This window comes from Myxine glutinosa, chromosome 6, assembly GCF_964187855.1.
Source record: "Myxine glutinosa chromosome 6, kmMyxGlut1.1, whole genome shotgun sequence".
NCBI lineage: Eukaryota > Metazoa > Chordata > Myxini > Myxiniformes > Myxinidae > Myxine > Myxine glutinosa.
The window spans coordinates 144151452-144295630 of NC_136266.1; the positions used below are offsets into that span (position 1 = coordinate 144151452).

Here is a 144179-nt window from a genome sequence, read left to right on the forward strand (position 1 = left end):
AGTCTTTTGGGTTGTCTGGGACCTTTGTGTTTTTGGGGTCTTTGGAGGTATTTTAGGGTCTTTAGGGTCCTCTGGGTCATTTGAGTCTTTAAGGTTATTTTGGGTCTTTGGGTCGCTATATCAAATGGTTATAAAACATGTGCTGAAGTTTCAATTTCCTCCATTGAACGGTTTTCGACGTATTTTCTTAACAAAATGCAAGACAGGTACAGTAAGTATGTACTGTACATACACATATGCACGGGCGATTGCTTAACCCCGCTTTTCACTTCACGCACGTGGAGGGGGGTGGGGGGGAGGGGATGAGGGGGGGTAATTAAAACATTATCGTATCCGGATCTTCACCAAAATCGAATTGATTCATTCTTGTTGCACACCCAACCTGACCACCAAGTTCCGTCCGTATCCGTCCATAACTTTTTGAGTTATCGTGCTATATATCGATTTTGGCACTGTCTCTCAATGGTGAAGAATCACTTAAATAATTCTGGTATCCAGGTCTTCACCAAAATATAATCATTTCGTCCTCGTCACATTCCCAACCTTTCCACAAAAATCCGTCCACATCTTTTTGAAATATCGTGTTCACAAACAAACGGACAGGGGTGAAAAGGAAAACATAACCTCTGCCCACCCTCGGTGGCGTAGCTAATAAGAGTATAATTCCATGTGGTGCTGCTGCCAATATTTTGTGTGAACAGAGGTTTAGATTAAGAAATCGTGAATATAATTTTTTTTTTAAAATACAACATCGAGGCTCGTGTAAGAGCTAACATCAATCACAAAAAAAAAAATGGACGCACAAAACATACAATAAAGGGAGCGGGAGACAAGATAGGGAGAGAGAGGGAAGCACACAAGTACAACATCAGAAAACAGGGACAACGGGAGATCTGTGGGAGGGAGGGGGCTTGGGGGGAGGAGGCATGGGAAGGGGCGGGGGGGGGGGGGGTTGGGACAGGTATAAAACACATGGACACTGCTAGAACTCCCAGGAAAGAATGTGTGCATATATCGGTCTGCATAATCACTCAGCCATATTAATGTCAGTGCTCGCTGAAGATCTCAATGTATTGTCTGCACGAGCACACATTTGGGTTGGTCAGTCCCGTGTTCAAATGTAGCAAGTGCTCAAATTAATGAATTGAGGTGGTTAGCTTTACCTCCATTCCATGTATGGAGTGCTGGGATTTAAGTGGTATATTGTACACCGCTCCTTTCCTATGCCATCTCCAGGCATTACAAAACGTCATTGCCGGGCACCGAAGGGGGCTCGGCAGTGACGCACGCCGAAAGGGAGTACTCGGTTTTCACTCTGATTGTTTTCTTTCTTTCTTTCTTGTTTGTTTGTTTGTTTTCTTGGTTGTTTGTTTGTTTTCTTGGTTGTTTGTCCGGGCGATATCTCAGCCATCCTTTGAGCTAGGAAGCTGAAATTTCGGCACAATAGTGAGCAAGTCCTTTGTCAAAAACGCTATGTTTTGTTTTTTTGATTAATCAATTAATTGAGGAGTTATTTAATTATTAGCGATTAATTACGTACTTATTTAATTAATTAAATTTCCTTTCTCTTCTGACCATTAACTCAGGCACCTTTTGAGTTAGGAAGCTGATATTTGGACATGCCAATGACCAGGTGATTTGGCTGCAAAGGCTATTTTTGATTTATTAATTAATTAAATAATCGATTAATTATTTGATTATTCGATTAATGACTAAAAAAATTTTTTTTTCAGTTACAGATTCTGATGAAATGGTGGTGATTTATGTGTTCTATGACCGAATTGATTAAGAATTTAATTTTTTAATGATTATTATTTATTTATTTTCATTATTAATCATTTATTTATTTTCTTTCTCATTTGGCCAATATCTCAGGCACCTTTTGAGTGAGGAAGCTAATATTTGGACATGACAGTGACCTAGTGATGTGGCTATCAAGGATATTTTTGATTTATTAATTAATCATTTCATCGATTAATTTATTTATTGATTAATCAATTAATTATTTAATTTTTTATTAATGACTTATTTCATACAAATTTTAAAAGATACATCTTCAGATGAAGCACTAGTGGTTTAGTTATGCTATTAGCCAATATTGATTAAGAAAATATTTTGTGATAATCTTTCATTGATTTTAATTATACAATTAATCAATCAATTATTGTACACCTCTCCCTCCCAATGCAGCCTCTATGAGCTGCACTGCGGTATTGCCGGACGCCGAAAGCGCCCCGGCAATGCCGCGCTGGAGGATATTTAATTATTTGGCATGGGGCGGTGTACTTTGAATGTATCTGTACTTGTTCTGCTTCTTTTTATGCAGAACAAGGCTACAGGGTAGCATCATTTGCTGTGATCGTGGCTGTGCCACTGATGCAGTGTCCCCTGTAGGTTAAAGATGGAGTTAGTGCATTCTGTATGTTATGGCAGGAATTTGTAATTTGTTCAGGGTATCGGCGATAGCTCGGATCTGGATCAGAGAATTTTTTAAAAATGATTCACCATTGGGTGATCGGGCTAAAACCAATATGCAGTAATGTATAGCAAGGTATCTCAAAAAGTTATGGACGGAAAACCGATATATCAAAAAGTTATGGACGATTTGGACGAAAGTTGGTGGACAGGATTTGATTTGTGAGAAGGACGAATCTATTCGATTTTGGTGAATATACAGATCCGGATACGAGATTTTTTGTTTAATTTACAAAGTGATTCTTCACCATCGAGTGATTGGGCTGAAAACTATATAAAAAACCACCTTTAGAGGCCATTTTTCCCCGCAAAGCGGGGGTTGGCCTTTTTCGGGAACCATGGTTGTTGTTGTTTTTTGGTCCCCTTTTTGAAGCAATGTTTCACGGCCGGATGCCCTTCCTGACGCCAACCCTTTTTGCCGCCTTTAACGACAAACAGGCTGAAACTGAAACAGCTGAAAACTATATATAGCATGATATTTCAAAAAGTTGTGGACAGATTATGACAAAACTTGGTGGATTAATTGGTTTGGCGACAAGAACAAGCCGATTTGATTTTGGTTCATGTCAAATCCAGATCTGGCCTATCAGTGGGATACAAAATGTAAACTGTTCACCTGGTGGAGGTACATGCGCTCTATCTCGTGCTGTTCTAGTTTAGTACATGGATTTGTCATTGAGCTCTGTGTGTGTATATGTGTCTGCATATAATTGACTGCTTTAGGTTAGGGAAGTTGGTTGTCAGGTGTGTTTGTCAGGTTGTCAGGTTAGGTCAGTTGGTTGTTGGGAAGAGGAAATGCGGCTAAGGGCGATGTCAACAACAATGAGCATCAGGTGTGTTTTAGTTGCCCCAATGAAGTTTAATTGAGCCACACAGAACAGAGATCCGAGTTATGGAGATCAAAGTTACTTTGTCTTTTTATTCCTCACTTAATTTCTTTGAAAATGGTCTCTTTGTGCTGCCAGATGCCATAAGCTCTCAATGTGCTTCTTGTTTCCCCCTTGCCTTGTGTGCCTTTTTGAGGCTATTTTTAGTTTGTTCATAAGGAAGAGGAAAGGGTTCAACATTTTTCGACACTTTTGCCTACGTTATAAATATATCGCACCTCGCTGGTTTAGAGCATTTAATGCCGAAAGTAATGATATAACTGTAGATTAGTTTACCCGAGCAGTGCAGTCATATGTTTGTTGATGTATTCATTACATGTTGTACACCGCACCTTTCTGATGCCATCTCCAGGCATTGCAAAACGTCATTGCCGGGCACCGGAGGGGGCTCGGCAGTGACGCACGCTGAAAGGGAGTACTCAGTTTTCACTCTGGTTGTTTTCTTGCTTTCTTGTTTTCTTGTTGGACTCCGCACCTTTCCTATGCCATCTCCAGGCATTGCAAATCGTCATTGCTGGGCACCGAAGGGGGCTCGGCAGTGACGCACGCTGAAAGGGAGTACTCAGTTTTCACTCTGGTTGTTTGTTTGTTGAACACCGCTCCTTTCCTATGCCATCTCCAGGCACTGCAAAACGTCATTTCCGGGGACCGAAGGGGGCTCGGCAGTGACGCATGCTGAAAGGGAGTACTCAGTTTTCACTCTGGTTGTTTGTTTGTTTGTTTTCTTGGTTGTTTTCTTGTTTGTTTGTTTGTTTGTCCGGGCGATATCTCAGCCATCCTTTGAGATAGGAAGCTGAAATTTCGGCACAATAGTGAGCAAGTCCTTTGTCAAAAACATTATTTTTTGTTTTTTGATTAATCAATTAATTGAGGAGTTATTTAATTATTAGCGATTACTTAAGTACTTATTTAATTAATCAAATTTCCTTTCTCTTCTGACCATTAACTCAGGCACCTTTTGAGTTAGGAAGCTGATATTTGGACATGCCAATGACCAGGTGATTTGGCTGCAAAGGCTATTTTTGATTTATTAATTAATCAATTAATCGATTAATTATTTAATTATTCGATTAATGACAATTTTTTTTTTTTTTTTACGTTACAGATTCTGATGAAATGGTGGTGGTTTATGTGTTCTCTGACCGAATTGATTAATAATTTAATTTTTTTATGATTATTATTTATTTATTTTCATTATTAATCATTTATTTATTTTCTTTCTCATTTGGCCAATATCTCAGGCACCTTTTGAGCTCAGAAGCTAATATTTGGACATGAGTGACCAAGTGATGTGGCTATCAAGGATATTTTTGATTTATTGATTAATCAATTAATCGATTAATTATTTAATTATTCGATTAATTACTTTAAAAAAAAAAATTCATTTTTCAGATTCTGATGAAATGGTGGTGGTTTATGTGTTCTGTGACCGAATTGATTAATAATTTAATTTTTAATGATTATTATTTATTTATTTTCATTATTAATCATTCATTTATTTTCTTTCTCATTTGGCCAATATCTCAGGCATCTTTTGAGCTGGGAAGTTAATATTTTGACATGACAGTGACCAAGTGATGTGGCTATCAAGGATATTTTTGATTTATTGATTAATCATTTAATCGATTTATTATTTATTGATTAATATATTAATTATTTACTTTTTTATTAATGACTTATTTAATTACATTTCTAAAAGATAGGTCTTCGTATGAAGCACGAATGGTTTAGTTATGCTATTAGCCAATTGATTAAGAAAATATTTTGTGATAATCTTTTATTGATTTTAATTATACAATGAATTGATCAATTAGCGTACACCTCTCCCTCCCAATGCAGCCTCTATGAGCTACACTGCGGTATTGCCGGGCGCCGGAGGCGCCCCGGCAATGCCGCGCTGTAGGATATTTAATTATTTGGCAAGGGGGCGGTGTACTTTGAATGTATCTGTACTTGTTTGTTTTCTTGCTTGTTTGTTTGTTTGTTTGTCCGGGCAATATCTCAGCCATCCTTTGAGCTAGGAAGCTGAAATTTCGGCACAATAGTGAGCAAGTCCTTTGTCAAAAACAGTATTTTTTGTTTTTTGAATAATCAATTAATTGAGGAGTTATTTAATTATTAGCGATTCATTAAGTACTTATTTAATTAATGAAATTTCCTTTCTCTTCTGACCATTAACTCAGGCACCTTTTGAGTTAGGAAGCTGATATTTGGACATGCCAATGACCAGGTGATTTGGCTGCAAAGGCTATTTTTGATTTATTAATTAATCAATTAATCGATTAATTATTTAATTATTCGATTAATGGCAATTTTTTTTTTTTTTAAGTTAGATTCTGATGAAATGGTGGTGATTAATTAATGAGGTGTGTTCTATGACCGAATTGATATGAATACATATCAATATGTGTGTGTGAATATGAGAACACAATATGAATGTGTTCTATGACCGAATTGATTAATAATTTAATTTTTTAATGATTGGTATTTATTTATTTTCATTATCAATCATTTATTTATTTTTTCTCATTTGGCCAATATCTCAGGCACCTTTTGAGCTGGGAAGCTAATATTTGGACATGACAGTGACCAAGTGATGTGGCTATCAAGGATATTTTTGATTTATTGATTAATCATTTAATCGATTAATTATTTAATTATTTGATGAATGACCTAATTAATTAATTTTTTAACTTACAGATTCGGATGAAATGGTGGTGGTTTATCAAGGATATTTTTGATTTATTGATAAATCATTTAATCGATTAATTATTTATTGATTAATCAATTAATAATTTAATGTTTTTATTAATGACCTATTTAATTAAATTTCTGAAAGATACATCTTCGGATGAAGCACTAGTGGTTTAGTTATGCTATTAGTCAATTGATTAAGAAAATATTTTGTGATAATCTTTTATTGATTTTAATTATACAATTAATCAATCAATTAGTGTTCACCTCTCCCTCCCAATGCAGCCTCTATGAGCTGCACTGCGGTATTGCCGGGCGCCGGAGGCGCCCCGGCAATGCCGCGCTGTAGGATATTTAATTATTTGGCATGGGGGCGGTGTACTTTGAATGTATCTTTACTTGTTTGTTGTCTTTTTATGCATCCACCCCCGAAGATGGCCAGAGGCATTATGTTTTCGGGTTGTCCGTCCATCCGTATGTTTGTACGTATGTGCTTATGTCCGTCCGTACGAGCTAAACCTTGTTTTTCTCAGCAACTAAATGTTCGATTGAGATGAAACTTTCAGGATAAGAGCGACACCCATGTCGAATGTTTTTCTGATAATTGTGATGTCATAGGTCACGTGGTATGGCAGCTATCTTGGATTAAATGCAAATAATTAAAAGATTATTTCTCAGAAACCGCTGAATAGAAAAATTTGAAACTTGGCACGTTTTCAAGTACTCCCAATGGGGAATAAAATCATGATAACGATGACGTCATCAGTGAAGTGGTATACCAGCCAAAAATGTTTTAATGGAATGCCTTATCCTAAAAATCTGAAATTGCATGCACATGATATATGACCTGGCCATTTGTATTGAAATATTATATTTATGACATCATGGGTCACATGGTTTGCCAGCCATATTAGATTTAACCTAAAACCTTTAAAAAAACATCTCCCAAACCACTGAAGCAATCAACTCGAAACTTTACGTATGTCATCGACTGGGCATGGCAATTAAAAGTTGATCACAAAACATGATCAGTCACATGGTGTGGCAACCATATTGGATTGAAGGAAAATATTAATAATTATATCTCAGAAACCGCTTACCCTATCATTGCGAAACTTGACAAACGTCATCTAACACCATTGCTGCATATAGTTTGAAAATTATGACGTCGTAGCTGACGTGGTTTGGCAGCCACCTTGGATAGAAAAACGAACCTTATCCGATCAACACGAAACTTCACAAACTTGATCCCCTACCCATACATATGCTGAGTGTACATTGGCGATGTCATGTGTCACATGATTTGGCAGCCATATTAGTTTGAAAGCCGATATTTTAAAAAATCCCTTCTCTGTAACCGCTTCACCGATCGATGTGAAACCTGTCATGTCTGGTAAAAATGTGATATTAGACAACAGTTGAAGGGATTTAAATCAAACTTGTTTATCTTTTGACAGTCAATGAGGGCATCTACCCGTTGTCACGGGCAGGGACTACATGGAGGCATATTGGTGACGCAGTCGCATTGCTCTGGTTCCTGATTGCTTTCTTCCTCTTTTCATGCCTACCCTCTGTTTTTCACTTGCACACAAAACCACTTTTATCATTCAATTATTATCATTGCTCTTCTTAAATAATCTTGTGTCTTTACCTTTAGAGGAACCCTCGTTTTTTTAGTGACTCAAAAGTGTTAGTGACCCCAAATGCTTCACCTGTAATGGACTAACATGACAGCCTCAAGACATCATTGTATAGAATACCACTGCATCTTTCTCATGACATGACATGACATCAAATATTTAGTGTTTGGAAATGCAAGTGGGTTTAAAGGTTAATCTACACTCACCTCTTCGTCTCAGCACCTGGATTCATGAGGGATCAGATCGTGAGCCTTGCTCTTTACACAGCACTGGTGCTGCCGAAGCAGTTTCTATGGTCAGGGATACAATCCTGGTCGGGTTGCACTTTGACAACAAAGGAAGTCAGGACAGGAATTTGTAATTTGTTCCCTCGTGCCGGCAGACACTGCGGGATCTATAACGTCCACCAACTAATGCCAGCAAATGGGACACCCATTTTAATGTCCATGTGAGGAATGGGCACGTATTGGTGAATCATCCTGCTTGTGAAACACCAGGATGATGGTTTACAGCTGAGTCGGGATTCAAACCCAGGCTAGACAGCTTAGAGGCAGACGATTGTGTGTATCTCGAGGCCATCCTGCCACCCATTCATCGGTATGAGCACCTTTTTTTATTTACAGGAGGTCCATGCAATAGCAATGCCCCTCTGACAGTGGGACGCAGATCAAGGAAATGGGCAAATAGGTAAAGAGGATCGGGGGAGTGGAGGAATCTCTGAAACTAGCAAATAATGTGGTTGTGTTATAAGAAAGGTTAATGGGGGTAAATAACTTGCCGCACAAGAAGGTGGCAAAAATTGCAACAAAAATAGTAGTTTAGTAGTTATAGTAGTATTAATAGTTGATTTAGTAAACATCCTGATTTTTCAAAGCTGAGCCCGTGACCATACTTTGAGTAAGCCTTGGACACTGATGGGCAGAAAGAAAATGCAATCTCTACACATCAACCAATCACTTTAAACATGGCAACCCACCCACAAATAACGACATCCAAAGCAGAAATCAGATAAAAAGCATCGTAAATACCTTGCAGCAAACAGGAGAGCAATTAATTACAAAAGCTCAGGACGGAGTACAAACATCATCCTGTCTGACCACCTTGACCCAGCTTTTGCACCGAATGATTATTCCATGTCGACACGTTTAATTGTCTTATTGAGTGATTAATTTGTTTTGACTTATCAAAATGTATGAAATGTCTCGTATAATAAGGTCATTGCATTTTAATTGATTCCCACTCGAGTGGAGTTATTTAAAACAAGAGCAGCACTTGGTTTTCCATCTCCACGTTTTGTATCCCACTGATGGGTCGGATCTGGATTCGGACCTGCACCAAAATCGAATCGGCCTGTTCTTATCAACTACCCAACGGATCTACCAAGTTTTGTCATAATCCATCCACAACTTTTTGAAATATCATTCTGTAAATCGTTTTTGGCCCTATCTCTCAATGGTGAAGAATCACTTAGAAAATAAAAAAAAATTGTCATATTCGGATTCGGATCTTCACCCAAATCGAAACGGTTCTTCCTTGTCGCACACCCAACAAGTCCACCAAATTTCGTCTGAATCCGTCCACAACTTTTTGAGATATCCTGCTCACAGACACACAGGTCAAAACATAACCTCCTGATAAAGCACGAGCCACCTGATAAAAGTTTACAAAGTTTCAAAAGAAAAATGCAATTTTTCCAAATTGGAATTTAGAGCTCAAAGCTTCTTCGTCGAGCACAAAATACTCTTCGTTATTGTCATTTTTGGAACTTGAGCCAAATATTAAATTTTATTATGATTACAAATGCAACAGTTTCGTCAAAGGCCTTCTCGGCGCATTTATTAATGGCAAATCCCGACGGAAAGTTTCCAGAGGACGAGGTCAATTGCAATTTCGGGATGTGCATAGTTGGGGCAGGAAGGATATTAGATGAAAACGTCAGATGAAGGGCAGGAAGGATAAAGGGCTGCGCAGATAGACGGGCATGTGGCCAGAAAAGGAATCCACAAAGGGGAATATCAATTAAGGGTTGCCTAAACTCTTTTATCGCATGTAATAATAACGCAAAATATAATACGAAACACAACCACAATACCAGGCTAAATATACTGCGATAAAATCCATGCCACTGTTGCTCTCCATCAAAAGATGTATACAGATTCGATGCATTTGGAAGAGATGTACACTGAACGGATCAGAATGTAACAGGACAAAAGGAACAGTAGAGTAGAGAGAGGAGGGAAACACCAGCAGCAGAGTTGAATGAGGAGACTTAGACAAACAATGGGTTTGGGGAGGAATGGGGGGGACAGGGGTGGGCAGGAAAGGATGCATGGAGTGGAAAACATGGACAGAGAAGGAAAAAAACCCAGGAGGGAAAAACTGGAAACCTGGAAAGAGGAGGGCTTGGGATAGGTGGGGTTTGCGAGGATAGAAAAGATCATGGATTTGCATTGGTGGTGATCTGAGATGGTGGTGAACAGCTGTCTTGAATACCTGGAGGGAGGAATGAGATTGGAGAGTGTCGAAGTTGGTTCCACAGGTGGGAAAAAGATGATGTGAGGTCCTAATGCTATTCAGGTTCACATACAGTGCATTCAGGAAAGTATTCAGACCCCTTCACTTTTTTCACATTTTGTTATGTTGCAGACTTATGCTGAAATCGTTTAAATTCATTTTTCCCTCATCAATCTACACTCAATACCCCATAATGACAAAGAGAAAACAGGATTTTAGAAAGTTTTGCGAATTCATTAAAAAGAAAAAACTGAAATATCACATTGACATAAGTATTCATACCTATTGCGATGACACTTGAAATTTATCTCAGGTGCCTCCCATTTCTCTTGATCATCTTTAAGATGTTTGTACACCTTGATTGGAGTCCACCTGTGGTAAATTCAATTGATTGGACATGATTTGGAAAGGCACACACCTGTCTATATAAGGTTCTGGTGCAGCTGACACCAGAATGTGATTATATGGCATCAGTAGTGAGTTTAGGACCTTTCCCATACCTCCTTCCATCTTCTTCCCCAACAATTACAACAACAACAGAGGAGATGGCGGCGGAGCGGGGGAGGATGCGTCCTCACACCGGCTCGATTAGCTCCAGACCATGCGCTCCACGGGGTTACCCCGAAGGGGCTGGCTGTCAGCTCCTCGTCAGGGGCGGAGCCAGTAACCCCCCCGCACGCACCCAATGAGAAGCAACGTGCCGATTCCACGAGGCGGAGCTAACGAGCCGAGGGCGTGTCACTCCCCGCCGGATATACGCGGCCACGCGCCGGATGTGACGTGAGATGCGCCCCCAGCCTGGAGAGAGAAGTCGCCACCCCTCGAGCGCTGCAATACCTCCACCGCATCTCTTAAACTGGACCGTACGTGATCCTGCCCTGAGCCCAGGTGCACCTGGAGCGATCGCTACCCGCTTTCGTTGCAATCAAACCCCGTGTGAGTGAGCCTTGTCCCGTTTATTTGTCGTCTGTTGGGGTTAATATAAGTGTGTTTAAGTGCCCACCTTCCTATGTTTCCCTCTTGTCCCTGTAATCTAAACCTTCCGCATTATTGTAATAACAACCTTTGAGAACCGTATCCCTGGTGTCGTGTCGTATTAATTCCAGCCGTGTGTCTTCTTTTTCCTTCATTGGTCTAGCATAGCGCGATTCGTCAACGTTCGGGCACAATCGGGTAACTTGTGCAGACGTGGTCATACCATAAAACCGCTCGGTAAATAACATCCAAGCCACGTCTGTAACAATTGGCTGGTGCAGCTGACGATGCATATCAGACCAAATACCAAGCCATGAGGTCGAAGGAACTGCCTGCAGAGCTCAGAGACAGGATTGTGTCGAGGCACAGATCTGGGGAAGCCTACAAAAAAATCTCTGCTGCATTGAAGGTTCCCAAGAGCACAGTGGCCTCCATAATTCTTAAATGGAAGAAATTTGGAACAACCAGGACTCTTCCTAGAGCTGGCCGCCCTGCCAAACTGAGCAATCGGGGGAGAAGGGCCTTGGTAAGAGAGGTGACCAAGAACCCGATGGTCACTCTGGCTGAGCTCCAGAGATCCTGTGTGGAGATGGAAGAAACTTCCAGAAGGACAACCATCACTGCAACACTCCACCGATCTGGGCTTTATGGCAGAGTGGCCAGACGGAAGCCTCTCCTCAGTGAAAGACACATGAAAGCCCGCAGAATCTTGTTTATCACAGCTTGAGTCCTTTAGGTGCTTTTTTGCAAACTCCAAGCGGGCTTTCATGTCTTTCATTGAGGATTCTAGGAATAATGCGGGTGTTCGTGTAATTATTGACCATGTAAACATAGGTATAGACACCTTATTCGTGATATTATCATGCATAGTTCTCCAGATATTGAGCAAAATCGGTTTTTCGGTAATGGCGTCACTAATTGAGTGATTTCGGGGCGAAAGCCACGGGTCAGACCCGGCAGCAATGCATTTTTGTGATGTCGGTGGATGGACCCCATCAGCCCATGAGGTCAAACGTTCCGGCGCTTTTCACTTGAATAAAACTTCTGGGCTCCTGGACTAAATGGGTGTGGCTGAAACAGCCGAATCCACGAATTAGAAGGGGTGTCCGCATAGTTTTGGCCATGGAGTGTATCTTTATTCACCGACTTAAGATCAACACAAAGTCTTAACTCTCCATTTTTACGTCATGACGAGATTTACGTATATGAATAAAGACAAATTTCTTTATTTATGTACTCTTTATGTTTTGTGGTGCAGGACCCAAGAGCCCATATCGAACAACCTACTGTTTATAGGACTTCATCTAGTGCTCTTGTTCAGTGTGGGTGGTACGTCTAATTCATTGTTTATCTGGAAAAAACGTCATGGTGTTATAGAAACACTCTGGGTGCTTCCCCTCCAGAATTTAAAACAGTTTCTTTGGATATTTCAATGTATAGCAAATGGCAGAATGTGTGATAAAAATTCGCACTTTTTACATTTAAATTTAAATGGGGGCACGGCAATGGGTATGCGGTTTGGAATATTGAAACGAATATCTTTTATGAAATCTGACAAGTTGCCTTAAACATAAGCTGGCATTTATTTTAAATTGACGTGAGATATTCTGCTTTTTTCCCAAGTCTTTAGATTTGCAGAAGGCATGATGTCAAACCCATGAGAGAGAAAATATGAAACTCATTGGTCTCTGCCCATATTGAACAAAATGTATGACCAGATGATAACCGCTCAACGTTATCTGTCGGCTTTTCGCCTCCAAATCCAACTGTGCTTTGTCAAATTATCTTTGTCCCTGGGTGTCTCGTGCGACGGCGTTTTTACTCCGACAGCAATTGATCGACGCAAGAGGGAGAGCCGGGAGAGATAACGTTCCGTCAATCGAGGTGTGTTGCGGTCTGCATCGCGCGCACAACCAGCCCACCTGTCGCTCTGAAAAATCAAATAACCCCAACATGTCGTTCTCACGTCACACACTAACATGCAGTAACATGTAACATACCCCGGCATGATGGTAATTTTGCTCTTTTTAGCCGCGTCGTAAGACGCTGGTCATAGTGCCCTCTGCTGTTGTTGTTGTTGTTCTACTTCTTGTTCTTCTTCTTGTTCTTGCAGGGAAGACAAAACCTCAAAGCTCCACCCATTCTGGGAACCATAGCTCCACCCATTTTGGGAGAGGCTTCATATAAACAAATATCCACCATTTTATTAACTCGCATAGCTTTGAGGCCTGTTTTGTAGGCCCGTGGTGTCTTCCTCTCTCACACAGTTTTATTTCAAATCAAATTCGATATATCATTTCATTTTTCACAGTCGCTAACATAGTTTTAGACTCGGTTGAAAAAAAACGGGAAGAAAATCCGATGAAAGTTGCCCTTTATAGAACGAAATGAATTCTCAAAGGCCTGTAACTTCAAGTCCATTGAGATTTTTTTTTTTAAATCGCGGCATGGTCAGTCATACACCGCCCAAAATAAGAGATGGGAAAATGCCGAGATATACTGTATTTTGTTTAAATCGCGGCATGGTCAGTCATACACCGCCCAAAATAACAGACGGGAAAATGCCGAGATATATTAAAAATTCGTCCATTTGATGACAATCGTCACGATGAAATATTTAATTTATACGTCGTCACAATAATGTGGAGAGAGGAGCATAGCTTCGTTCACGTGTCGCCACACACGGGAAATTGCCGAGATATATTTTGTTTAAATCGCGGCATGGTCAGTCATACACCGCCTGAAATAACAGACGGGAAAATGCCGAGATATATTAAAAATTCGTCCATTTGATGACAATCGTCACGATGAAATATTTAATTTATACGTCGTCACAATAATGTGGAGAGAGGAGCATAGCTTCGTTCACGTGTCGCCACACACGGGAAATTGCCGAGATATATTTTGTTTAAATCGCGGCATGGTCAGTCATACACCGCCTGAAATAACAGACGGGAAATTGCCGAGATATATTTTCACTTTGCACAAAAATAACATCAAGTAATCGAATCAATAGGAATGTCCTGTGCCTATAACATCGACGTAATAGGCACAGCTGCATCTAGGCATTGTGTAACATCGACGCGGCTTTTGTTTTAATTAAAACTTTTTGTACTTGTTCTACCATAACTCGTGCCTTGTTGTCTTTCAATCTGAACAGGCGAAGAGGTTGTCGGGTTGACAGAAATAAATAAATATATATCGGAGTTATAATAATGTGAATAAAAGCACTTTTTCGTTTTTAAAATCAGAGGACAGCAGATGTTTTGGGTGTTACATTTGTAACTGTAACACCCGAACCCCTGCAACACCCGAACCCCTGCAACACCCGAACCCCTTCAACACCCGAACCCCTTCAACACCCGAACCCCTTCAACACCCGAACCCCTTCAACACCCGAACCCCTTCAACACCCGAACCCCTTCAACACCCGAACCCCTTCAACACCCGAACCCCTTCAACACCCGAACCCCTTCAACACCCGAACCCCTTCAACACCCGAACCCCTTCAACACCCGAACCCCTTCAACACCCGAACCCCTTCAACACCCGAACCCCTTCAACACCCGAACCCCTTCAACACCCGAACCCCTTCAACACCCGAACCCCTTCAACACCCGAACCCCTTCAACACCCGAACCCCTTCAACACCCGAACCCCTTCAACACCCGAACCCCTTCAACACCCGAACCCCTTCATTACCCGAACCCCTTCATTACCCGAACCCCTTCATTACCCGAACCCGTTCATTAACCGAACCCCTCCATTACCCGAACCCCTCCATTACCCGAACCCCTCCATTACCCGAACCCCTTCATTACCCGAACCCCTTCATTACCCGAACCCCTTCATTACCCGAACCCCTTCATTACCCGAACCCCTTCATTACCCGAACCCCTTCATTACCCGTACCCCTTCAATGCCCGAACCCCTTCATTACCCGAACCCCTTCATTAACCGAACCCCTCCATTACCCGAACCCCTCCATTACCCGAACCCCTCCATTACCCGAACCCCTCCATTACCCGAACCCCTTCATTGCCCGTACCCCTTCAATGCCCGAACCCCTTCATTACCCGAACCCCTTCATTAACCGAACCCCTCCATTACCCGAACCCCTCCATTACCCGAACCCCTCCATTACCCGAACCCCTTCATTGCCCGAACCCCTTCAATGCCCGAACCCCTTCAATGCCCGAACCCGTTCATTAACCGAACCTCTCCATTACCCGAACCCCTCCATTACCCGAACCCCTTCATTACCCGAACCCCTTCATTACCCGAACCCCTTCAACGCCCGAACCCCTTCAACGCCCGAACCCCTTCAACACCCGAACCCCTTCATTACCCGTACCCCTTCAATGCCCGAACCCCTTCAATGCCCGAACCCCTTCAACACCCGAACCCCTTCAACACCCGAACCCCTTCAACACCCGAACCCCTTCAACACCCGAACCCCTTCAACACCCGAACCCCTTCATTACCCGAACCCCTTCATTACCCGAACCCCTTCATTACCCGAACCCCTTCATTACCCGAACCCGTTCATTAACCGAACCCCTCCATTACCCGAACCCCTCCATTACCCGAACCCCTCCATTACCCGAACCCCTTCATTACCCGAACCCCTTCATTACCCGAACCCCTTCATTACCCGAACCCCTTCATTACCCGAACCCCTTCATTACCCGAACCCCTTCATTACCCGAACCCCTTCATTACCCGTACCCCTTCAATGCCCGAATCCCTTCATTACCCGAACCCCTTCATTAACCGAACCCCTCCATTACCCGAACCCCTCCATTACCCGAACCCCTCCATTACCCGAACCCCTTCATTGCCCGAACCCCTTCAATGCCCGAACCCCTTCAATGCCCGAACCCGTTCATTCACCGAACCTCTCCATTACCCGAACCCCTCCATTACCCGAACCCCTTCATTACCCGAACCTCTTCATTACCCGAACCCCTTCATTACCCGAACCCCTTCATTACCCGAACCCCTTCAACGCCCGAACCCCTTCAACGCCCGAACCCCTTCAACGCCCGAACCCCTTCAACGCCCGAACCCCTTCAACGCCCGAACCCCTTCAACGCCCGAACCCCTTCAACGCCCGAACCCCTTCAACGCCCGAACCCCTTCAACGCCCGAACCCCTTCAACGCCCGAACCCCTTCAACGCCCGAACCCCTTCAACACCCGAACCCCCTTCAACACCCGAACCCCCTTCAACACCCGAACTCCTTCATTACCCGAACTCCTTCATTACCCGAACCCCTTCATTACCCGAACCCCTTCATTACCCGAACCCCTTCATTACCCGAACCCCTTCAACACCCGAACCCCCTTCAACACCCGAACCCCCTTCAACACCCGAACCCCTTCAACCCCCGAACCCCTTTATTACCCGAACCCCTTCATTACCCGAACCCCTTCATTACCCGAACCCCTTCAACACCCGAACCCCTTCAACACCCGAACCCCTTCAACACCCGAACCCCTTCAACACCCGAACCCCTTCAACAGCCAAATGCGGCACCATTGGTACACATAATGGTCGAAAACCAAAACAAACATTTTCTGATATGCTGCATCTCCCCAAACGAAGAGAGCAGAAATCGCTTTTAAATAAAACTGAAAAATACTCTAATTAGCACTTGATGTTATATCACCATTAATATGTTCTAACATGTTTGTCCGATTGTCCGATATACCACAATCCAAGCGAAATTTTGTCCCACAGCAACCTGATTGGTTAAATTCATATTGCCACCGACGGTTTTTGGGAGTGAACCCCAAGGGAAGGTACAACGAAGTACAAGCAACGTTTAAAATCGGCGGAATCCCCTCAACATGGAAATGATCGTTGTAGTTGCGGCAATTGTGTTTATCTTGTATTAATTAACCCGTTTCCATGGCAACCCATAGGGAAATTTATGGAAGCACTCTTCTTATTATGACGTCCACTTAACGTGGCGACATGATGAAATTTTTCCAGTGTTCCCGATTGGACATCGCGTTGACCGGCCACATGGCGTTGCTGGTTCTTTATGGCACGTCGCATGACCAGTGGAAGCACTACCGACACTAATTTATGTCAACCAATACCTGCCTTAGTTTTTCATCGAAATGTAACATTGGATTCAGAATGTAGATTTTTAATTGGCCTAACAAATGAAATCCACCATCGGGCAAATGACCTGATTTGCATGGCCATTAATATTCATTTAAAGAAAAGTACCGATAAGTTGACATTTTAACTTTTTCAATAAACCGTACAGGCCAGGAAAAAAGTGCCCATGTACACGACCGGTCAAAAGTTTTAGAACACCTCAAATTTTTAGTTCTTATTGAAATTTACGCAGTTTAATGTCTCGATGTACTCTGAAATTAAGCAGAGAACAAATAAACAATTGGAGATAAAAAAGAAATCATAGAATCATTTTTTTAACAAAATTTAATTGAAATCGTTGACTCGGCAAAGTAGCCACCTTTTGCAGATATAACCGCCGAACACACTCGTGGCATTCTTTCTACAATGGAAATCAAATATTGTTCGGGAAGTTCTTCCCAACACTGTTGCAGAAGTTCCCACAAATGTGTTGCACTTGTAGGTTGCTTTGCATTCACCCTTCTGTCCAGTTCATCCCAAACCAGCTCGATGGGGTTTAAGTCTGGAGACTGTGCTGGCCATTCCATTATTTGAAGCCTACCGTCTTGTTATTTTCCTCGAAGGTAGTTTTGACATAGCCTGGAGGTGTGTTTAGGGTCATCCTCTTGCTGGAGGATGAACCCCTGACCAGCTAGGCGTATACCAGAGGGTATTGCATGGCGCTGCAAAATGCTGTGGAAGCCCTTTTGGTTCAGAGTGCCAGTCACTCTGTGCAAGTCGCCGACTCTGGATCCAGCAAAAGAGCCCCAGACCATCACGCTTCCTTCTCCATGTTTGACAGTTGGTGTCACACACAGAAGAACCATCCTTTCACCTACTCGACGACGTACAAAAACCCTGCGTGATGAACCAAAGATTTCAAATTTTGATTCATCGGTCCATAAGACCTTCTTCCAGTCTTCAGTCGTCCACTGGCGGTGATTCATTGCCCAGGAAAGCCTCTTTTTCTTATTTTGCCATCTTAGCAATGGCTTTCTTATTTTGCCATCTTAGCAATGACTTTCTTACTGCCACTCGACATGTCAAACCTGCAGCTTGAAGACTTCTCTTCACAGTTGAAACTGAGACTTGCTTACTTCGACCAGTGTTAAGCTGTGCTTGGAGCTCCTGTCCTGTGAGCCGCCTATCCCGCAAGCTGTTGACTCTCAGAAACTTGTCTTCTGATTCTGTTGTGGCTTTGGGTCTGCCAGACCTCTTCCTGTCAGAGTTTCCTCCAGTTTCCAAGTGCCTTTTGATGGTGTAGCAAACTATACTCACTGACACCTTGGCATTATTTCCCCGTTTTTGCTAACGTAAACTTTTTTTTTAGCCTCAAGCAGTTTCCTGCTTACCTTTGTACCATTTCAGGTTATTCACTGGACATTAAACTGCGTAAATTTCAATAAAAACTGGAAAAATTGAGGTGTTCTAAAACTTTCGACCAGTAGTGTAAATATCAATAACCTTTATAACATAAGCCTTTATAACACCAGCCTTTATAGCATCTTATTCTGAACATTTTGATACCACATTTGTAAACCGTGGAATGCATTTGAGGGCTTAGAATTATTTTTGAAATACACTGACATGATCGTGTTTGTTTGTTTACGATGTAAATGCATATGCGACAAATGTTATTTTTGTCAATAAATTTTTATGAAGACTTATGTAGGGATCAAGACACTTTGGAACTCGCTTGGACTGACGGTCATCCCTTGAGGTTCTAGTTCAGACCTCTGCTGATTTTGGGGTACTTCCCCTGGGAGGCCTCCCAACCCCTGACGACTCCCCCCAAATCCCCAGGAGCCCCCATGATCTGAAATCGTAAAATCTAAGACTGAGAAATCTTGCAGACCATCGAGTGGAATGGCTGAATGGGGTCCCAGAGCAATCGGTTGGTAAATAAGGAACCAGTTTTTTTTGTTTTGTTTTTTGTATACAAGATCGAGGCTCGTGTAAGAGCTAACATTAATGACAAAAAACAAACGGACACAGACAAAATAAAGGGAGCGGGAGACAAGATGGGGCGAGAGGGGGAAGCACACAAGTACAACATTTGAGAGCAGGGACATCGGGAGATCTGTGGGAGGGAGAGGGCTTGGGGGGAGGAGGCACAGGAAGGGTGGGAGAGGTATAAAACAAATGGACACTGCAAGGACTTCCAGGATAGAAGTTGGTATTTCAGAAAAGTGGATCTGGGGTGAATTAACGGGGGTAGAAAAGATCAAGGTTTTGGATGGGGGAAGATAAGAGATGGTGGTGAACAGCTGTTTTAAAGACCTGGAGGGAGGAGTGGGATTGAAGAGAGTGAGGGAGTTTGTTCCAAAGGCGGGAGAAAAGGGGAATGAAAGAGTGAAGGTGAGCAGAGAGTCTTGATTTTGGCAGTTTCTCCATGAGGGTTGCTGGCAGATCTTGTGCGACCTGTAGGAATATTTGGGGGACAGAGCACAGAGAGAGCTGGAGGAGCAAGGCCGGAGAGGAGTCGGAGTATGGATCCGAAGTTTGGGGGTCACCCACCGTGGGCTCCCCCAAGTCACCATGGAATCTTTAACATCCACCAACGACCAGTGGCATCCTCTTGTACAACACGCACACGTTGATGAATCGCCCTGCAGGTGAAACACAGCTCGGATGACAGTTCATACCTGAGTCGAGATTCGAACCAATTGGCTGGACAGATTTCACGTTAATGTGCATACTCTAAGATACCGTACTGGCGCTTTGCTGTAGCTACAATTAATAAGTTGATGATGATGATGGATATATCATATGCACTTGAATGAAAGCCTAATGATTAGGGTGGCGGGCTTGGGATCCTAAAATGGTTAGGGTGGCGGGCTTGGGATCCTAAAATGGTTGGGGTGGCGGGCTTGGGATCCTAAAATGGTTAGGGCGGTGCGCTTGGGATCCTAAAATGGTTAGGGCGGCGCGCATGGGATCCTAAAATGGTTAGGGTGGCGGGCTTGGGATCCTAAAATGGTTAGGGCGGCGCGCTTGCGATCCTAAAATGGTTAGGGCGGCGGGCTTGGGAACCTAAAATGGTTAGGGTGGCGGGCTTGGGATCTTAAAATGGTTAGGGCGGCGCGCTTGGGATCCTAAAATGGTTAGGGTGGCGGGCTTGGGATCCTAAAATGGTTAGGGCGGCGCGCTTGCGATCCTAAAATGCTTAGGGCGGCGGGCTTGGGAACCTAAAATGGTTAGGGTGGCGGGCTTGGGATCCTAAAATGGTTAGGGTGGCGGGCTTGGGATCCTAAAATGGTTAGGGCGGTGCGCTTGCGATCCTAAAATGGTTAGGGCGGCGGGCTTGGGAACCTAAAATGGTTAGGGCGGCGCGCTTGGGATCCTAAAATGGTTAGGGTGGCGGGCTTGGGATCCTAAAATGGTTAGGGCGGCGCGCTTGCGATCCTAAAATGGTTAGGGCGGCGGGCTTGGGAACCTAAAATGGTTAGGGTGACGGGCTTGGGATCCTAAAATGGTTAGGGTGGCGGGCTTGGGATCCCAAAATGGTTAGGGTCGCAGACTTGGGATCATAAAATGGTTAGCGTGGTGGGCTTGGGATCCTAAAATGGTTAGGGCGGCGGGCTTGGGATCCTAAAATGGTTGGGGCGGCGGGCTTGGGATCCTAAAATGGTTGGGGCGGCGGGCTTGGGATCCGAAAATGGTTAGGGCGGCGGGCTTGGGATCCTAAAATGGTTAGGGTGGTGGGCTTGGGATCCTAAGGTCCTGAGTTCGAATCCCGTTGAATTAACGCCAGTTGGGGTTGACTCGACCTGTCATCCTTCAGAGGTCGCCAAAATGAGTACCAGATAACGAGTAAAAGAGATTGCATCAGTGGCAGATGCGCCAACAGAAAAATGATGCAACCAGCAGCCGGGTGGCTGCACACCAACCACCCACCACTTCAATGAAAAGAACACAAACGCAGAATGAAAAGTGAAGTGAACATGCTCAGCCAGCAATTGCAATTTGTTATCATAGCATCGACCCAAGGACATTCCATTTATGACACAGACTTTGTGTATTCGACAAGACAAATGACCCACAAACAACGCATGTACCTCGACCTACACACACCCCAGGTATTCCATTTCATTCATATCCGAACAATTTATGACGATAATATACGTTGTACGATTGAACAAATCAATAAATGATGTTCATTTCATTTTCACATTTGAACTGTTGGGATATAATACAGTATACATTGAAAACGATAAACCTGACAACTCTGGATTTATTTACTTTAATAAATAAACATCGAGGAAGGAAACAAATTTATTCTTTGTATTCAGAGAAATAAGAGAAATCGAAGGGAAGAAAATGAATTTAGTTTGAAAGCATTTGGGATGGTTAGGGTTTGGTTGGTTTGTGTGAATCGTCATTTGACGCATTTTCCTTTGTTTTCTGCAGCAACAAAGGGTCGTGGAGCATCGTGTACAAAGAATACTTTGTTCCAGGATTATGATATTAAACAAAGTACTAAAGTACACTGGATGGAGCTGGCAGGTCACCTTAGAGGTATGAGCTACTCTCGCCTGGGTTTGAATCTCGACCCAGCTGTAAACTGCCGCCCTGGTGATTCGCAAGTTGTGAGATGCATCAGTGTGTCGAACCGGAGGATGCGTTTGCCTGCAGTGGTAGTTGGTGGGCATTAAAGGTCCCACGGTGCCTTTCAGGCAGAGGTCGCAAATTATCGCTGGCAACCTGAACAAATTTTTAGTGGAACGTCAGACTTGCCCAGCCGGTTCGTGAAAGACTTGTGCATAAAACGTCCCTCAGCTGGCCCCACTAAGTCGGATGAATTTCGCCTATTGAAGAAAAAAAAAAAAATAGATACATGATTGCAACTGGATTTTTTGAAAATGTTACCTAAGCTTTTATAATAATTTGTCTGTGTTTTTGTCTGTGTTCTTGTTGTCTTTATGAAATTTGCTCTGCATATATCAATATGTGCACATTCACAGTGAATCATTTATATGACAGCTCATGATTATTACGTTTGCGTTTTGTTTCTGCTACAGCGACATGCATTTCCTTTCTGCATAAAAAATTCTGGCAGACTATTCTCTCCTGCAGGAAAGGGATTTGTGTATATATATATATATTGTTGTGGTGGTTTTGTAATGAAGAACAACCCCTCTAGTTAATTTCACGACAACATGTAGCCTGCATTAGTCAGTTATTTCTTATTAAATGTAAAGATTATCTCCCTTCCCATTGTGTAGTAATTAAAGCAAATATGCGTTGAGTTCAGGCAGGATTTCAAACCTTCGTATAGTTGAAGGAAGACGTTGGTTCATGTACAAGGAGGCGTGGCTACAAGCACAGCCCACGTGATCAACCTGACTGTGGTAGGCGTGGCTAAAAGAACCGCCCACGTCACCAGCAGGTAACCAATGAGAGGGTGTGGACACGTCACCAACAAGCAGCCAATGAGAGATCGTGGACACGCAAAACAACCAATGAGAGGCCGTGGAACATTCTAGGGAGCTTTTCCACCCGATATAAACCCCATGTCCATCGCACTTTTCTCTCTCTGCTCTCTCTCATCGTGGTCCTTCGAGCTGGCTGTCCTCCGTGCTGGTTCGTCCTTCCTGCGCTGAATTCATCCGTCCTAGATTGTCGTTCGTGCTGACTTCGAAGCGGCGGTTCGTCCTGTGGACCTTCTTCAAGTGAGCTTTCAAAACTGGCTTTGGAGGCCAGCTTGGAAATGTGCTTTTCCCAGGAATGATCATGGCAGATAGTGAGACCCAAAAGCTTGAGTGGCAGAACTTCTTGGAGAGGATTGTTGAGAAAGTAGATGGGAGGGTTGTCCAGTCGGTCTTTTCGGAGAGACATCGTAAGAGTGTGAGATTTGTCAGGATTGAAAGACATGCTCCTATTGTTTGACCAGTCTGTGATTTTGTCCAGGTCTGCAGAGAGTGAGGAGGCTGCAGACTGCCGATCTGAGGGATGAGGAATGGAGCGGCAGAGAGTTGAGTCATCAGCAAAGAGATAGAGAGGATTTTCCAGAGAGTCAGAGAGATCATTGATGAAGACCAGAAAAAGCACAGGGCCCAGAACACTGCCTTGGGGAACTCCAGCCTGAACAGGAAGGGGAGATGAGAGAAAAACATTCAGGGCCACACGTTGACTACGACCAGAGAGGAAGTCCGCCAGCCATGCGTGGAGATTTCCATGGATACCATAGGAGAAGAGTTTGGTGAGCAGAGCTGGGTGCCAGACCGTATCGAAGGCACGTGATATGTAAAGCACAGCCACTCAATAGATATTGAGATTTCCATGGTGGTCATAGGTTAAACATCAAAACAGAGCCGCCTTTCTAGATTTAGGCCTAATTTTCCCTCAGGGCGATGGGTACACAGTTCTAAAATCTCATATAACGGACGATAATGATTGTGATTGGTTAGATTTTAGAATGCCTACTGTATCCATAGATCACTGGACTATTTAGAACAGCTCCATGGATCATTGGGCTTTGCGGGACAGGAACTGTGTTGTTAGCTGCACTCAGCATAGCTCTCAACTCCATTTGTTTTCCCCTGCCCCTAGGGGTCGTGACCATGTGTAGCTGCATACTCATTTGCGCGCTGCCCAGCTTCTCATAGCTTACAGCAGCTTCCGAGATTCCTCCTGGCTTTAGATCCTTGAGACTGCTCGTCTCGACATGACTTTTACCTCGCGCACAGTCGCAAGGTCCTGCTGTTTACCTTCCTTGAAGAGGGGAGGGGGGAGAGGGATTTGGTGGCTTGTGGAGTTAAAAGCTACTTATTGAAGCAAACATCGACAGATTACCAAGGGAACAGTTTAAAGGATTAATGTGGGAGGAATGGTTGGAGGGAGTTAGACACATTACGGAAGAGTGGGTACAGGTTTATCGGCTTCTCGACACAGTTTGACTGGTCATATCACTTTACACAGAAACTACACACTTATGCTAGGTGTTTGCTAGGGGAATGAACAAGTGCAGTAAAATCTCCCACATGTGATAACAGCCAATTACTGTTGGCCATGTGGGGTGTGGCCTCATATAGGCGACATTTTGGAGCCACTTACGCGACACTCACCAAGGAGCAAAGCTTCACAACCCATGCATATGTCAATGTTGTTCAGCATATTGGTTCTGGAATGATGGATTGTTCAAAGTTGACCTGGATTTCCACCTATTAACTTAAATACAACTGACGGGCAATCGATACCATACTATATGCACTCCATCTTCGATAACCCTATTTGTGAACGTCTGTTTGTTCGATTGTGCCTCATAGACAGCCTAAGGAAGTGACTTGGAGAGGGCGGAGGGGGTTCATGAGGGGTAACCTTTCACAACAAAAAACATGGGCGCATCAGATTTAGACGAGGGGCGTGGCAGCGGGGCGTGCCCAAGGGGCGTGGCTTCCTCTGACTATAAAAAGCCCACTACACACACCTAACTGACTATTTCTTTTCCGGGCAACGCCGCCAGGTAACTCTGCCAGCCATCTATAAATTTCAAGGTTTTATGATTCCATTTACCAGAACTTTCACAATTATTCACGGTGCCACCCTCTTTGCCATCTCTTCGCCCACCTTGACTTTTCAGCACATGTATTAAAGCTGGAAATATTTGATTGTGGTTACCAACTGGTTACCAACACTAACCATGAAGACAAATTGTCTCAAAAATTAACAAGAGATGAAATTTGAAATGCATATTGTTACAGACACGACTTTGATGTTAAGGTGGGCCGAGCGGAATGGCCGTCGTGTCCGCACAAATTACCCGACTATACTCGACGTTGACGAAGTCGCGCTACGCTGGCTCAATAAGAAAAAGAAGACACCCGGCTGGGTTATAATGACACAATACGACACCAGGGGTTCAGTTCTCAAGACCTCCGGAGGAGGTTATATTAAGGCGGAAGGTTAGATTACAACTACAAGAGGGACAGCATAGAAAGACAGGCACTTAGACACACTCTTATATTAACCCTAGACAGACGACAGATAAACGGGACAACGCTGACTCACACGGGGTTTGATGGCTAGGAAAGGCAGATAGCGATGGCTCAAGGTGCACTCTTGGCTCAAAGCAGGGTACACGGTTCGGTCCAGAGATGCGGGGAGGTCTCGTCGCAGCGCTCAGAGGTGACGTTCTTTCTCAGGCCTCTCCAAACTCAGGCGCATCTGTTTCAGCGCTCGCAGGTCCGTCTTTCTCCAGCTGGGGGCGAATCTCTCGTCACATCCGGCCCGTGGCCGCGTATATCCGGCGGGGAGTGACACGCCCTCGGCTCGTTAGCTCCGCCTCGTGGAATCGGCACGTTGCTTCTCATTGGGTGCGTGCGGGGGGTTTACCAGGCTCCGCCCTTGACGAGGAGCTGACAAGGAGCCCCTTCGTGGTAACCCCGTGGAGCGCATGGTCTGGAGCTAATCGAGCCGGTGTGAGGACGCATCCTCCCCCGCTCCGCCGCCATCTCCTCTGTTGTTGTTGTAATTGTTGGGGAAGAAGATGGAAGGAGGTATGGGAAAGGTCCTAAACTCACTACTGATGCCATATAATCACATTCTGGTGCAACGAAGAGTCATAATTAATGGAGACGAGGCCTTAACTGACATAGATTAAGAATAACTAGGAAGATGTCCGAAAGTTGTCTACGTGTGGTGCGGTGGACCTGGGCACGACATTTAATGGGGGAATAAGGGGAAGGTCGGCTCTACTGATTGTTATTTACATGCAATGGGACTAGGGAATGGGGGATCGGGGAAAGTTGGGGAGTATTGGAGAAAATAGGGGAATATTTACAAGCGGATATGGAGGCCAAATTCCATATTCGCAACATTGCACCCTTCTCTACCCTCGGGGCGTCCCGACCCGATAAATTTTTACCTACTTTAGTGTGGCACGCAATGTAGTTCCCTCTACTATTAACTCTACCCTGAGTGCGACAGTTTTACAGATATTCACAAATGAGTAAATATGTCCCCCTGCGACGTTGCACCCTTCTCCTCACAGAAACACACCCACAGGATAACCGAATCCGGAAAGAATTCTCAAACTAAACATACAGCCGGTAGGGAGCATTATTTACAAGACTACGCTGCTATTTACACTACGATCCAGGACCTGTTTTTGGAGGGACACATGCAGATGTTATGCATAGAGAGAGAGCGCGCTTGCCAACATCGATACACCAACCCACGAGTGCTCTGTGGCCGACGGCCTTTAATAACGTGCAGAGCACCCTTCCCGAGCATCAACAGCACCACCCCACCACCAATCGGTGCAGTCACCATTGTTCATTGGAATAAAAATAAATTCGACAACCCCTAACCCTGCAGGTGTCTCTTGCTCTTCTTGTGGTGCACTTGGTGTTAGTTAACAGTGGTTCACCTTTATGGCATAGGTGCCACGTTGACCCATAGGTCCATCCCCGGGTGGTGCTTGGCCGCAAACGAACTGCGGTCCATTGTGGGTGGCCACAAACATTGCGGTCCATATGGTGTATCGATCCCGGCAGCAAACAGCGAAAGTGCAGGCCCACAACTGCGCAGCCAGCACCTCTCTCTCCTCTCTCTCTACCCCAAAGCCAGATCCTCGGAGGTGGGAGACAAAAGAAGAAACAAGTGAGTAAGGTGGTAAGGGCGCAAAAGTGCACGCAATGTAAGGTGATGCACACTGGGGGCACATGGGAACCAGGTGAGACAGGTACGTTCCTATCGTACGCCCCCCCCCCCCCACCAGGTAACCTACATGGCCCCTCCCTTACCCCTTACTGTATCCACAAAACACAACACTACCCATAAACATCTACTTTACAAATCAACAAACATCCCTACTGTCTTCCCCGTTCCTCCCATATACCAAATTCGTCTTCTCTCCCTCCTAACCAATCAAATTTGCCATTTTCAACTCTCATCAAAATTTGCCATCTCCAACTCAACATCATAATTTGCCATTACCAATTCATCATCAGTCCCTCCTAGGGAGGGAGAGATGGAATCACCCCAATGTCTCATCCACGTCGTGATGCGTCTCACAAACCCACACAGCAATTCATCTCCTGCAACAAACAAAGAAAACACAGGTGTGGAGTCATCATCATCACCACAGGTAAGTGGCTGCGTATGGTGCGACAGGTTCATCAATCCTAACTATTTCCTAAATGACTTTAACAACTTTACACTACCCGGGGTCTTTCTCCGGCCAACCCATTGGCCCTCTTACACTATGGGTTCTAAAAACCAATTCCCATTGGCCAAACTGTGGTGCTCTTCAATTTGGGGTCTCACTCCCCCGATTCATCTCCCGGTGCCCTCGTACAATTTCTGGGCTGCGACGCGTACCTCTCCCAGTGGGCCTACCCACCTGCACACCTCCACCACTGCAGTTGCCTCCGAGCTTACCTGCTCCTTACCCTAACCTAACTACCAGGGGAAGGCCCTCTGGCTCTCTCCCCACTCCGTGCCCTCTCTGGCACTGGGCTGCCCGATCCACACCCGGGATCCTCAGGCACCCACTCACAACTACCGGCTCCCAGAGCCCACCTGCGGCCTCACCTGGCCGACATCCTCACAGTGGTGGAGTGCCCAACCAACTACACACACTAACAGGCTACACGCCCAGCCATTTCCACAACACTAATGCACCCATTCACAACACCATTCTGCAACCGCACCACAAATGCCAATATCCAACCACAATTTACCTGTACCCTCTACCTAACACTTACACTACCCGCCCCGGGTACTCGTGAAAGGGGTCCACTCTTCCCCCATCCACACCTTCGCACCATGCACACCACTCCGTACCACTCACTCCAACTCTCTCCACACACCTGTACCTGCACACCTGTGCTCTCACACCTGGTGCCACCTGCACCCTTCTCTCCCCAAGCGCATTCGCGCTGATCCACAACACTCACTACTCATACACTGCTCCACACACCTGTCCAGTTGCACACCTGTGCAATCACACTTGTTCAATCCTCACACACACAGCATCATCTCAGCTAACTACTCCCTTCTGAAACTTGCGCTTCCCAGTCGTCCCTTTAACTATTGCGCTCCCTCGTCATTATAATCCACACTAATCTACCTGCGTCCCCACTACAGGTATCAGTCACTAACTAACCTTAACGTTACCTAAGGTCATCTTCTCGAGATCCCTACACACAATATCCTAACCCACCCGGGCTAGTTTTCACTGCCATACACCCCATAAGCTATAGCTCCTTTGCCCCCACCACATGGGAAGGGTGGCAAGGATGCCATCCCACCACATCGGGGGCCTCTCACTACCAATTTTGCACATCAAATTTCAACAAATTAAAAGTTTGCCAATCATCTGCCAATCACTGTACCATTACCAATCATCACTCTGCCAATCCTTTGCCAATCATCAAATTTCGCCTTTTTCTAATTTCGGGGCCAAAACACTAACCTCATCACCCAGTCGACTCACTAATACCTCTCGGTGCGCCAATTCCTGTCCAAAGCCCGGCTTCGTAAAGCCAAGCAATGGATGCTGGTTGTTTTGTGCCTGCGGCTGGATGCGTCCGGCATTCGGGGCAGGGACGGGGGCTTACCCGGGCCGAGATCCCACGCATCACCTCGGCGTGGAGCCATCCAATGTCCCGATCTCGACCTGCCGGCACGTCTCAACAAAACGTGGTTGCCATGACGACCCTTCCTATCCAGCCGCCCGCTCCGCCTAGTGGAGCACGGACGCGGCCGTTCAAAGCGAGGCCCGGCACGCACCGAGGGCCCGATTCGGCTATAAGTCGTTCTAAACTCTATCCCGTCTAACGTCGATGCTTCACCTGCATGCTTACATCCCGCAGCCCGTTCCTTGCTCACACATCCAGCCGTTTCCATGCCCCTCGTACCGTTCCTTACACACCCAGGTACACCCATTCCACTCACCGCCTTGGTCACACACCTGACCACCGAACACTTTGGCACACACTCGTTGGTAGCACACCTCACCAATACACCTCTTCGCGCCCCCTCCTCGGTCACCTCCTCTGTGACAATCACAGGTGTGCCCTCATTCGCACACCCAACCACGTGCCTCACCACCAACTCCAGCGTGCATTCCCACTCACGCTCTACCATTCCAGGTGTGCATCCTTCCATCCCAGGTGTACATCCTCGCTCACCTGTCACAACTAACTCACGCTCCATGTCACTCTCACTACTCTCACCACCATTCTTGACAGCGCACTCACCCTTACTCTTGACAGCGCACTCTTTCCTCAGGCACCTGTCCGTTACACACCTTTCTCGCGCACACTCTCCCGTTACACCCTCTGTAACACTCACCACAGGTGGACACTCTTCCTTACTTCTGACAGCGCACTCTTTCCTCATGCACCTGTCCGTCACACACCTTTCTCGCGCACACTCTTGCGCACACTCTCCCGTCACACCCTCTGCAACACTCACCACAGGCGTGCATTCTTCCTTGCCTTTGACAGCGCACTCTTTCCCCATGCACCTGTCCGTCACACACCTTTCTCGCGCACACTCCTGCACACACTCTCCCGTCACACCCTCTGTAACACTCACCACACCGCGCTTCCATGTGCTCCCTCGCACACACGCTACGACCGACTCATTCTCGCCAACACCCTCACTCCTTGGCACACACTTTTTCCTCACACACCCCAGAGTCGGACTTTCTCGCACACCTCCTCTTTCGCACACCAGACCTGTCGCACACTTCACCAATGGCCTCTCACGAACACCCGGGTCTATCTCGACCCCCAAGCCTCTTAAATCACCTGGCGCATCATACGCACGACCATATTGGTCACCACTTACACCGGGTCCTCTTCCTCTTCGCTTCTCCTCCATCACCTGCGAATCCCTCATCCGGTTAATGAGCACATCATCACGATCCAAACACAGACTTTGGACCAATTCTTTTATCTCCTCTTTTATCTCTTTCTTATCCCCTCTCCGTCGCTTCTTAATTTCGCTCATCCCTTCTTCCACTTCTTCTAATTTGTGCTTCACCTCTTTTATTCCCCGGTACGTCTCCTCAAGCTCGTCCTCCAAGGCTACCTTGACCGTTTCCATGTGCGTCCTCACCTGCCGGTCCTTCGTCTCCATTACCTCTACCACCTCGTCCAACCTCGTTGTCAGTCCCTCACGTACCATCTGACATTCCCTCTTTGTCGCTATCAAGTCATCTTTTAGTTCTTTCTGTGTCGCCTTTAAACCTCCTAATACCGCAGTGTTCCTTTGAACCTGCTCCACTAACTCCGTCTGTCCCACCGTCAGCTGCTCCACCTCCTGCGTCAGGTCCTCTATGCCCCCTTGTAACTTTACAGTCCCCTTTCTCACCTCCTTTTCCATGTGCTCCTCACAGTGCCTCACCTCCTCGCGCACTCCTCCGACCTCCTCACTCACTCCTCTTCTGATCTGCTCTCCCATCACTTGCATCTCCTGCCCAGATGCCACCCTCATCTGCTCCATTTCCTCCCTGTGAGCATCCAGTTTGGTTTCTACCCCCATTCTGACCCCCTCTATCTGCTGCTCCATTTGTTTAACTTCCCTTTCCGCTTGGTCCCTCATGTCCCTCAATTTGCCTTCCATACTGTTTTCTAACCCCTCTAACCCATTTTTCACTCCCTCTATCTGATTCTCCTGGGCAGCCATTCTATTTTCTACCCCCATTAACCCATTTTTCACTTCTTTTATCCCGTTGTCTAACCCCTCAAAATTATTGTCTAACTTCCCAATTTTCTTGTCTAACTCCTCAAAATTATTGTCTAACCCCTCACTGGTACCCCTCGCTTCGTCCCTCATTACCCCCATTTGGTTTCCCATTACCCCCATTTGGCCCTCTAATCGCTCACTATTAACCCTCATTTGGCCCTCCATCCTATCCATTTTTGCATTCAGTTGGGTCAAGAATAATCTGAGGTCAAACCCGGTTTGCCCAGCGTCCCCAGCCGCCACCGCAGGCTCGCCCTCCGCGGCGCCGCTATTTTGGGACCCTTCAACCACGTGAGCGAGCGCGCCATTTTGCGCGCCCGCTACTTCGTGCGTGACGGCGCTATTTTGCGAACCTGCCGCCCTCACTGCTTCGCTCTCCTCATGTCCCTCAATTTGGTCCTGGACCGACCCTGCTTCACTCTCCCCTACCGGACCCCAGCCGTCTTGATCCGCCATAGCGCGACTTGCAAAATTCGAGTTTCGTAAAACAAAACAAATTTCGGCCGCTCCAAATTTTGACCAAATTTTTTTTTTCCTCTATTCGTTTTTTTTTTTTTTCAAAATTTGGTCGGGCCTCGAATCTCACTCCCGACACCAATTGTTACAGACACGACTTTGATGTTAAGGTGGGCCGAGCGGAATGGCCGTCGTGTCCGCACAAATTACCCGACTATACTCGACGTTGACGAAGTCGCGCTACGCTGGCTCAATAAGAAAAAGAAGACACCCGGCTGGGTTATAATGACACAATACGACACCAGGGGTTCAGTTCTCAAGACCTCCGGAGGAGGTTATATTAAGGCGGAAGGTTAGATTACAACTACAAGAGGGACAGCATAGAAAGACAGGCACTTAGACACACTCTTATATTAACCCTAGACAGACGACAGATAAACGGGACAACGCTGACTCACACGGGGTTTGATGGCTAGGAAAGGCAGATAGCGATGGCTCAAGGTGCACTCTTGGCTCAAAGCAGGGTACACGGTTCGGTCCAGAGATGCGGGGAGGTCTCGTCGCAGCGCTCAGAGGTGACGTTCTTTCTCAGGCCTCTCCAAACTCAGGCGCATCTGTTTCAGCGCTCGCAGGTCCGTCTTTCTCCAGCTGGGGGCGAATCTCTCGTCACATCCGGCCCGTGGCCGCGTATATCCGGCGGGGAGTGACACGCCCTCGGCTCGTTAGCTCCGCCTCGTGGAATCGGCACGTTGCTTCTCATTGGGTGCGTGCGGGGGGTTTACCAGGCTCCGCCCTTGACGAGGAGCTGACAAGGAGCCCCTTCGTGGTAACCCCGTGGAGCGCATGGTCTGGAGCTAATCGAGCCGGTGTGAGGACGCATCCTCCCCCGCTCCGCCGCCATCTCCTCTGTTGTTGTTGTAATTGTTGGGGAAGAAGATGGAAGGAGGTATGGGAAAGGTCCTAAACTCACTACTGATGCCATATAATCACATTCTGGTGCAACGAAGAGTCATAATTAATGGAGACGAGGCCTTAACTGACATAGATTAAGAATAACTAGGAAGATGTCCGAAAGTTGTCTACGTGTGGTGCGGTGGACCTGGGCACGACATTTAATGGGGGAATAAGGGGAAGGTCGGCTCTACTGATTGTTATTTACATGCAATGGGACTAGGGAATGGGGGATCGGGGAAAGTTGGGGAGTATTGGAGAAAATAGGGGAATATTTACAAGCGGATATGGAGGCCAAATTCCATATTCGCAACAATATGTTAAAGAAAACACCATTACATAAGTTGCGCTCCCTGTTCACTGGTGTACAAAGTCAACATCACATTAAAAAAGTGAAATTCTTTATCAAATTGATGTTAAAACAAAAAAACAAAAAACAAACATGACCGAGCGTCCGTGTGGGAGGAGAGCGGCACAGCTTGGCTTGCGCTTCAGCCCTTCTGTGTCGCGTTCAAAAAAAAACACCTTTAGAGGCCATTTTTCCCCGCAAAGCGGGGGTTGGCCTTTTTCGGGAACCGTGGTTGTTGTTGTTTTTCGGTCCCCTATTTGAAGCAATGTTTTACGGCCGGATGCCCTTCCTGACGCCAACCCTTTTTGCCGCCTTTAACGACAAACAGGTCGCGTTCAAAGATGAATTATTTCCTCCCTCCTCTTTTCCTCTTTTCCTCTTTTCCCCTTTTTCCTCTTTTCCTCTTTTCTCCCACCTCTCGAACAAACTCCCTCACTCTCTTCAATCCCACTCCACCCTCCAGGTCTTTGAAACAGCTGTTCACCACCATCTCTTATCTTCCCCCATCCAAAACCTTGATCTTTTCTACCCCTGTTAATACACCCCAGATCCACTTTTTTGAAATACCAACTTCTTTCCTGGAAGTCCTAGCAGTGTCCATGTGTTTTTTTACGTCTCCCACCCCCAACCCCCCTTCCCATGCCTCCTCCCCCCAAGCCCTCTCCCTACCATAGATCTCCCGATGTCCCTGCTCTCAAATGTTGTACTTGTGTGCTTCCCCCTCTCTCCCCATCTTGTCTACCGCTCCCTTTATTTTGTCTTATCTGTCCGGTTTTTTTTGGGGGGGAGGGGGGGGGGGATTAATGTTAGCTCTTACACGAGCCTCGATCTTGAATACAATTTTTTTTTTTTTTGGCAGGAATCAAACCAATTGCATTTAAGTATTTATATTCCCTATGCAGAATGGAAATTAATATACAAAGGGTCCACAGTTGCCACGGGAGTACACCGAGTACAAGTCACATGCCCTCTGGACGAACATAACAGACATCTGGTGCCAGAATCACCAAACTTCACACACGGTGATGGGAAGATCTAATGTGTGGACTGCACTTTGTTTCATTCGAATTTCTTTACCTGTTTTGGAGAAAAGGAATGGGAGATGTACGAATTGCGAAGATGATAAATAAACTCCTACTCACCATTTATTAGGTTGATTGAAGAACAGTTGGAATAAACGTTCACTAATGAAAATTTGGCTTCAAGCTCATAATAAAACCCTTGTGGCGGCATCCTGTTGCCTTTGATGTTATAATATGTTAATCTACAGTATAAAAGGAGTCGTGTCTGTCTGTTTGTCTGTCTGTCTGTTTGTCTGTCGTGTTATAACTTGAGAACGGATTAACGGATTTCAATAAATCCAACTACGGTGGATTCGGGTAACTCCCGGGAATGTTTGTGATCCAAAAAAATATTTTTGATATGGGTACATGGACACGTGTGTCAAAACTGCAAATGGCAACATGTGACGTTGGTTATCCCTGCACGGAGAGCAGGATCTCCCAGGAATCTTTTTTTCTTCCACCATAGATTATCCGTCGCAGCAAAGATTGGTATTTCCGTCAGCGAAGCAACGGGTCTTATATTCTTGTACTAGTAAAAAGCCCGTCAAAAATGATGGGAACCATTTATTGGGCGGTGCAGCCCTGTGAGCATGCCAAAATCGGAAGCCTCGGCCTAGTGTCAAGAGTGCTTATATCTTTATTTATTCGACATCATACAGATGTAAATGAATTCTCGTTTTACTCTGTGTGTGTTGCACATCATGTGCAGCGAATTTCACCTCCTTGTGCCTTGTATTTTTTTTTTTTACGTTTCTGTACACCACCCTTGAGGCTCGATTTGCAAGCCACCGTCTACATTTCCAATAAAAAGAGACATAATTACTCCTGTATGGAAAATGTTTTTTGAGTTACTTTTATCCTCAAAAATAGACCTTAGTGAACACACATTCATGTTAAAAGATTGGCCTTTGAAACCTACCCTTATGAAGGGGGACAGACATCGGTACAAACATGCAAACAGTCATTGTGTTTTATACAGTAGATGCTTGAGTTCTGGTTGATCAGAGGGATTTGTGGTTCCGGGTTAGCCAGAAGAATGGCGGGTACGTCCATAACCAGGTCCATAACCAGGTCCATAACCAGGTCGCACAAGAGATGTCCCACAAAAGTGATGCTCGCTAGGTATGACTCCAATTTGGCGGGAACTAGAATTGAGCTCCCCGCAAGGCCTGAATCTTTTCATCCTCTCTCCATTGTTCTAACTGACGCCATTGTCCCTCGATGAAAATCGTCGACAAATAAAATAAATCCCCATTTCTCCTTCCGAAACAGTCACATGACCTTGGGATAGCGTGGCAGGTGACAGGAGACACGATGGAGGCATGACCTTTCAACACGCCCTCGTGTTTACATTTTGTACAATCGATACACAAAGGATTCGGTCTCCATGGGACGACACAGTGTAACGAGTGGTCGCACAATCATGCACGGATTGTACGACCTCGTACATGGAACGACGCCATTTTGCCCATCAGAAGCATCGTGCACTCCCTCCCGTGTTCATTTTTGCTGCAGCTTGAAATATCAATCTCCTTCATGATTTACACAAGTCTAGGTCATCCGATCTTGATCGGGTGTCCAAAGTTGTAACGAACACAATTGCTAAATGCAATTATATGCGAATCATGAAATATGGGGACGAGGATCCAACAGTTTTGTGCTTTCATTTGAAAACATTCTCAAGGACTAGAAAGTTTTCTTCGACCTGCGCTCGAGCGAAGAGCGATGTGGGCGATATTTCAACATATCAGGTGTTGCTTTTGGTCGTGTAATCGTGTTTGAGCCTTTCGGTATCATCGGTATACTTTTGGCCTGGGCCCACATTGGACTTTCTTTTTCTGGCTGCTGTTTCAATACGTTTTATATGAAAAATATTGTTGGTTGTCTGACTTCTATGATGGTTGTGGAGTATTGAAGTGCGCGGTGCTACACGCGCGACTTGCTACCAAGGAGGAAGCGGACAACGCGGTAAGTTTAATGTTCTTTATTAAAAGAGGTCACTGCAGCACTGGCGCGCTCCGGGCTGCGCGCCCGGTGTATATCCTGAGGCCACGCCTACCCCTCGGCGTGGCCGCCGCCCACTTGGTGCGCGGAATGATGTCACCACGCCAGTGAGCTTCCGTGTCCGCCACACGCGCCCCCCCAGAATTCCCACGCACCTGGAGGGCCAGTTTGCGGGGCAAACGGATGACCCGGCCGAAGCGCCCTCTGGCGACCGGCGGCGTCCAGGGTGCAGGGATGCCAGGTGGGATGCCCCCGGCTGTACCCGGGATGGGTGCCGGACCGGGGGGCGGTGTGCCTGCGGTGCTGGGCGGTGCCGGGGGTCTGCCCGCAGGGGGGCGGTGCCGGGGGTCTGCCCGCAGGGGGGCGGCCCCGACGCGGGGGCCGAGCCACCGGCGGTGGGTGCTCCACATCGAGGTGGGCCGGCTCGAGGCGGTCTATGGAGACCCGGTCAGGAGTGCCACCGATGTCCAGGGTGAAATGTTTCACCCCGGTTTCCAGCACGCGGAAAGGCCCGTCGTACGGGGGCCGCAGAGGTGTCCGGTGGGCGTCGTGCTGGACGAAGACGTACTCCGTGGTGTGAAGCTACGGGGCGACGTGTGTAGGAGGGTGCCCGTGGTGCGCTGTCGGCACCGGGGCGAACCTCCGGGCGGTCTCCTGCAGTGCAGAACGCTCCTGCGCCGCGGACCATGGTGCCGTGGGGTCGGGGAGGAACTTGCCCGGCACCCGCAGCGGTTGTCCAAAAACCAACTCCGCCGCGGAGGCGCGCAGGTCGTCGTTGGGCGCCGTCTGGAGGCCCAGCAGGACCCAGGGGAGCCTGTCGACCCAGCCGCCGTCGCGGAGGGTGGCCCGGAGCGCGGCCTTTAAGGAGCGGTGGAAGCGCTCGCACAGGCCGTTGGCCCTGGGGTGGTAGGCCGTGGTTCGGTGCAGCTGGACCCCGAGCTCCCGTGCGACCGCCCCCCAGAGCTCCGAGGTGAACTGGGGGCCGCGGTCGGACGAGATGTCCGAGGGGGCACCGAACCGGGCGACCCAGGTGGCGATGAACGCCTGTGCGACGTCCGCTGCCGTCGTCGTCGCCAAAGGCACGGCCTCCGGCCACTGGGTGGTGGGGTCCACCATGCTGAGGACATGGGAGAAACCCCGCGAGGGGGGCAGAGGTCCCACCAGGTCCACGTGAACGTGGTCGAACCGACGTTCCGGCACCGTAAACGGGGCCAAGTGGGCCTGGGTGTGTCGGTGCACCTTTGCGCGCTGGCACACGAGGCACGTCCTGGTCCAGCCGCGGACGGCCTTCCGGAGGCCATGCCAGACAAACTTGTTGGCAACCAACCTCTGGGAGGCCTTCGCGCCCGGGTGGGACAGGCCGTGGATGGCGTCAAAAACCTGGCGCTGCCAGCCTGCGGGCATGATGGGGCGAGGCCGCCCGAGGGAGACGTTGCAAACGAGGGCCGTGCCCGCGCCGTCGAAGGGCACCTCGGTGACGCGGAGGCCCATGACGGCGGTCCGCAGGGCCTGGACCCCGGGGTCGGCGGCCTGGTCCGCCGCCATCCGGGCATAGTCGATGCCAAGGTGGACTGCGTGGACGACGGCCCGGGAAAGGCAATCGGCCACCGGGTTGTCCTTTCCCGCGACGTGCCGGATGTCCGTCATGTACTCGGACACGGCCGCGAGGTGACGCTGTTGCCGGGCCGACCACGGCTCGGCGACCTTGCCCATCGCGAAAACCAGCGGCTTGTGGTCGACGAAGGCCGTGAACGCACGGCCCTCGAGCAGATGGCGGAAGTGCCTGACCGCCAGGTGAAGCCCAAGCAACTCGCGGTCGAAGGTACTGTACCGGCGTTCGGGTGGGCGAAGCTGCCGGCTGAAGAACGCCAGCGGTTGCCAGGTACCACGCACCCATTGCTCGTACACCGCGCCCACCGCGTAGTCCGAGGCGTCGGAGGTGAGGGCGATCGGTGCATCGGGCGCCGGGTGCGCCAGCATGGTGGCATTGGCCAAGGCGAGCTTCGCGCCCGAGAACGCCGCGTCCATCTGCCCGGTCCAGGTAACATCACCTTTGCCCGGCTTCCCTCGAAGGGCCTCGTGTAAGGGGCGCAGGAGCTGGGCGATGCGGGGCAGGAACCGATGGTAAAAGTTTACCATGCCCAGGAACTCCTGGAGCCCCTTGATCGTGCGGGGGCGCGGAAAAACCCCTTCACCGCCTCCACCTTGGCCGGTAGGGGGCCGGCCCCGTGCCTGGTGACGCGGTGCCCCAAAAAGTCGATGCTGGTGACGCCGAACCGGCACTTGGCGGGGTTCACGATGAGGCCATGCTGGCCCAGGCGTTCGAAGAGCGTGAGGAGGTGATGAAGGTGCTCTTCGCGGGACGCGCTGGCGACGAGGATGTCGTCCAGGTAGACGTACAAAAAATCCAAGCCGCGCAAGATGCTGTCCATTGGGCGCTGGAACGCCTGAGCCGCATTTTTCAAACCGAAGGGCATCCGAAGAAATTCGAAAAGCCCGAACGGCGTGATGACAGCCGTCTTCGGGATGTCCTCCGGCTTGACAGGAACCTGATGGTAGCTGCGCGCGAGGTCCACCTTTGAAAAGAAGGACATGCCCGCCAACCGGGCGGAGAAGTCCTTTATGTGGGGGATGGGGTGGCGGTCGGGGGTGGTGGCATCGTTTAGGCGCCGGTAGTCCCCGCACGGTCGCCATCCCCCGCCGGGCTTGGGCACGATGTGGAGCGGCGACGCCCACGCGCTCTCGGAGCGATGCACGATGCCAAGCCGCTCCAGCGTGGCGAATGCCGCTTTCACTACCGCGAGCTTCGTCGGCTCGAGGCGGCATGCCCGGGCGTAGACCGGTGGCCCGGCGGTGGGGATGTGGTGTTCCACCCCATGCTTGACGGTCCCCGCCGAGAAGGTCGGCCGCGTGAGGGCCGGGAAACCCGCGAGGAGGTGGGTGAATTCGTCCGCTGCCGGAAGCGTACAGATCAACCTGGCCGGAACCGAACCGCTCAGCAAGCCGCTCGGCAAGCCGCTCGATGAACCGCTCTGTGAGCTGCTCAACGAGCCGGGCAGCGCACACGCGATCGAGCTGAACGTCTCAGCCTGGACAAGCCTTCTGCGCTTTACATCGACCAGTAACCCATTAGCACATAAGAAGTCCGCGCCGAGCAGTGCCATGGGCACGTCGGCCGTAACGAACGACCAACGGAAAACCTGCCCTCCGAACCGCAGGGAGAGACAGCGTTTTCCGTACGTGCGTATAGACGTACCATTGGCCGCAAGCAACACGCCCGCGGTTTGCTTGTCGGACGTACCGGCAGGAACGACACTCACCTGCGCTCCCGTGTCGCACAGGTAACGGTGCCCGGACAAGGTGTCCGTTATGTACAGAAGGCTGTTTGAATTGCCGATGCTCACAGTTGCCACCGAGCGTCGGCTCGCCCGTTTCCCGACCTGCCGAATGAGCACGGTGGGTGACATTGCCGAGCCTCGTGGCCGAACTTGGTGTGGAAGAAACACCAGGTGGGCGGCTGCGGCGTCGGAGGCCGCAGTTTTCTTCGCGGCGGTGGTGGTGGGCGGGGCGTGGCGGCGGACACGAGGTGCGGTGCATCAGGGAAAGCCTTGGGAGCCTCGGGAGCGGCGACCGCGCCAAGACTCGCCTGTGTGTCCAAAGCCGCGTAGTATTTGTCGGCCTCGGCAGCAAGCGCACGGGGTTCCGTTAACGCGGAACCGGCCAAAGCGAGGCGGACTCGTGCTGGCAGCTGGCATCGAAATAACGCCCGGAATAGAGCGTTCGGGGTTTCATCGCCCATGAGCGCCAGCATATGATCCATACGGACCGACTGTCGCGTGTCCCCGATCTCGGGGAGGTCCAAGAGGCGATCGGCCCGTGCGTCCACCGTAAGGCCGAACGTGGCGAGGAGGAGACGCTTGACCGCCTCGTACTTGCCGTCGGCAGGTGGATCCCTTAGGACCGATACGACGTGGGTGGCCGTGCCGGGCCCGAGGGCGGCGACCACGTGGCAGTACATGGTCTCGTCCACCGTGATGCCTCGAAGTCGGAACTGGGCTTCTGCCTGCAGGAACCAAACTTCGGCTTGTGACTCCCAGAATTCGGGGGGCTTGATGGAGACCGCGTTGGTAGCCATTGTTGCGGCGGTTTCTGGTGGTCAGCGACGGCTGACTCGAATGTCGGAGGTCACCAATGAAGTGCGCGGTGCTACGCGCGCGACTTGCTACCAAGGAGGAAGCGGACAACGCGGTAAGTTTAATGTTCTTTATTAAAAGAGGTCACTGTAGCACTGGCGCGCTCCGGGCTGCCCGCCCGGTGTATATCCTGAGGCCACGCCTACCCCTCGGCGTGGCCGTCGCCCACTTGGTGCGCGGAATGATGTCACCACGCCAGTGAGCTTCCGTGTCCGCCACAGTATAAACTTTCCATCCAATAGTCTAGAGCCCACTTTCTGCAAACTACAGAGCATCCCCTGCATGTCAAGGAGCATCCCCTGCATGTCAAGGAGCATCCCCTGCATGTCAAGGAGCATCCCCTGCATGTCAAGGAGCATCCCCGCACACTCTCTGCATGTCAAGGAGCATCCCCGCACACTTTCTGCACGTCACGGAGCACCCCGCACACTCTCTGCATGTCAAGGAGCACACCGCACACTCTCTACATGTCAAGGAGCACACCGCACACTCTCTGCATGTCACGGAGCACACCGCACACTCTCTGCATGTCAAGGAGCACCCCCGCACACTCTCTGCATGTCACGGAGCACCCCGCACACTCTCTGCATGTCATGAAGCACCCCCGCACACTCTCTGCATGTCACGGAGCACCCCGCACACTCTCTGCATGTCACAGAGCACCCCCGTACACTCTCTGCATATCACGGAGCACCCCCACACACTCTCTGCATGTCAAGAGCATCCCCGCACACTCTCTGCATGTCACGGATCACCCCGTACACTCTCTGCATGCCACGGAGCACCCCTGCACACTCTCTGCACGCCACGGAGCACTCTTTGCACGCCATGATACACTCCCTGCACGCCACGGAGAACTCCCTGCACGCCATGATACACTCCCTGCACGCCACGGATCACTCCCTGCACGCCATGATGCACTCCCTGCACACCACGGAGCACTCCCTGCACGCCATGATGCACGCCACGGAGAACTCCCTGCACGCCATGATGCACTCCCTGCACACTCTTTGCATGCCACGGAGCACTCTCTGCACGCCATGATGCACTCCCTGCACACCACGGAGCACTCCCTGCACGCCATGATGCACTCCCTGCACGCCACGGAGAACTCCCTGCACGCCATGATGCACTCCCTGCACGCCACGGAGAACTCCCTGCACACCATGATGCACTCCCTGCACACTCTTTGCATGCCACGGAGCACTGTCTGCACGCCATGATGCACTCCCTGCACTCCACAGAGCACTCCCTGCACGCCATGATACACTCCCTGCACGCCACGGAGCACTCCCTGCACGCCATGATGCACTCCCTGCACACTCTCTGCACGCCACGGAGCACTCCCTGCACGCCATGATGCACTCCCTGCACACTCTCTGCACGCCATGGATCACTCTGCACAGCTTGGGAGTGTAATTGAAAATGGCGCTGTCTGACCAAATTGAGGAGGCGACGCTTGTTTTTACCAAAATGTGGACAATGCGCAAAATCTCCGCTTGCTTGAGAAAACCTTGTGAGTACTTTAGTGAAACAATGTTTTTCACTATTGTCGATCAGCATTTTAACACAAATATTATTCCGCATGTTTATATGATACATCGACGTGATTGTGGGCAGGTGGGATAGTTGAAGAGGTGCATTCTCAGGGTCAAGGTGTCCAGCCTGGGTTTGATTCCGGACCCGACTCTAAACTGTCACATTGGCGTCTGATGGCTCCATTCAACTACCATCACTAGACCAACTACGTGGTATGATGGATATAACGCATTGTCTCGAATTCCTTCCCTGGTGTTAGTTCCATTGCTGCAGATGCTCATCGGAAATGTCATCAGTGGCGACCTGTGGCTACCTGTCCAGGTTCAATATTATTGACCCAGAAACGATCACAACCTGACATGGAGATCAACACCTCGTTGCTCCATCAAGAGTTGGGCTCCACCACTGACTACTGGCATTAGGAAAGCAATGGCAAACCATCCAGTGTATTCCCTTGCCTCGATACAGCTTCATCGGACGGTCCAGAAACGGTGATCCACGACGATTCCCACCACTACAGTTGATCTAAAGTTTTCAGGAGACCGAATGCAGAGGCAGAACTTTGACAACTAATCGTGGCTACAACTTGTCAAAAGAACCCTACTGCGTGTGACCTCCACCATGACACCGAAGAGACCACACAAACATTCCATCAGAATCAAGAGCATTTGATGATACACTTAATTTAGTGAAATCAACCCCGGTAACCCCTTCGCCTGACGCATGAATTAGCTTCGACATGGGTGACTGGTCCAAATACAAGTCACCTCCATTGTACTTGAAGGCACTCAAGGTAATGAATGTGGTGGTAAATAAAAAACACCAACACGGTATTATGGTAATGGTGTGATACACAAAGGGACTGCAATAAATCTTCTTGTTGCCCCATAGTCGTCTTACGATGCACGACGAGCACAGAATGATACCGCAGCGTCTCGATTAGCAAAGCTCGGGTTGTTTGTAAAGCTGACAAGTCTAATGTTACTTTAGAAACACTTAACATTGGTGTGCGCCCCTGAGTGTATGTCTGCGAGTGTGTGCCCGCGAGGGTGTGCCCGTGAGTGTATGCCCCTGAGTGTGTGCCTGCGAGTGTGTGCCCGTGAGTGTATGCCTGCGAGTGTGTGCCCGCGAGGGTGTGCCCGTGAGTGTATGCCCCTGAGTGTGTGTGCCTGCGAGTGTGTGCCCGTGAGTGTATGCCTGCGAGTGTGTGCCCCTGAGTGTATGCCCGCGAGTGTGTGCACCTGAGTGTGTGCCCCCCGAGTATATACCCGCCAGTGTGTGCCCCTGAGTATATGCCTGCGAGTGTGTCCCATGAGTGTGTGCCCCTGAGTGTATGCCCGTGAGTGTGTCCCCTGAGTGTATGCCTGTGAGTGGGTGCCCCTGAGTGTGTGCCCCTGAGTGTATGCCCGCGAGTGTGTGCCCCCGAGTATATGCCCGCCAGTGTGTGCCCCTGAGTATATGCCTGCGAGTGTGTCCCATGAGTGTGTGCCCCTGAGTGTATGCCCGTGAGTGTGTCCCCTGAGTGTATGCCCACGAGTGTGTCCCCTGAGTGTATACCCGGGAGTGTGTGACCCTGAGTGTTTGCCCGCGAGTGTGTGCCCCCAAGTATATGCCCGTGAGTGTGTGCCCCTGAGCATATGCCCACCAGTATGTGCCCGTGAGTGTGTGCCCCTGAGCATATGCCCACAGGTATGTGCCCGTGAGTGTGTGCCCCTGAGCATATGCCCACCAGTATGTGCCCGCGAGTGTGTGCCCCTGAGCATATGCCCACCAGTATGTGCCCGCGAGTGTGCCCCTGAGCATATGCCCGCCAGTGTGTGCCCGCGAGTGTGTGCCCCTGAGCATATGCCCGCCAGTGTGTGCTGCCTTATTAGCTCCACCACCGAAGGTGAATGGAGGTTATGTTTTCACCTCGGTCTGTTTGTGAACATGATATCTCAAAAAGTTGTAGATGGATTTGCATGAAATTTGATGGAGAGGTTGGGTGTGTGACAAGGACAAAATGATTAGATTTTGATGAAGATCCGGATCTGGATCCGAGAATTTATAAAGTGATTCTTCACTATTGAGAGACGGAGCAAAATCGACGTAAGCCACGCTATCTCACAAAGTTGTGGATGGATTTGGATGAAATTTGATGGAGAGGTTGGGAGTGTGACAATGACAAAATTATTAGATTTTGATGAAGATCCGGATCTGGATCCGAGAATTTTAAGTGATTCTTCACTATTGAGAGATGGAGCAAAATCGACGTAAGCCACGATATCTCACAAAGTTGTGGATGGATTTGGATGAAATTTGGTGGACATGTTGGGTGTGTGACAAGGACAAAATTATTAGATTTTTATGAAGATCCGGATCTGGATCCGAGAATTTATAAAGTGATTCTTCACTATTGAGAGACGGAGCAAAATCGACGTAAGCCACGCTATCTCACAAAGTTGTGGATGGATTTGGATGAAATTTGATGGAGAGGTTGGGTGTGTGACAATGACAAAATTATTAGATTTTGATGAAGATCCGGATCCGAAAATTTTAAGTGATTCTTCACTATTGAGAGACGGAGCAAAATCGACGTAAGCCATGATATCTCACAAAGTTGTGGATGGATTTGGATGAAATTTGATGGAGAGATTGGGTGTGTGGCAAGGACAAAATGATGAGATTTTGATGAAGATCCGGATCTGGATCCCAGAATCTTAAGTGATTCTTCAATATTGAGAGACGGAGCAAAATCGACGTAAGCCACGATATCTCACAAAGTTGTGGATGGATTTGGATGAACTTCGGTAGACAGGTTGCGTATGTGACAAGGACAAAATGATGAGATTTTGATGAAGATCCGGATCTGGATCCGAGAATTTTAAAAGTGATTCTTCACTATTGAGACGGAGCAAAATCGACGTAAGCCACGATATCTCACAAAGTTGTGGATGGATTTGGATGAACTTCGGTAGACAGGTTGCGTATGTGACAAGGACAAAATGATGAGATTTTGATGAAGATCCGGATCTGGATCCGAGAATTTTAAAAGTGATTCTTCACTATTGAGAGACAGAGCAAAATCGACGTAAGCCACGATATCTCAAAAAGTTGTGGATGGATTTGGATGAAATTTGGTGGACAGGTTGGGTGTGTGACAAGGACAAAATTATTAGATTTTGATGAAGATCCGGATCTGGATCCGAGAATTTTAAAAGTGATTCTTCACCATTGAGACGGAGCAAAACCGATGTAAGCCACGATATCTCACAAAGTTGTGTATGGATTTGGATGAAACTTCGTGTAAGAGTTGGTGCGATTCGATTTTGGTTCACTTCCAGATCTAGATCCGGCCTAGAAGTGGGATACAAAACGTAAACTGTTCAGTCTGGAGGTATGTGCTGTTGTATCCCAGTCTCAAACTGACTGTTTGATTTGTGCAGTTATGGATATCTATATTAATATACAAAGAGTCCACAGTTGCCACGGGGATACACTGAGTGCAAGTTGGCTGCCCTCTGCACGAACATAACACCGAGACATTTGGTGCCACAAACGTGACCATGCGTAGCTCTGCGGCCATCTTTGATCATTATACATCATCATCATTAAACTGTAATTATACCATCTGGGCATCTCTGATCCGGATCTTCACCAAAATTGAATCAATTTTTCCTTCTCACACCCAACGTGTCCACCAAGTTTCGTCCGAAGCTGTCCATAACTTTTTGAGATATCCTCGCTCACTGGAAAGACGTCAAGTACACAACTCTGTGCAATTTACTTTTTACCTTCCGCATAGTAGTGTTCGCTAGATACTGCATGGGCAAATGAGCCTAAATATAATGTTTACCACTCGCAAGGAGTAAGATCATTTTGTTTTATTCCATCGATTCCAGTACCACAGCAAAATAATCCTAAAAAAAGGTAATGGGAATACACGTTCTTGGATCGAAAAGTTTCTATTGCAAACCGCAAGTCACGTGCTAGATTTAGATCGACCGAATACTGCATGTCTGTCCCACGGTCACCAGAAAGGTTCCACAGACTCTCTTCCTGGCGAGAGAATGATCTCGAGCTACATTCGCACCTGCGAGGTGTGCCAAGAGTACGTCAAGGTGGCAGTGCCGCTTTCAAAGAGCGATGGTGGTGGCCTCAGGGGTCTCTGGTACTGTATTGCACCTTGAGCCTCGTTTCAAGTGTCGTCACCCTATCGTAAACGTCATTGCACTTATTCTTCAGCTGACGCAAAACATCGTACTTGGGATTATGCGATGGAGGTGGTTTGGAGAGTCCGGGGCTATTCTCATGATATGATGCGGCACAGTTACTGCTCTGCAACTTTATATCATGGTATAAGCACCTTGTGACGACAAAGCTTGCAGGAAAAATTCGGATCATTACAGTAAAATACACGTGAACCACTAATTTCAAATCTCGACCAGAATGTGACCCCATTGGTTTCGAGCGAATCGACACACACACGCGCACAGACACCGAACCATCAACTAGCGAAAAGCATCGCCTGACGCATTTCTGTGGGCAATGTCACATTAAACAGCCCGGTGGTGTGTTCCATTACCAATCAAGCCGATTGGTAAGGAATACATCCCAGGTTGGCTATGCGGCAGTAGCGTGTACTTCACCTGCTCGACTGCACCACGATTCGTCTTTCTATACCCACAGGCCGCAAAAAAATTGGAGTATGGAACTTGAGAAAGATATTTCTTATTTTGTAAACAAACGATTTGGCATATTTCAGGCCACAAACGCCTCCATAATGCGAAGAAAGTCTAGTTGTGGTCAATGCAAGCTATCCGCCAGACGGCCATGATGGAAATTAGCCGCGTCGACCCGAGTTTATAACTATAATACAATGAATAATCGCGAGTCACAGATTCACAGTCCCAAACACTTCACATGTACATTCGAATCTTTTTCTCAATGGGTTTGCGGCAGAGCGGGCACAGTCTGAGGTCTTCACTACATTCGCTGCACGTGGCGTGTCCGCACATGAACACCGTGTTCAGCTGCCGCTCCATGCACAAGCTGCATGTGTACCGGTCGTCCAAGCTGGCATGATGCATCTGCGCTGTGACTTGATGCACCTCCGTCGGCACATTGCTCGCCAACGGCGAAGGCAGAGGCGAGAGTGGAAAGCTGGTCTCGAGCTCGGTGGAATCTTCAACGAGAATTGAAAAAAAAAACACAAAAACAATTAAACTACAAACAAATATGATGAGTGCATTCTCTCAACTAGCAACGGTACCCGCCCTATGGGCGGGGCTTCAATTGGGGAGCCCAAATGAAAAGGCAAAATATCAGAAATTGAAGGCTTTTTTTTATTTTAAACGATTCATATAAACATCCGTTGAATCATATCACACGCAAATCACCAAAATCTAAACAGTACATGGCGCCAATTTTGAAAAAAGATTGAATTCTGCAAAACGGAAGCGGCCGCTACACGTCTTTCTCAGTCGCACGTTTATGTGTGAAGAGTGCGCGCCGAATCTGTAACACGGAAGTGGCCGCTACACCTGTTTCTCAGTCGCTTTGCACACGCTGCCGTGCTACTTCGGAGCCGCACGTTTATATCGGAAGAGTTCGTCAGGAGTCGACATACTCTCTCCTTTACTCGGTGAGGCTGGGTGGTTTGCCATTGCCCTGATCCCCAGCAGTCATTCATGCCTGTAATTTGTAATTTGTCCAAAGTGCCAGCGATAACTTACCAGCCTTCACGAAGGACACCGTGGGCTCTTATATCGTCCACCAACTAATGATAGCATATGGAACACCTGGGTTAACATCCTTCCGAGGGACGATAAGTAGACGACGGTAAGTAGAATTTCAACAAAAGCCACATCACTGTTCATATCGGTAAATATTATTCCATCGTGTTTGGAAAAACAGGATAATTGGAAAACTTGGAAAATTGGGAAAAAAATTGGAAAAACAATATAGCCTATTTTACTCCAAGGGGTCCCAGGAATACCCACCCAAAATATCGTTGCAATCGGTTCAGCCGTTTTTGCGGTACCTTCGAACGGACAGACGGACATTTGGTGAATTATAGTAAAGAAGATAACGAACACGAGGAGCGAAACACGTATCGAATCTCCATCGTTCTGCATTGTCCAGGATCGTTTGATTAATCTTTCTCGCAGCGATGTTCCAAAGATCCTCTTTCCTCCTGCAATCTTTCATAAACTAGAGAGTTCATAGAACACCTTATCCCACACAACAATGAGAAACGAGGACATGGATAGGGTCTGCGCACAGCAAATGTGATTGGTCGAGATGACATAAAATGCTGTAATATTTTGTTCAAGTACTGCTACGAAAGGTTTTTGAAAGTGCCAAAAAGGCAACTTGCTCGGTCTGTACTCTGTCCCCCAAATACACCTACAGGACGCACAAGATCCCGCCTGCAACCCTCTTATGGTTAAACTGCCAAAATCAAGACTCTCTGCTCACCTTCACTCCTTCATTCCTCTTTTCTCCCGCCTCTGGAACAAACTCCCTCACTCTCTTCAATCCCACTCCTCCCTCCAGGTCTTTAAAACAGCTGTTCACCACCATCTCTTATCTTCCCCCATGCAAAACCTTGATCGTTTCTACCCCTGTTAATTCACCCCAGATCCACCTTTTTCAATCTCCGACTTCATTCCTGAAATTCCTAGTAGTGTCCATTTGTTATACCGTGTACACCCCCCACTACTCCTCCTTCCACAGATCTCCCCATGTCCCTGTTCTCTACTGTTGTGCTTGTGCGCTGTCCTCTCTCTCCACCTCTTGTCTCCCATTCCCTTTATTATACGTTTCATGTGTCACTTTATGTTTTTGTGTTTAATGTGTTTGCTCTTACATGAGCCTAGACTTTGGATAAAAATATAAAATAAAGATTTTAAAGGTCGTAGAGAAAAAAAATTGCGGAAGTTTACCGCCGTTGATGCAGCGCCTTTTACACCACCCTATCTAACACATTAAATTAGTTCTTCATGCTTGCTGTTTGTGTCCTTAATGACGTTCTGAAAAAGTCAGACAGAGTAAAGATATCATCCCACTCCTCTGTGCGCATGCGCGATCGGGCCAAATTCAGAGCCAAACTAGAACGGCACTCAGGAGAGAGCATACCTCCACCTGGTTGGCCATATCACTCAATGGTGAAGAACCACTTAAACAATTAAATAATTCTCATATCTGAATCCATATTCAGATCTTCACCAAAATCGAATCGATTCTTCGTTGTCACACACACAACCTCTCCACCAAGTTTCGTCCAAATCCGTCCATAACTTTTTGAGATATCCTGCTATGTATTGTTGTTGGCCCTATCTCCCAATGGTGAAGAATCACTTTTAAAATTCTAGTAGCCGGATCCGGATCCGGATCTTCACCAAAATCTAATCTAATAATTTCGCCTGGCTTGGCAAGCGATAGCAAGCCAACATCGAATCTAAAGCACCAAAATCTAATCGTTTCGTCCTTGTGACATACGCTACGTCTCTGCCAAATTTCGTCCGAATCCGTCCACAACTTTTTGAGATATTTTGTTCACAAACAAACAAACGGACAGGGGTGAAAACATAACCCCCATCCACCTTTGGTGGCGGAGGTAACTACTGCTAAACCGTCGGTTAGTTTCCGATTTATGTTCCTATTTGTGTTCAAAATATATAATTCAATTGAAATCAAGTTGTTCTTGGATCATAACCTGACATCTGTGGCCAGACAAAGTGAACCAATTGCTTAACGCCACTTTTCGCTTTGCATGCCTGGGGTAGATATTTAGTCATTTCATCAAATTGGATTAAAAAGCAAAGTGAATCTACTTACTCGGATGACGATCCAGCCGGTTTGTCACATTCATATTTTTCAATGCACTATGAATGAATATGCTCCCGGAATGACTCACGGAGTTTTCAGGTTAAATGGCGTATGCACGCAATGATTTACGTGGCGCAGGTGGTTATTCTGACAAAGAGCTCGCACGACGTGTTATTTGCCAAGTATAACGAGGAATGCGCAACCGATTCATTGAAAAGGTGCTCCTACAAGGGCATATTTACGGCAATCATTTTGTTTCGTCCTCACGGAATTGAAGCAATAACCGAAAAGCATCATTATTCATATACCGAGCGTAGATAAGGTCGTCACTTCCAAGTGACTGGTATCCCAGGGGTCACGGGTTCAGATGTGGTTGAAATCATCAGTATTAAAGAATTGGAATCTAAGCTTCAGCGGAATCGAGCGGAATCAAACTTCCATTGACCGACTGACATGGACACACACTTATATTTACCAAATCTTATCTTCTTCTCGATTGGAAGTTGGCATGTAATACATTTTCGCATCCTCTTGGTGCAATCTGCAAGAATAAGAGGGCGGGCAACACGGTGCTGCTACAGAAAGGAAGTCTTGGCCAAAAGGCAAAACACGAGCCGTCCACCAAAAAGCATGATGAAGTCCACGGAGTTAATTCATTAGCTATGACACAAAGGTGGCAGAAGTTTCCAATCATTGTTGGCACAATTTCACCCTGCCAGGCAGCCTCACATCCCATTTGCTGGATTGACTTCCATGATCAAAAGAACCGGTGCTCTGCTCAAATGTGGCTCATTTGGGAATGGAAGTTGCACTCTAATCCTGTCACTGCCTCCCCAACCCCCCACCCCTCTTCCCACTCCTAAGCTTACAACGCTCCTCATCGGGTGTTTCAGCATAAATTGCATCACGTGATTCACAGCCAATCACGGACAAGATATTGCTGCCTCCATGAAAGATACTGGCAAATTCACTGAAGCTGCATTTGTTCAAACAAGGATTAGATCAGATCACGAACCATGCTCTATACAGAGCGTCGGTGCTGTCAAAGCAATTTCAATGGCTCGGTTTACAATCCTAGATGGGTTGCCATACTGACACAGGAAGTCAGGGCAGGAATTTGTAATTTCTTCAGGATGCCAGCTGATAGTTAACCTACTCTTCGCGAAGGACTACCACCTGGGATCTAACGTCCGCCGACTAATGCTGGCAGATGGGATGCCCAGTTTAACATTCATCTGAGGGACGGCGCACACAATGATGAATCGACCTGCCCGTGAAACGCCGGGATGACAGTTTATAGCTGGGTCGGGTTTCAAAGCCAGGCCGCACAACTTAGAGGCGATTGCGCAGCCTTCCAGCTAGTCCGAACAAGGATGTAAAATACACAATTTGGTAACAAATGAATAAAAACCACCTTTAGGGGCCATTTTCCCCCGCAAAGCGGGGGTTGGCCTTTTTCGGGGACCGTGGTTGTTGTTGTTTTTTGGTCCCCTTTTTGAAGCAATGTTTTACGGCCGGATGCCCTTCCTTGACCCTTTTTTGTCGCCTTTTACGACAAACAGGGAAAATTGGTAACAAATGAATGAAACCGAGTAATTCTCAGCTTTTGAAATTTCACTTCTGGTCCTTTACATGTGTGATCATTGGATCCCCAAAAGGTGCACAAAGCTATCTGAAAATCGCGTCACTAAGGCAGACCTCCAAGACCACAGCTCCTACTTGACGACAAAGACCCACTAGCAATGTATGTCAGACCTTCACAGCCAATGCGGTGATTGCAGGGCAGGAATAAGATGAGCGACGTCAGTTCATTGCACACGACACACTCCTCTGGCTGTGGCGGTGCCTCGTTGGAATCGATCTCGTTCCTTGCATCGTCGGTACCCGACGTGTTGGACGTCAGGGTCGATGCTGGACTTGGCTCTCTGTCGAGACAAAGAACGAAGAAGGAATTTCATCACATGGCTACAGCAAAAGAGCAACATGAAGGGAGAATAAGAAGGATAAGTGGAATGGGAGGGGGCAAACGTGCTCCTCCAATTATACATTGAAAAGCAAAGGCTCTTTCGACTTTGTGCAGGTGTGATTAAGCAGATCTTAACCCCCTATTTGACAAGTTGTACTACAGTGCTATACAAGACAATTACATTTGATTTTAATGGCTTAGCTCGCCCGCGGAGAGTGTTATCCGTGAAAACTCATTTCTGGCTGGAAGGCCGTTGTCAGCACAGAGCAGCAAAAGCAGCCAAGTTTGGCGCTACAACTGTGGCTGGAGTGAGAAGCAGGGTCTGCTCGTCAAATATACTGGACAAAACAAGTGAGGGATTGCCTCTTCAAGTTATTTTTTTCTACGAGAAAAGAAAGTTACTTTTTTAACTTTTCAATAATTACCACCGTCCATGTGTATTCAATAACTGTGTGTAAAATGATAGCATGTGCAACTTGTTTTTCAGCTGTGGCACGATAATTTGTCTCGGTTGCTCTGAAACCAAAGTGTACATCGTGTATCTGCCATTCTGTAGGTTCAACTGAACTTTAAGAAGGCTTCTGATTATTTTTATTTTTTTAAAAGCATTATTTGACGTTTAGTACGCTCTCGGGTTCAATTACCAGCACGAGACGGCATCTCACCGTAGCTGAAGCAGGTCGAGCAGTGGGGTTGCTGCAAGCTGGACAGTCACAGAGAAATGTGGCAGCAAATTTGAATGTTCTGGCGTCATTTCCAGGTTGTGGAATCGCTTTAATGCGACAGGTAGCGTCGCAGAAAGGCCACGTTCAGGTCGACCACGTTCCACGACAGCCCGGCAGGACCACTACTTAAGCCTGTCGGTGAGGCGAAACCCCTTTTCTGGTGCTGAAAGGCTGAATACTGATTCTCGCCAAGCAACTGAGATACTAATTTCTGCACTGACTGTTAGGAACAGGCTTCACGCATCCAATGTTCGCGCTCGTCGTCCAGCTGTGCGTCCCATACTCACGCGACTCCATCGTATAGCAAGGAATCACTGGGCCAATGACCATGTGAATTGGCAACTGCGCAACTGGCGTCTTGTTCTTTTCACGGATGATTCACGTTTTTGTGTTGACTTCCATGATGGTCGTAGACGTGTGTGGCGCTCATCAGGAGAGAGATATGCCAATTGTTGTGTTACTGAGCATGACCGTTTTGGTGGTGGCTCAGTTATGGTATGGGCTGGCATTGACGGTCGGACGGACCTGCACGTAATTGAAGGAACGCTGACCGGTGTACGATTTCGGAACGAGGTTCTGGATCCCATTGTTCGACCATTTGCCGGCGCAGTGGGACACGACTTTGTTTTAATGGACGACAATGCACGCCCACGCAGGCCTCGCGTTGTCGACCATTACCTTGAGAGGGAGACCATCAGCCGCATGGACTGGCCAAGCCGTTCTCCGGACTTAAACCCGATAGAGCATGCTTGGGACATGCTACAGCGTCTTGTTTCTGATAGCATACACCTTCCTGCAAATCGTCAGCAACCGATTGCCGCACTTCTTGAGGAATGGCCAAGGATCCCACAAATAAGCTTCAGGCGCCTGATTCGCAGCATGTCGAGGCGGTGTCGTGCTGTTATTGGAGCCCATAGTGGACACACATCTTATTGAGACTGTTAGCAAGACATTTTTAGTGACTGAATTATTGGCCCCAGAGTGAATTTCGCATTGATTTTGGGGGTTGCTGGATGAAACGAATAATTGCTCCGTTATGCTTGGATGAACTTGCTCATATTCTTTTTCAAGTTGTAAACAAATTGTTCTGTTATGTTTTAGTATCGAGAATACCAATGAAATATTTTTCCACGTGAAAATAAATGAAATGAAAATTATGATCCCTAACTTATTTTGTCCCGTATGTTATGAATGCCAGAAACGTTGGACGTTAAAGATCTTACGGTGTCCTTCACGAGGAGTAGGTGAATTATGAACACCATGAACAAATTACAAACTCTAACCTACAGGGGGCGTTGCATTCAGTTCAGAAAGCGCAGCCATGCCCTAAGCCAATTATGCTACTCGCAGCCTTGTGCTGCACATGTGTAGAAGAAGAAGAAGAATACCAGAAGGCAGAAAAGCTTATGCATGATTTTTAATGTGCAATGTCCCAGCTGTCTCTCTACATCTGCAAGTGTGGACCGGACAGGATGGTCTGCGGATGACACATGCCGTTGGTCAGGATATACATGGCAACATCTGTTGTGGCACAAGGTTCCTGATGCCACAACAGTCAAGAGGTCTCGCACGAGTGTTCCCCCAAATGTAAGTTCATGGACCGGACCTTATTCACATGGGTAGTGGTCTTGAATAAATTGTGCTTTTCCAAAGAATTTGAGTTACAATGTCATCCTTACAAAATTGGCAAGGGATCATCCATTTATTACATACAGTGGGTGTAGGTAGTTCAAGCCAGTTTGTATACAGGAAGTATAAAAGGTGTGTTCATGCACATTCTTTTTAGACTATAGAGTAACCTTGCATTTGCCCACAGGTGCTCAATTTTCAGATACCCTGGCCTAGGTCTGCCTTCCCTTTCCTCAGCATCACTTAAATGAGCATAAACAAATACTGTAAATGAGAGTTCCCTCACAAGGAACTTAAAATGCAGGAGGCCATTAGGTCCATTAAGCCTGTGCAATGATTATTAAACAACCTATGGCTGTTTGATTGTGCTCTATCCTTTTTCCGGTGTATTGACACAGAAAATAACCCTCAGGCTCATCCTGTTGCTGAAAAAGGAGCATCGAATGAACCCACCTATCTATTAATCCATGGCCATCCAGTGGAAGAGGTGCAATCGCTTGAACCTCTAGACCTCACCTCACCTTCAGTCGCGACCTCTTCTGGGATGGCCATACAGCAAAGCTGGCCTCCAACGCCATAAAATGACTGGACATCCTCTGTCGTTCCAAGTCATCGCACGGGGAAAAAAATCAGAGCTACACAGCCTACAAGTCCATTGTCTGTAGCTCAATGGAGTACTGCTCTCCCTTATGGGTTGGTGCCTCAGCATCACATCCGTGTTTCCCTGATTGAGTGGATTCTAAAGATATCAGCACCCCTTCCCCTCACCCCTGGTTAAGACTTCAAAATTCAGGCTTTACTGCCCACCTCCAAACTCTCTCTTTGTCCCAATTCAGCAGACTCGGTGGTGGTATAATGGTTAGAGTGTCCGCTCCGAATCTGGGAGGTCGAGTCATACCAAAGACTAAAAATGGTACGTGCTGCTTCTTTGCTCGACACTTAGAATTAAAAAGGACAAGAGCATGGACATTCCCCATAGGTTGACATCCATGGGGAAGAGGAAATTCCTTCTGAGTGCAATTGTTGTGACGTTGCTGATACCCAGTGTCCCGGGAATTGATGGCACTTCCCCCAAGCTCAGTGGCTGTGTTGTCTCGTCTAATAGTCCTGTGTTCGACAGAGTGCTGTCCTAGTTTATAAATTTTTGTTTTGAGGGTTATTTTCAGAATAATCACTGAGCCTCGGCCAGCTTCCAACCGTAGTTTGTTTGCATTAACATTCCCAAGGATGTTTTTTAAGATCTCCTTGAGGTTCTTCTTCATCATTCTCGTTGCTTCAATTATTGTCACTGGTACATCAGCATTCTTCAACTTCGAAGATATTTTGACTTCCTTTTTGAGATGCTGGTATATGGTCATTCATTTTCTTGTTTTCTCCATTGTTTGAACCAAGAATAAAGTGGTGCATACCATATTACCATAACCTTGTTACCATTTCAGCTTTTGTCATCAAATTTTCAACGAACTTTTTAATGATAATATGGAGAAGACCAATTCATAATTGGGTCAAAATGTCAAAGGGCAAGGTCACAGTAAGCACAAATAGGCCTCGATAGTCCTTCCACCACGCAGCATGAGACAGCCGAGTTTTTTTTTTTTATTGCTTCCGTGTTTCTCTTTTTACCATTTGAGCTTTTGTCAAATTTTCAACAAACTTTATTATGAGAATGTGGAAAAAACTAATTAATAAAACTTTCAATTTTATTTTTACCCTCGCCAGGGGATTGATTGATTTGATTGTATTGCATTTAAGTCCATTTGTCGGTCTATTTGTTACTTGCAAAATCGAAGATTTTAAAAGTATATTGGTCGGTTGCGTTTGTTATTGTCTGTCTATTTGTTTGTTTGTCACCGGCCTACAGGTCACAATTCTAAACCGATCGTCATGAAACGTCACCAAGTTGTAGAGGTCATCACAATTGAGAAGCCTATTGATTTTGAGGTCAAAGGTCATCTGGAGGTCCAATTTCTAAAATCGCCATTTTAAATCCGATTGACTTGAAAATTTAACAGCTTTTGTATATTGAGTCATTAATTGGAAAACCAACTATTTTTAGGTTAAAGGTCAACTCAAGATCAAACTTCCAAAACCATCAATTTTCATCTTAAAAATCATCAATATTCATCCGATTGACTTGAAAATTTAACAGCATTTGCATAGTGCCTCACTGAATTGGGAAACCATCTATTTTTGGGGTCAAAAGGTCAAAGGCCAACTTCTAAAATCATCAATTTTCATCTAAAAATCATCACTTTTCATCCTATTGACATGAGCTTTGATCAAGATCATCAATATTGCTCTTGGTGAAATGGACAATTTGCTGAATCAATTGCAACCTTTTTTCGGGGGGGGGGGGGGGGGGCGGGGGTGGATTTTGCAAGTGTCGTGCTCTGCCTGACGTCTTCTTGTTTGTTTGTCTGTTTGTCCGCACAGAATAAATACGATTTTCTCTGCAACTGTTTGTCCGATTGACAGGAACTATTCACCATAGGTGCAACTCCACCTGTAGATATTTTTTTACTGATAATTATGACGTAATAGGTCACGTGGTACGGGCGCCATCTTGGAAAAAAAACCCAAAAAATTGCACCTCTATATCTCCGAAAGCGCCGCATAGAGAAATTGAGACATGGCTCATTATAAAGAACTCTCCATGGGGAATAACATATGTTAATGATATCATAGGTTCCTCCATTATGATGTCACAATTCGACAAGTACAAAACTTTATCCGATCAAGATGAAATTTATTGAGTGCCATCTATGGATAAATTGGTGGTGAAAAAAAATTAATGATGACGTCATCGGTGACGTGGTTCGGCCGCCATATTTGTTTTATCACAAAAGTCTTAAAAATCACTAAAACATGTCCTTGCGAGTGTCTGCAATTTCTGATTGCTCTTTCTTGTTTAGCTCGTTTTCATCAAGTTTCTTTGAGTACAAAGCAGACGCAGATGGGCTTTACATTTTTAGATGTTTTGTAGTTTCTCTTTAATTTGCCGATTAAGTCAAGAACACACCCATATGTGTTTCAGCGGTTATGAGGAATGCTCGGGTTACATGTGTTGTTGTAAAGCCGTTAACAATGGCTAAATTGTGATGTTTCTATTCCACTCACTGGTGCCTCCGTGCACAGTTGAGAAGTAACTGGACAGCTCGGGGTTCTTGGATGAGATCGGTGACCACCTGTCCTTGACGGTTCTTTAGCGTGATGTCTGCACCATGTAGAGCAAAGCATAGTGCAACAGCAATAGGTACTGGGGGATCAAAGCCATCAAGAAGCCCAGAGGATCTCAACTGTAAAAGGAAATATCAACAAAATGCGTGTGTTATATCATCTCAAAAATAATAGTCCTCATGAAGTCAGCTTACTGTGTTTGCTCTACGAAGAAAGGTCTTGGCGAATTAATCAATTATCTGATAAACCTTTAACTTATTATTTTTAAATGGTCCCAACATTTCAGGACCCAGCGAGGAAAAGATACCTCTTCCATAATTGCCTCGTCACATGGACCTGTCCGTCTGTCACTACGGGTCGAGCCAGATGCACCGGGTGTCATGTTGGCACGGAAGTTCCATGGGGCCACGGCAAGGTGAAGAGAAGTATCGCCACTCTCGTCCTGTACATTGAGATCTGCACCAGCCATCACCAGAAGCTGTACCATCGATGTGTGGCCTTCAGAAGCTGCAAGATGCAGAGGTGTTTTCTTGGCACATGTCTGCAAGTTGAGATCACTGTGATCCTGTCAATGAGGGTAAAAAAAGAAGAATAGGAAAAGCAGGATAGCCTGAGCACTTTGTACTACTTCACTTGAAAGGTGAAACTTTGAGCCAAGTTTCGTTATAAGGTGTACCATGAAAGAAAAAAAAGTTTTCTCTCATATCTATCTAGACAATAGGGGTAGGTAAGGTAGGGAAATTTTTTATATATTGTCTTGTTCTGGACAGAATGTCCCATTAATTTGCGGTATGGGCTAACACCGCCGGGTGACGAATAGCCGAAACAGTCCTTAATGTCTGAGGAGCGCAGCTGAAACTGGTGGTTTTTATGGTGTGTGCGGGAGAAGGCACCAAAGTGCTTACCTGCACGAAACACACGGGTTGATTCTCGAAACTCGCAACAAAGAAACACAACAAATGAAATGCAACACAATAATGGTTTAATAAAAATTAATGCAACACAAAAATGGTGAAATGAAAGGTGAGGTAAAACTAAATCCTAATTTTGAGACATCTCCACTCAGACACAAATACAGACAAGGAGAAGGAGAAAATAAAATAAATGTTCTTGCTAGTCGGCCGGCACTCAGCTCTGGTCTCGATGAGCACTTTGGTGGGGTCGGTCGAGGAGCGGACTGCGCATCAAAGCGCCCAAAAATGGCGCCGGTGAATCGCGCGAGCACACCAGGCCATGCAGCAGGCAGCCAAACATCTCCCACTCAATCCCGGGCCAGCCAGCACAACACGGTCCTCAGCTCCGCCAACACCTCCTACTTCGACAATTCAAAAGTTCCACAACGGCTCTGAAAGCTCTCTTCACAAGTGCACGTGGGCCACAAGCAGCCGAGCCACCCGAGACAATGACCAAGAGAGAGAGGGAGAGAGTCTTCTTCTTCCTGCTCTTGAACCTTCTCGCTCTGACGTCACGTCCACCAACGGCCGAGCGCTATTGGATTACCCCATCTCCACGACCAATGCGAAACTTCGGGGCATGGCCTGCTGGCTTTCCTTGGCTTGAGCGTCATTAAGGCGTGGCTACTCGCCGATCGGCAATGTCCGGCACTGTCGGTGGTTATGGTGATTTAATGGACGTTTCTTGTTATTGTTGTTTGTAAAAACGTAGGAAAAGGTCACAGGGGAAAATCACATACTGGGAGAAACTAGCCTTAGACCCTCCCTAGTTAACATAGCTCCACCCCCGTGTGAAGACACAAAACAATCTTAACACGGAATAGCCCGGGTGAGGGCTAAATTAGCCCCCCCTCGAAATTTTTCGCGATAATTTTTTAACGCAAAAAGATCTCGCGCTGAAATTTCATGACTTTTGTCTTTCACATCTCGCGCACATTTTAAGACCCTATTTGCGAAAATCGGGGGTACGGTTGCGGAGATATAGCACATATTCGTGACCAACGTCACAAAAAAATGGCGGTTTCCAATGATTTTGTGTGTACAATGTATGGGTTTTACAAGAAGTGTTGTCAGAAGAATGTTTTTTTCTGTTTTTCCTCAGATAACATCCCTTTTGGCTATCATCAACTATTCTAGATAACAAAACAATGAAAAACAAAAGATTTAAAAACAAAGAAATACATAAGAAATTAAAAACAAAGAAATACATAAGAATTGGGAAACAAAGAGAGAAACAAGAAAATTATCAATCTAAAAAAATGTCAGTGGACAAATAATTTCACATTTTTCATATTGTTGATAGTGGATTATAATGAATTATTCTAGATATACAAAAATTAAATACATAGTGATAGAATAAAACAAAGAAGTGCACAAGAAAATTAGTAACATAATAATATAGCAAAAACGACTATTTTCGAATTGCATGTACATTGTGATCCATGGGACTGCATTTTCACACCTTGTGTCTCTGCTTACTCAAGTCTTTTATAAACAGGTTTATTTACTGATACTAATCCCTGCCTAATCTGTTCCTAATCCCTTCCTAACCTGTTCTGAGAAAGACAAAAGAGTAAATTGACACTGTTGATAAGCATCACTTCTTGTTCCTACTAATCTGCTTCTACTCTCCTTTCAGCATCCCCATTCAATATTTATACACTGTATCTAGTGAACAAGTGAACTTGTATGTTGTCTATTTAGTCCATACAACGATTCAACTGTTCTAGTCATTACTTGTTCAGCTAGTGCTGAAGAGACATCACATCTTTCTCAATTTTGGATTCGTTAGAATTTATCATTTGGATGATTATCACCAATCATGGCTTCAACATCAAGTGGTGTTCCCAGGAAAAGAACAACAAAGGTGAGTTACAGATTTTCACTTACAGTATTTCTTTGAGCCACTTGAATAATATTGATTCTTCATTCAGATATTTTTTGATGTGTTATTTGATGACAATAATGCATTTCTTATGGCATGTAAATTGAGTAATTGATATTTTATATTCTATTTCATTTCATTTATTTATTTTTATATCCAAAGTAAAAAAAAGGAAAATAAGAAAGTGAGCATAATTTAGAATGTAAATATACTATTCATAAAAATCATAACATTTGAAAATAGTGAAACATTGTCAACATATAAAACCAAACATTATTCTAATTAGTATTGTTTATATCCTTTGTCATTTCAGCGTAAACATGTTGAGCCTGAACCTCCACCTCCGCCTCAGCCAGAACCTGTGCCTGAACCTGAGCATGAACTTGACCTGGAGATGCAACTATTTCAGCAATTTCGACAGTTCGAAAGTGACGACGATGACTACGACGAGCTGGTTGGTCGCCTTTCTCCAGAGGAGTCAGATGATGAATACTTAGAACATGCAGATGAACCCCCTGCCGAAGATCCTGAAGCGGAGGAGGTGAATCCCTTTCAACCAAAGAGAGCTCTCAGAGCAGTGAACAGCGTCGACACCTCGTTAGATCCTGAGAACTATGATCCATGGACTTTACCTCATCCTCCAGAATGCTATCATCAACAAGATGATACACAAGCAAGCCACTTGCCACAAGCAAGAGGACGACAGAATATTGCCAATGCCTTGGCAGGAATTCCTGGTGTCAATCGGAATGCAAGACATGCAGATACTCCTGTGAAAGCCTGGGGGTGCTTCTTCTCTGACGACATGCTTGCTGTTGTTTTGACCAACACAAACAAAAAGATCAACAAGTACCTTTCCAATTTGACCCCAGAAGTACGCAACTCGGACAAGAATTCGTACCTTCGTGAAGCATCGGCAACGGAAATAAGAGCATTGCTGGGCATGCTCTACTACAGAGGAATGCTCGGTCAGAATCTGCTAGACGTCAAATGGCTCTTTGGCGATCGAGTTGGTCATCTGGTTTTCGGCGCTACAATGAGCAAGAACCGATTCAAGTTTCTGCTTACCAAATTGTCATTCGATGATAAGGACACAAGACCAGAGCGATGGAGAAACGATCGTTTCGCGAGCTCCATGACTTGCTGAACAGGAATTGTGCAGAGGCCCTGATACCCAGTGATTTCATCACGATTGATGAAACCTTGTATCCAATGCGATCCGGAATTTCGTTCAGGCAATACAACAGGAGCAAGCCGGCAAAGTATGGCCTACTGTTTCGCTCGCTGAACGATGCAAGACATCCTTACACGTTCTTCAGTCTACCATATGCAGGGAAGCCAACCGGTGACCACCCTACCCACCACTATGTGACAGGAACTGAAGAGGTAGTCAAGTACCTCATAAATCAAATGGAGGAGCACCAGCAGTTGCGAGGCCGCAATCTCACCATTCATCGGCTGTACATGTCACTCCCACTCACAGAATGGTTATTCGAAAAAGGAATAACAGTCACAGGCACAATACAAACAAACAGAAAGGGGTTACCCCAAGAAATGAAGACGACTGATGGACGAGAGGAGCATTCCTACAAAGTTGCTTGGTTCAGGGAAAACAAGAACGTGAGCCTCCACTCATACGTGGTAAACACCAAGTCATCAGGGACAAAGAACGTACTGTTGGTCACATCCATGAAACCCATCCTCGGAGTCACAAAAGACGATGGGAAACAGAAGCCGGCTGCATACAAACTGTACGACTACACAAAGGGGGGGACGGATGTCATTGATCAACGGGCAATGAGTTTCACCTGCAAGCCGAAATCCAACCGGTGGACAATTGTGGCCTTAGCATACCTCCTCGATACCTGCCGAGTCAACGCACTGACGATCTATGCTCTCAACAAAGGAGAGAAACCACGAGAGCTCGATTCGTTCGACTTTGGACTGACGTTAGCCGAGCAACTGACTACCCCTTTCATACAGGCGCGTCCTCTTCGGGGATTATCGACACCCATTGCCCAAAAGATGAAGAGAGCACTAGGAACAGAGGCAGCCGGCGTGCAACATCGAGAGCCAGGGGGAGATCTGTTGGACCATCATGGCGATTCTCGTCGTCGTTGCAGGGCCTGCTTAGATCAGTCACATGGAGAAGGACATAAACTGAGGAAAAAGGCCATGCCAAAGAATCCAAGCCAGTGCCAGGTTTGTGGTGAGGCATGTTGCAAAGAACATACTGTTCACTTCTGTCTGGCATGCTATGCAAAACAAAACTAACTGAAAGAAAAAGGAAGAAAATTGGACTTCATGCTGAAAAAGGGACTTTCAGGATTATCAATAATTGTCAGGTGTCTCTTACATTTTGTAAACAATAACAATCTCGATTTGATTATGATATTGATCTAATTTGCACATCTCTTCATACATAAATTACAGTACGCCAAGTTCAAATGATTACATGTATGCCAGTCAAGATTGCATACATGTATACTTATTAGTTATTACCAGATAAAGAAATGTTTGCCATCTTTTCCATCTACAATTTTAGGGTACAGTACAGTCCATGATTTGCATAAATTAGATCGAGTTAGACTTTGAAGATACAAGGGTACAGTTGTTTGTTCCTGTCATTCAATATTGTTTTCAGTCATTTAGTAGTCAGATCATATCAATGCAAAAGTTGAATTTTCCTGATAATTTTACTAATTAGTATTCATTACACTGTCTGTTTGATATATGATGTGCCCCAAGAACAGTTATGCATATGATTTGCATAAATTGAATATGTGATTACATGTAGTAGACTGTGAACATCCAAATATAAACTTTTTGTAACTGTCATTCAATACTGTTTTCAATCATGTAACAGTCAGATCTCGTTATCAATGCAAAAGTGGAATTTTGTATACTTTGTGCGAATTAATATTCATGACACTGTCTGTATGATATATTATGTGACCTGAGAACAGTTATGCATATGATTTGCATAAATGTTATGTTATCATCAGTAGACTTTCAACACCCAAATATAACTGCCATTCGTTATTGCTTTTGAGCATGCTGATTCATGTCACATCTAATAAATTACTGTGAAATATTCAACTTTCTTGTTGCTAATGAATATTCATTTGTCTCTAATTTGCATAATCATTTCCCACATTTCAATCATAAATTGTCAAAACATACACTAAACATCACCTTTCTTCAATTTACAACTAGAAAAAAGATTTCTGCCCTGACGTGGTAATCAAAATGTGAAAATTCAGAATTTCAAGAAAAATTAACATATTTGCAAAATTAATTACAATTATAAATATGAAATTTCAATACATGTCATTAATTTGACTAAGCTATCTTTTAGATTATATGACAAGCAACAAACATGCCAAATTTGATTGCATTTTCTCCATAAATGGGGGGAAAACTGAAAAAAATGAGAATTCCTTGAAAACATTTGCATATTTGCATCATTAATTAGACAAATTAAGAATAACAATAGATATCATAAATTTGACTATGCATTCTTGTAAAATACATGATGGGACACAGACACGCCAAGTTTGGTCACATTCGGTCAATAAATGGCCGAGATCTGAGGGGGGGCCAAATTAGCCCCCCCCCCCGGGCTATGCAGTTTCAAAATAGCCCGGGCTATTGAGGGTTAAGTTTGCAGTTTCTCCTACTTAAATATATCGAGATGTCTCCTACTTGTACACGGTCCATGCTACTCCTATACAATCCTACCTATACTATTATAATTCATCCTCTACCCCCTCAAATGGAACAATAGTAAATATATATATATATATATAATGTTACGGTTTTGGAATAAAGGATAATTCCCCCTCGTAGGTAGACGCACCACAACATGAAGCCTCGTGATAGTTCAGTTATTTCTTAGTGAATGTAAGCGTAGTCCTGTCCTGTGTTAGTTTTGCATTGAGCAGGCCCGTGAGTATGGCGGTCTTTTGGCGATAGCATGCCACGTGGCAGGCCTGAACAAGTCTGGCGAGGCCGAAGGGAGGCGCTGCAGGAGGGAGTGGCCGGTAAGCAACGAGCCGCCAATCAGGGCTCAATGGGAGTGGCTAACCACGACGATGAGAGGTGGGGTTTGGAACATTCGAGTAGGGCCGGGACAGAGCCATAAAACCCTGCTCCGAGCCCCCCCACCTCAGATGAGACGAGAGATGAGTTCGGAGTTCTCAGATGAGATGAGTTCAAGTTCTCAGTTCAGTAGCGTCGGAGTCAGTATGCCCCTGTGAGAGTCAGAGTTGAGTTGAGCTTGAGAACGCACGAGAACGCGCCATCGAACGAGTGCATTGAATTGCCGGTTATCGTGATTGTACACGAACTTGCCCCGTGCCCCGTGACCTGCGCTGTATTAATCGCGTGCTCGAGAGGACGACCCGTGCCGGGCCACAGACGTGTGATTTCCTCCTGCCTGCCTTCACCTGCATACGTGCCATGACCGCCAGAGAGCCACGCCGGGCAAGCTGCCCCGGAGCGACTGACGGCAAAGCGCGTTTGGCGCGCGAACATTCTTCCTCCATCTCCCCGTATGCGTGAGTGGGCCCTGTGTCTGGGAATTAAGTTAAGATTGGTCAAGCTTCTTCTCTGTGTCCCCTTTCCTTCTGCGAATCATTGTACATAAATAATAAATCGTGTTATTCCTCTTTTTGACCGTTCCCGTCCCTTCCATTGATTGGCTTCGCATGGTACGACTAGAACCGCTCGAATCGGGTTCCATAAAAGTAACGGCACGAGTCACGTGATAGGCATACCGCTCGGGCGTACTCGATTAAGCGTTGCTTGTGCGAGGTTCAGTCCCCGCTTTCGTGGCAGCGTGGGTTAAAGGTACGTGCGACGTTGACCTGATACCCTTTTTCACGCTTGCCCCGGAAGTGGCAATTCGGCCTCGTGGACACGAAGACCCGGGGGGGGGGAGGGGGGAAGGGGTTTAATCCCCCCTTTTTATGGGAACGGGCTTCGGGAGATCCGCAACAATATATATATATATATATATATATATATATATATATATATATATATATATATATATATATATATATATATATAATTATATACAGTCACGTGAAAAAGTAAGTACACCCCATGTAAAGTTTTGACTTTTTCGACATATTTCAACATACAGCTATTTGATCTTCATTTCAACAATATTCATAGATAAAGGTGATATAATACAACAAATATCATGAAACATTTACATTTTGCAGTCCATTGTAAAATTTAAATAAACATAAATGTTAATTTCGCGTGTGGAAAAAGTAAGTGCACCCTTGGCTCTAATAGGTGGTATTGCCCCCTTTGGCAGAAACAACCTCAAGTAGGCCTTTCTTATAACTGTCTACCAGTCTCTTACATCGACTGGGAGAAATTTTTGCCCACTCCTCCATGCAGAATTCTTTCAGCTGTGTGATGTTTGAGGGGTTTCTTGCATGCACAGCTCGTTTCAAATCCCCCCACAACATCTCGAAGGGATTTAGATCCAGGCTTTGACTTGGCCATTCCAGAACCCTCCATTTCTTTCTTTTCAGCCATTCCTTGGTGGATTTACTGGTATGTTTAGGGTCATTGTCATGTTGCAAGGTCCACCTTCGGTTGAGCTTCAACTTTCCGACAGATGGCCTCACATTATCCTCAAGCACCCTCTGGTACAATGAAGAATTAATAGTGGATTCTATGATGGTGAGCTGCCCAGGCCCTGATGCAGCAAAGCTGCCCCAAACCATAATATTTCCACCACCATGCTTTAGTTGGAATCAGGTTCTTGTGGTCAAATGCTGTCTTTGGTTTTCGCCAAACATGTCTTCTGGTACTGTGGCCAAATAGCTCTACCTTTGACTCATCTGTCCAGAGCACATTGTTCCAGAAGTGCTGGTCTTTACCTCGGTGTTCATTGGCAAACTTTAGTCTTGCCCTGATGTTCTTTCTGGACAGCAAAGGTTTCCTCCCGGCACACCTCCCATGTAGATCAAATTTGTGCAGCCTCTTTCTAATGGTAGACGCGTGCACTTTGACATCAACAGTGGCAAGAGCTACCTGTACGTCCCGTGATGACATTCTGGGGTTCTTAGAGACTTATTTCAGCATCTTGCGGTCTGCTCTCGGGCTGAACTTGCTGGGGCGGCCTGGCCTGAACAAGTTGGCAGTTGTTTGGAATCTTCTCCACTTGTAGATGATCTTCCGGACAGTCGAATGATTGATTTCAAATTGTTTGGAGATCTTTTTAAATCCCTTCCCAGACTCGTAGGCATCTATAACCTTCTTTCTGAAGGCCTCAGAGAGCTCTTTTGATCTAGGCATGGTGACGCCGCACACTTCAACAACAAAGAGCAAACCAAACGAAATGTCTGGGGTTTAAATAAGACAGGTTCCTCCAAGATCCTCTCTAACAATGTTCTCATCATTTGCACCTGAGCTAGTGCACCTGATTCTAATTTTAGGTATTTGAAGTAGTGATTGGCTAACCCCCGCTCTTGCAGGGAAAATGGCCTTAAAATGCATGTTGTTGTGTTGTTGTGAAGTAGTGATAAATGTCGGGGTGTACTTACTTTTTCCACATGCGAAATTTGCATTTATGTTTATTTAAATTATACAATGGACTACAAAATGTAAATGTTTCATGATATATGTTATATTATATCACCTTTATCTATCAATATTGTTGAAATGAAGATCAAATAGCTGTATGTTGAAATATGTTGAAAAAGTCAAAACTTTACATGGGGTGTACTTACTTTTTCACGTGACTGTGTGTGTATATATATATATATATATATATATATATATATATATATATATATATATATATATATATATATGTATATATATATATACACATACCTCCATCTCTCAGCATACCCTTCACATAGTGTTGGTACCACTGAAGCAGCTTTCTGAGCAAGGGATACACAGGATGATTTGTTATTGCCTTCCCAGCAGTAGTTATGGCAGGAATTTGTAATTTGTTCATGATGCCGGCAATAGCTCGCCTACTCTTTGCGAAGGACACCGTGGGATCTTTAAAATCCACCAACTAATGCCAGCAGATGGGATGCCAGTTTAACGTCCATCCGAGGGACGGTGCACATATATGAATCACCCTGCCTGCAAAACACCAGGATGATAGTTTATAGCTGGGTCGAGATGCTAACCCAGGCTAAATAGCTTAGAGGAGAGTGTGCATACCACCTCTCGGTCTAGGCCATCCTTCCAGCCCTTACATGTACATAGAGACTGAAATAACAAGCAGAACACGATGTTAATCTGCACCCGTAAGTTAAGTGCTTCTGAAAGAGTTATGCTTACAAAAAACAGCACAGCTCAATCGAATCGTAACCAGCTGACCCAGCTGAGCTGGTCTTCATGTGATCAAATTATTTAACCGGTCTCTTCTGGTGGATCTAGCAACATATATATATATATATATATTTTTTTTTTAATCAAGGAAATATTGATCCCTTTATTATGACAAATCTGTGTTGGCTCTCTCTCATTTACATCTAACCGAAAAACCATCCCGCACATCCAAACAGCCATGAAAGCAGACTCAGAGTAGGATAGCTTGGACATACCTCTGCAAGTAACACCTCAACCACAGCACAATGGTTGTTGAGGACAGCTAGATGAAGAGACGAATATCCATCGTCCTTTTGCACATTGACTAACTGCCGTGCTCGACCCAAAATGCCCTGCACAGCACTACCAGAGACATGTTGTGGATATGAGAGAAGCCATAAATAAATTAGAGGAAGTAAACATTGTCTTTTCTTTAGTTATTACAAACCCTTTGGAGCCTATGATGTCCATTTGGAGATCAGAGGCTGTAGTTAGTGCCTAACAATTCCAAAGTAAAGTGGTTAACAAATCAACAGAACAAAGTATGGTTTGTTCTGAAAAATCACGTCACCACTCACATTAAGCAACCTTTGAGCGAAGCGTGGTGAAGGAGGTTGAAACCATGGCGGTTTTTACAAGAGAGGTCAAGAGATGGGAGCTCCAGCAGTGCAGTAATTGACTCACTCCTTTTCCTGGAGATAGCTAGGTGCAATGGTGTGTTTCCCTTTTGGTCCTAGAATGCAGAGTTAATTGTCAATGTTTAATGTGTAGAAAAATCAAGTTTTGACTCCACACACAGCACAGCTTTGATGGATGAAATAACAAGAATAAAAGTTTTCTTTGAGGACACAGCCACCAACCACACCTTAAAAATTTGACATGCAAATTTTGCATTTAAATAACTAAATGAAATAAATGAATATGTAGGTAGTGGAGATGGTAAACTTGGTAAAGTGCATATAAAAATAAAGGTTATAGGTAGTTGAGATGGTAAAGTGTATATAAAAATAAAGGTTATAGGTAGTTGAGATGGTAAAGTGCATATAAAAATAAAGGTTATAGGTAGTTGAGATGGTAACGTGTATATAATAAATGAATAATTTAAGGTGGAATGAGGGTATACCAGAATGGTAAAAGGTCAGTTTAAGGTCTTTTGCACTCTGAAGCAGGTTGTCCTCAAGGATTTGCCTGTATTTGGCTCCATTAATTGTTCCCTCTATCCTTACAAGTATCCCAGTCCATGCCGCTGAAAAGCATCCCCATCGCATGATGCTGCCACCAGCATGCTTCATGGTAGGGATGTTGTTAGATGGGTGGGTGATGAGCTGTGCTCAGTGTTAGATGGGTGATTAGCTATGCACAAGCAGGGATGGTGCTAGATGGGTGATGAGTTGTGAACGAGCAAGCCAGCTTAAAAAAGAAAGCATGATATACTCTTCTGATGCAAACCCCTGCATTTAGTGCACTCGGCTGATTATCTACAGTTTAAATAGACTTGACTGCTAAGAAAGTGAGAAAGCTACCTCTGAACTATAATTTGCATCCGAAGCAATAAAACTTTTAAAATTAGTTTTTCATAACTCAACAAATGCAGCAGCAATTACAGTTTAGAATTGCATTGCAGTCTATATGCCGGTTAGAGATTCATCGAGAATGATGAAGTACCTGTGCATTTGGATTAGCACCGAAGTGGCAGAGTGTTCGCAGAGCACCTACGTGCTCGAGACTGGCAACATAATGCATGGCATTGCCTCCAGCCAAGTTCTGTGCCTCCACGGCTGCACCAGCAGAGAGCAGCAGTTCGATCGCCTCACATTGATTCCTATAAATAACAAGGGGACAAAACAATGGAAAAGAACATTGACTTTCTTAAAAGTAGCCGTGGCTATCCGTTGCTTCGCTCATAGGTTTAATCAAAAGGCGGTAAGTTGTATGTCACAAACATATTGCATGTCCATCTGTGAATCTCAATGAGGATGTAAAACTAAGTGAAAAATTTATATTTTATAACACGTAGTTACCCCATGCACGTGAAGCAAAAAGAGGGGTTAAGCTATTGGTTCATGTCCGTCCGTCCATCTGTCTGTCTATCTGTCTTATCAGTTTAAGGAACAGCTTATTTAAATTGAGTGTTGTATTTTGAACATGAATCGGATATTGGCTCTGAATTAGGCCCGACCGCACATGCGCAACGGAGTGAGAGGAGGAAAATGAAGTAGGGGGGTCAAAGAATATGGGAAGACAACATTGAAATTGGAGAACACAGTCACATTACAGACGAAAGTCAAACTGCATGTGGTGATACCATGCCTGGTCTCACCGCATCGAGGCGAGGTGCAGCGCTGTGTTGCCCTCCGCATCAGAAATGGCAAGTTCGGCCCCAGCAGTCAACAGAAAAGACAAAATATCTTTATGGCCAAGGGCTGCAGCCATGTGGAGGGCTGTGTGACCCTGATTAACTGCATCTACCTGGGGTTAACAACATAGACAGAAAAGCAATATGGCTGGGGAGAAATAAACCGTCAAAAACGCCAAAACTGAGTGAGGTATTTCATAAATTCAAGGACAAATGGGCGAATTGGCAATTAGCTTGTACAATCAATTCGTTTTGGAATTTCCAACAGGGTTGGACGTGAGAACAATGTTGGATCAAATGACTACGTCTACAAATTAATACAATTTTAAATGTAAATCTCGATTTTCAACCTTGAAGATAGTCAGGAATCAAATGAAAAACGATGTTGTTGTAACAACAGAATGTAAAAGCACGGTTCTCGTAAAGTTACACTTTTACACACTATGGAAATGCAGCTCTTTGAATAGTTCGCTGTGAGAGCAGAGTTGTGAGAGAGTTAGTCAGTCGGTGCTGGGTGCAGAGTCGGGAGTTGAGAGTCAAGGAGGAACTCTAGGCCAAAAAGTCGGTGCCGAGCTCTGAGGTGCAGTGTTCACGTCCTGGATATAGGAACCTGGTCGGGTCGATTGAGTTCCGCGATCAAAGCACCAAGCGGAGCGCGCACTGCACAGCACCAAGTGGAATGGGCACTGTGCCAGGTGAAACGAGCACTAACCAAGCCATCAGAACTGATCTATATCTATATATATATCTCTGTCTCTGTCTCTGTCTCTGTCTCTGTCTCTGTCTCTCTTGCACATCTTTCACACATGCACGATATACCCTTCAATCTTCCAGTGCATACACCTCATTGACTCGCACTTTCAGAGCCTGCACGACCACACCATACTGCACCTTCCACTCGCCTGCACCTTACACCTTGCTTGTTACACGTGAGCCATCCGGCTCATATATGGTGAGGTCGAAAATCATACCCCACCTACTTCTCTTCCCTCTATCTGTCCATCTTGCGCCTATGTCTTGTGTAGTGATAAGATTGATTGTCAACAAGGCTTGCGTGCAAAAGGGCTAAGATCTCTCTTATATGACACTGCATCTTTTTTCTTGTTTTGCATAAAGAATCGAGGCTCGTGTAAGAGCTAACACTTTTTTTTTTTCTTGTATACTGAATCGAGGCTCGTGAAAGAGCTAACATTTACTTCACAAACAAATCAACCAGACAAACAAAACACACAAAAAGAGGGAGCGGAAAACAAGATGGGGAGAGAAGGGGAAGCACACAAACACAACATTTGAGAGCAGGGAGATGTGTGCAAGGGAGAGGGCTTGGGGGGAGGAGGCGTGGGAAGGGAGGGGAGTTTCATTGAACATGAAAACATGCACAGGCACATAAAACATACAATGAAGTGCGCGGGAGACAAGAGGGGGAGGGAGAGGGAAGCACACAAGCACAACAACAGTAAAGAACAAGGATGTCGGTAGATCTGTGGAAGGGGGAGGGCTGGGGGGGGGGGGGGAGGAGGGAGAGGTACACCGTATAAAGCAAATTAACACAACTAGGAATTTCACTACTAGGAATTTCAGGAAAGAAGTTGGGGATTGAAAGAGGCCGATTTGGGGTGTTTTAACGGAGGTAGAAAACATCAAGGTTTTGGATGGGGGAAGATAAGAGATGGTGGTTGACAGCTGCTTTAAAGACCTGGAGGGAGGAGTGGGATTGGAGAGTGTGGGAGTTTGTTCCAGAGGCGGGAGAAAAGAGGAATGAAAGAGTGAAGATGAGCAGAGCTGGCAGATCTTGTGTGTCCTGCAGGAATATTTGGGGGACAGAGCACAGACAGAGCAGGAGGAGCAAGGCCGGAGAGGAGTCGGTAGAAGACAGAAAGACCATCTACCTGCCTGCAGTGAGAGAGAGAGAAAGGCCCTCAGAATCAGATTCTTCGTGGGACATTCCAATGATTGTGAATGCTTGGGTTTCAATTGCGTGAAGCCGAGCTAGGTGTGAGGCAGGAGCTCAGAGGTGCCCAGAAAGGACTTCGCACGACGGAGGATGCCCAGTCAGCGACTGGCTTTGGAGGCCAGCTTGGAAATATGGTTTTCCCAGGTAAGATCATGGCAGATAGTGAGACCCAAAAGCTTGAGTCACAGAACTTCTTCAAGAGGATTGTTCAGAAAGTAGATGGGAGGGTTGTCCAGATGGTCTTTTCGGAGAGACAAAGTGAGAGGGTGAGATTTGTCAGGATTGAAAGACATGTTCCACTTGTTTGACCAGTCTGTGATTTTGTCCAGGTCTGCAGAGTGTGAGGAGGTTGCAGACATCCGATCTGAGGGATGAGGTATGAAGCAGCAGAGAGTGGAGGCATCAGCAAAGAGATAGCGAGGATTTTCCAGAGAGTCAGAGAGATCATTGATGAAGACCAGAAAAAGCACAGGGCCCAGAACACTGCCTTGGGGAACTCCAGCCTGAACAGGAATGGGAGATGAGAGAAATCCATTCAGGGCCACACGTTGACTACAACCAGAGAGGAAGTTCGCAAGCCATGCGCGGAGATTTCCATTGATACCATAGGAGGAGAGTTTGGTGAGCAGAGCGGGGTGCCAGACCGTATTGAAGGCCCGTGATATGTAAAGGGAGACAGCTCTGATTTCCTGTTTGGCATTGAGGACCTCTATCCATTGTTGAGACAGCAGAAGCAGCATGTCCAAAGTAGAGTGACCTGGTCTGAAACCAAATTTATAATCAGAGATCAAGCCATTGGAGAAGAGGAAGGATTTAATATCCGAAGCAACAATTAATTCCATGACTTTGCTGATAATTGGGAGCAGGCTGATTAGTCTGTAGTTGCAAGGATCTGTTTTTGCACCTTTTTGTGTTAAGCGGTAATGTTAGCTGATTTCCAAGCTGATGGCAGATGACCTTGAGCAAAAGAGAGGGTGAAGAGAATCGAGAGAGGGAGTGAAAGAGCGGCAGAGCAGGATTTTAGGACCCGTGGGCTGATGCCGTCTGGTCCAGTTGCAGAATCAGAGTCGAGGATTGACAGAAACTTCTCCATCTTGTCAGGAGAGAAGGACACAGAGTCCTGGAGCAGGTGGGTGTCAACTGTGTAGCCATTTGAGGTAAGGGAGGGGATGGAGGGGGAACAAACACCAGAAACGGATTTGACCAGATGCCACCAGGATTTGGAGGAAGGAGACATGTTTGAGAGTTCATTAGTGAGTGTGGAGAGATAGTGCTTCCTGGCTCTCCTGAGGGTAGACACACACCTGTTCTGAGCTTGGTGGAAGGAATTGAGATTACCTTCAGTTGGATTTGCCTTCCAAGAGGCAAAGGCAAGTTGATTCAGGGCAACTGCCTCACCACAAGATTCAGTGTATCATGGATGGGAGGAAGGGTATGACAACTGAAAACGAGATGGGATAAATCTGTACATGAGAGAGAGCAGTTTACTTTGGAAGAATTCCCAGGAAGAGTTGATGTCAGAGGCAGTAGAGATGGGAGATCAGTCCAGGTGATTGATGGCTGCTTGAAGACCATGCCAGTCAGCCTGAGTGAAATGCCAGACTCGTCAATGCTGAGGAGGCTCTCTGAGAATGGCCAGAGATATATCCACCTTAACAAGCACATGATCCGAAGAACCGATTGGAGCAGAAGAACCGATTGGAGCATTTATCTTAAAGCAGCCAAAAGAGCAGCAAACTAGTAAAAGGAATCATTGGCTGAGTCATCACAGTTAGCTTATTTCGCACTCTCATCTTTTTCCAACCTTTTTTGGATGTAGTTTCAGTATATTCTGGAGGCGTTGTAAGTTTCCACGCGCTGCAAGGCTCACCACACATTCATCCCTGCCACTCTCCTCCATTATACTCAGCAATGATGGAGAAGGTACTAGAAAAGAAAAGAATATGAAAATATATAAAATATATAAAAGGGGAGAGTTCTTCAAAGATAAATGATTATGTCGGCCTCCAAGTTAGATGGACGAACAGGACAGGAAACATAAATGCCAAATGAGAGGAGATGTTAAGAATGCACTGATGACAACTTTGATTTATCAGGGAAAGAGGAGGATGAACCAAAAAAAAACATTAATAATGACTATCAAGATGCTCAAGAAATCAAGGGAGACGCAAAGCACCCCTCCCTTTATATGGGATCGTTTCTCTGTTTGCAACTTTAACATGGGGGAATGAAAATTCGTTTCTCGGCTTCTACTGGACGAAATGTGCTGCAAATTTCAGAAGTAAATGCTTTGTACATCGAGGTAATAAGTTCCAAATTTCAGCAACGTCCGTTTCCACATTCTTGAGTTTTATTTAGAAAACCCACAAATTCATGTTGGTGTCTGTCAGTCCGTCCGTCTGTTCGTCTGCCCAAAATGTGTTGGTGCTCATATCTCAAGGGCTATACATTGAAACTAGCTGAAACTTGGAATATACATCTGCCAATAGGTCTAATTAATGGCTTTCACAACAGATTCCACCTAAGTGCCATAGTTTTTGCTTTAAAATTAAATATATACATATATATTATAATATACATACTTTATATTATAAATAAAGACACATACATACTTTATACTTCTTATTACAAAAAATCGAATGTGCTGGCCCAATGGATAAGGCATCAGACTCCCAAGCCCAATAGCCTAATGGATAAGGCATCAGACTCCCAAGCTGGGAATTGTTGGTTTGAGTCCCATCTGGGTTGAATATTCTTTCTCCCCCTTACTTTTTCAAGTCTTTTATATCGTCTTGTACGATTAACAAATGCATCTTGTTCATATTTAAAATGTATCTGGAAAATGCCAGTGGCATAGAAAAGGCCCCTTAATAGGGTATGTGCCATGTGGCAGAGTATAGAAAAGAAAGGACATTCCATAGCTTGTAGAAAATGCCAAACATTAGAAAATAAGGGACATTCAAAAAATCTCGTGTGCATGCTGGACTATCCTTGTGTTCTTAAGAGGAATCAAGTAATACTCTAGAAATGTTCATATAAAGAGGCGCCAATTTGATTCATACAACAGCATGAAGAAGTAAATCTATTTTAACCGATATATGTAGGGTGCCCCTTTATATGAACTTTTCGAGGGCATTACTTGGTTCCTCCTAAGAACACTAGGGTAGTCCAGCATGCATACGAGATTTTTTGAATGTCCCTTATTTTCTATCATCTGGCATTTTCCACAAGCCATGGAATATCCCTTCTTTTCTATTGTTCGACATTTTCAACAAGCTATGGAATGTCCCTTCTATTGAGATTGAGAGATAGGGCCAAAAACGATACATATAATCATATTTCAAAAAGTTGTGGACAGATTCGGCCAAAACTTGGTGGACGAGTTGGTTAGGCGACAAGAACAAACCAATTAGATTTTGATTCAGGTCCAGATCCATATCCGGCCTGTCAGTCTGATACAAAATGTAAACTGTTCAGCCTGGCAGTGGTATGTGCTCTACCGAGTAATGTTCTAGATACATTGTTTTTTTTCCTACGTTGACACGACCCATGTGTATACCGAACCTCCAAGAGAACACCTGCTGTGACATAGTTTACCTTTTTTGTATCATGTTTAACAGCTTTTCCCTCTCTGCTCTTGTCAGTTTCAAAGCCTTATGTTACATAATGCTTGGAAACACATCTTCCACCAATGATTTATTTTACAAGTCGTAACCTAATAGATCGATTTTGTACCTTTCAAAAGAACATTTATCAACAGTGTGACCAGTTCCTATATCGTGAAGCCACTTCATTGCCAGTTCTCTCTCCTCTGGATATGTATCCACATTTAGGATCTGGAAAAAGTTTTACTACACTTTCCTCTCTCTTCGACATGGCCGTACGCCTGACACTCCGGCATCGTGCATTCTGTACCAGCTCTGTGACGTCACATTATGACAAAACCTTGCTCTTGCAATAGGCCAGTGGCAGCAAACAGTGTAAATGGATTCACGATCTTTATTGTTCAATATTGCTTAAATTCAATATCAAAAAGGAAAATTAAAGAAGAGGTATTTTTCTATTCAGAGACTTTCTTCAAAGCTCCGGGTTTCCTGGTAATTGTGCTTTAAAACATAACGGCGTACCAAATTTCAGGCACAATATTTCTTCCTGTACCCAATATTTTAACAACAGAGTTATTTTTTGATTGATGATGTAGATTGCGAGAAAGTTTGAAAGAAAACCATTTTTTCTGAAAACAAATAAAAATAAAAACTACATTCGATTTCCTCCTTGGGATTTGCACATAGTCAGGTCACGTCTACCTGTATGCAGCGTTCCTCACCTAGGTTCACAGGTTGGCAATCTGGAGACATGAAGTTGCAGTCGTGTTTGCAAGAAGAAAGAAGAATAATGCACAGTGGGTTCAGAGTCCAAATCTGATCACCAATGCGTACACGAAGGTCTCCATCACTATAAACCTGCACCACCGTGCCAAATTTACCCAGTGCCTGGAAGACATGATGAATGGCATAAAAATGAGCTGGTTGAGAAAGTCACTGGAAGTTAAATAATATACAGGAAAACAAACATGACATAATGACAATAACACCGAAGCTTTTCGTGCTGCACCCTTCAAAGCGATTCACAGCAAAGAGCCCGGAAGAGATGAAAACCAGTGCATTTATAAGCATGTCTAAGTAACCGCGACTGGTTCTTCAGTCATGACGTCATTGGTGTTCTGAACGCCCATTGGTTGAACGCCCACCGCTGTCCAAGGTAATGATGCAAGTGGTGCATCATCACTGACAACTCCACTCCAGCCAATCGGAGCCTGGCACAGTGGTGACCGAGTCAACCAATGGGCATTCAGAACATCAATGACGTCATGATTGAAGAACCAATCGGTGTCGCAGTTACTTAGAGTACCAAACATCTGTAAAAATTAAATAATGTGAAGTTGGGAATGGTGCAGAGAAGCATCTATGGAGTAAGATGGAGACAAATAGAAGAATGAAATCGTTAGAGAGTTCAAAATGAAATAAAATAATTTTAAAAGGTTTATGACTCAATACTCACAGACTTCATGTTTTCCGTCCACTCTCCATGTCCAACTTGTAGTCTCTGCACCTTTTCCTCATCATGCGACAATTGGACCACTTCTCCAACAGGAATCGTCTCGACCTAGACTCAATGACGGGGATAGGTACACAGAAAACGATGAAAATGCATCGAATGTATACAATCGTAGATGCAAGTATACATGTGTGTACCCACACATGTGAAGCGAAAAGCGGGGTTAAGCAATTGGTTCACTTTTCTGTTTGTCTGTCTACAGACGTCAGTTTATGATCGAGGAACAACTTAATTTTCAATTGAATGTTATATTTTGAACACGAATCGGAACATGAATTGGAAAACAAACCTGTAGTTTTACAGTACTTTGACTGAATTCATCCTGATCGCGCATGCGGAGAGAGAGGAGTAAGATCATGTTTATTCTGTCTGCCCGTCTGTTCTTTCTACAACCTTTAAAATCTTTATTTTATTTCGATTGAATTATATACTTCAACACTGTAGAACACAAATTGCTTTTTTATCTGTTAAATTTTTTTTCACTGAGTAGTGCAAGGCCAAAATATTCTGGCATTTTACATCATCGCGACCAATCAATCAGGGTGGATACCATTGTGGCCCATAGTTTTTGAGCATCAGGGCAGGAGGGTGGAGATTTGCTGCGGGGCATGCAGGGGCACCGCCAGGGATTTTGGGCCCCATGAAAAGATATCACAATGGGCCCCTATGAAGCACGTGCCACATTTTTACCTAATGTTCTCATAATTTTTAGGGCCTCTGTCAGTGCAGGGCCCTTGGAATCATCCTAACTTTCCCCCCCCCTTACGGCACCCCTGGGGGCATGAGTTGGGTATAATACACTGGGCCTGGCTGGGAGTACACTATCTCTCTCTCTTGACTCAATGTGGTGCTCTACGATCATTTGGACTAATTTGCCCCGTCTGGCTTGGATCACCTCCCTGCATCTCGCCGCCGACTTACCCCGTCTCTCTGCCTTGCTCATGCCCTGGTGGAGATGTGGGAATAGATTTCTTGTTCTCCTTCAGCTTTGTGTTTTTCACCCGGTGCCTTTCCCTTTATACTGCTCAGTGTGAGTGTGTGTGTGTGTGTGTGTGTGTGTGTGTGTGTGTGTGTGTGTGTGTGTGTGTGTGTGTGTGTGTGTGTGTGTGTCTTTGGTTGCTATCTCCATATGCGGGGTTCAGAAGGTAGAGAGGAGTCTTCCAAGGTCTCGAAGTATCCACCTCCATTTTGGTAAGGGATCAGGATTCATGGACAGTAGTGGTTTTCTTGCTCTCAATGTTTTGTTCTGAGGGATCTTTTAAGGATCGTCACCGAGCCTTGGACAGCTTCCAACTGTAGTTTGTTGTAATATTCCCAGAGAGGGTTAAGATCTCTGTGAGGTTCTTTTTATGCCTTCGCCCCCATAGGTGGCCGGAGGCATTATGTTTTTGGGTTGTCTGTCCGTCCTTACGTCCGTCCATCCATCCATGCGTCCATCCGTATGGGCTAAACCTCGTTTTTCTCAGCAGCCATCTGTCCAATTAAGACAAAACTTTCAGGGTAAGAGTGACACTCATGCAGAATGTTTTTATGATAATTGTGATGTCATAGGTCACATGGTATGGCAGCCATCTTAGATTAAACGCAAATAATTTAAAAAATATTTCTCTGAAACCTCTGAATGGAAAAAATTGAAACTTGGCACATTGTCAAGTACTCCCAATGGGGAACAAAAGCATGATAATGATAACATCATAGGTGAAGTGGTATACCAGCCAAAAATGTTTTAATCAAATCCCTTATTCTAAAAATCTGAAATTGCATGCACATGATCTATGACCCATTTGTATTGAAATATTAAATATATGACATCATCGGTCACATGGTTTGGAAGCCATATTGGATTTAACCTAAAACCTCAAAAAAACATCTTCTCCCAAACCACCAAATCGGTTGATTCAAAACTTTACGTGTGTCATTGCCTAGGCATGGCGATTAAAAGATAATCACAAAAAACATAATTGGTCACATGGTGTGGCAGCCATATTGGATTGAAGGAAAATATTAAATAATTAAATCTCTGAAACCGCTTACCCCATCGATGTGAAAATTTACAAATATCATCTAACAGCACTGTTGCATATAGTTTGAAAATTATGATGTCGTAGGTCATGTGGTTTGGCAGCCATCTTGGATAGAAAAACGAACCTTATCCGATCAACACAAAACTTCACAAACGTAATCCCCTACCCATACACATGCAGAGTGTACATTTTAAAGGTCATATGTCATGTGGTATGGCAGCCATATTAGCTTGAAAGCCGATATTTAAAAAATTCCCTTCTCTGAAACTGCTTCACCGATCGATGTGATGAAACCTGTCATGCCTGGTGAAAATGTGATACTTGAAAACAGCTGAAGGGATTTAAATCAAACTTGTTTATTTTTAGGACAGTGAACGAGGGCATCTACCCGTTGTGGGACTTTGGGGAGGCATATTGGTGACACAGTCGCATCATTCTAGTTATAATTACAGTTGCTCGAATTATCACAAGTACAATTTGTGCACTTCAAATTCCTGGATATTTTCACTTCATTTTTGTGATCTTGGTATTTGGTCATTTTCTTGATTTCTTGGTATTTGCCAAAATTGCTGTGTACTGACACCTCAATTAGCAATGCCTTCTCTTCTGTGTTTGTACTTCAGTACTATATCTAGTCGGAATGCTTTCTTTTCTATGTTCATGCTCGATGGGATCATGAGGTCATACGTGAGCATTACTTCCTTGTTTTTAATTATTGCTTTTGGTTCATGCTTCCATGAGTTTTCTGGAATTGGGATAGTGAGACTTTTGCAGATGTGCCAGTGGATTACTCGACATACTCTGTTGTACCTTTAGATGTACATCTGCTTTGACACGAGTTTTTTACATCCTAATACGAGGTGGCTCGTACTTTCTGTTTCCTCCTTGCAGAACCTATACCTGTCTGATTGACTCAGTCCCACCATTTTATTAGAGCCATTGGTGTGTGCATGTGCGTTGCCTAAGGGGTGATAGGTCTTGTAATTTTTCACGTTCAGGATTTGTATTCATACCATGTCTTTTGTGATGATGTATTTATATTTTAAGAAAGGATGCCCTAGTGTTATTGTCATTTTGTTTTTCAATGATCAGGTTCAATTAGGATTCTTGGAGGATTAAACGTATTACCTCCACCAATAAATGTGGATGGAGGTTATGTTTTCACTCCTGTTTGTTTGTTTATTGATATTGTGATCATGATATCTCAAAAAGTTATGGACGGATTTGGATGAAACATGGTGTACAAGTTGGGTGTGTGGCAATGACGAATTGATTCGATTTTGGTGAAGATCTGGATGTGGATCTGGATGCGGCCTATCAGTGGATACAAAACGTAAATGCTTCAGCCTGGTTGAGGTATGTGCTCCGACGAGTGCTGTTCTAGTTGAAATCCTGTTTTTACACCCGGCTCAGTAATAGGCCCTGCTGGATCTCAAGCCAGTGCTAACAGTTTGTGAAAAGAGTGATAGTTCAGCTATTCTTGAGGACTCGGCTTCAGCGTGATGGTAACCGTGTCGGTGTGGTTGTGTCCTGTCGGGAGGTTATCATGCACGTGACAATCTTCCTTGTGCTTTACCAGAAAAAGCTTTATGTTGGAGAGCTCAATATCCTTTTAGAGGGGATCTTAAGTTCATTGTATTATCTGCTGGCATTTGATAATCGATGCTCAATTTTGAGTATTTAATTGCATCCACTGTTTGCCATCTTTAAAGAGTATTTTATTTTCCAACGACATCAGGAACTCACCCACTGTTGGGGAAAAAGTACGACAATGACTGAAAACTAGCTCGAAAGGGAATAACATTTGTGCCGAGTTTCACTGGCAAAAGACCATTCTTTTATATATATATATATATATATATATATATATATATATATATATATATATATATATATATATATATATATATATATATATATATAGGAGCGTACACTGGATCAGCACGTCGTTGCGTCCTTGGACGACTCGTCAGCACCATCCCGACACACACCACTGTGTGTGCTCCGGAATGAGGTGTTTTTACGGTGGCCAGAGTGCAAATCCTGCCACCAACCGCCTTGAGAGAGGACCCAGCACCCTGGTACTCATTTTGCCGACCTCGGAAGGATGACAGGCTGAGTCAACCCCACCTGGTATTAATCCAACAGCTGAACGGGATACGAACTCAGGACCTTCGGATTCCAAGTCCACCGCCCTAACCATAAGGCCAACACCAGGTATATTGCACACACATCATCCCTTTCCATCATTCTTTAATGTTTGTTTTTAAACAAGAGGGAGAAGTCATGTTTGATAGGTTTCTATGCATATAAAAATGAGAAATGAGCAAGAAGTTTGAGTATGCACTACCGTCATTAGCACGACAGTCCCATATGTTGGTGCATTCAGAAAGTTAGTCATAAAAAAATGGAGATGCAAAGTTCTTATGAATGACGTACCTTGGTGATGGCTCCTGGGTGGAAAGTCCATCGAACTCCGTTTGAGTACTGTACCCGCACATCTCCTCGCTCGGTCAATCGATGGACTGTGCCCACCCTTCCTACAAACTGCTTAGCACACACATGCAGCAAAAGGTTGTTAGCATTCATATGGGGCTTGTGCAAAGTAAGTAAGCAAAGTAAACAAGAGGGAGAATTGTTTTGCAATAAATGCCCCCTACCGATGTGATATTTTACAAGTCCAAAAAAAGCATAACTCTGAAAAATTGTGACAAAACGTCCTGCAACTCAAGCTTGTTCTGTAACTTATCATAATAAAGTCATGTACCAAATTTCAGTTGATATGTTAAAGGGTATGGGGAAAAAGTCTGGAAAAACCACAGGAAACCACGGACGGACAGATGGATGTGGACAGACGGAGAGCAAACATAGAGTTCCCTCCGGTGAAACTGGGAGGGAACTAATAAACAGGAAGCTAAATTATTATATTATATATAAATATTGTTATGTTTGTTGGGTAGTGATTACTTTAGACCAGGTAGATTTGTATAGGTAGCATGCTCCGATTGTCGTGTAGAAACCTTGATGTAATAAGTACTAGTGTAGCCAGGATGTCAGATAAAGTTGTATATTTGTCCCTATCACGAGGGGGTGGGGCATGTTAACTAGCTCAGGGATGATGTTAATTCCCTGCTTGTCTTACCCTCGGTGATTTATCCTTTGTTTCTTATGGCACCGCATTAGGCACATAGAGCAGGAATCGCCCTAATAATAAAACCAACTGGAAGCCAGGCATCAAGCACGCGGGCTGACAACCCCAACTTACAACAACAACAACAACAACAGGCATTTTAAGGCCATTTTCCCTGCTAGAGCGGGGGTTACCCTTGTGGTCCCCATGACAATTTTCTCCATTTTGCCCTATTTTCTGCATCTCCCCTTGTTAACCCCCTTGCCCGCATTTCTTCTTCGACCATCCTTAGCCAAGTCTTTCTCGGTCTTCCACGTCCTCTACTTCCTTCTACATTCATTTCCATCACTCTTCTCAACCAGACACTTTCATCCTTCCTCAACACATGACCAAACCATCTCAAACTGTTTCTCTTCACAGCATCCATCACAGGCTCTATTCCCATCATCTTTCGCAATTCATCATTTGTCTTTCTCTCTCTCAATGATACTCCACACATCCACCGAACCATTTGCATTTCCACACTTTCCAGCCTTCATTGCTGCTCTACGCTCTACAACCCCAACTTACCAGGCACACAAAGCTCGGGCAGGCCGAGGACACGCCCTGAGGAGTCATGATTAGCCAGGGCTCTTGATCAACAGGAAGGCCGGGGTAAGAGGCAACTCACTCATTGGAGAAGGACTGAGGACGTCAGAGCCGGGATGTAAAAAGAACGTCTGACCGGCATTCTCTCTCTTGTGCCTGCTCGTTAATGGATGCAAAAGAGAACGGTCGTTTTTCTTCTCTTCTTCGCTTCGCCCTCTCTGGTCTTCGCTCCACTCTCTCTTTTCACTGCTCTTCGCTTCGCTCTGCTCTCAGCCACTGATCTGGAACGTGGCAGTTGGTATTTGTCATTCTCGCCTTGAACCAGGGATTGGACCGAACGTTTTCGGAAACGCCACCGGGAGACGTGCAGAGGCAACAGGGAGAGCCACAGCACGGGAACTGCGGTTCTCCGTGCAGAGGATGGGTGGACGAGGCCAGGCACGGCTGGAGGAGCGAGCTGGAAGCGATCTGTTCACCTCGCGCGGGAGGCCTTCATCGAGGCCTAGTGAGGCCTGTTTCGCGCCAACACGCGCGCAACGTTGCTAACGCCCCGGCCGGTTTTTACGACACTGACGAGATCCCACAAGTGATCAGAGCGAAGTGCACACACAACCCTTATTTTCCAGTTTATTTATCCCTTTGTCTGTTTTCAAGTCTGTTGTGGAGACGTCCCGTTTAGGCATATAGTTATCGCGCATTTTCTTTGTACCGGCATTCCATTTAATAAATCCTTTTGTTGCTTTTGTACATTTCTAAAGCCCATCTTTGTTTGAGTTATTTTCCGCAGGTTTGAGGACCCCGGCGGGACCGACAGGTAAGACCCTTCATCCCTCCCCTTCCCGTTCTTCCCCCGTGTATATCAAGTCCGCATTTGATCAGTGCCTCGGAGTTAAAGCTTGCTCGGCTATTCATTCCTGGGAAACATTTTAATCGCCAGAAACACGACAATACATATATACAGTGCATTCAGAAATTGTTCAGAGCTCTTTACTTTTTTCACATTTTGTTATGTTGCAGCGTTATGCTGAAATCGTTTAAATTCATTTTTTCCCTCATCAATCTACACTAAATACCCCATAATGACAAAGAGAAAACAGGATTTTAGAAAGTTTTACAAATTTATTAAAAAGAAAAAACTGAAATATCACATTGACATAAGTATTCAGACCCTTTGCTATGACACTTGAAATTTAGCTCAAGTGCCACCCATTTCTCTTGATCATCTTTGAGATGTTTCTACACCTTGATTGGAGTCCACCTGTGGTAAATTCAATTGATTGGACATGATTTGGAAAGGCACACACCTGTCTATATAAGGTCTCACAGCTGACAATGCATATCAGAGCAAAATCCAAGCCATGAGGTCGAAGGAACTGCCTGCAGAGCTCAGAGACAGGATTGTGACGAGGCACAGATCTGGGGAAGCCTACAAAAAAAATTCTGCTGCATTGAAGGTTCCCAAGAGCACAGTGGCCTCCATAATTCTTAAATGGAAGAAGTTTGGAACAACCTGGACTCTTCCTAGAGCTGGCCGCCCGGCCAAACTGAGCAATCGGGGGAGAAGGGCCTTGGTAAGAGAGGTGACCAAGAACCCGATGGTTACTCTGGCTGAGCTCCAGAGATTCTGTGTGGAGATGGGAAAAACTTCCAGAAGGACAACCATCACTGCAACACTTCACCGATCTGGGCTTTATGGCAGAGTGGCCAGACGGAAGCCTCTCCTCAGTGAAAGACACATGAAAGCCCGCTTGGAGTTTGCAAAAAAGCACCAAAAGGACTCTGAGACTGTGAGAAACAAGATTCTGTGGTCTGATCAAACCAAGTTTGAACTGTTTGGCTTCCGTCTGGCCACTCTGCCATAAAGCCCAGATCGGTGGAGTGTTGCAGTGATGGTTGTCCTTCTGGAAGTTTCTCCCATCTCCACACAGGATCTCTGGAGCTCAGCCAGAGTGACCATCGGGTTCTTAATCACCTCTCTTACCAAGGCCCTTCTCCCCCGATTGCTCAGTTTGGCCGGGCGGCCAGCTCAAGGAAGAGTCCAGGTTGTTCCAATCTTCTTCCATTTAAGAATTATGGAGGCCACTGTGCTCTTGGGAACCTTCAATGCAGCAGAAGTTTTTTTGTAGGCTTCCCCAGATCTGTGCCTCGACACAATCCTGTCTCTGAGCTCTGCAGGCAGTTCCTTCAACCTCATGGCTTGGATTTTGCTCTGATATGCATTGACAGCTGTGAGACCTTATATAGAGAGGTGTGTGCCTTTCCAAATCATGTCCAATCAATTGAATTTACCACAGGTGGACTCCAATCAAGGTGTAGAAACATCTCAAAGATGATCAAGAGAAATGGGAGGCACTTGAGCTAAATTTCAAGTGTCATAGCAAAGGGTCTGAATACTTATGTCAATGTGATATTTCAGTTTTTTCTTTTTAATAAATTTGTAAAACTTTCTAAAATCCTGCTTTCTCTGTCATTATGGGGTATTTAGTGTAGACTGATGAGGGAAAAAATGAATTTAAACGATTTCAGCATGAGGCTGCAACATAACAAAATGTGAAAAAAGTAAAGAGGTCTGAACACTTTCTGAATGCACTGTGTGTGTATATATATACATACATACAGTCACGTGAAAAGGTAAGTACACCCCATGTAAAGTTTTGACTTTTTCAACATATTTCAACATACAGCTATTTGATCTTCATTTCAACAATATTCATAGATAAAGGTGATATAATATAACAAATATCATGAAACATTTACATTTTGTAGTCCATTGTATAATTTAAATAAACATAAATGCAAATTTCGCGTGTGGAAAAAGTAAGAACACCCCTACATTTATCACTACTTCAAATACCTAAAATTAGAATCAGGTGCACCAGCTCAGGTGTAAATGATTAGAACATCGTTAGAGAGGATCTTGGAGGAATCTGTCTTATTTAAACCTCAGACATTTAGGTTGGTTTGCTCTTTGTTGTTGAAGTGTGCGGCGTCACCATGCCTAGATCAAAAGAGCTCTCTGAGGCCTACAGAAAGAAGATTATAGATGCCTACGAGTCTGGGAAGGGATTTAAAAAGATCTCCAAACAATTTGAAATCAATCATTCGACTGTCCGAAAGATCATCTACAAGTGGAGAAGATTCCAAACAACTGCCAACTTGTTCAGGCCAGGCCGCCCCAGCAAGTTCAGCCCGAGAGCAGACCGCAAGATGCGGAAAGAAGTCTCTAAGAACCCCAGAATGTCATCACGGGACCTACAGGTAGCTCTTGCCACCATTGATGTCAAAGTGCAAGAGTCTACCATAAGAAAGAGGCTGCACAAATTTGATCTACATGGGAGGTGTGCCAGGAGGAAACCTTTGCTGTCCAGAAAGAACATCAGGGCAAGACTAAAGTTTGCCAATGAACACCTAGGCAAAGACCAGCACTTCTGGAACAATGTGCTCTGGACAGATGAGTCAAAGGTAGAGCTATTTGGCCACAGTACCAGAAGACATGTTTGGTGAAAACCAAAGACAGCATTTGACCACAAGAACCTGATACCAACTGTAAAGCATGGTGGTGGAAATATTATGGTTTGGGGCAGCTTTGCCGCATCAGGGCCTGGGCAGCTCACCATCACAGAATCCACTATGAATTCTTCATTGTACCAGAGGGTGCTTGAGGATAATGTGAGGCCATCTGTCGGAAAGTTGAAGCTCAACCGAAGGTGGACCTTGCAAGATGACAATGACCCTAAACATACCAGTAAATCCACCAAGGAATGGCTGAAAAGAAAGAAATGGAGGGTTCTGGAATGGCCAAGTCAAAGCCCGGATCTAAATCCCATCGAGATGTTGTGGGGGATTTGAAACGAGCTGTGCATGCAAGAAACCCCTCAAACATCGCACAGCTGAAATAATTCTGTATGGAGGAGTGGGGAAAAATTTCTCCCAGTCGATATCAGAGACTGGTAGGCAGTTGTAAGAAACGCCTACTTGAGGTTGTTTCTGCCAAGGGGGGCAATACCACCTATTAGAGCCAAGGGTGTACTTACTTTTTCCACGTGCGAAATTTGCATTTATGTTTATTTAAATTATACAATGGACTACAAAATGTAAATGTTTCATGATATTTGTTGTATTATATCACCTTCATCTTTCAATATTGTTGAAATGAAGATCAAATAGCTGTATGTTGAAAAAGTCAAAACTTTACATGGGGTGTCCTTACTTTTTCACGTGACTGTGTGTGTGTGTATGTATATATATATAAAACTAAAGAAGCACATTAACCTTTTGACATGACACTGACGTCATGTGCATAAATTATACCATATATATTTATATATTTAAAAGGGTGCGGTGTGGATGTGTGTGTGTGTGTGTGTGTGTGTGTGTGTGTGTGTGTGTGTGTGTGTGTGTGTGTGTGTGTGTGTGTGTGTGTGTGTGTGTGTGTTTTGTGCGCGTGAAGCCTATTCTTTGACTCCAATACAATTCCACACCACTGGCTCAATTTACACCAAATTTTGCATATATGATGGGGGTGTCACGACAAGGGCACTAAAAAAATCTCACCCCCAATTCTCCCTACCCCCCCCCCACCCACTCCCCCCAAGGAAATTGTTCGTTTTGTGTACCTTTGAAAAATCATAGAAAAAAATCCCCCGGCTAGCCAAACTACACCCAATTTTGCAAATGTGCTGGGGGTAACCAGGGTCAAGTCATGGGCCTAACCCTAACCACAACCCTAACCCCACCTGCCCCTCCCCACCCCCCCCCCTCCTATCCCCACTTTGCCGTAAGGAAATTCACTGTATGCACATGTGTATGTCTGAAAATTATAGAAAAGCAACAGCTGGGCCTCCACCAAGTAAGTTTTGCACACATGCCGGGGGGTACACAGGGCCAGGCCATGATCATACAACCCCCTCCTCACCCACAAGGAAATTTTCTGCATGTTTGTTTGTTTGTGTGAAATCATAGAAAAAAACGGCTGGACCAATCTCCACTAAATTTGGCAAAAGTGCTGGGGATACCCAGGTTCAAGTGATTGGCATGATCTTCTTGATGTTTTACTAAATTCTAAATAACCCGATCTGGATCAGGTGACACAATTTGCATTTAATAAAAAGGAGTAAAGAAAAAAATCCGTGTTGCAAATGCATATTTGACTGGGATTTATGTGCAAAACGTCTGTGAGTTGCATCATTATTGTGGTGTAGCAGGTTATGGCAGGAATTAGTTGTTATTGGCAGGAATTAGTTGTTATTGGCAGGAATTAGACTGGGTTACCGGCAGACAATGGCTGACTCTTTTCAAGAGGCACTAAGGAACTTTTAATGTTTGCCGGTGAATGCTAGCACACACATCATCCAGCCTAGCAAAAGCCACCTCAAACACTGCGTACTCATTGATGCAACACCCTGTTCAGGAAGCACGGGATTACGCTGTATATTTATTGGGCCTGGAAACAAATCAAAACTACAAACCTCAAAGGCGAGTAGACTATATCTGAGCTAACAGATCAGCGTAGGAAACAGTTACATAGCTTGATCGCAGTGAAATGTGGAAACAAATACATGTTAATAAAATCAGTAAATAAATCCAAGAAAAGCAAGCTATTACATGACCAGCCTATGCACATGATTACCACATTGCAGCACAATCATCAAAACAAACTCAGCAATTACACCGATGATGCATCATTGTATGGACAAACCAACCTCTGCCATCTTGGGATTCCAGCCGCCGTGGCCATTTTGCATTTGTTTCAGAACATCATGGTCGAGTTGGCACTGGACAGTATCTCCGACCCTCAGTACTCGATCACCCAAAACACCTCCACCACTGCTTTCGTGCCTTTCCATTGTATTTGGATGCCCTACCACAAAAAAGGCCCATCACGAGGTACAGTAGTTAATAAAAAATAAAAAGAGGTACTGTGACGTCTTTTCTATCCTATGACTCTTACTTTTAACATTGCAATTATTTGTTGATATTTCAATGTTCACCCTGCCAGCTGACCCACAGGTAGTGGGCAAAAAAAATGGAAACACCAATGTAAAGTCACTTAATAGGGTGTTGGGCCACCAAGTGCAGCTAGTGCATGGGGGCATTGCCATCCTGGGAGACACCCCTATTAAATGCTGCAACATGGGGTGAAGATGATCACTCAGCACCATTAAGTAGCGATTGGCATCGACCTTGCCTTCTATGGGAATGACTGCACCCAGACCAAGCCAGGAAAAGCTCACACCATTAAAGAACCACTAGAACCCTTCATTGTTGGAACCAAGCACTCAGGGTTGTAGAGTTCTTTAGGTTGGCACCACATGCGCACTTGTCTGTTTGTCAAGACTCAAGAACATGGCGAAGGATGATTCCTCTGACCATGTCACATTTCTCCACAACTCGGTAGTCCATTGCCTGTGCTCTTTGCACCACTGGATTCACAAACGTGCATTGCCAGGTGTGATGAGAGGTTTGTGCACTGCAACCAAACTAAGGTATTCCACTCTGTTGAGTTATTGGTGGACCGTTTTTGAGGAAACTGGCTGCTCGTGTTCCAGGTTGAAATTTACAGTGAATTGATCTGCAGTTGCTCGCCCGCTTTGCCTTGCACTTCAACTTAATGCATGGATATCGCGATGCTGGAGTATGCGCTTCCATCCACTGTTGTCCTTTGCTGATGATGTCTTTCCATCGAAGTTCCATGCTGACTGACATCACCTTAGTTAGACACGTTGATCGTGAAACATCAGCAAGTTGAGGTGGCCTTGTCAATGAAGCTCCTGCCAAACGTGCCCAACCAATCACCTCTTTCAAAATCACTGAGGTTTCCTCTTGCAGCCATGCTAGCCATAATTATAGGCAACCAGGCCTGTGCAGCATTTTTATACATGACCCTAAGCATGCTGGCATGTTATTTGCTTAATTAACACATGGGCCACACCTGCATGGAAGCCGTTGCTTTCAATATACTTGGTGTCCCTCATTTACCCAGGTGTTTCCATTTTTTTCTCCACTTCCTGTCTGTTCCATGAAAACTGTTAAAAGTGCTTCTGATCTTACCCAGAGAGGGTAGGTGATCACGGTAGTAAAAGCCCCCAGGACCATCAGAAATGCAGCGCAGGTCTACTTTTCCCTTGTGACCGAGGCGATAGACGTTTGTAGTACTACCATTGGCCCATGTTACACATGCTACACTTCGTCCTGTTTCGGTCTCCCATCCACGGATATCCACGACCTTCCCAGTCTTACCCTCACCACCTGGAGAAAGGCAGATTATAATAAACAATGTTAGAGGGCAGATGGGCAGCAGAGAAAGGGGGAGAGGGCAGGGTGCGGTGGAGAAAGGGGGAGCGGGCAGGGTGCGGTGGAGAAAGGGGGAGCGGGCAGGGTGCGGTGGAGAAAGGGGGAGCGGGCAGGATGTGGCAGAGAAAGGGGGAGCCTTGCAGGGTGCGGCAGAGAAAGGGGGAGCTGGCAGCGGGCGGCGGATAAATGAGGAGAGGGCAGGTTCTGGTGGGAAAAAGGAGAGCGGGTAGGGAGCAATGAAGAAAGGGGGAGGGTTTTCAATCCCCAATCTAGTAAGCTATTTTACTAGACACCCCAAGGTGAGGCCTTGTAGAGTAGCTGGTTAGGTAGCTAACTGGATTGGAAGCTGGATTAGTGTTAGGAAGCAGAGGGAGGATGTCTGGTGCGAAGATGTAAGTTGTGGGGTACCTCTGGGATCAGTACTCGGACCATTAATATTCATAATTTACATCAACGGTTTGGATAGTGAAGTCAAGAGTCGGCTTTCTAAATTTGCAGATGACACAAAGCTTGTGGGGAAGGTAGATAGCAGAGAGAGTAATGATCAGATTCAGGAAAGTTTAGATACTTTCATAGATTGGGCAAAGGATTGGCAGGTGTAGTTTAACATGGAGAATTGTAAGGTGCTGGCGATGGGTAAGAATAATGAAAATAGAGATCACATGATGGAAGGGGCAATTTTGGAGCGTGTCACACAGCAGAAGGATCTGCGGGTGGTAATAGATATGGGGGTTAAGCGGACAGCACAATGCCAGGCAGCTATAGGTAAAGCAAACAGGGTTTTAGGTTATATTCACAGGGAGACAAATTATAAATAAAAACAGGTCGTTTCAACACTGTACAGGAAGTCAATTGATTTCTCATCGAGAATATTTTGTGCAGTTTCGATCATCACATTAATTATATGAGCTCCGCTCTCTTTTATTTAAGAAGAGGTTATTGTAATCGGAGCAAAATACCAATACATGTAATGTGGAGGTGATGGAGCAATGTGACAGTTGTGAAAACAATGCAATTACCAAGTCACATGCAACCTCTGTTAGTTGCACACACCTTCTACTGGCCACCGTTATTGTCACCTTTTTGTGGAGTTGGCCGGAGAAAGCTTTTGGCTCAAGTCTTTCACGAACATCCAGGCCTGATGTTCGACTGAGCAGATTAGAGCCCGAATTTGTAATTTGTTTACGGTGGTTGCAACAACTCCCCTCCTGTTTGTGAAGGACACCGTGGGATATTTAATGTCCACCAAATGTTGCTAACAGAGGAGACTTCCAGGTAAACGACCATCCAAGGGACAGAATGCCGGTTTATAGCTGGGCCAAGATTCAAACCCAGGCTGGAGAGCTTAGGTGCGAGTGTAGGTGCACAAATTGCATAACCCTTCATTAAGAGTCTCCAGTAAATTGTTAAGGTACTTGCCATCCTGATTGCCCCAATCCCAGTCAGTTCCTCGTAACACCGTCGCTCCTTGGAAGATTCCACGTAGTTCAGTACGGTCGAGTCCCGCACGTGCCGACACGAGCTCTCTGCACATGCACACAATCAACGAATTAAACATCTGCTGTGTTAACGCATGCGTCTGGCATCTCATGATTCAATACAGGCAACAAAACCCACCAATACATTGTACAGCTCCACCAAGGAAGATAACCATAAATAAATAAATAATCAAGATTCAAAAATGCCACCACTCAGGACGACCTCTCGGCAGTCAGTTGGAAAAATGATCGATTTCAATCCATCCTGATTGGATGGTTCCAGATCAGAAGTTCTCAGAAGGTTCCATCCAGATCAGAAGTTCTCAGAAGGTTCCAGAAGGTTCCATCCAGATCAGAAATTCTCAGAAGGTTCCAGAAGGTTCCATCCAGATCAGAAGTTCTCAAGCAATTCCAAAAGCCTCGTTTGAGAATATTACGTGCAAAAGTTTTCCAAGCAGAAGAAACCGTTGACCACACAAGGCCTAAACTTTTCAAAGCTTTACAGACCAAAATCCAACGATACGGCTGAAATGTAAAGGCCAAAAGATAAGCCTTATCCTTCATCAATTACAAACATTCCACTAACTGCAACTACTGATGTATTGAACCAATGAACCGAAGGAAATTATTTGCTTAATCAGGTCCATTTCATCATGTTGTAGCGGTTACCGCTGGATGTACATAATCGCCTTGCACCGGCCAGAACACGGCCAGACGCGCCTCTCCCGGGCATGCCCGGACTCACTGTTCCCGGGCACGCCCGAACCTCCCGGGCACGCCCGGTCTCGTCTTTCCCGGGCATGCCCGCTCTCGCCTTTCCAGGGCTCGCCCAGAGCGTCCGGGCATGCCCGCTATCGCCTTTCCAGGGCTCGCCCAGAGCGTCCGGGCATGCCCGCTATCGCCTTTCCAGGGCACGCCCAGAGCGTCCGGGCATGCCCGCTATCGCCTTTCCAGGGCTCGCCCAGAGCGTCCGGGCATGCCCGCTATCGCCTTTCCAGTGCTCGCCCAGAGCGCCCGGGCACGCCCAGCCTCGACTTGCCAGGCCGCAGCCAAACACGCCCGGGCAGGTCCAGACTCGCCTTTCCAAGGCTCGCCCTTGATACCCGGGCATGCCCGGTATAGCTTTTGCCGGGCAAACTTCCCGACATAAATGTGTATATATATTGTTGCCCGAAAAACGGGCTTGTCAGAATACCTGAGCTGTTTTGTTTCAATAAAGCAACTCGGACGAATTCCGTCTTTGGTCGCGTCAATTCTTTCGACTCGCGTTGGAGCGCAGTTCCTTCATTGGTGACCTACCGACATGGATACGGCAGTGACGCTTAAACTGCCTACCTTCTGGGAGACTCACGCGGCTGTTTGGTTCGCCCAGGCGGACTCCCAGTTCGCCCTGCGAGGCATCACCGCGGACGACACCCGCTTCCACCATGTTGTGGCGGCGCTCGGCTCCGCCACCGCGGCCCGTGCCTTGAGCCTCCTCCAGCACCCGCCGGCTGCTGACAAATACGACGCGCTGAAGACGCTCCTCCTCGGCGCTTTCGCCCTCTCACCGGCAGCACGCGCACGGCGCCTGCTTGACCTGCCCGAGCTCGGCGACACGCGCCCGTCCGAGCGCATGGACTATATGCTCTCGTTGCTCGGCGAGCACTCTCCGGCATTCCTGTTCCGGGAGCTGTTCCTCCGTCAGCTGCCTAACCCGGTACGCCTCGCCCTGGCTGGCACGTTGATCACGGATTCCCGCGCCCTCGCCAGGGAAGCCGATAAGATCTCCTCGGCGGGCCAGCACATCGGCGCGGTTACCTGGAGTCCGCCGCCGTCCGAGGCGACGCCCACGACGCCCGAGCGCCCTGCGCGGTTGGAGGCCGAACTGCCGGTGCAACTGGCGGCCGCCACGCCGCACCGCCCGCTTCCGACACGACGGCCGGGGCCTCCACCTGACCGGGCGTGGTGTTATTACCACGCCAGGTTCGGACACAAGGCTCGGACGTGCCGGCCCCCGTGCACTTTCGGCAGGTCGGGAAACGGCCGGGCCGGCGTTCATTCCCAGCCATGAGCGCCGGCCACTCGGGCAACTTGCTGTTTATTCGGGACAAAGCGTCTGGACGGCGTTTCCTGTGCGACACCGGCGCCCAACTGAGCGTCATACCTGCCTCCGAGCAGGACAGGCTGGACGCAGTTTGCGGCCCCTCTTTGGTCGCTGCTAATGGCTCGGCCATACGCACTTTCGGCCCACGCGTCGTCACCCTCTGCTTCGGCAGCCAGCGCTTTCAATGGACTTTTGTTACCGCCAGCGTCCCCGTGGCTTTGCTGGGCGCCGACTTCCTCTGCGCGCACGGGCTGCTGGTCGACGTCAAACGACGTCACCTTGTCCACGCCGAGACCTTCAGCTCCCTGGCGTGCACAATGAGCAGCTCCGCGCCGACCGAACTGGCGTGCGCCCTCCCGGCAACGAACGAGTTCGCTCGCCTGCTCGTGGAATTCCCGGCCCTCACGCGGCCGACGTTTTCGGCCGTCGCGGTGCGGCACGGGATCGAGCACCACATACCCACTACGGGCCCGCCGGTCTACGCCAGGGCCCGCCGCCTCGACCCAGCCAAGCTCACCGTGGCAAAGGCCGAATTCGACGCGTTGGAGCACCTCGGCATCGTGCGGCGCTCCGATAGCGCGTGGGCCTCGCCACTGCACATCGTGCCAAAGCCGGGGGGTGGATGGCGCCCGTGTGGCGACGACCGCCGTCTCAATGACGCTACCACCCCCGACAGGTACCCGATCCCGCATATTCAGGACTTTTCCGCCCGTTTGGCGGGATGGGTCATCTTTTCGAAAATTGACCTGATACGGGGCTACCACCAGGTACCTGTCCGGGCGGCCGACGTCCCGAAGACGGCCGTCATCATGCCGTTCGGCCTGTTCGAATTTTTGCGGATGCCGTTTGGCCTCAAGAACGCGGCCCAGTTGTTCCAGCGCTTGATGGACGGCGTGCTGCGCGACCTGCCGTTTCTTTTCGTCTATCTGGACGACATCCTCGTCGCCAGCACGTCCCGCGCCGAGCACCTCCTCCACCTCCGAACACTGTTCGGTCGCCTCAGCGAGCACGGCTTAATTGTCAACCCGGTCAAATGCCACTTCGGCGCGACGACCGTTGACTTTTTGGGCCACCGCATCACCAAGACCGGGGCCGTGCCGCTGCCGACCAAGGTCGAGGCCATCACCACGTTCCCGCGTCCCCGTTCCATCAAGGCCCTCCAAGAGTTCCTCGGCATGGTGAATTTTTATCACCGATTCGTGCCCCGCGCTGCTCAGCTCATGCGGCCCCTTTATGAGGCCCTCCGGGGCAAGCCGGCCAAGCATGACATTGTTTGGTCCGCGGCCATGGACGCGGCCTTCGCCAGTGCCAAACGGGCCCTCGCCGACGCAACGCTGCTGGCTCACCCGGTGCTCAACGCGCCCATCGCCCTCACTACGGACGCCTCCAACTACGCGGTGGGCGCCGTCCATGAGCAATGGGTGGACGGGGTTTGGCAGCCACTCGCTTTTTTCAGCCGGCAACTCCGGCCGAACGAGTTAAACTACAGCACGTTCGACCGCGAGCTGCTCGGGCTATTCCTGGCCGTTCGCCATTTCCGACACCTCCTGGAGGGCCGCCCGTTCACGGCTTTCGTCGACCACAAGCCGTTGGTCTACGCAATGGCTAAGGTCACGGAGCCGTGGTCGGCCCGCCAGCAGCGCCACCTCTCCGCCGTGTCGGAGTTCACCACGGACATCCAGCACGTCGCCGGCAAAGACAACGCCGTGGCCGACTGCCTTTCGCGGGCCAGCGCGAACGCGGTCCACCTTGGCGTGGACTTCACGCTCATGGCGGCCGACCAGACCACCGACGCCTCGGTGCAGGCACTCCGCATGGCGGACACGGGCCTCCGCCTGGCCGACATCCCCTTCGCGGGCACCGTCCTGCTCTGCGACGTCTACCAGGGCCAGCCTCGCCCCATCGTGCCCGTTTCCTGGCAGCGCCGCATCTTCGCCTCCATCCACGGCCTTTCTCACCCGGGCCGGAAAGCTTCTCAGAAGCTGGTGTCGGCGCGTTTCGTCTGGCACGGCCTTCGACGAAACATCCGCGACTGGGCCAACGCCTGCACGGCCTGCCAGCGAGCCAAGGTCCACCGCCACACCCAGGCCCCGCTGGCACCTTTCGCCGTGCCTGAACGGCGTTTCGACCACGTCCACGTGGACCTGGTGGGTCCCCTGCCCCCCTCGCGGGGGTTCACCCACCTGCTCACCATGGTGGACAGGACCACCAGGTGGCCGGAGGCCGTGCCCCTCACCTCCACCACCACCGCCAACGTGGCGCAGGCGTTCATCGCCACCTGGGTCGCGCGCTTCGGCGCACCAGCGGACATCTCATCCGACTGCGGCCCACAGTTCACGTCTGAGCTTTGGGGCGCGGTCGCCCGTTCGTTGGGGGTCACGCTGCACCGCACCACGGCCTACCACCCCCAAGCCAATGGGTTGTGCGAGCGGTTTCACCGCTCCATGAAGGCCGCACTCATGGCCGGCCTTCAGGACGACGGTTGGGCCGACCGGCTGCCGTGGGTCCTTTTGGGCCTTCGCACGGCCCCCAAGGAAGACCTCCAGGCGTCCGCCGCCGAGCTCGTCTACGGCCAGCCACTCCGCGTCCCGGGCGAATTCGTGCCTGACGCTACCAGTCCCTGGTCCGCCGCTCGCCAGCGCTCAGACCTCCAGGAGGCCGCCCAACGATTTGCCCCCGTGCCGACGTCCCGCCACGGTGGCCCCCAGTCCTACGTCCCCCCGGCGCTTCGCACAGCGGAGTACGTCTTTGTGCGTCATGACGCGCACCGGGGGCCACTCCGGCCGCCGTACGACGGGCCCTTCCGGGTCCTGCGACGGGGCGACAAGTCTTTCATCGTCGACTTCGGCGGCCGGCCGGACCGGATTTCTGTGGACCGCCTCAAACCGGCGCACATGGACGTCGACCGACCACCACGGTTGGCCCTTCCTCCGCGGCGAGGCCGCCCCCCGTCCACAGTTCCCCCCGCTCGACCACCCACCACCACGTCAGACCCCTCCCCACGACCCTCCAGGGGTCGCTTCGGCCGGGTCATCCGGACCCCCCTTAAATTGACCCTGCCGGTGCAGGTCGATTCTGGAGGGGCGTGTGTAGCGGTTACCGCTGGATGTACATAATCGCCTTGCACCGGCCAGAACACGGCCAGACGCGCCTCTCCCGGGCATGCCCGGACTCACTGTTTCCGGGCACGCCCGAACCTCCCGGGCACGCCCGGTCTCGTCTTTCCCGGGCATGCCCGCTCTCGCCTTTCCAGGGCTCGCCCAGAGCGTCCGGGCATGCCCGCTATCGCCTTTCCAGGGCTCGCCCAGAGCGTCCGGGCATGCCCGCTATCGCCTTTCCAGGGCACGCCCAGAGCGTCCGGGCATGCCCGCTATCGCCTTTCCAGTGCTCGCCCAGAGCGCCCGGGCACGCCCAGCCTCGACTTGCCAGGCCGCAGCCAAACACGCCCGGGCAGGTCCAGACTCGCCTTTCCAAGGCTCGCCCTTGATACCCGGGCATGCCCGGTATAGCTTTTGCCGGGCAAACTTCCCGACATAAATGTGTATATATATTGTTGCCCGAAAAACGGGCTTGTCAGAATACCTGAGCTGTTTTGTTTCAATAAAGCAACTCGGACGAATTCCGTCTTTGGTCGCGTCAATTCTTTCGACTCGCGTTGGAGCGCAGTTCCTTCAATGTCATATTAAATTCACCCACCTGCATTTTTAACATGTGTCCAAATTACATTTATAATGTACATACAGTGTAGTTGCACCTGTCTCGTTATTATCATCATGTGCACATTTAATCTCCTGGATAACATACGATTGACGGTTTTTGATTAGTATGTGGGTGTACTGTACAGGGTTTTTAATTGGTACGTGGGTGTATACACTGTACGTGGTTTTAAATTGGTATGTGGGTGTACTGTACAGGGTTTTCAATTGGTATGCGGGTGTACTGTACACGGTTTTAATTGGTATGTGGGTGTACTGTACACGGTTTTTGGTATATGGGTGTACTGTATGTAGTTTTAAATTGGTATGTGGGTGTACTGTACACGGTTTTTGGTATATGGGTGTACTGTATGTAGTTTTAAATTGATATGTGGGTGTACTGTACACGGTTGTTGGTATATGGGTGTACTGTATGTAGTTTTAAATTGGTATGTGGGTGTACTGTACATGGTTTTCGATTAGTATGTGGGTGTACTGTACAGGGTTTTTAATTGGCATGTGCGTGTATTAACTGTACGTGGTTTTAAATTGGTATGTGGGTGTAATGTACATGGTTTTTGGTATGTGGGTGTACTGTACAGGGTTTTTCATTGGTATGCCAGTGTACTGTACAGGGTTTGGAATTGATACGTGGGTGTATACACTGTAAGTGGTCTTTAATTGGTATGTGGGTGTACTGTACACGGCTTTTGGTATGTGGGTGTACTGTACAGGGTTTTTAATTGGTATGTGGGTGTACTGTACACGGTTTTTGGTATATAGGTGTACTGTATGTAGTTTTAAATTGGTATGTGGGTGTACTGTACACGGTTTTTGGTATATAGGTGTACTGTATGTGGTTTTAAATTGGTATGTGAGTACTCACTGTATGTGGTTTTAAATTGGTATGTCAGTGTACTCACTGTGCATGGTTTTTAATTGGTACAGCACGTGGGTGCACTCACTGTGCATGTTGTTTGATTGGTACGTGCATGCACTCACTTTACGGGGTTTTTAATTGGTATGTGGGTGTACTGTACACGATTTTTAATTGGTATGTGGGTGTACTGTACACGGTTTTTAATTGGTATGTGGGTGTACTGTACACGTTTTTTAATTGGTACATGTGAGTGTACTGTACAGGGTTTTTCATTGGTACATGGGTGTATACACTGTAGGTGGTTTTAAATTGGTATGTGAGTGTACTCACTGTATGTGGTTTTAAATTGGTATGTGAGTGTACTCACTGTACATGGTTTTTAATTGGTATGTGGGTGTACTGTACACGGTTTTAATTGGTATGTGGGTGTACTGTACATGGTTTTTAATTGGTATGTGGGTGTACTGTACACGGTTTTTAATTGGTATGTGGGTGTACTGTACATGGTTTTTAATTGGTATGTGGGTGTACTGTACACGGTTTTTAATTGGTACGTGGGTGTATACACTGTACGTGGTTTTAAATTGGTATGTGGGTGTACTGTAAACGGTTTTAAATTGGTATGTGCGTGTATTAACTGTACGTGGTTTTAAATTGGTATGTGGGTGTAATGTACATGGTTTTTGGTATGTGGGTGTACTGTACAGGGTTTTTCATTGGTATGTCAGTGTACTGTACAGGGTTTGGAATTGATATGTGGCTGTATACACTGTAAGTGCTTTAATTGGTATGTGGGTGTACTGTACACAATTTTTGGTATGCGGGTGTACTGTACAGGGTTTTTAATTGGTATGTGGGTGTACTGTACACAGTTTCTGGTATGTGGGTGTACTGTATGTAGTTTTAAATTGGTATGTGGGTGCACTGTACAGGGTTTTTAATTGGTATGTGGGTGTACTGTACACGGTTTCTGGTATGTGGGTGTACTGTATGTAGTTTTAAATTGGTATGTGAGTGTACTGTACAGGGTTTTTCATTGGTATGTGGGTGTACTGTACAGGGTTTTTCATTGGTATGTGGGTGTACTGTACACGGTTTCTGGTATGTGGGTGTACTGTACATGGTTTTTAATTGGTATGTGGGTGTACTCACACAATGGCCTGCTGTTGAAAAGGTTACGTATGATAGAGTTTGCAAACAAGCCGGCAAACTTATCACGTCCAGAGACGGCGTGCTTAGGGATGCAGCGCCAATTGCTGGCAAAATGCAGAACGGTCAATTATTGGACGACTCCACGCAATACCACCGGCACTATGAGCCGAGCCCCCAGGTGGGCCTCAGGTGGACAGGCTACCGATGAAGCTATCCTGCCACTCCGATTCAGTTCTACGGCATGGATATTCTCCCTTTCACACTTTTTCCCGAGCCCGATGATCAATTCTCCACATTGTGTACACTGCGTGTACGTTGTTTCATGCAATACTACTAGTACTACTACAACAACAACAACAACAGGCATTTTAAGGCCATTTTCCCTGCAAGAGCGGGGGTTGGCCTTGCGGTCCCCATGACAATCTTCTCCATTTTCATGTTTCTCCAGTTTCTTCTGGTTTCATGCAATACTTTCCAGTTTCATTCTCCAGTTTCATGCAATACTGAAACCGACAAATATCACATGCATGAACATTTTCATATCGATCACCGATTCCTTAATATGACAAACAGAAATTATTCCAGGAGGAAATTTTCAAAATTAACTTTCTGCCGGCCAACTTGCATTCGTAAAAAATAAATAAATAAAAGGATCAATGCCATAAAAGTTTAAACATAAAACTAGAACAAAGTCCATGTCGCGTCATCGCAAATCCCCTACGCTTCCTACTTAAAGCAAAAAGTTCCACTAGGAATGACACAATATCAAATTTTGGGTTCAATTTTTTCCCCAGTTTTGACACCTGTGACCTTTGGTCCCCACTCCCATGAGCATGAACCGGGGTAAAATCCAAATAAATCGTTGCCTATTTAATTCCTCCCCCAATGTTGATTGCATATACAAAATTTCATTGAAAGTGTTTAAAATGTGCCTCTAATTGCATTTCCGGATCCAGATCTTCACCAAAATCAAATCAATTAATCATCGTCATAAACCCAACCTGTCCACAAAGTTTCGACCAAATCTGTCCATAACATTTTGAGATAATCTACTCACAGACACTCACAAAACTACTCAAACTACTCACAAAGTTTGTTTTCAAAACTACTCAAATTACTCACAAACTACTCACTCAAACTATTCACAGACACTCACAAAACTACTCAAACATATGAGGAGGAGAGAGTTTCATTTAAACTCTCTCTTCCTCATATGTGGCGACTTCAACTGACATCATGCCAGCTGGCTGGGTGTGGGTTCCTCTCTCACCAGCCATGGCACCTCAGCAAAGGACTTCTGCGACTCATTGGGAGTGACACAATCTGTCAATTCCCCGACCCGGATCTCAGTCAACGGAGCATCTTCTCTTCTAGACTTGTTTATGGCAAACTTCCCTGAAAATGTCTGATGCGCTTCTTCTGCTACAATCGGTTCTTCTGATCAAGTGCTTGTTAAAGTGGACATCTCTCTGGCCATTCTCAGAGAGCCTCCTCAGCGCCGACGAGTCTGGCATTTCACTCAGGCCGACTGGCACGGTCTGCAAGCAGCCATCAATCAACTGGACTGGTCTCCCATCTCTACTGCCTCTGACATTCTTCCTGGGAATTCTTCCAAAGCAAACTGCTCTCTCTCATGCACAGATTTATTCCATCTCGTCTTCAGTTGCCTTACCCTTCCTCCCGTCCATGGTACACTGAATCTTGTGGTGAGGCAGTTGCCCTGAAACAACTTGCCGTTGCCTCTTGGAAGGCAAATATAACTGAAGGCAATCTCAGTTCCTTCCACCAAGCTCGGAACAAGTGTGTGTCTACTCTCAGGAGTGCCACGGAGCACTATCTCTCCACACTCAAGAATAAACTCTCAAAATCCTGGTGGCGTCTGGTCAAATCCGTTTCTGGTGTTTGTTCCCCCTCCATCCCCTCCCTTACCTCAAATGACTACAGAGTTGACACTGCACGTGACAAAGCTGAATGCCTCAACTCTGTGTTTGCCTCAAAATCTTGTGTCCCAAACCCATCTCTCTCTGTTCCCACCTTACCCAACAACAACAACAACAACAACAGCATGCATTTTAAGGCCATTTTCCCTGCTAGAGCGGGGGTTAGCCTTGCGGTCCCCATGACAATCTTCTCCATTTTGCCCTATTTTCTGCATCTCTCCTTGTTAACCCCCTTGCCCGCATTTCTTCTTCCACCATCTTCAGCTAAGTCTTTCTCAGTCTTCCCCGTCCTCTACTTCCTTCTACATTAATTTCCATCACTCTTCTCAACCAGTCACTTTCATCCTTCCTCAACACATGACCAAACCATCTCAACCTGTTCCTCTTCACAGCATCAATCACAGGCTCTATTCCCATCATCTTTCGCAATTCATCATTTGTCTTCCTCTCTCTCAACGACACTCCGCACATCCACCGAACCATTCGCATTTCCACCGTTTCAAGCCTTCGTTGCTGCTCTACATTCATGACCCATGTCTCGCTCCCATAAATCATAACACTTCTCACACATGCAGCATACACCTTTCCCTTCAGCTTCAACGACACTCCCCTCCTCATCAGCACGCCACTTAGTTCCCGAAACTTCTTCCATGCACATCTCACTCTAGCAACCGTTGCCGAGTCTGATCCACCTTCTCCATTCAGCATGTCTCCGAGGCAGCAAAATGTTTTCACACCTTCCAGCTTCACGCCATCTCCAAGATCCAACTCAACATTTCCTCCATCTGCAGCTCCCTCTGTGCACACCTTACATGTGAATGTAGCTGCCACACTGGTTAATGACCCTCTCAGACCACAACATTTTTGATGAACCCACTCAGCGCACATTGTACATTGAATGGAATTCACTCCGACACCCTTCCTGCACACAGCACAGGGCCACTTCCCAGTTCTTTCCACCTCACCACATATACTTTACCACTTGCCATCACCTTCGTCTTTCCTATATTCACCTTCAGACCTTTTGTCTCCATACATTCCTTCCACTTGTTCATCTTTTCCTTCAGTCCATCCATACTTTCCGCAATCAACACCAGATCATCTGCATACAACAACTCCCACGGTAAACCCTCCTTTACGTTCTGAGCCAGCACCTCCATCACAGCTACAAATAGTAGTGGACTTAGTACCGACCCCTGATGCACTCCCACCTTCACCTCAAACTCACCACTGTTCCCGTCCTTACAGCTGTGCGCGCTCTTTTGTACATTGCCATCACTGCTCTGATCAACCATTCCTCCACTTCTAACTTCCTCAATGCCCATGTCAATACTTCGTGTGGAACCCTATCGAATGCTTTCTCCAGATCAACAAACCCAAGAAACAACTTCTTCCTCTTCTCCATGTACCTCTCCTGCAACTGCCTCACAATAAAGAGCGCGTCTGTCGTTCCTCTTCCTGGCATAAATCCAAACTACATTTCGTCGATCTTCACCTTCTTCCTTATCCTCCTCTCCAACACCCTTTCCAATACCTTCATTCCATGCTCCAATAACTTTATCGCTCAGTATGAGCCACACTCCAGAGGGTCACATTTCCCCTTGTATAGAGGGACGAGGGTACTCAGTTCCCAATCCACTGGAATGCGGCCTTCTTTCACCACCAGATTACAGATCTCTGTCATTCTCTTCACACCCCAACTTCCTGCTACCTTCAACATATCTCCCACAACTCCCGTCGGCCCTCCCGCTTTTCTACTCTTCATTGCTTTTATTGCTTCCTCAACTTCCTTCTCAGTTATCTTCTCTGCCGGTCCTAAAACTGGGTTACTCTCTATGTTGCCATCCCATTCATTCTCTGCATTCAACAGCATTTCCATATATCTTTTCCATCTTCCATTAATTCCATCTGGGTCCACAGCGATTTGTCCCACTTCATCCTTCAAGCAACTCACCCCCATCACATCACACCTCTCTTTCGCTATCTGCTTTGCAATCCTGAATATCGCTCTCTGACCCTCTTCCGAATCCAAACGTTCTCCGAACATTTTCCTACATGCCTCTTGCGCCTTTGCTACCTCTTTCTTTGCAGCCTTCTTGGCTGCCTTATAACTTTCATGCTCTGCTTTTTCTGCTCCCGTACCCTTCGCCTTCTGCCACTCCTTGAACTTCTTCCTCTTCTCGTCAATCCTCTTTCCAACTTCATCATCCCACCACCATGTTTCCGAGTGCCTCGGTGGTCCTTTTGTCCATCCACATACCTCACCAACGGCTCCAAACAGACCATCTTTCATTGACATCCAACCACGTTGAAGCTCAACCACATCATCCTCTGCCCTACTCAGACTCTCTTTTAATGCCTCCCTTACTGTCACCTCTTTCAACCTCCACACCTTCATTCTCGGTTGGTACTTCACCCGCCGAGCTCTCCTCGCACCTTTCACCCTTATGTCGCAGACAACCAAGTGGTGCTGTGAAACAGCCTCCTCCACCGGGATCACCTTTGTGTCCCGGAGATGCCCCCTATCTTGCCTACGCACCATCAGGTAGTCAACGGTTGTCGTCGACCCACCTGACGTGTATGTAACAAGCTTATTATCCCCTTTCTGGAACTGAGTATTACAAATCAATAAATCAGCTCCATCAGCAAACTCCAAAATCCTTTCACCTTCTCCATTTCTCACACCATATCCGTAACCCCCAATGAACTCCCTCAAAACCATCCATACTCCTTCCCACATGTCCATTTAGGTCTCCTCCTACCACAACAACTTCCTCATCTTTCACGTTTTCCATCAGCTTCTCTATCGCACACCATAACCTGTCCTTCTCTTCTCTTCGACCAACCTGCAGAGCATATCCCGAGATGACGTTCACCAAGAGCTTTCCAATCATCATTTTCACCATCATCAACCTTTCACTCACTTTAGTCACACTCACCACACTGTCTACAAACTCCTCAGAAAACAGGACACCAACACCATTCACACCCTCCGGGCACCCTTGCCACACAAACTTGTATTTCTGTCCCTGTCTACCCTTCACCATTCTCACACCACTTCCCTTCCATCTCGTCTCTTGCACACAACATATGTCCACTCTTCTTCTGACCAATACTTCCACCACTTCTCGTGATCTCCCTGTCATTGTCCCTACATTCCATGTCCCAAACCTCAGAAATCGAATCTCCACTTCGGGCTGTACCCTGCCCATATGTAGTTGTAATTGTCATGGTTCTCTTTTTGAGGCAATGTTTTTTTTATGGCCGAATGCCCTTCCTGATGCCAACCCTCTTAGTCGCCTGTTACAACACGCAGGGATACGGTGTACCTATTCTAACCAGGGTACACACCGGGATAAAGCTTTGAATAAAACCAAACGGGTTTAATCCCGAACAAATAAACGGAGAATGAAATCAATAATAACTACATACAATAAAGTAAAATAATCAGATAAAAACTAAGGCGTCAAGTCACAAGCACAGACGGGGCGAGGGACACAAAATGGCGACTTATCTCTGCTCTTTCAGATGACACAAGCTTCCCAAGAGAAACCAGCACCCAAAGCATTTTGAACAAAACCGCAATGCTGATGTCCATGTTGCATTCAGTGCCGTAAGCTTGCTTTGATAGAGCTGATATTTTTGGTATCCCGCCTTACCCAGTCGAAACCAAATGCTCCTGGACTCTGTGTCCTTCTCTCCTGACAAGTTAGAGAAGTTTTTGTCAAACCTCGACTCTAATTCTGCAACTGGACCAGACGGAATCAGCCCATAAGTCCTAAAATCCTGCTCTGCTGCTCTGCCGCTCTGCCGCTCTATCTCACCCTCTCTCTGTTCTTTTCACCCTCTTTTGCTCAAGGTCATCTGTCAGCATCTTGGAAATCAGCAAACATTACCGCTTTGCACAAGAAAGGTGCAAAAACAGATCCTTGCAACTACAGACCAATCAGCCTGCTCCCAATTATCAGCAAAGTCATGGAATCCATCATTGCTTCGGATATCAAATCCTTCCTCTTCTCCAATGGCTTGATCTCTGATCATCAATTTGGATTCAGACCAGGTCATTCTACTCTGGACATGTTGCTTCTGCTGTCTCAACAATGGATGGAGGTCCTCAATGCCAAACAGGAAATCAGAGCTGTCTCCCTCGATATATCACGTGCCTTCCATGCGGTCTGGCACCCAGGTCTGCTCACCAAACTCTCCTCCAATGGTATCCATGGAAATCTCCACGCATGGCTTGCGGACTTCCTCTCTGGTCGTAGTCAACGTGTGGCCCTGAATGGATTTCTCTCATCTCCCCTTCCTGTTCAGGCTGGAGTTCCCCAAGGCAGTGTTCTGGGCCCTGTGCTATTTCTGGTCTTCATCAATGATCTCTCTAAATCTCTGGAAAATCCTCTCTATCTCTTTGCTGATGACTCCACTCTCTGCTGCTCCATTCCTCATCCCTCAGATCGGGAGTCTGCACCCTCCTCACCCTCTGCAGACCTGGACAAAATCACAGACAAGTGGAACATGTCTTTCAATCCTGACAAATCTGACACTCTTACTATGTCTCTCCGAAAAGACCGACTGGAAACCCTCCCATCTACTTTCTCAACAATCCTCTCCAAGAAGTCTGTCGTTCAAGCTTTTGGGTCTCACTATCTGCCATGATCTTTCTTGGGAAAACCACATTTACAAGCTGGCCTCCAAAGCCAGTCGCCAACTGGGCATCCTCCGTCGTGCGAAGTCCTTCCTTGGGACACGTGAGCTCCTCACAACATACAAGGCTTTCATCCGCAGCTCAATGGAACACTCTTCCCCCCTCTGGGTGGTGCTCCTGCCTCACACCTAGCTCGGCTTCACACTGTTGAAACCAACGCTTTCAGAATCATTGGAATCTCCTGCAATGAAGCTAACTCTGAGGGCCTTTCACTCACTCACCGCAGGCAGGTTGGTGGCCTGTCTTCCCCGACTCCTCTCCGGCCTTGCTCCCCCAGCTCTCTCTGTGCTCTGTCCCCCAAATATTCCTACAGGTCACACAAGATCTGCCAGCAACCCTCTTATGGTTAAACTGCCAAAATCTAGGCTCTCTGCTCACCTTCACTCTTTCATTCCCCGTTTCTCCCGCCTCTGGAACAAACTCCCCCACTCCCTTCAATCCCACTCCTCCCTCCAGGTCTTTAAAACAGCTGTTCACCACCATCTCTTATCTTCCCCCATCCAAAACCTTGATCTTTTCTACACCCGCTAATTCACCCCAGATACACTTTTTTGAAATTCCAACTTCTTTCCTGGAAGTCCTTGCAGTGTCCATATGTTTTATACTTCTCCCACCTCCCCCCAAGCCCTCTCCCTCCCACATTTCTCTCGATGTCCCTGCTCTCAAATGTTGTGGTTGTGTCCTTCCCCCTCTCTCCCCATCTTGTCTACTGCTCCCCTTATTTTGTGTTTTATGTGTCGGTTTGACTTTTTGTGTGATTAATGTTAGCTCTTTCACGAGCCTCGATCTTGTATACAAAAAAAACAAAAAACAAAAAAACATAAACATAACAAACAGGTGAAAACATAACCTACATCACCTTCAGTGACAGAGGTAACTAGAACGGCATTCAGTGGAGAGCACATACCTCCACCTGGTTGGCCATATCACTTAATGTTGAAGAATCACTTAAAAATTATACTAGCCGGATCCGGTTCCGGATCTTCACTGAAATTGAATCGATTCTTCCTTGTCACACACACAACCTGTCCAACAAGTTTCGTCCAAATCCGTGCAAAACATTTTGAGATATCCTGCTATGTATCGATTTTGGCCCTATCTCCCAATGGTGAAGAATCACTTAAAAATTCGAGTAGCCGGATCCGAATCCGGATCTTCACCAAAATCTAATCATTTCGTCCTTGTCACATACGCTACATCTCTGCCAAATTTCGTCCGAATCCGTCCACAACGTTTTGAGATATTTTGTTGACAAACGGACAGATAAACAGACAGGTAGGGGTGAAAATATAACCTCCATCCACCTTTGGTAGTGGAGGTAACAATAATTGAAAGACCAACAAATAATTTTGGTGCTGAAGTACATCATGGTGGACATTAATAAAATCCATTTTTTTTGTTTGTGTACAAAGTCGAGGCTCATGGAGGAGCTCGAACATAGTGGGGAGTAAAGCAAGTAGTTATCACCATATTTACATCAAAGGCTCATCCAGGTACATCTCTGTGTCAAACGCTATCATCTTACTATAATTCACCAAATGTCCGTCTTTCCGTTCGAAGGTACCTCAAAGGTACCGCAAAACCGGCTCAACTGATCGCAACGATATTTTGGGTGGGTATTCCTGGGACCCCTGGGAGTAAAATAGGCTATATTGTTTTTCCAAGTTTTCCAATTTTCTAGTTTTTCCAAACACGATGGAATAATATTTACCGATATGAACAGTGATGTGGCTTTTATTGAAATTCTACAAATACTGTTTAGATTTTGATGAGAATTATGAACCTGCCGCGAATGCGGAAGTGGACAGATGACGGCAATGCGCGGGTTTGATAATATCCAAATACAACCGTCATTCAATCGTAATGTTAAATCGTTAAACGCTAATCGTGTTATTAAAGTATCAATATAATTGATGATTGGAATCGAGTGAATACAATTACGATTTTGAATGCGTAATTGTATTCACCCAAACGTACGGAACTTCACATCAGGATTTAAATAGTTGTTTATGTCACGAATGTTGTTAAAAGTTTATTTTTTATATTAATGTTATTTAATTTGTGATTGGAGTTATGCTGTTTGGAATGAAAAAAGAGATATCGAGTTCAAGTGAATGACGAAATGCTGTGACGGTTTCTACTTCCTAAAAGTGAATTTTCGGATCGTCATATGCAGATTCGCCATTGACTGGGTATGAAACACACGTACCCGTTTGTTTGCCAACGGGTACGTTTTTCATGGAAGTCCTTCACGAACGTGCTGTCCATGTCTGACATGTGACTGAAGGTGCTACAGGAATGTGGAATTTATTGGTTTCATGCTTTCGCATTCGCCGTTTCTGCATTGTCTGTTTGCTTCTGGCCTCCCACCCATGCGTGGCATGGGTACCTCACTAGTATTATATAATGTCACATCCTTAAGAGCACAAAGTGCACGTAAACTGCACATCACAGAAACACACAAATGTCAAACACCGAAATACCCATTGTACTCATGGTGTCCTCCAATGCACAAAATACATTTTCGTCTCCTGTGTTTGGACGGACTAAAACGGGTGTGATAAGACATGTGAACATTGATGCAGGTGCACAAAGACAGGGTCATACGGGAAAGAGTGCGCCGTGTCGTATCTGGAGAACCCGTGATTGAGATCGTGCTTGTTCTCCATGTAGCACTGAGAGCACAGGTCGAACTCGAAGCACACACTACACTGCCAGCGCAGACCCATAACCCCCAACTTCTTGCAGCCATCGCAGATGATATTTGGGTGTCGAATACCTAACCAGAGAGAGAGAGAGAGAGCAAGAGAGGAAAGGGTCGAATGTCATGAAGGGAAGGAACAAGACTACAGCCGAGACATCAATTTGGGAGCACAAGGAAAAGGAAAATGGAGAATGTGAGAAACACGATGGGAAGTAAACGGTTAAAAGGAAAAGGAATTGAGGATGGGAGTCCTAAAATGGAGAAAAAGGTAGGTTAAATACTTTAGGTATAGACAGGTGAGCAACAACAATAAAGGATTACCAGAGAAATGAGACCCAAAATATTACCCCAAACATAAGATTCGATTCGGGAATTTAAAAGTTTATAAAAGAGGAAATAGATCAGAAAAAGAAGTACAACACAAAGAGGAAAGGAAACGGTAACCCATCCCACCCACATTGCTTCACGGTTTCCTGTCCTACCAATCTGGGCATTGTCGTACATCAGGAGGTCGTAAGCACCCTCGTAGCTGGTACGATAGTTCGTTCTCGTACCCATGTCCCACTGTATGACCACCGTGCCCGCGGGCGTCGTGGGACTCCCTTCGTGCCCGATCTCCACCACGGTACCAGCGTGACCCTCACCGCCATCCTGGTTGCCCCAGTTCCAGTCGGGTCCTCGGACTATCCGTACGCCCACTTCCATGGCGATTCGCACGGGCGGGACGACGTAGGGCACGACCTGCACCGATTCACCCACAACAAACAGCCGATTCCAAACCCAAAGTGCAAAGAAAATGCTTCAAAATTATACCTGCCTGTCTGTCAACTGCTCCACAAACATTTCTCATTTCCCTGTCGTCTCATGCCAAGGACCCCTTCTATGTATACACACCGACATGTGTCACTGAGAGGTAAAGTGGGCTGTTCAACACGAGGCAATTTCTGAGAAAACTAGACCAGCATTCTTCGACGTCGTGACGTCGACCGACATGACTCCAGCCACATTATTACATTATTATACATATTTGTACCGAGCTTAACTTAGATCCCTTCAGCCGATCTTAAGTTATCTCGGTAAAGAAATAATTAGCTCACGTGGAATGAATTTCAGGTGAGCTTAGGCGATGGCGCGTTGTCTGTCAGTCCGTCCGTAAATACCTGAAACTTCTTCTCCGAAACCGCTGATGGGATTGCGACCAAATTTGCCACAAAATTACATTCGTTGTGTTGTGACTAAAGTTTGTTCACGGCATTAAAAAAAATTGGGGTCAAAGGGGGTTTACCGGGAGTCAAAGTGGGTCCAGGTTTGACCCCCCAAAATAGGAATTTGCTTTTTCCTCTGAAACTACACACACGATTTCGATGAAACTTGACCATAACCTTCACCACCCGTGATATACCAATGTTTGTTCAAGGCATTAGAACATTTGGGGTCTGAGGAGATATATGGGGTTAGGGAGGGCAGGGGGAGAGGGTTGCCCCCCAAAATAAGTAATTTTTTTTGTTTGTTTGTTTAAAGTCTTATGATTATGTTAGTATGATCTACATGCTGCCCTGTCTTCTAGCAACCATTAAAATTGGTTTAAAATACCTTTATTCAGGGCAGTATACTGTTTATTCTTCCAGGTGAGCACCAGGGGAATTGCCTCCATGTTTTTTACTTAACATGACCTCTGACCTTTCACCTCTTGGCCCCAAAATCAAACCAGTTAACCTTTGCATCATAATATATAATTGTGCCTCCGCCGACGAGGTCAGTTGGTAAATATATTAACTAGAACGGCACTCAGTGGAGAGCATACCTCCACCTGGTCAAATTTCAAATTTTTCAAAATTTCTAAAATCGCCATTTTAAATCCGATTGCCCTGAAAATTGAACAGCATTTGTATATTGAGCCACTAAATTGGAAAACCAACTATTTTTGAGGTCAAGAGGTCAAAGGTCAACCCAGGGTCAAACTTCCAAAATCATCACTTTCCATCCGCTCGACTTGATAATTTAACAGCATTTACATATTGCCTCACTGAATTTGGAAACCAACTATGTTAGAGGGCAAAAGGTCAAAGGTGAACTCAAGGTCAATCTTCCAATATAATCAATTTTCATCTGAAAAAGCATCACTTTACATCCCATTAACCTGAGCTTTGATCAAAACCGCCAATTTTAATCTTGATGAAATGGACAATTTGATGGATCAATGGCAACCTTTTGGGGGGGGGGGGGGGGGGGGGAGTGGGGGATTTTGCAAGTTTCGTGCTCTGCATGACGTCTTCTTGTTTGTTTGTCTGTTTGTTTGTCACCGGCCTACAGGTCACAATTCTAAACCGATCGTCACAAAACTACACCAAGTTGTAGAGGTCGTCACAATTAAGAAGCTTATTGATTTTGAGGTCAAAAGACATCTGGAGGTCAAATTTCTAAAACTCGCCATTTTTTATCCGATTGACTTGAAAATTGAACAGCATTTGTATATTGAGTCACTAAATCGGGAAACCAACTATTTGAGGTCAAAAGGTCAAAGGTCAACCCAAGGTCAAATTTCCAAAATCATTCATTTTCGATTCAGAAACCCTGGTGTTGGGCTAGCGGCTAGGGTGCCGGCTTAGGATCCTAGGATCCTGGGTTCGAATCCCGGTCGATCGCTGAATTAACGCCAGGGTGGTTGACTCAGCCTGTCATCCTTCCGAGGTCGGCTAATTGAGTACCAGTTCACTGGTAATTCCCTGTTTGTCGTTAAAGGCGGCAAAAAGGGTTGGCGTCAGGAAGGGAATCCGGCCGTAAAACATTGCTTCAAAAAGGGGACCAAAAAACAACAACAACCACGGTTCCCGAAAAAGGCCAACCCCTGCTTTGCGGGGAAAAATGGCCTCCAAAGGTGGTTATTTATATTATTTTATATTCATTTTCCAAAATCATTCATTTTCCCAGTGTGTACCCTGGATAAGAATAGGTACGCCGTATCCCTGCGTGTCGTAAGAGGCGACTAAGAGGGTTGGCGTCAGGAAGGGCATCCGGCCATAAAAACATTGCCTCAAAAAGAGAACCATGACAATTACAACTACATGTGGGCAGGGTACAGCCCGAAGTGGAGATCGGTTTCTGAGGTTTGGGACATGGAACAATGACAGGGAGATCAGGAGAAGTGGTGGAAGTATTGGTCAGAAGAAGAGTGGACATATGTTGTGTGCAAGAGACGAGATGGAAGGGAAGTGGTGTGAGAATGGTGAAGGGTAGACAGGGACAGAAATACAAGTTTGTGTGGCAAGGGTGCCCGGAGGGCGTGAATGGTGTTGGTGTCCTGTTTTCTGAGGAGTTTGTAGACAGTGTGGTGAGTGTGACTAGAGTGAGTGATAGGTTGATGATGGTGAAAATGATGATTGGAAAGCTCTTGGTGAACGTCATCTCGGGATATGCTCCGCAGGTTGGTCGAAGCGATGAAGAGAAGGACAAGTTCTGGTGTGCGACAGAGAAGCTGATGGAAAACGTGAAAGATGAGGAAGTTGTTGTGGTAGTAGGAGGAGACCTAAATGGACATGTGGGAAGGAGTATGGATGGTTTTGACGGAGTTCATGGGGCCTACGGATATGGTGTGAGAAATGGAGAAGGTGAAAGGATTTTGGAGTTTGCTGATGGAGCTGATTTGTTGATTTGTAATACTCAGTTCCAGAAAGAGGATAATAAGCTTGTTACATACACGTCAGGTGGGTCGACGACAACCGTTGACTACCTGATGGTGCGTAGGCGAGATAGGGGGCACCTCCGGGACACAAAGGTGATCCCGGGGGAGAAGGCTGTTTCACAGCACCAGTTGGTTGTCTGCGACGTAAGGGTGAAAGGTGCGAGGAGAGCTTGGCGGGTGAAGTACCAACCGAGAATGAAGGTGTGGAGGTTGAAAGAGGTGACAGTAAGGGAGGTATTAAAAGAGAGGCTGAGTATGGTCGAGGCTGATGTGGTTGAGCTTGAAAGTGGTTGGATGTCAATGAAAGCTAGTCTGTTGGGAGCCGTTGGTGAGGTATGTGGATGGACAAAAGGACTATCGAGGCACTCGGAAACATGGTGGTGGGATGATGAAGTTGGAAAGAGGATTGACGAGAAGAGGAAGAAGTTCAAGGAGTGGCAGAAGGCAAAGGGTACGGGAGCAGAAACAGCAGAGCATGAAAGTTATAAGGCAGCCAGGAAGGCTGCAAAGAAAGAGGTAGCAAAGGCGCAGGAGGCATGTAGGAAAATGTTCGGAGAACGCTTGGATTCGGAAGAGGGTCAGAAAGTGGTATTCAGGATTGCAAAGCAGATAGCGAAAGAGAGGTGTGATGTGATGGGGGTGAGTTGCTTGAAGGATGAAGTGGGACAAATCGTTGTCGACACAGATGGAATTAAAGGAAGATGGAAAAGATATATGGAAATGCTGTTGAATACAGAGAATGAATGGGATGGCAACATAGAGAGTAACCCAGTTTTAGGACCGGCAGAGAAGATAACTGAGAAGGAAGTTGAGGAAGCGATAAAAGCAATGAAGGGTAGAAAAGCGGGAGGGCCGACGGGAGTTGTGGGAGATATGTTGAAGGCAGCAGGAAGTTGGGGTGTGAAGAGAATGACAGAGATCTGTAATCTAGTGGTGAAAGAAGGCCGCATTCCAGTGGATTGGGAACTGAGTACCCTCGTCCCTCTATACAAGGGGAAAGGTGACCCTCTGGAGTGTGGCTCGTACCGGCGATAAAGTTATTGGAGCATGGAATGAAGGTATTGGAAAGGGTGTTGGAGAGGAGGATAAGGAAGAAAGTGAAGATCGACGAAATGCAGTTTGGATTCATGCCAGGAAGAGGAACGACAGACGCGCTTTTCATTGTGAGGCAGTTGCAGGAGAAGTACATGGAGAAGAGGAAGAAGTTGTTTCTTGGGTTTGTTGATCTGGAGAAAGCATTCGATCGGGTTCCAAGCAAAGTATTGACATGGGCATTGAGGAAGTTAGGAGTGGAGGAATGGTTGATCATAGTGATGGCAATGTACAAAAGAGCACGCACAGCTGTAAGGACGAAGGACGGGAACAGTGGTGAGTTTGAGGTGAAGGTGGGAGTGCATCAGGGGTCGGTACTAAGTCCACTACTATTTGTAGCTGTGATGGAGGTGCTGGCTCAGAACGTAAAGGAGGGTTTACCATGGGAGTTGTTGTATGCAGATGATCTGGTGTTGATTGCGGAAAGTATGGATGGACTGAAGGAAAAGATGAACACGTGGAAGGAATGTATGGAGACAAAAGGTCTGAAGGTGAATATCCGAAAGACGAAGGTGATGGCAAGTGGTAAAGCATGTGGTGAGGTGGAAAGAACTGGGAAGTGGCCCTGTGCTGTGTGTAGGAAGGGTGTCGGAGGGAACTCCCTTCAGTGTACAATGTGCGCTGAGTGGGTTCATCAAAAATGTAGTGGTCTGAGAGGGTCATTAACCAGTGTGGCAGCTACATTCAAATGTAAGGTGTGCACAGAGGGAGCTGCAGATGGAGGAAATGTTGAGTTGGATCTTGGAGACGGCGTGAAGCTGGAAGGTGTGAAAACATTTTGCTACCTCGGAGACATGCTGAATGGAGAAGGTGGATCAGACTCGGCAACGGTTGCTCGAGTGAGATGTGCATGGAAGAAGTTTCGGGAATTGAGTGGCGTGCTGATGATGAGGGGAGTGTCGTTGAAGCTGAAGGGAAAGGTATATGCTGCATGTGTGAGAAGTGTTATGATTTATGGGAGCGAGACATGGGTAATGAACGTAGAGCAGCAACGAAGGTTGGAAAGGGTGGAAATGCGAATGGTTCGACGGATGTGCGGAGTATCGTTGAGAGAGAGGAAGACAAATGATGAATTGCGAAAGATGATGGGAATAGAGCCTGTGATTGATGCTGTGAAGAGGAACAGGTTGAGATGGTTTGGTCATGTGTTGAGGAAGGATGAAAGTGACTGGTTGAGAAGAGTGATGGAAATGAATGTAGAAGGAAGTAGAAGACGGGGAAGACCAAGAAAGACTTGGCTAAAGATGGTGGAGGAAGAAATGCGGGCAAGGGGGTTAACAAGGAGAGATGCAGAAAATAGGGCAAAATGGAGAAGATTGTCATGGGGACCGCAAGGCTAACCCCCGCTCTAGCAGGGAAAATGGCCTTTAAAGTGCATGTTGTTGTTGTTGTATTCATTTTCATCTGATAGACCCTGGTGTTGGGCTAGCGGCTAGGGTGCCAGCTTAGGATCCTAGGATCCTGGGTTTGAATCCCGGTCGATCGCTGAATTAACGCCAGGGGGGTTGACTCAGCCTGTCATCCTTCCGAGGTCGGCTAATTGAGTACCAGTTCACTGGTAATTCCCTGCTTGTCGTAAAAGGTGACAAAAAGGGTTGGCGGCAGGAAGGGCATCCGGCCGTAAAACATTGCTTCAAAAAGGGGACCAAAAAACAACAACAACCACGGTCCCCGAAAAAGGCCAACCCCCGCTTTGCGGGGAAAAATGGCCTCTAACGGTGTTTATTTTTATTTTTATTCATTTTCATCTGAAAAACCATCAATTTTCATCCCATTGACTTGTTGACGTGAACAGCATATGCACATTGAGTCATTAAATAGGAAAACCAACTATTTGAGGTCAAAAGGTCAAAGGTCTACTCAAGGTCAAACTTCCAAAATGACAAATTTTCATCTGAAAAACAGTAAAGTTTCATCCAATCGGCTTGAAAATAGAAGAGCATGTGCATAGTACCTCACTGAATTGGGAAACAAACTATTTTTTCAAACTATTTGTGGTCAAAAGGTCAAAGGTCAACTCACGGTCAAACTTCCAAAATCATGAATTTTCATCCGAAACCCCATCAATTTTCATCCGATTGACCTGAAAATTGAACAGCATTTGTATAGTGCCTCACTGAATTGAAAAACCCACTATTTTTAAGGTCAATAGGTGAAAGGTCAACTCAAGGTCAAACTTCTAAAATTATCAATTTTCATCTGAAAAACTGTCAATTTCCATCCGATTGAAATGAAAATTGAACAACATTTGCACATCGAGTCACTAAATAGGGAAACCAACTATTTTGGAGGTCAAAAGGTCAACTAGAGGTCAAACTTCCAAAACCTTCAAATTTCATCTGAAAAATCATCAATTTTCATCTGATTGACTTGAAAATTTAACAGCGTTTGCACAGCGCCTCACTGAATTGGGAAACCAACTATTTTTGAGGTCAAAAGGTCAAAGGTAAACTCAAGGTGAAACTTCTATAATCATCATTTTTCATTTGAAAAATCGTCACTTTTCATCCTATTAACCCGAGCTTTGATCGAGATCGTCAATTTTAATATGGGTTAAATGGACAATTTGATGGATCAATAGCATCCTCTTAAGGGGAGGGCGAGGGGAGGGGGTGGTGGAGGGGGGGGCGTGGTGGAGGGGGGGGCGTGGTGGAGGTGGGGGGTGGGTGGTGGAGGTGGGGGTGGTGGAGGGGGGGTGGTGGAGGTGGGGGTGGTGGAGGGGGGGTGGTGGAGGTGGGGGTGGTGGAGGTGGGGGTGGTGGAGGGGGGGTGGTGGAGGGGGGGGTGGTGGAGGGGGGGGGTGGTGAGGGGGGGCGGGGGGTGTGGAGGGGGGGTGGTGGGAGGGGGGGCGGGGGGGTGGTGGAGGGGGTGGATTTTGCAAGTATCATGCTCTGCATGATGTCTTCTTGTTTAATTGTCGGACCAACGCTATAAAGGTCATCCGGCTCATCAAGGTGCGACTGCAGTCGTTTGAAGCACCAAAATGAGTGTGGTACTTATTATTAGTACAGGAAGTAGAAATTATCACAATAATGGATAATCGACCTTCGTGAGTCCGCGACACGATATTTACACAATTATGAGTCGTTTCCACGCACATTTCGGGTGAGAACGTAATCGACACGTAATTTAATGGGTGAATATATAGATGTTTTACAAGTTTGTTGTCGCGAACATAAAGAGGAAAACAAAGGAAAACTGAGAAAACTCGATCAATAAATGAAACATTAAACGTGTTTATGGAGTCACACACAGGCCGCGGCCTACCCGATCCGATACCGCCTCGATTAGATTTCTGGGGAATCGAGGGTAGGGGGTTTATTTACGGACCGTCGTGGGGCCTACCATCCACGCCTTTTGTTTACTTACACCTCGATCCCCGTGTGTCCCCGATCAGAGAGCTCGTTGGGAGAGACGTCGTGGCTGGACAATGGTCGGCCGCCAGCAGATATTGATACGAACCGAGCACCAGGCACAACCGGACCGGGAACGGGCCCGGTAGGGGCCGGGGATGGTGATGGGGATGGGGGCAGGCGAAGCCCCGATGGGGATGGGGCAGGTGAAGTCCCCAAGATATTTATAGCTCTACTCAAGGCTCATTTATTACAAGTACAATCTCAAGCTCCAGGGATGTTCCGTGATTTTTAAATGGTTCCGTATATGGGTGCACTGTAAGCAGTTTTTGATTGTTACGTACGTGCACTGTAAGCAGTTTGATTCTCATGTGGGTACACTGTACGTAGTTTCATTGTCACGTGGGTGCACTGTAAACAGTTTTTGATTGTTACGTGGGTGCACAGAGAACAGTTCCGGGTTTTGATTGTTACGTAGATGCACAGTAAGCAGTTTTTGATTGTTACGTGGGTGCACAGTGAGCAGTTTTATTGTTGCGTAGGTGCATGGTAAGCAGTTTTGATTGTTACGTGGGTGCACCGTAAGCAGTCTGATTGCTACGTGGGTGTACCGTAAGCAGTCTGATCAGTGATTGTTACGTGGGTGCACTCAAAGCACTTTTGATACGTGGGTGCACTGCAAGCAGTTTTGATTGTTACATGGGTGCACTGTCAGCAGTTTTGCTTATGTGGGTGCACTGTAAGCAGTTTTGGGGTGTTACATGGGTGCCACTGTAAGCCGTTTTGATTGCTTACTGTGCACCCATGTAAGTCTTTGATTGTTACTTGGGGGCACAGTAAGCCGTTTTGATTGTTACAGTGCACCCACGTAAGCAGTTCGATTGGTACGTGGGTGCACAGGAAGCAGTTTTGATTGTTACGTGGGTGCACAGTAAGCAGTTTGATTGTTATGTGGGTGCACTGTAAGCCGTTTTCGTGGGTGCATGGTAAGCAGTTTTGATTGTTAAGTGGGTGCTCTGTAAGCAGTTTTGGAGTGCTACGTGGGTGCACTGTCAGCAGTTTTGATTGTTACGTGGGTGCACTGTAAGCAGTTTTGATTGTTACGTGGGTGCACAGTAAGCAGTTTGATTGTTACGTGGGTGCACTGTAAGCAGTTTAATTGTTACGTGGGTGCACAGTAAGCAGTTTTGCTTGTTACGTGGATGCATAGTAAGCAGTTTCATTGTTGCGTGGGTGCATGGTAAGTTGATTGTTACGTGGGTGCACTGTAAGCAGTCTGATTGTTACGTGTGCACTGTGAGCACTTTTGATACGTGGGTGCACTGTAAGCAGTTTTGATCGTTACGTGGGTGCACTGTCAGCAGTTTTGTTACGTGGGTGCACAATAAGCAGTTTGATTGTTATGGGTGCACTGTAAGCAGTTTTGATTGTTACGTGGGTGCACAGTAAGCAGTTTTGCTTGATACATGGGTGCACAGTAAGCAGTTTTATGGGTGCATGGTAAGCAGTTTTGATTGTTACGTGGGTGCACTGTAAGCAGTTTTGATTGTTACGTGGGTGCACTGTCAGAAGTTTTGATTGTTACGTGGGTGCACCGTAAGCAGTTTTGCTGATGTGGGTGCACTGTAAGCAGTTTTGGAGTGTTACATGGGTGCACTTTAAGCAGTTTTGATTGCTTACTGTGCACCCATGTAAGTCTTTGATTGTTACTTGGGTGCACAGTAAGCAGTTTTGATTGTTAGTGCACCCACATAAGCCGTTTTGATTGTTACAGTGCACCCACGTAAGCAGTTTTGATTGTTATGTGGGTGCACCGGAAGCAGTGTTTGATTGTTACATGGGTGCACTGTGGGCCGTTTTTCGTGGGTGCATGGTAAGCAGTTTTGATTGTTAAGTGGGTGCACTGTAAGCAGTTTTGGAGTGCTACGTGGGTGCACTGCAAGCAGTTTTGATTGTTATGTGGGTGCACAGTAAGCAGTCTTTTTGTTACGTGGGTGCACAGTAAGCAGTTTGATTGTTCTGTGGGTGCATTGTAAGCAGTGTTGATTGTTGTGTGGGTGCATTGTAAGCAGTGTTGCTCGTTACGTGGGTGCACTGTAAGCAGTTTTGCTTTTGTGGGTGCATTGTAAGCAGCTTTTGATTGTTACGTACGTGCACTGTAAGCAGTTTTCATTGTTACGTGGGTGCACCGTAAGCAGTCTTACATGGGTGCACCATAAGCAGTTTTAATTGCTTACTGTGCACCCACATAAGTCTGATTGTTACTTGGGTTCACCGTAAGCAGCTTTGATTGTTACAATGCATCCACATAAGCAGTTTTGATTGTTACGTGGGTGCACAGTAAGCAGCTTGATTGTTGTGTGGGTGCACAGTAAGCCGTTTTGGATTGTCACATGGGTGCACTGTAATGAGTTTTGATTGTTACGTGGGTGCACTGTAAGCAGTTTGCTTGTTACGTGGGTGCACTGTAAGCAGTTCGCTTGTTAGGTGGGTGTACAGTAAGCAGTTTGATTGTTACGTGGGTGCACATTAAGCAGTTTGCTTGTTACGTGGGTGCACAGTAAGCAGTTTGATTGTTACGTGGGTGCACAGTCAGCAGTTTTGATTGTTATGTGGATGCACAGTCAGAAGTTTTGATTATGTGGGTGCACCGGAAGCAGTTTTGATTGTTCTGTGGGTGCACTATAAGCAGTTTTGTTTGTTAGGTGGGTGCACTGCAAGCAGTTTTGATTGTTATGTGGGTGCACAGGAAGCAGTTTTGCTTGGGTGCACAGTAAGCAGTCTTGCTTGGGTGCACAGTAAGCAGTTTTTGATTGTTACGTGGGTGCACAGAAAGCAGTTCCTGGTTTTGATTGTTACGTAGGTGCACGGTAAGCAGTTTTTGATTGTTACGTGGGTGCACTGTAAGCAGTTTTGATTGTTACGTAGGTGCACTGTAAGCAGTTTTGATTGTTATGTGGGTGCACAGTGAGCAGTTTTATTGTTGCATAGGTGCATGGTAAGCAGTTTTGATTGTTACGTGGGTGCACCGTCAGCAGTCTGGTTGTTACGTGGGTGTACCGTAAGCAGTCTGATCAGTGATTGTTACGTGGGTGCACTCGAAGCACTTTTGATACGTGGGTCCACTGTCAGCAGTTTTGCTTATGTGGGTGCACTGTAAGCAGTTTTGGGGTGTTACATGGGTGCCACTGTAAGCCGTTTTGATTGCTTACTGTGCACCCATGTAAGTCTTTGATTGTTACTTGGGGGCACAGTAAGCCGTTTTGATTGTTACAGTGCACCCACGTAAGCAGTTCGATTGGTACGTGGGTGCACAGGAAGCAGTTTTGATTGTTACGTGGGTGCACAGTAAGCAGTTTGATTGTTATGTGGGTGCACTGTAAGCCGTTTTCGTGGGTGCATGGTAAGCAGTTTTGATTGTTAAGTGGGTGCTCTGTAAGCCGTTTTGATTTTTACATGGGTGCACAGTAAGCAGTTTTGCTTGGGTGTACAGTAAGCAGTTTTGCTTGTTACGTGGGTGCACCGTAAGCAGTTTTGATTGTTACATGGGTGCACTGTAAGCAGTTTGTTATGTGGGTGCACTGCAAGCAGTTTTGATTGTTACGTGGGTGCACAGTTAGCAGTTTTGCTTGGGTGCACAGTAAGCAGTTTGATTGTAACGTGGGAGCACAGTCAGCAGTTTTTGATTGTTACGTGGGTGCACAGTAAGCAGTTTTGATTGTTATGTGGGTGCACGATAAGCAGTTTTGATTGTTGTGTGGGTGCACAGTAATCAGTTTTGATTGTTACATGGGTGCACAGTAAGCAGTCTATTTGTTACGTGGGTACACCGTAAGCATTTTTGGATTGCTTACTGTGCACCCATGTAAGTCTGATTGTTACGTGAGTGCACAGTAAGCAGTTTGGATTGTTGCGTGGGTGCACAGTAAGCAGGTTTGATTGTTACATGGGTGCACAGTATGTATTTTTGGATTGCTTACTGTGCACCCACGTAAGTCTTTGTTACGTGGGTGCACAGTAAGCAGTTTTGATTGTTATGTGGGTGCACTGTGAGCAGTTTTGATTGTTACATGGGTGCACTGGAAGCAGTTTTGATTGTTACGTGGGTGCACTCTTTGTACGCGGTGTTTGATTGGCATGTGGGTGTACTCACTGTACGTGGGTGTACTCACTGTACTACAGTCACGTGAAAAAGTAAGTACACCCCATGTAAAGTTTTGACTTTTTCAATATATTTCAACATACAGCTATTTGATCTTCATTTCAACAATATTGATAGATAAAGGTGATATTGAAGGAGCTGCGCTCCAACGCGAGTCGAAAGGATTGACGCGACCAAAGACGGAAATTCGTCCGAGTTGCTTTAATGCACGTATCAAACTCGGGAACTCTGAAAAGCCCGTTTATCGGGCAGCAATATATATACACATTTATGCCGGGGCGTTTGCCCGGGAAAACCGAGACCGGGCATGCCCGGGTGTCAAGGGCGAGTCCTGGAAAGGCGAGTCTGGACATGCCCGGGCGTCCTGGACGCGGCCTGGCAAGTCGAGGCTGGGCGTGCCTGAGCGCTCTAGGCGAGCCCTGGAAAGGCGAGAGCGGGCATGCCCGGGAGAGGCGCGTCTGGGCCCGTCCGGACGAGCCCGGCATGGCGATTGCGCCCTGGCCGCGTCCTGGCAGGTGCAAGGCGATTGTGTACACCCAGCGGGCACCGCTACAATATAATATAACAAATATCATGAAACATTTACATTTTGTAGTCCATTGTATCTATCTATAATTCCAGTAATCTCTGTGTGTATGTTTGTATGTTTGTATGTTTGTATGTTTGTATGTTTGTCTGTGACCGCTGTTTCTCGACAACCACGGGTCCGATATACTTTAAACTTGCCAGGTATATTGCTGGGGACCCGAGGATGTGCCTTTTCAAGGTTTCATATTAATCGGAGAAGTAGTTACCGAGCTATGTCCAAAAAACGATTCAACCAATCAGAGAGCAGCGAGCTATCACGTGTGCCGAACGTGGCGAACAGACGCTGCCTCGGACGGCACATTTGAGAGCGTATTCATTTATTTCCCGTCGGCAAACTATGTTGGCGCTATGTTGGCGTTAAACTATGTTTTAAAACTAATTAAAACTAATTTGCGATTCTTTCGCTTTGCGATGCGATTTGCGATTGCGTTAAACTCGCTCGGGCGTTAAACTATGTTTTAAAACTAATTAAAACTAATTTGCGATTCATTCGCTTTCCTGCGCGTTTGTGCACGCGATGGCGATTTCTTTACCAAACTCCGCAAGCCGTTAGCTTTGGACCAAACCATTTCATGTAAATAGAGGGGGGGGATTGTCACCGTACTCGCAAGCCGTTCGCTTTGGACCAAACCATTTCATGTAAATAGAGGGGGGGATATACTTTTAGATATATATATAGTACGGGCATGCCCTAGTAATTTAAATAAACATAAATGCAAATTTCGCACGTGGAAAAAGTAAGTACACCCCTACATTTATCACTACTTCAAATACCTAAAACTAGAATCAGGTGCACCAGCTCAGGTGCAAATGATTAGAACATCGTTGGAGAGGATCTTGGAGGAACGTGTCTTATTTAAATCTCAGACATTTCGTTTGATTTGCTCTTTGTTGTTGAAGTGTGTGGCGTCACCATGCCTAGATCAAAAGAGCTCTCTGAGGCCTTCAGAAAGAAGGTTATAGATGCCTACGAGTCTGGGAAGGGATTTAAAAAGATCTCCAAACAATTTGAAATCAATCCTTCGACTGTCCGGAAGACCATCTACAAGTGGAGAAGATTCCAAACAACTGCCAACTTGTTCAGGCCAGGCCGCCCCAGCAAGTTCAGCCCGAGAGCAGACCGCAAGATGCAGAAAGAAGTCTCTAAGAATGCCAGAAAGTCATCATGGGACCGACAGGAAGCTCTTGCCACTGTTGATGTCAAAGTGCACGAGTCTACCATTACAAAGAGGCTGCACAGATTTGATGTACGTGGGAGGTGTGCCAGGAGGAAACCTTTGCTGTCCAGAAAGAACATCGGCAAGACTAAAGTTTCCCACTGGACACCGAGGCAAAGACCAGCACTTCTGGAACAATCTGCTCTGGACAGATGAGTCAAAGGTAGAGCTATTTGGCCACAGTACCAGAAGACATGTTTGGCGAAAACCAAAGAAAGCATTTGACCACAAGAACCTACCAACTGTAAAGCATGGGGGTGGAAATATTATGGTTTGGGGCAGCTTTGCTGCATCAGGGCCTGGGCCGCTCACCATCATATAATCCACTATGAATTCTTCATTGCACCAGAGGGTGCTTTTTTTTTTTTTTTCTATACAAGATCGAGGCTCGTGAAAGAGCTAACATTAAGCACACAAAAAGTCAAACCGACACAAAACACAAAAAATAAGGGGAGCGGCAGACAAGATGGGGAGGGAGAGAGGAGAGGAGGAGAGGGGGAGAGAGGAGAGGGGGAGAGAGGAGAGGGGGAGAGAGGAGAGGGGGAGAGAGGAGAGAGGGAGAGGGGGAAGGACACAAACAACATTTGAGAGCAGGGACAACGGGAGAAATATGGGAGGGGAAGGGCTTTGGGGGAGGTGGGAGAGGTATAAAACATATGAACACTGCAAGGACTTCCAGGAAAGAAGTTGGAATTTCCCCCCCAAAAAAGAAAAGTGTATCGGGGGTGAATTAGCGGGGGTAGAAAAGATCAAGGTTTTGGATGGGGGAAGATAAGAGATGGTGGTGAACAGCTGTTTTAAAGACCTGGAGGGAGGAGTGGGATTGAAGGGAGTGGGGGAGTTTGTTCCAGAGGCGGGAGAAAAGGGGAATGAAAGAGTGAAGGTGAGCAGAGAGCCTAGATTTTGGCAGTTTAACCATAAGGGGGTTGCAGGCAGATCTTGTGCGACCTGAAGGAATATTGGGGGGACAGAGCACAGAGAGAGCTGGGGGAGCAAGGCCGGAGAGGAGTCGGTAGAAGACAGAAAGACCACCAACCTGCCTGCGGTGAGTGAGTGAAAGGCCCTCGGAGTTAACTTCATCGCAGGAGATTCCAATGATTCTGAAAGCTTTGGTTTCAACAGCGTGAAGCCGAGCTAGGTGTGAGGCAGGAGCACCAGCCCAGAGGGGGGAACAGTATTCCATTGAGCTGCGGATGAAAGCCTTGTATGTGGTGAGTGTTGTGGAAAACCATTCAGGTCCGCACAACTTTTAGTCCAACGGTTTGGTTTAATTGCATTTAGATCATCACATCATTCCTGTAAGTGGAAATACACAATAAGCATACGATGCGACATCTCATAAAGCCATTCATATCAGTCAATGCAAGCAAGCTAGATATTCTATAAAGGCGTACCATTAACGAGGCTACCGATGTAACATGTCACAAGGGAGAAGTCCCGGAGCACTGACACAGCAACGGGTCTTATAGTCACGCCCCTAGTGGGGACAACAATGACAGCGAGCAGCGAGCATCCCCACCCGGGTTCAGTACGGATACGATTTCACTACATTCACCCCCCGTCAGAATTATACGGCCGCGCGGCTAAAAGCGAGTGAGCGTCAGCATGGGCGCGGAGTATTAGTCGGCCCAACCGTAGCGGGCCGGGCGGCGAATTTCTCTGCCAGCACGCGTTCGAAATTCCCCGGGTACGGCGTCTCGTAACCCTGTATCCCCGGTGTCAGAGGCGTCAACAGGGTCGGGTGATGAAGGGGGTAACGCCAAGTCGTCGGACCCGGGCAGTCTCGACGGGGGGAGGGTCGGTGGACTGTCGGCGATGGGAGCGTCGGGAGAGGTCATAGTCTCATAGACGGGTTCGACTGGTCCGTCCGATTCCCTACTAAGGTCGTCGACCCCGCAAGGGGCAAGATGACGAACGGAGACAGTAGTCTCACGACCATCAGACGTCATCACACGAGCATGCTCAGGATTAGCCTGGAGAATCTGCACTTTGTCCACAAGGGGGTCGTACTTGCTCGCGCGAACTGCCCGTTTAAGGTAGGCCGGCCCGGGCCCAGCGAGCCAACTGGGCAAAGACCGTATACACCCCGAGCTCCTGGGGTGGTGGAAAAGACGCTCGTGGGGAGTTTGGTTAGTTGCCGTACTCAGGAGTGCCCGGATTGAGTTCAACGCCGCAGGTAGCGACCAAGCCCATTTATCGAGGCCCCGGCCGTGGGTCCGGAGATGGAGCATGATGGCCCTCCAGATAATCCCGTTGAAGCGTTCGATCTGCCCATTAGCCTGGGGTCTATACGGCGTGGTGTAACTAGACGCAACGTTGTTTTGGAGCAGATAGCCGCGCACCTCCTGAGACATGAAGACTGCACCCCGGTCGGTATGGACATAGGCCGGGTAACCGAACATTGAGAACAAGTTCTGTAAGCAACGCATCACCGTGGCAGCAGTCATGTCCGCGCACATATAAGCAAAGGGGAATCGTGAGTACTCATCAACGATAGTGAGCAGATAGCGAGAGCCGCTCGACACCGGCAAAGGGCCCTTGAAATCCATCGCCAAGCGTTCCCACGGGCGTGTAGCCTTCACCAGAGTCCCCATAGGGGGGTTATAGAAACGCGGTTTAATTTCCGCGCAGATAGCGCAGTCGCGACAGATACGGCGGATATCGTCAATCGAGTAAGGGAGATTCCCACTCCGCACGAAATGAGCGAAACGTGTTACGCCGGGATGGCCCGCAGTAGCATGCAGCACCCGTAGGCCCTCCAACGAGGTGATACCAGCACATGTAGTGGGGCGCGATAAGGCATCGGCGGCCTGGTTATCCTTCCCTGGGCGATATTTGATGGTGTAACAGAAGTCGGCGAGTTCGATACGCTGGTTCTTAATGCGCTGGGCGTGTAAGGTGTCGTACATGAACGCAACGCTTTGCTGGTCCGTGATGATTTGGAAGCTCCGCCCGAGTAGGTACGGGCGCCATCGCCGAATAGACTCGACGATCGCATACGCTTCCTTTTCAACGGACGAGTGCCGCCGCTCAGCGGAGGTAAGAGTCCGTGAAAAGAAAGCCACGGGACGTCCCCCTTGGGAGAGGGTCGCCGCGATGGCCTGATCCGAGGCGTCACTTTCGAGGACGAACGAGCCGCTCTCGTCAATGGTTGCTACGGCGGCTCGGGCGATGTCGGTCTTAAGTCCTTCAAAGGCCGTCAAAGCGGCCGAACACAGGGGAAAGGTGTCGCAGGCCACAAGGGGGCGAAGTTTCGCGGAGAAATTTTGCACCCATTTGGAGTAATGGGCGAACAGCCCAAGGGCGCGTTTCAGGGAAGCCCGATCGCAGGGAGGGGCCATGTCGAGCAAAGGTCGCAGACGTTCCTTATCCGGAGAGACAGAGCCATGGGTCACGGTGTACCCCAGAAGATCTATGGTGCGTAGGGAGTATCGGCACTTATCCTCGTTCATAGTTAAGTGATACCGTTGCGCGACCTCAAGGAAGCGCTTCAGATTAGCGTCATGGTGCCCTTGGTCATATCCACAAACCGTAAGGTTATCGAGGTAGACGAAAACATCGGTTAAGTGCTCCCGCGCAACGAGGTCATCCATGGCCCTCTGGAAACAAGAGACCCCGTTCGTCACCCCAAAGGGCAATCGTGTAAATTGGTACAACCGCTGCCCCGACTCGAAAGCGGTATAGATACGATCCGCCCTAGAGATAGGGATCTGGTGGTACGCACTACGGAGATCGAGAGTACTATAGACCGAATACTGGGACACCTGTTGCACTAGCGCGTCCATCCCCGGAAGGGGGTAGGCATCCAGCTGTGTAAAGCGGTTAATCGTTTGGGAATAGTCGATTACCATGCGTTTGCGATGGGCCTCACTGCGCACCACTAAGACCTGGGCACGCCACGGTGACCTACTAGGTTCTATGATGCCGTCTTTCAAGAGCTGAGTCGTTTCGTCCGCAATGAATTGCATGTCCGCGCGGGAGTAGCGTCTCGATTTTACCGCGACAGGGGTACAGTCGGAGGTTAGATTGGGGAACAGCGAAAGCGGACGGACGTCCATTTGCGCTAGGGCGCACACCGTTAGCGCGTCGTCCGCCCCCACAACAAGAGTGTCAGGCCCACCGAACTCCATTACCAGACGTCCATGCAGCTTAAGAAAATCGTGTCCTAGCAGAATATCAGCACATAACGCGGGTAAAACCATAAGGTGTACATCAGGGAAAACCCGTCCCTTTAGCACTAGTTTCAATCGGCATTCCCCTTTTGTGCTAAGCCGGAGTCCCTGGGATGCCATGAAGATCCGTCGTGTAGACCGCCCGATCCGCCATCCATGCCTGAGCACAAGTCGCTGGTCGATAAAACTATCCGTAGATCCGGTGTCCACCAAGGCCTGAACACAATGGCCCTCAACCATAAGGGGAATAAGGGCTTGAGCCAGGCCAGACGAGGCAGCTGGGAGCGGGACTGAGCCCCCCGAATGGGTCGGACCAGCCTCGCGGGTGGATCCTACACCAGCAGCAGTTTTGCGATCGTGACCGGAGTCTGCGTTGACCATGGGGAATCCATTATCGTCATCAGAGGGCTTTCCCCAGCATTCCGGTGTTTCGCGATTCAAAATCCGATGAGAAAAGGCCTCAGTAGTATTTGACATCGCCTTTTGACACTCCTGGCAGATAAAGGCTTCCGTTGTAGCCGAAATCGCCTTTTTCGTTTGGTCGCTTTGACAAAAGGCTTCCGTAGTATTCGAAATCGCCTTTTTCGTTTGGTCGCTTTGACAACAGGCTTCCGTAGTAGTATTCGAAATCGCCTTTTTCGTTTGGTCGCTTTGACAGAAGGCTTCCGTAGTATTCGAAAGCTGTTTCTTCCCTTGCGTGGCTCGAGGTTTGGCCAAGGACGCGGCCTTTGTCCCCGATGGAGAATGAGACGGTGGTGGCTTTCCGGTGGCGCCAGTCAAGGTTGTCTGAGCGCCCAGCGGGCCGCAGCGAGAGGCCCTCCCCTTCGAAGACGGGTAAGGCGCTGGGCTCGTGGGTTCTGCTACAAGCCCGTTCAAGGTTGCCGCGCCTGCGCGACCGCGGCTGCGCGTGTCGAAGGGCCGCGAGCCGCGTGCCGATTTCTTGCACACTTTCGCGTAATGTCCCTTTAGCGAGCACAAATGGCAAATAGCGTCACGTGCCGGACACACGACTCGGGCATGACGAGGCCCTCCACAAAAAAAACATGCGGCCCCGCGCAAGGCCTTGGGTCTGCTGGTCGTAACGGCAGCTGTCAGGGTAGGGTCATCCTCCGGAGCATCCCGGAGTTCAGCAGGCGGATCCACGTCCTCGTCAGTGGTCCTCTCCGGCCGGGCGTGTAGTGAGGTGCCCGCCAAAAGGCGCGTGCGATCATAGGCGTTCGATTGCATCCGCGCTTCAGTATACACCGTCGCTTGCTCAACCGCCGTAGCGAAGGTCAGGTCGGTCTTCTCCAAGAGTTTGAGACGTAGTTCCTGAGAGGAGACCCCTGCTATGAAGGCATCTAAAAGTCGATCATCTTTAGCCTGCTCGGGAGTCCGTGGCTGGGCGCTGTCCAGCATGAGCTGCCGGAGCTCCTGGGCGTAATGATCCATAGGCTCGTTGGGTTGCTGCCGTCGCGTCTGCAGCAAATAACGCGCATACACAGGGCTTTTTTCTTTTATATAAAGCCGCTTGAGCTCCGCGACGGTAAGATCATACGTCGTGCATTGAGCGACCGAGTGGTAGACCCGGTAGTCGATTTTTGAGTGTAATATTGCCAGCTTCGCGGCAGGCGTCGGAGCGGTATCAGGCTCATTAAAGAGATGCTCCAGTTGCTTGAGCCAGTGCTTGAGTTGCAAGCCTCCGTCCGTGGCTTGTGGGTCGGCGCTGAAAATGGACACCGTCAACGTCTTGTTGCCAGCCATGTCAGCAGATCTAAATGCAATTAAGTGTTGTGGAAAACCATTCAGGTCCGCACAACTTTTAGTCCAACGGTTTGGTTTAATTGCATTTAGATCATCACATCATTCCTGTAAGTGGAAATACACAATAAGCATACGATGCGACATCTCATAAAGCCATTCATATCAGTCAATGCAAGCAAGCTAGATATTCTATAAAGGCGTACCATTAACGAGGCTACCGATGTAACATGTCACAAGGGAGAAGTCCCGGAGCACTGACACAGCAACGGGTCTTATAGTCACGCCCCTAGTGGGGACAACAATGACAGCGAGCAGCGAGCATCCCCACCCGGGTTCAGTACGGATACGATTTCACTACAGTGAGGAGCTCAGGTGTGCCAAGGAAGGACTTCGCACGACGGAGGATGCTCAGTCAGCGACTGGCTTTGGAGGCCGGCTTGGAAATGTGGTTTTCCCAAGAAAGATCATGGCAGATAGTGAGACCCAAAAGCTTGAGCGACAGAACTTCTTGGAAAGGATTATTGAGAAAGTAGATGGGAGGGTTTTCCAGTCGGTCCTTTCGGAGAGGCATTGTAAGAGTGTGTGATTTGTCAGGATTGAAAGACATGTTCCACTTGTTTGACCAGTCTGTGATTTTTTTTCCAGGTCTGCAGAGTGAGTAGGCTGCAGACTGCCGATCTGAGGGATGAGGAATGGAGCGGCAGATAGTGGAGTCATCATCAAAGAGATAGAGAAGATTTTCCAGAGTCGGAGAGATCATTGATGAAGACCAGAAATAGCACAGGGCCCAGAACACTACCTTGGGGAACTCCAGCCAGAACAGGCAGGGGAGATGAGAGAAATCCATTCAGGGCCACACGTTGCCTTCGACCAGAGAGGAAGTCCGCAAGCCATGAGTGGAGATTTCCATGGATACCATAGGAGGAGAGTTTGGTGAGCAGAGCGGGGTGCCAGACCGTATCGAAGGCACGTGATATGTCAAGTGAGACAGCTCTGATTTCCTGTTTGGCATTGAGGACCTCCATCCATTGTTGAGACAGCAGAAGTAACATGTCCAGAGTAGAATGACCTGGTCTGAATCCAAATTGATGATCAGAGATCAAGCCATTGGAGAAGAGGAAGGATTTGATATCCGAAGCAATGATGGATTCCATGACTTTGCTGATAAAATTGGAAGCAGGCTGATTGATCTGTAGTTGCAAGGATCTGTTTTTGCACCTTTTTTGTGTAAAGTGGTAATGTTTGCTGATTTCCAAGATGTTGGCAGATGACCTGAGCAAAAGAGAGGGTGAAAAGAACAGAGAGGGTGAGATAGAGCGGCACAGTAGTATTTTAGGACCCGTGGGCTGATGCCGTCTGGTCCAGTTGCAGAATCAGAGTCGAGGTTTGACAGAAACTTCTCCACCTTGTCAGGAGAGAAGGACACAGAGTCCAGGAGCAGTTGGGTTTGACTGGGAAAGGTGGGATCAGAGAGAGATGGGTTTGGGACACAAGATTTTGAGGCAAACACAGAGTTGAGGCATTCGGCTTTGTCACGTGCGGTGTCAACTGTGTAGCCATTTGAGGTAAGGGAGGGGATGGAGGGGGAACAAACACCAGAAACGGATTTGACCAGACGCCACCAGCATTTGGAGGAAGGAGACAGGTTTGAGAGTTCAATCTTGAGTGTGGAGAGATAGTGCTTCCTGGCACTCCTGAGGGTAGATACACACTTGTGGGAGGAACTGAGATTGCCTCCAGTTGGATTTGCCTTCCAAGAGGCAAAGGCAAGTTGTTTCAGGGCAACTGCCTCACCACAAGATTCAGTGTACCATGGACGGGAGGAAGGGTAAGACAACTGAAGACGAGATGGGATAAATCTGTGTATGAGAGAGAGCAGTTTGCTTTGGAAGAATTCCCAGGAAGAATTTATGTCAGGCAGTGGAGATGGGAGACCAGTCCAGATGATTGATGGCTGCTTGCAGACCGTGCCAGTCAGCCTGAGTGAAATGCCAGACTCTTCGGCGCTGAGGAGGCTCTCTGAGAATGGCCAGAGAGATGTCCACTTTAACAAGCACATGATCAGAAGAACCGATTGGAGCAGAAGAAGAGCAGCAGACATTTGCAGGGAAATTAGTCATAACCAAGTCCAGAAGAGAAGATACTCCATTGACTGAGATCCGGGTTGGGAAATTGACAGATTGTGTCAGTCCCAATGAGTCGCAGAAGTCCTTTGCTGAGGTGCCATGGCTGGTGAGAGATGAACCCACACCCAGCCAGCTGGCATAATGACAGTTAAAGTCGCCACATATGAGGAAGAGATTGTTTGGATGAGTTGATAGAAGTTGGTCCAAGTTGTCCGACAGCGAAATGTAAATCGAGTCTTGGAGGACGGTACAGAACACATATGAACAAAAGGTAGGAGCGGAGAGGAAGCCGTAGCCAGAGGTACTCCTGGGGGTGGGGTGGAGAGAGGGCAGTGCAAGGAGAGTGAGGAAGAGAGTTTTTGATAAAGATAGCCACCCCACCACCAGGACGAGGCTCAGGTCTATCATACCGGCGGAGGGAGTAACCAGGAAGAGATATTAAGAAATCCGAGACATCTTGAAGGAGGAAAGTTTCTGTTAAGCAGATCAAGTCTGGATTGTCAGAAGCAACCTGAATGGAGAGATCAATCAGGTTTGAGCAAAGGCCCCGGATGTTTGAGGTCCATACCGTTAATGAGGAGAGAGGGGGAGCATCGGGTGCAGGACAGGGGAGGGGATGGGTAGGGTCAGATGAAGGATGAGAGGGGGAGGTAGGAAGAGCAGTTGATAGTGTGGCAGAGATTACAGAAGAGTTACAAGAAAGGGAAGGATGAGGACGAAAGGTTTGATGGTGATGGGATGAGGCACAGTGAGGGGTTGTTTGAGGGGGGGCAGAGGAAGGTCGAAGGTTGGGGGAGGTGGAGGTATGACATTGAAGGGAGACGAAGTGGGGAGGAGGCAGCTTTGAGAAGGAGGTGGGAGGAGGGAGAATTTGGGAGGGATGGTTGGGGGGTAGATTTGAAGGGGAGAGGTTGGGGGGGAGTTTTGAATGGGAGGGGCAAGGGGGGAGTTTAGGAGGGGAAAGGCAAGGGGGGAGTTTAGGAGGAGAGGGGCAAGGGGTGAGTTTAGGAGGGGAGGGGCAAGGGGGGAGATTTGGAGGGGAGGGGCAAGGGGGGATTTGGAGGGGAGGGGAAAGGGGGGAATTTAGGAGGGGAGGGGCAAGGAGGGAGTTTAGGAGGGGAGGGGCAAGGGGGGAGATTTGGAGGAGAGGGGCAAGGGGGGAGATTTGGAGGGGAGGGGCAAGGAGGACGTTTAGAAAGTGGATGATTAATGAAAGATGAACATTTATAACAAATTGGGTTTGTTGTGATTTTCAAGTTAGCGATCCGTTTAAGAACGATGGAGGAGGGGTGGAATGAATGAGAATTTAGAGCATGTAGTGAGAAAGAATTATAAGAGATTGAATATTTTTTTGAAATGGAATGAGTTGAAGAGGAAATTGAAAGGAGCCTTTTAAATAGGAAGAAAAACAGCATGTTGTAGTAAACCACTGAATAAAACACTGAAGGGGAAGTTTAAACATATTTAAACAGAACCGTGAAGAACAATCTTATATTCACAAAAATACCAACGGGGAGAGGGAGCCGAGAGGGACACCACGAGTCACTTGAACAGGGCAAAAGCTGGAAGGCAAGGAGATAATGGGGGCAGGGCGAGACAGCGCACATGGACAGAGGCGCACGATGGAACAAAAGCACACGAGGAGAAAGGGAAATAAGTGTTTTTGGGGGGGGGGGGGCACGGCGTGCGGGGGTGGGGTTACAACGTCAGACAAAGAGTAGATGTTTGGTGAAGTTTGGGGGAGAAGGGAAAATCAAAAAACCTTGCAAAACAGCGAAGGAAGGAACAACCTTCGACGGGGGAAGCCTGAGGTTGCAAGGCCACGCTCGCGACGCGGCAAACAAACGATTAATTTATGAAAGATATAAAACACAGAGAAACTTCCAAGGGGCACACTATAAGTTCATACACTGAAAGATAAATACAGTTTCGACAAAATACAATTGTGAACAGACTTAACTTTGAAAACGTGGAAACTTTGAAAATGGGGCGGGACAGCGCACATGAACAGAGGCGCACGATGGAACAAAAGCACATGAGGAGAAAGGGAAATAAAAGTTTTTTTTTTGTTTTTTTTGGTGGGGTGGGAGGGGGGGGGGGGGAGGGTTACAACGTTAGACAAAGAGTAGATGTTTGGTGAAGTTTGGGGGAGAAGGGAAAATCAAAAAACCTAACAAAACAGCGAAGGAAGGAACAACCTTCGACGGGGGAAGCCTGAGGCTGCAAGGCCTCGCTCGCGACGCGGCAAGCAAACGATTAATTTCTGAAAGATAAACACTGAGAAACTTCCAAGGGGCACACTAAGTTCACACGCCGAAAGATAAACAGTTTAGACAAAATACAATTGTGAACAGACAACTTTCGTGGAGACCGTGTGGAGCTTCGAAAATCCCTGCCGTCGTCTCCAAGATCTCACCAGATCTCAATGGATAATGTGAGTCCATCTGTCGGAAAGTTGAAGCTCAACCGAAGGTGGACCTTGCAACATGACAATGACCCTAAACATACCAGTAAATCCACGAAGAAATGGCTGAAAAGAAAGAAATGGAGGGTTCTGGAATGGCCAAGTCAAAGCCCGGATCTAAATCCCATCGAGATGTTGTGGGGGGATTTGAAACGAGCTGTGCATGCAATTGTGCATGCTGTGCAACAATTTTTTGTTGAATAAATTATTGGAAAGTCAAATTTTCATTGTTTTTTGTTCAATTAGATCACCTTTATCTATGGATACGGTTTAAATGAAGATCAAATATTGATATGTCCACATATGTTAAAAAGATTTAAAAAACATTTCATGGGGTGTACTTACTTTTTCCACATGCGAAATTTGCATTTGTTTATTTAAATTATACAATGGACTACAAAATGTAAATGATTCATGATATTTGTTATATTATATCACCTTTATCTCTCAATATTGTTGATATGAAGATAAAATAGCTGTATGTTGAAATATGTTGAAAAAGTCACAACTTTACATGGAGTGTACTTACTTTTTCACGTGACTAACTAAATAACCCATATGGTATTGGTACTCAGATCCTGGCATCCATGGGAACAAGTGGAAGGAATGTATGGAGACAAAAGGTCTGAAGGTGAATATCGGAAAGACGAAGGTGATGGCAAGTAGTAAAGCATGTGGTGAGGTGGAAAGAACTGGGAAGTGGCCATGTGCTGTGTGCAGGAAGGGTGTCGGAGTGAACTCCATTCAATGTACAATGTGCGCTGAGTGGGTTCATCAAAAATGTAGTGGTCTGAGAGGGTCATTAACCAGTGTGGCAGCTTTTTTTTTTTTTTTTTTTTTTTTTTTTTTGTATACTCAATCGAGGCTCGTGAAAGAGCTAACATTTATTTCACAAACAAATCAACCAGACAAACAAAATATACAAAATATACAAAATATACAAAAAACAAAAAAACAAAATATACAAAAATATACAAAATATACAAAAATATAAAAAATATACAAAATATATACAAATATACAAAAATATACAAAATATACAACATTTGAGAGCAGGGAGAAGTGTGGGCGGGAGAGGGCTTGGGGGCAGGAGGCGTGGGAGGGGGGGGGGGGGGGGGAGAGGAATCAAACACATGGGGACCAAAATTAGCGGGGGTAGAAAAGATCAAGGTTTTGGATGGGGGAGGATAAGAGATGGTGGTGAACAGCTGTTTTAAAGACCTGGAGGGTGGAGTGGGATTGAAGAAAGTGAGGGAGTTTGTTCCAGAGGCGGGAGAAAAGAGGAGTGAAGGTGAGCAGAAAGTCTTGATTTTGGCAGTTTAACCTTAAGAGGGTTGCAGGCAGATCTTGTGCGACCTGTAGGAATATTTGGGGGACAGAGCCCAGAGAGGGCTGGGGGGGCAAGGCCAGAGAGGAGTCGGTAGAAGACGGAAAGACCACCAACTTGCCTGCGGTGAGTGAGTGAAAGGCCCTTGGAGTTAGCTTCATCGCGGGAGATTCCAATGATTCTGAACGCTTTGGTTTCAACAGCGTGAAGACGGGCTAGGTGTGAGGCAGGAGCTACATTCAAATGTAAGGTGTGCACAGAGGGAGCTGCAGATGGAGGCAATGTTGAGTTGGATCTTGGAGACGGCGTGAAGCTGGAAGGTGTGAAAACATTTTGCTACCTCGGAGACATGCTGAATGGAGAAGGTGGATCAGACTCGGCAACGGTTGCTAGAGTGAGATGTGCATGGAAGAAGTTTCGGGAACTGAGTGGCGTGCTGATGAGGAGGGGAGTGTCGTTGAAGCTGAAGGGAAAGGTGTATGCTGCATGTGTGAGAAGTGTTATGATTTATGGGAGCGAGACATGGGTATGGGTAATGAACGTAGAGCAGCAACGAAGGTTGGAAAGGGTGGAAATGCGAATGGTTCGATGGATGTGCGGAGTATCGTTGAGAGAGAGGAAGACAAATGATGAATTGCGAAAAATGATGGGAATAGAGCCTGTGATTGATGCTGTGAAGAGGAACAGGTTGAGAAGAGTGATGGAAATGAATGCAGAAGGAAGTAGAGGACGGGGAAGACTGAGAAAGACTCGGCTAAAGATGGTGGAAGAAGAAATGCGGGCAAGGGTGTTAACAAGGAGAGATGCAGAAAATAGGGCAAGATGGAGAAGATTGTCATGGGGACCACATGGCTAACCCCCGCTCTAGCAGGGAAAATGGCCTTAAAATGCATGTTGTGTTGTTGTATCCTGGCATCCTTCTCTGAGCTGGAGTCACCTATTTTTCACACGTTTCGCCAAATGCTACCTCGTATGTATTGTTGAAGTGGCAAACATCAGCCAAATCTCTCACTATAAATTCGAGGTTGACGTGAAATCATCAATGCATTATGTCTATGGCCACGTTTGTGGTCGGAAATAGTTTTAAACGAGAACGGCACTTTTCGACGTCGCGACATTGACCGATATGCCTCCGCCCACATATTTACATCATACATACTTTACTAAGTTTGAATTAAATCGCTTCAGCTGTTCTCAAGTGTCACATTTTTTTGTTACCTGACATGACCTCTCACCTTTGATGCAGAAATCTAATAAGTTAATCTTTTCATTATAATATACTAGGGCATGCCCGTACAAAATTATATCCCCCCCCTCTATTTACATGAAATGGTTTGGTCCATTCGCAAAGCCAAAGCGGACGGCTTGCGAGTACGGTGACAATCCCCCCCCTCTATTTACATGAAATGGTTTGGTCCAAAGCGAACGGCTTGCGAGTACGGTGACAATCCCCCCCCTCTATTTACATGAAATGGTTTGGTCCAAAGCGAACGGCTTGCGGAGTTTGGTAAAGAAATCGCCATAGCTCGGTAACTACTTCTCCGATTAATATGAAACCTTGAAAAGGCACATCCTCGGGTCCCCAGCAATATACCTGGCAAGTTTCAAGTATATCGGACCCGTGGTTGTCGAGAAACAGCGGTCGCATACACACACACAGACACACAGAGATTACTGGAATTATAGATAGATACTTGTACCAAGTTTGGTCAAAATCCTATCACTGGTTCACAAGTTAACGCAGTAATAGAATTTTTTCTGAACAGGACTTTTGGCCTTTGACCTCTTGACCCCATAATCGAATCCATTTATCTTTACATCATAATACATACCTGTACCAAGTTTGAATTGGTACAGGGCAAGAAGGACTTGGTTCTTTCCCTTCAGCCGTTCCTTAAAATATTGGGGTAACAAAAACATGAACATATGTCACCCACAGGGTGAACCGTATCTTGCCAAAATGTGAACATGAGTGACTTGCTTCAGGTCACACTGAGGTGAACAGAACTGCTATCCACTAGAAGCGACTCTTTGAGGAATGTCTGCCCACGAGATATTCCGATGATAAATCGTTCTAGAGAGTGACCTTGAAAAATACGTGTTTGCCTTATAACGTCACCAAATGACGTCATTTATATAATGTCTAAAGCGACCGCAAAGTGACCTTGACCTTTGACCTTGACCTTAATAATTTCGTATGGTGAATAGTATGTCTTCATGACCAACGCACATGAAATATTGAAAGATTTTGATGAGAACTGAGGAAATAATTTTTTCATGAAAATTCCGTTTTTTCGTCATGACATCATCAAATGACGTCATAGCGTCAAACTGTTTACAGATCTGGGAAGCACTCATCAAGGGCATTCATATGAGGTATTACTCGATATGGTACCTACGATTTCAAAATTTGACCTTGGGGTCAATAATTTTCGACCTCCAGCGCTAACCATGAAGGTCAAGGCCGATCGCCACCAAAAAATAATCAGCTGAGCGCCGGACCATATACTAGATTCCCATGAAGTTTGGAGACGATCCGATCAAAGTTACTCAAAAAATAAGGATTTCAACATTTGACCTTGGGGTCAATAATTTTCGACCTCCAGCGCTAACCATGAAGGTCAAGGCCGATCGCCACCAAAAACTAATCAGCTGAGCGCCGGACCATATACTAGATTCCCATGAAGTTTGGAGACGATCCGATCAAAGTTACTCAAAAAATAAGGGTTTCAACATTTGACCTTGGGGTCAATAATTTTCGACCTCCAGCGCTAACCATGAAGGTCAAGGCCGATCGCCACCAAAAACTAATCAGCTGAGCGCCGGACCATATACAAGATTCCCATGAAGTTTGGAGACGATCCGATCAAAGTTACTCAAAAAATAAGGGTTTCGTCGACCTCCATGATTGACCACAAAGTGACCTTGACCTTTGACCTTGACCTTCAAAATTTTGTGTGCTGAAGGGTATCTCTATAGGACTCTGATATGCGAAGTTACAGGAGTTTCCAATAATAACTGTGGTCTACAGAGTGATCTAAACGTGAAAAAAAATGATTAACCACAAACAAAAAAACAAAAAAACAAACAAAATAAACATATGTCACCCACAGGGTGAACCGTATCTTGCCAATTATATGTTTGGAAAGCACTCAACAAGGGCTTCAATTTGAGGTACTACTCGATATGGTAACTGAAACTTGAAAATTTTACCTTTTGGTCAAAATTGAATGACCTTCAAAATGACCTTGAAGGTCAAGGCCGATCGACACCAAAAACTAATCAACTGAGCGCCATACCACACCCTATATACCCACCAAGTTTGGAGATCATAAGATCAAAGTTACTCAAAAAATAAGGGTTTCGTAATTTGACCTTGGGGTCAATAATTTTCGACCTCCAGCGCTAACCATGAAGGTCAAGGCCGATCGCCACCAAAAACTAATCAGCTGAGCGCCGGACCATATACTAGATTCCCATGAAGTTTGGAGACGATCCGATCAAAGTTACTCAAAAAATAAGGGTTTCGTCGACCTCCATGATTGACCACAGTGACCTTGACCTTTGACCTTGACCTTCAAAATTTTGTGTGCTGAAGGGTATCTCTATAGGACTCTGATATGCGAAGTTACATGCGAAGATATGCGAAGATATGGTACCTACGATTTCAACATTTGACCTTGGGGTCAATAATTTTCGACCTCCAGCGCTAACCATGAAGGTCAAGGCCGATCGCCACCAAAAACTAATCAGCTGAGCGCCGGACCATATACTAGATTCCCATGAAGTTTGGAGACGATCCGATCAAAGTTACTCAAAAAATAAGGGTTTCGTCGACCTCCATGATTGACCACAAAGTGACCTTGACCTTTGACCTTGACCTTCAAAATTTTGTGTGCTGAAGGGTATCTCTATAGGACTCTGATATGCGAAGTTACAGGAGTTTCCAATAATAACTGTGGTCTACAGAGTGATCTAAACGTGGAAAAAAAATGATTAACCACAAACAAAAAAACAAAAAAACAAACAAAAAAACAAACATACAAGCTGACTAATACATCTTGCAAAAACTTCGTTTTGGCAAGATAAAAACAAACATACAAGCTGACTAATACATCTTGCAAAAACTTCGTTTTGGCAAGATAATAATGCAAACTCTGCCCTTCGACATCTTGACCCCATAATCTAATCAGTTCATCTTTGTGTCATTATACATACTTGTACCAAGTTCGATTTAGATTCCTTCAGACGTTCAAAAGTTCTAAACCTATTACAGACTCTGACCTTTGACCTCACCCTCAAAATCAAATCAGATCATCTTTGCATCATTATACATAAGTGTACCAACGTTGGCCAGAATCACATCACTGGTTCACAAGTTATCGCTGTAACAGGATTTTTACCGAACATGACCTCTGAACTTTGACCCCGTGACCGTAAAAATCGAATCAGTTCATCTTTATCTCATTATACATACCTGCATTTCATATAAGTTTGACTTAGATCCCTTCAACCGTTCTCAAGTTATCGGAGTAAAGAAAACTCATCATGGATGGACGGACAACACGAAAACTGGTGACTTCGTCGGCGGAGGCATAACAACAACTTCCACCTTGAGAGTATGCAGGACATCAGACAGTTTGTGTAATAATCGTTTTATTGCAATGATATACGTAATAAGTATCCTCTGCAATATTCAGCACAGTTTTACATGACTGGTGAAAACAAAAGTTACAAAGAAATTGAACTTTAACTTTTCTTCAACACCGCAGAGCCTTATTGGCATGTTTTGTCTAAAAATCAGTTTTTTAGCATAAAGCAAGAAACGTCACCTAATACAGCTTTTGATGGAGAGATCGAATGTTTTGGTTCATATTTAGAATCCCATTCAACCCAACTTCCATTAAACAAAGTTCAGTATCAGCTTCAAACGTTCCGTTAAGAACTGCCGTCGATGCCGAAGCTGTACCGAGCGTTGAAGATTAATAGAGTCCGCTCGACTCAGTTTTAGGCCCGGATTGGAATATTCGGGTTGACTCGTCAGAGGCTCAAGTAACAAGTCAAATCTTAAGTAGAACATTAATCAACACAAAATAGTAATTTTTTTTAAGGCACGTGCGATAGATCGAGTAACTGGGTCTGTGGTGGCATTTCTCGTCTTGTGTTCTCGGTCAATCTGCTGTCAGGTTACAATGGCAAGGTGTCCAAGATCCCAATGACACGTTTTCCATTATATCCTACCCAAGGTTGAAATAAAAGTGTAAAACTATTTTTTTGTTGAACACGTGACTGTCTCTTCAAGCATATTCGAAATGATACTTATGAGCTTATCATGACCAGCTTGGAGACCACATTGTACACGTTCTCCCAATAGTGCCAGAATAAACTGAACAATACAACGTTGAAAACATTTCACCTCTTACTAGTTTAAGTTTAATGTTTTTATTAAGGTGTACAAATTATTGCAAACCAATAGTTCATATGCTCAGGAGATAGAGCACGTCTCATTAGCAGATTTTAAATCGCCATGCTTTTTGGACTGGGCCTCATATGAAAACACTCGTCTTTGCAGAGCTGGTGACCAGGTCTACATCCACTTCAAAAACAACAACAACAAAAAAGATTGTCAAACTGTATCCAAAAGGATATGTTTTGAATAATAATAATAAAAAAATTGGAAATGCAAATACAAAACCATCGACAAGCTTCTAGGCACTTGATAAGATTCATACGACTACGCATCTTACATACCTTACACTCGTGGAAAATAACAGGCCGCTATGTGCACGCACACAACCGCAACCCAGGCATCCTTGGCACCCTGTAGTTTGAAACACGGATAATGTTTCACTTCGACTAAAAAAAACTATTGCAGCCAGTTTGCAACATAACCTATTGTGCACCAAGCTCCTTCATTTACTGACGATACGCAAACGTGTTCAAAAATATATATATAACATTAATAATTACTACTACATACATGCATTTACACTGCTATTATAATAAAAGCAAAGCAGGAAAAGAGAAGCTCAAACAAACTTGGATATGGTATTCGTAAAGAATGTGATGAGAAAATGCTTCACAAGCAAGCCTGCCGCAGGTATTGCATCCATTTACAATAGAAAGCTGTGTGATTCAAAGAAAAACCCAAAATGTTCACTTCACCTGCAGCAGAGAAACACAGAAAGTGGAATAAAAGCGGAGGTAAAAGTGAGGCACTTGGGCAAAAAGAGGTTGTTAAAAAACTCCCCAAAAAACAAACCAATACAGCATGACGTTTGCTTTACAGGAAAAGATAGGAAATATCAACATGATGCAATAGAAGACATGTGAGAGATGAGGACTTTGGATGCGAGAAGCTTCTCTCACAGTCACATCACATCGACGAAAAACTCGCAGGGATTTCCCATTGCCATGTGAAAAGACTGGCGACTTCCCATCAGCTCCGGAGGTACCGATCCCAGGTCCCGTATCGGGGGAGCGCCGGGTGGACCGTGAATAACCGTTGTCGGTACCGACTGCATCGGGTGTGGACCCATGGCCGCAGAGGAGGGCGCGTGGAGGGCGTGATACGGTGGCGGGACGTCGGGTGGCCCGAATGCGAAGTACCCACGCTGCGCGAGTGACACGTGACTGTGTTCGCTTCCGAGGAAGGAGTGTACGCTCTCGGGACGATCGCGGCGTGACGCTGCATCAGAGTCATTGCCACTGCCGGTGGCAGTTGCAATGGCGAAACCACGGTGTTCATTGTCATTTTCTCTGCACGAGCGGCGTTCACTCCCACTGGGATTGGAACCGCTGCTGTGGCTTCCTGAGGGTAAATAATTCGAGGAAATGTTTAAACGTGCCGTTCAGATGGTATGTCTAGCTATCTTATGGACTGCATATATTAGTCCAGTGAATGACCCGACATACCTTTTATAGGTTTTTGGGTCAGTACCACATCAATATCTAACCTGGTCTACAAACCACAAAATTAACGCACATACAACATCCACTTCTGGTAACACGTTAGAACAGAATTAAATCAAAATAGAGTTATTATGAAGTAAACAAGATCAAAAGTCTAACAGCGCCGTAGCCGGGCTTGCAAAATGTAATAAACCACAAACACATATGATTAGCTTTTTAAACAGTCGCTAATGCTGCTTATGACATTAAACAAAGAAATATGGAGGAATCCCGACATACATGAGGTAAGTTTTACTTGCAGAACTGAGCGAAGATCTATTGTAATCTATATACCCCACAAGGGTTGGAGGGAGGTGTGCTCATTTACCAAGCACCTAGCCGGCCCTTGCCAAGCCAGCCGTTCCTTAAGGGTTTTGAATGGCGTGCTTGCTCGAATGCTTAAACCACTTGGCGATCTCTCCACAAGAAATTTGGTAAACGAACACACCTCATGTTCTTGAGACCCGACCATAGATCGACTGTAATCTACATACCTCAAAGAGGAATGACCCTTCCTGCCACTCCAGTATTGAGCGGGAGTACTCGTAAATTAAAATGTTGGTCAGTGGACTCAGCCGTCATGACATCATAGACGTAATGACATAACGGACACAAAATGGATATATTTTAACTTCCAGCAAGTTTGCAGTCACTACGAAGGGATTAGTGTTATGATTAGATTTACCTTAATATTAATGTTACGTTGTCATTATTTCAAAAATGATATTACCATTAAAAACCAAAGCTAATTGAATTCCATTCTTCCTCGGTTATTAATATTAGTGCCGAACACTGCTTAGATCATTCATCATGAACCATACACCGCTTCAATCCATTAACTTTCCATTCACGACATTGGGATTAAAGTGTTATGGTTATATTTACTATATTATTATTATTATTATTCCGAAAACGATACCACTGAAACGATACACTACTATATTAAGAAAACTGGCCTTAATTTGTCCAAAGTGGTCCGAAGATGAGTCATAACGCCTAAGGCCTATACGTACCGTATTGTTGGAAGAGCCGTAACGTCTATGCTTTCGATATTTGATGGTCATTTTAACAATTGGTTTCTTTGTGTTTCACACTGAATGAAAAACGTAAAGGTAGAGCATGGCGATTGTGATATGACAGGTTCGACGATATGTTCGGCATGAACGGCATATAAATCAAAATGGCGGAGTGAGGAGAGTCAGCCGCCATACGCCGTAATGACATCAGACATAATCACATCACCCTGTCATATGACCATATCCTCAGCTCTGATTGGTATACGTTTGAGGGGACATACATACATACATACATACATACATACATACATACGGACGGACAAACACTTATAGACGGCTTCGCCCGATGGGCTACGCCGTAAAAATAAAATTAGGGTAGAAATGCTCACCTCGACTTGCAACATTATAGTGGACATAGAGCAGTGTCAAGGAAATTTGGTTTCTGACCTGAACACCTCGACAAAACTAACACTGGTTAGCTGAGCCGGCTGAAATTGAATTAGCTCACTAACTAAGCAGTGAACAGGGCTTCAGCAATCACATTTGGGTTTGATGTGGTGGTCAACTGACTGGGAAACGGCAAAAAAAAAAAAAAAAGTCAAAAATACTTTGCATCAATAACATTTAACCCTTTCTGGGCTGGGCTGTTTTGGGGGTTAATTTGAAATTACGGTTTTGGATGGGCATGCGACCATAAAAGGTTATGTAACACGTAAATGGCAGGTTCGATTTTCACAAATTTGGTGTCATATTTGCATGAGACTCTTGAGAAGAAAGTAATGAAAGGAAATTTTCTGATCAGCGGCGGTTTGGAAGTTATCGCGAAAATTGATGAGGGCAGTGCAGATTACCGAAAAATAGCCGATATCTGCTTGTTCCGATTACTGGTTCCAATATCGGCCCAGCGCTATTATATACATACTCGTGGTTAAGGCTGCTCGGTGTTAAACCCAATGATAGCGGGTATAACCGGCCCAATGCCACACGTCTGAGACGGACAGGAAATGTGTATCAAAAAGGGTACATGCCCAGGTCACAGCAAGACCAATCCATGCATGAAGCCGACGGGACTCATCGTGCGGGACCAATCTCGAAAGACGCAACACCAATCACGGAGGATGAAGATGCAGTCACGGAAGATACAACATGCGGGCCAAATCACGGAAGATACAACAGAATATGCAGCATCCTCCAATGAGGACGGGGGGGCCACACTGAGGAGACAAGGCAGGACACACAACTGGTCTTGGCTGGTCGCGAATCACTTGGCTGTCCTTCACCTGCCAATTTAGTCTTGGAGCTTTCATCTACCTTTGGAGACACACTGCATTTTTAATGCGCTGCACTTGGAGACGCACTGTACACGAGAGGAGAGAGCGAAGGACAGAGATCTTTCACGAGTCACGGGTTGTGTTCATGTCTACCCCAGCTCTTTCTTTTTCCCTTTGATGGATGAATGCGGGCTCTGATGTAAAGTGTTAAGTTGACTGTAGTTCTCTGACATCTGAGGGTGCCAGTGGACGGTAAGGGTAAGGGGAATGTTCTTGCCTTGTAAATATGTCGATAACTTTAATAGATGTATAAAACACATTCGTCTCCCAACTCTTCTTGCCCATCACGATGGTGACATATGGCAGCTGAGTGATCAGTAGATGTAAAGATAGGGCTCCAGATAAGATCACAGGAGGCAACTTGGTTCCTCTTCACCTGTAATGGTAACACGGCTCTGGACGTTGAAGCCGGCAAGGAGTTCTCGGGATGATTGGCTATTATAGTAGCTCAGCAATTCGCCGTACCCCTCTGGAGTTATCTGGACCCTGAGAATGAAATGAATGAATGATCTTTTTTTTTAAGGCCATTTTTCCCCGCTAGAGCGGGGGTTAGCTTTGCGGGCCCCATGACAATCATGGTTCCCTGTTTGAGGCAATGTTTTTATGGCCGGATGCCCTTCCTGATGCCAACCTTTGGTCAAGCTCTTACGATGCGCAGGGATACGGTGTACCTATTCTAAATCGGGGTACACACCGTGATCATTCATCCCAGCAAGCTGGTACTCAATTTGCCGACCTCGGAAGGATGACAGGCTGAG

General features: G+C 46.4%; 3 protein-coding genes across 4 annotated transcripts in view; 1 reads left to right on the top strand and 2 right to left on the bottom strand.

The window, feature by feature from the left end:
• Positions 1 to 45440: 45440 nt before the first annotated feature.
• On the bottom strand, positions 45441 to 116602 carry MIB2 (MIB E3 ubiquitin protein ligase 2). Of its 2 annotated transcripts, XM_068121238.2 has the most exons (19): positions 116341 to 116602; positions 108681 to 108939; positions 108102 to 108273; positions 90978 to 91084; positions 89316 to 89513; positions 87968 to 88125; positions 80987 to 81094; positions 76467 to 76571; positions 75733 to 75898; positions 73210 to 73331; positions 69416 to 69564; positions 68761 to 68917; positions 67674 to 67828; positions 67332 to 67458; positions 57209 to 57466; positions 56842 to 57020; positions 51160 to 51329; positions 49880 to 49945; positions 45441 to 46756 (listed from the first exon to the last, which is right to left on the bottom strand). In XM_068121238.2, exons 2-19 carry the CDS (start codon positions 108901 to 108903, stop codon positions 46491 to 46493), a joined length of 2886 nt encoding a protein of 961 aa, XP_067977339.2. In that variant the 5' UTR covers positions 108904 to 108939; positions 116341 to 116602; the 3' UTR covers positions 45441 to 46490. The 2 variants fall into 2 exon arrangements, with proteins under 2 accessions (XP_067977339.2, XP_067977340.2); XM_068121239.2 differs by lacking the exon at positions 89316 to 89513 and having other exon boundaries at positions 116341 to 116512.
• On the top strand, positions 59609 to 60994 carry LOC137430395 (uncharacterized). The gene is made up of 2 exons (XM_068121240.2): positions 59609 to 59721; positions 60053 to 60994. The coding sequence occupies exons 1-2, from the start codon at positions 59677 to 59679 to the stop codon at positions 60884 to 60886; spliced, it is 879 nt and encodes a 292-aa protein (XP_067977341.1). The 5' UTR covers positions 59609 to 59676; the 3' UTR covers positions 60887 to 60994.
• Positions 116603 to 138762: 22160 nt separating the features above from the next.
• Positions 138763 to 144179, bottom strand: part of LOC137430398 (segment polarity protein dishevelled homolog DVL-3) — a 103076-nt gene continuing 97659 nt past the window's right edge. Inside the window, exon 15 of the mRNA XM_068121243.2 lies at positions 138763 to 140934. Coding sequence (XP_067977344.1) covers positions 140495 to 140934 — 440 coding nt within the window. The 3' untranslated portion in view covers positions 138763 to 140494. The remainder of the gene's footprint in view (positions 140935 to 144179) is intronic.

Coding starts and splice junctions, on each gene's coding strand:
- MIB2 (XM_068121238.2), bottom strand. CDS start 108,903: ATGGAAGTGGGCGTACGGATAGTCCGAGGACCCGACTGGAACTGGGGC. Junction 91,085..108,101: donor GACACGGCGCACTCTTTCCC/GTATGACCCTGT, acceptor GTGCATGTGCAG/AGAGCTCGTGTCGGCACGTG. Junction 75,899..76,466: donor GGACGGAAAACATGAAGTCT/GTGAGTATTGAG, acceptor CATGTCTTCCAG/GCACTGGGTAAATTTGGCAC.
- LOC137430395 (XM_068121240.2), top strand. CDS start 59,677: ATGGCTTCAACATCAAGTGGTGTTCCCAGGAAAAGAACAACAAAG. Junction 59,722..60,052: donor CCAGGAAAAGAACAACAAAG/GTGAGTTACAGA, acceptor TTGTCATTTCAG/CGTAAACATGTTGAGCCTGA.